The sequence below is a fragment of the Pongo abelii genome, chromosome 11 (genome assembly GCF_028885655.2).
Source record: "Pongo abelii isolate AG06213 chromosome 11, NHGRI_mPonAbe1-v2.0_pri, whole genome shotgun sequence".
NCBI classification, from domain to species: Eukaryota; Metazoa; Chordata; class Mammalia; order Primates; family Hominidae; genus Pongo; species Pongo abelii.
In genome coordinates, this window is record NC_071996.2 from 127,447,987 (window position 1) to 127,592,165 (window position 144,179).

Consider the following 144,179-nt stretch of genomic DNA (forward strand, 5'->3'; position numbering starts at 1 on the left):
TCCCAACACTTTGTGGGGCTGAGGCAGGAGGATCACTTGAGGTCAGGAGTTCAAGACCAGCCTGGGCAAGATGGCGAGGCATGTCTCTGTAAAAAGAAAAAGGAAAAAAAAGAATTATGATGTTTGAGTTCAACTTGGAAAGTTAGCTCGAAAAAAACAAAACAAAACAAAAAACCCTGTCATTTCAAAAACACTCCTGCCTATCATCACCAAAAACGAAACACTTCCTGTTCCCCCAGGATTTCCAAAATACATGGTACCCAGCAACTTCATTCTGCACTTGCTACAAAATCCGTTTCTTTGCTGAGAATTCTTAGCCATTGCTGCAGTGAATGTAGCTAAGAGTAGAACTAGGATTACTATAATAGTTACTCTGTTGAAGTGATCTATAAAATGAGACGTGTTGAAGCGGGGAAGCGTTTAATTGTCAGGTCTAGAGGAAAAGGATAGGAAAAGTCTCTGAGCTTTGAATTTCCTGATGTTTACATAGTACAAAGTTTATTAGAAGAGGCTGACGAATGTTTAAAAGGCTCAGTTTCTTCTATTGTATTTTCAAATAGCAGAGAAATAGCTTTATTTTTACTACTCATAACAGTTTATTTTTACTTTGTACAAAATACAAAAATGCAAATCCAAGGAGTACAGACCAGTAGTGACAGGCACACTGCACAACAGCAACCTTGTCTAGCAAGACAGGAGTTTTTTAAATTTTATTTTAGTGAATACATGCATTATATAAAACAACAACAACAACAACAAAAACACGAAGAGGCTAGAGATTTCACCGTTTCTACCCCCAAAATAACACTTGCTATCAAGACTTTGGAGGGGGATGGGGGAAAAGAATTTAAAAGGCAAATAATTTTTTTTTCATAAAAAGTAAAAGCTACCATAAAACATTTTTTTTGTCACACTGATTAAATTTCTTCTGAAAAGCCGCACATATAGACAAAACAAAACAAAAATTCCTGAACTGGACAAACAGCAAATACTCAAGAGGGTTGTTAACCTAGGTCATAGTTCAGTAGTTTAAAGAATCTTTTAGACATTTGGAAGCCTTTCTATTCATTCCTCAGTACAGTGTTCCAGCCATCCTGCTTGTTTTTTTCCCTCCAATACCTCCCAGAACAGAAATGCTTGCATCGAGTCTGTTCCTAAGAACTAGTTTTGAAAAAGAAGCGATGTACAAAAATATTTAACAGAACTATGAAAGATGCAGGAAAGGAGTCTTTCTTCATAGCAAAGTAGTCGTTGCTTTGCATGGTTTCTTTTGTATACTCTTCAGGGTTTGTTTATCTGCCCCATGAATAACACAGCACCTACAGAATTAAAAGAAAACAATGCATGACTGTAAATTAATAATCCTTAAAATAAGATGGAAGGTATTCTATTTAAGGGAAGGGAAACAATCATGTTTGACCTCTTGCTCAGTAGTGTTGTCCAGTAGAACTTTCTGCAGTGGTAGAGATGGTCTATATCTTTGTTGTCCAGCATGGTAGCCACTAGTCACATGTGGCCAGAGAGTGCTTAAAATGTGGCTAGTGTGACTAAGAAATTGAATTTTAATTTTATTTTTTATTTCTTGAGACAGAGTCTTGCTCTGTCGCCCAGGCTGGAGTACAATGGCGCGATCTCAGATCACTGCAATTTCTGCCTACCAGGTTCCAGCAATTCTCCTGCCTCAGCCTTCCAAGTAACTGGGATTACAGGTGCCCACCACCATGGCCAGCCAATTTTTTGTATTTCTAACAAAGATGGGGTTTTGCCATGTTGGCCAGGCTGGTCTTGAACTCCTGACCTCAGGTGATCCACACACCTTGGCCTCCCAAAGTGCTGGGATTACAGGCATCAGCCCCTGTACCCGGCCAGAAACTGAATTTTTGAAGTTAATGTTAAATAGCCACATGTGGCCAGAAGCTCCCTTATTGGCTGGCTCAGTTCTGGAGCACGCCAATTAGAGCATCACAGATGCAATGAGATAAGAGGATAAGGAACTATCTTATATTACTGATTAAATAAAATAGTAAAAGCCAAAATATATTAGTGCCTACTCTTGTACCAACAAGAAGCCAACCTCTCTACAAAGATGAACTTATACTTCATAATTGTAATAAGCAGTCAGCACTACTGTTGTCCTCGTTTTAAAGATGAGGCTTAAGACCAGAGCCAAGTTTGAACCATGACTCACAGAGCAAAAATCTACTGCATTAACAATTCCCGAGGTATAACAATAGAGTGGGCTTACAAAGTGGTATGGTTTGGCTCTGTGTCTCCACTCAAATCTTGCCTTGAATTGTTAATAATCCCCATATATCAAGGGCAGGACCAGGTGGAGAAAACTGAATCATAGGAGCAGTTTCCCCCATACTGTTCTTGTGATAGTGAGTGAGTTCTCACGAGATCTGATGGTTTTATAAGGGGTTTCCCACTTCCCTCAGCTCTCATTCTCTCCCCTGCTGCCCTGTGAAGCTATGCCTTCCACCATAATTGTAAGTTTCCTGAGGCTTCCCTAGCCATGTGGAACTGCGAGTCAATTAAACCTCTTTTTCCTTGTAAATTACCCACTCTAGGGTATTTCTTTATAGCAGCGTGAGAACAGACTAATACACAAAAGTTGAAGTTATATAGCTTCTAGCAAAATTGAACTACCACATTTATATAAATATGGAAAAGTCAATAGATGTCAAAAGTGTTCCAAAGGGATGCTGAGCCTGTCTGTTAAAAACAACAATCTGCAAAACCTAAAATCCTGTCAGTGTGTAAAAGATTCCATCACATCTGTAAACACAGCCTTTATTTTCTTATCTCTTTAACATGGGTGGTTATATTATTCAAAGTGTCTGCAACTATTGACATTAGGGAAATGGATTATGGGCACCACTGTTGGATGTAATCAAGAGTGCAATATACCTTTTGAAATTCTAACAAAGAGGGAATGATGGAAGAGGAGAGTCACTTACCTGTAGGATTATGTCGGATGAAAAACAGAAAAGGTCTGTCTACTATAAACCAGGGAGGCGATGATCTTGCAATGAGAATTGCAGCTATGGGAAGAAAAGGAAAACGTGTTGTGCACATTACATAAGGCCACGTAAGCATAAGGCCAGCAAGTTAGCTAGCTTCATGGACCCTCAGAGGCTGGTGTCTGAAGACACACTTCATGCTTGTTCCATAGGCTGGCCATGTTACAACAGGCTCAATGGTCACCATTTACTAAGCCTACCTTGGGCCAGGCCCTTTACATTACTCTCTCATCTCCTCTACACAAGCACCATCTCTGATAAACGTACTTCCTCCTCATAGAGTTTTGATGAGAATTAAATAGGACATATTACAGCTCTTAGAACAGTGTTGGCCACTAAACACATCTAATGTATATTTATTGTTATTAGCTATTTTTTATTCACACCATCTGCTTTGCTGATAAAGCCCCTGGTCCTTTTTTTTTTGGGATGGAGTCTCACTCTGTCACCCAGGCTGGAGTGCAGTGGCGTGATCTCGGCTCACTGCAACCTCTGCCTCCCAGGTTCAAGCGATTCTCCTGCTTCAGCCTCCTGAGTAGCTGGGATTACAGGCATGCGCCACCACGCCCGGCTAATTTTTGTATTTTTAGTAGAGACAGGGTTTCGCTATGTTGGTCATGCTGGTTTCGAACTCCTGACCTCAAGTGATCCACACGCCTCAGCCTCCCAAAGTGCTGGGATTACAGGCGTGAGCCACCACGCCCGACCCCTGGTCATGTTTAGCTTCTCTAAATCTTTTCCGTATATAAAGACCCAGCCCAATTTAGCTTTTGTATCTGTGCCTTCTCCTTTGGCACACTATTTAGGTTTCCTTTGCACTGGAATGTAGACCACTCATCCGGGACCTACTACCTTATACTGCTGTTCAACTCACCAGGTGTAGGCATCTGACTTGGAAAGCAAACTTCTTTAGGCTCATAGGTCTTGGCCATTCCTCGTCTGCCAGGCTTGCTTCCATTTAATAAGCCTGAACCAGGGCCTCAAGGGAGGGTAGGTGTGTGGCATTACTACCACATGCCTGTTGCAATAGCTCAGTCCTCTTGCTCAAACCCCATGAAGTACTGAACACTTGGGCTTGATGTTATAAAGGAAACACCTGCAGTTATGCTGGGGCAAGCCCTTTTACCCTGGGTTGTTAAAAACAAATATTAAATAGCAGGTGTTATGGACTGAACTATGTCTCCTCCCAAATTCATATGCTGAAGCCCCAAACCCCTAATGTGACTGTATTTGGAGATAATGCCTTTGAGGAGGTAATGAAGGTTAAGTAGGGTTCTATTCTAATAGGACCGTTGCCCTTATTTGAAGTGGGAGAGACACCAGGGATGTGTCACATGGAGAAAAGACCATGTGAGGACACAGGGAGGGGGCGACCTCCAGAGATCCAGAGATCTCAGGAGAAACAAACCTGCCAACACCAACACCTTGATCTTGAACTCCCAGTCTCCAGAAGTGTGAGTTCTGTTGTTTAAACCACCCAGTCAATGGTATTTTGTCATGGCAGCCCAGGCAGACTAAGACAGGAGGACCTGGGCAGTTACATGGGGCCTTGCACTGGGTTTAATACTCTGCTGTTGCTATCTTGAAATTCTTAATACATTTTGAAAAAGGGGCTCCATATTTTCATTTTGCACAGGACCCCACAAACTGTGTAGCTGGTCCTGATAGTTACACTCGGCAAAATTGGTCAATAACTTTTAGATGTTACCTAAAATTACCTAGAAAAGACAAAAAGCATCTTAAAATTTCCAACCCTCTTATTTCAGGGTCTTTGTTTTAAATGCTACTTTAAAGGAATTTTAAAAATGTTTATTCGAGAAAGGCAATAACACATCTATTGTGAGTATAACTGGTATGTTTCAATGACCAGAGATATTTGACCCAGCTGCAAGTGTAGCTAAGATTTTCACTTTATGGGCTCACAGAGTTGGCCAAATCTATTCATCTATTTTCCTATGGATGATGAGGGGTGAAAAAACTGACTTAGTATTGTTCTGTTTTCTCCTTCATTATATAAACCACTGAGGAGGAAGCAGATGTGGATGTTCTAATGATCAAGGAAGGCTGTACAGCAATCCTGCCGCAATTCAACAGATGCTGGCGGATTCTTCGGTTTATCCTGGATAGACCTGATTGCCTATTTTCCTTTAAGTACTTGTTGTTTATTTTATGTTTAAATCTGAAGATTGGTCTTTTTTGCCAGTAAGAAGCCAGAACATGTTTTATCCTCCTGAGAGCAGGGGTCAGCAAACTCTTTTCCTCAAGGCAAGTCTACCAGGAAAAATCCTGTTTTTATAAATAAAGTTTTATTGGAACACAGCCACATCTGTTTACTTGTATTGTCGATGGCTGTTTTCATGCTACAATGGCAGAGCTAAGAAGCTGTGATGGAGATGGTATGACACACAAATCTGAAATACATACTACCTGGCTCTTTATAGAAGTTTGCTGACTCCTGTCCTAGAGGAATTTCTCTCACTGAAATGCTTTTCTTTAATGAAACATTCTGAGCTTTGTGGTTACAGGTCTTCAATCTGTCTGTACTCACTGCTGTCTCCTGAGGGTTAACCCACACACAGTACCTGGCTGGAAAGAGGGTGCATTACATATTTGCTTAACCAATGAGTATACAGGAATGTGTTTGCTCCTCTGCTAGAGGAAGCCCTGCCGCATGACCCAGTGCTTACTTGTTGCTGCTGAAGCTTTGGTTCCATCTTCACTGACTTCAATTTTTGCTTTTTGCAAGATATGAGAAACATGGAGGTTTTCTGACCCTGTTTCCAGAAAATAAAACAGTATCAGCATTTGTTTGATAGGCAGGCCATTGGTTGGTTGGAGAAGTAACCTCAAAGCTCAAAGCCATGGCAAATTCCAATTTTTAAAGTGTCAGAAGACATGACCTCTGACAGTCCTAGTGTTGAAGGCTGCAGACAGCTGTTACTTGTAAATTTCAGTCCCTGCTAAGTGAACTGTGATACTTCTGGAGAGGGGCCCAGGCCCTCAAATGATTTAGTGCCTCTGTCAATTCAATTCTGATCACTAGAATTGTATTTTAAAAATGAAAAGAGCAGAGCTTTAAAAAGGAAGCCTGGTTTTCTGAAAGCAGCAAGGCAACAAGATTATTTTTCAGTTACAGAACGCAGATGCAGAAGGGATTTCAGACAGCATTTACAGATGGGGAAACTGAGGCCTAGAATGTTAAGTAATCTTCCGTGCAATCATATGGCTCGTTAGTGGCAGAGTAAGTCCTGGCTCTTCACAACAGCCACTCATCTCATGGGCATGCTAGTGAGAGAAGAGTGTCGAACAAGAGAAGAGTTTAGATTTTCCTGGAAGGGCCGATGCGTAAATGCAGTTGTGCCTCAGGGACATTCTGGTGAACTCACTTCTCAGCAAATTCTGACCATTCCAGCAACACCCACCAGGTGTAGCTTTCACAGAGAATGAAAAACTGAAGTTGACATTAGTCTGGATGGGACATAGGTCTGGATGCAAAGGGAAAATGTGCTTTTTGTGTCATCTGCTTTTGAACTATCTGCACCAATGCCCAGCTCTCATATGACCAAATTGTGACTGAGATGCACATTTATAGGGCCCAAGTCCCATGCAATGTTAAAGAGGACTTTCCAGGAGAATTTGGGGCACCTGGTTCTTCCTGTGAACACCCATTTAGTATTTCAGCTACCATGAATAATCTTGAAGGGGAAAGTGCAGATGGAAATGGTGCTTCTCAGTCTTTGCTGGGCTGAGGGACTGTGTTAAAATGGATTCTGGTTCAGCGGGTCTGGGTTACACCCAAGATTGTGCATTTCAAACAAGCTCCCAGGTGATGCTAATGCTGCTGGGCTGGAGGCCTGAGTTTGAGTCATGAAGGATTAACGGCTATCAGAATATCCACGGAGCTGCAGGTTCACCAGGGGAGTCATGTTTGTCTCCAGAACAGGTACTAGATGTTTACTAGCATGCAACTGAAGCTGGTAATGAGCTAATTTCTTACCACTCAAGGTTATTTGCAAACTGGAGTGCAAATAATGTTCAAGCCATGGCTTTTCCTTGGAAAGACTGCTATGTTCTAAATTTAGGACTGACCATTCAAACATAACTCTATAAAAAGGTACATATACTGCTGGCAAATGAAAAGCATGCCTTAATTGCTTTGGCAAAGGAAAGTTTTAATCAGATTCATTTGAATTTATATTGTTTCAGATTAATGAGCATGAAATGCCAAAATACATATCTGGGTATAGTGAATGCCTGCAGTCTTGATTTTTTCTCAAGCAAAAGGAAAAAGTTGGCATTTGAAAACAGAGGGACAATACCTAAGTCAGAGCCAATGTTCATAAAAGCAATACATGAAATACTCCTTAGGTAGGCACTGGGGCTCCGCATGAAATGTACGTGCAAAATGTGGGGACACTGATTTAAATGAAGGTCAAGAGCAATGACTAGATAAAGAAAATGAGGTATATACACACCATGGAATACTACTCAGTCATAAAAAGAATGAAATAATATTTTTTGCAGCAATTTGAATGGAGCTGGAGGCCATTATTCTAAATGAAGTAACTCAAGAATGGAAAACCAAATACTGTATGTTCTCACTTATAAGCGGGAGATAAGCTACGGGTATGCAAAGGCATACAGAGTGGTATAATGGACTATGGAGACTTAGAAGGAGGAGGGCGAGTTGGTGAGGAGCTAAAAATCTATTAATACATATTGGGCACAATGTATACTACTCAGGGGAAGGGTGTACTAAAATCTCAGACTTCATCGCTATGTAAACTGATCCATGTAATCAAAAACCCTTTGTATCCCAAAAACTATTGAAATAAAAAGATAAAAGAAAAATAAATAAATAAATGAAGGTCAATAGCATCATTTGGCAATATATCAAATGAAACCTTACACAGTTTTAGGGCAACACATTCCTAATTCTGATCCTTTTTCTCTGAACAAATCAGTTTCAGTTTATAACACTTTCTTCAAGTATACAAATACATTTTAAATTGAACATACTTGTTATTTTTGCAAAATTTGCCTTTGATGAATCAAACATGTCGGTAATGCCAAGAACTTTCAGCGGCTCCTTCAAATCTGTTTGTGCTACAGCTGTGAACCTAGCATGAAAGCAGAAATGGAGAAAAAAAATCACGAGACTATAAATGCTACATGATAGAGTCGGTGCATGTTTACAAACTGATTCTTTTAAAGTTAATATTTGAATACCGATCTGAATTGCATCTTAAATTTGAATTCCAAATTTAAATACCAGATAAGTAAAGGACAAGTCATCTCTCAAACACTTAGCTGGCAAAATGAGTCATACATACTAACGGCAAGAATAGGCGCTCCCACCCTCAGGTGTAATGGGCCCTCTGTTCCAATACTTAGGAAGATCTACAAACATACTTTCTTTTATACTGACGTGGAGGTTGAGTGTTAACAAGTTCCTAGTACTCTGGAATATCTATAATTCTTCCCCATATCCAACTAAAGTTCTCCATATCCATCTTGGCTGCTCTAAGACCTGCCATCCTTACTGAGATTGGAGATGGTCAAAAGAGAGGAGAAACATTCCTGATAGTTCATTTTGGGATTCTTTTTTTTGAGACAGAGTCTTGCTCTGTGGCCCAGGCCAGAGGACAATGGTGCGATCTTGGCTCACTGCAACCTCTGCCTCCTGGGTTCAAGCAATTCTCCCGCCTCAGCCTCCCAAGTAGCTGGGATTACAGGCACCCACCACCATGACTGGCTAATTTTTTGTATTTTTAGTAGAGACGGGGTTTTTCCACGTTGGCCAGGCTAGTCTTGAACTCCTGACCTCGTGATCCTCCTGCCTCGGCCTCCCAAAGTGTTGGGATTACAGGTGTCAGCCACCATGCCCAGCCCCCTTTGAGATTCTGAAAGTACTTTACTATTAAAACAGGAGCAAAGATTAGGCATAGGTGACATGGTATTATATTTGGGTATAATATAGGTTTCCTGAATATTTGTGACCTACCTGGCCTTGGGGATATATGGGGATATATATATATATGTGTGTATATATATATATGTGTGTATATATATGTGTGTGTGTATATGTGTGTGTGTGTGTGTGTGTGTGTGTGTGTGTGTGTGTAAACGTCAGTTACTATCATCAGAGGATGCTTTATCAGATTTGATCTCATCCTGTGGAAGAGCACCAAGGAGAGGTGGGCAGATTCTCACCACAGATGGGCTATAATGGTAAAGAACCTGTTCTTCACCCATTGAGGCCTACGATGCCACCATCTTATTTATTTATTTATATCAAGCATTGCCTACTTGAAGGCTTATTTTACCAAAAAAAAAAAAAATCTCGAGAGGATTAGTAATACATATTGTGAATGTCTTACACTGATTATTTAACTCAGTGACCAAAGAATCAAAAGCTATTAGAACTCTCCACTACCACCAAGACCTGGGTTGTTAAAAGCTCTGGATGGTGGGAAGGCAGTAATGTTGAAAAGTTCATAGAAAGGGAACAACATTCATTGCTTCTTCACAGTTCTAGACAAAGCATTCTCTGACCTGTTAGAACATGAAGATTCATAAAGGATTTGGGGTTACTTTTCCCATGGCTTCAAGTCATAACAGCTCAAATTCCATCTTTGTCTTACTCTTAGGGTATAATAGAAAAACTGGCTGCCCTGGTCTTCATGAACTTCTAGTTAAATAAGTAAATAAATAACTAAAATGAAGCTCCTTATGAAAGCACATGGAGTTCTATTAAACTTCACTGTACTTTCACCCATACTATGATAACACACGTGTGTTTTCAGTCTTTTAAATACAATGAGATATGTCAAAAAGCCCCTGCAGTACCATGAACAGCTTATGCTCATGTGGAGGTTTAGAGACCAAGGTTGCCCTCTCTCCTTTCTTATGATCCATATCTTACCATACAGGAAGCACAGGCATTGAATAAAAGCATTTAGAAAAGCACGGCCTCGTAATCCCACCATGAAATTTCTGCAGAACAGAACAGGCTTCATGATGTGCCATATTTTCGCCTCATGTTGTCTGGTGTCCAACATAACACCTGATGATTGAACAATGCCACTGTTTTCTTTGAGGGGAAGGGGCCACTTACTTGGGCAGGATCACCTGCACCCTCTTGGGCACCATGATGCTCATCCAGCTGTCTATGGTCTTGGTGCTGATGTGTGGGATGATGGCAGACAGTGGAGTGGAGCTCTCAGTCGGCAGTGCAATCAGCATGCTGATGCTTTCCCCGTGGTAGGGCAGTTCAATGAAGTTGTACCATAAATCATTGGGGGCACTTGTCGACCCTAAAGAAATCAGAAGTAGGTTCAGTGTATCCTTGTTGACTTCTAGAAGCGGGATGAGTGCTTGCTGGTCACCGGGATAGCTTCAGAGAGCAACTCAGTTGGAGAACTTCCCTTTTCCACAAATAGCTTCCTTAGAAGGACAAAGATAAGGACAATTATTTCTTCCTTCCCCATTGAAGAATTCTCCTTTCTTCAGTCTAGACAGAATGCCTTGGGAATCACTGAAATCACTTTAATTCTGTTAAGGAGAATTTAACTAAATCATAAAGTGCTTAAAATTCAGTGCTTTGCAAGAAGTTCACCCTCACATGAATAAAAGAATACATTCAAGCTGCCTTAGAATCATTCCTTTTTTTTTTAAAATAAACTGTATTGTGTATATTAAGGTACACAATATGACGCTATGGGATATATATAGATAGTAAAATAGTTACTATGAAAAAGCAAATTAACATATCCATTATCTCACATAATTACCCATTTTGCTGTTTTTGGGACAAGAACAGCTAAAATTTACTCATTGAGCAGGAATCCCAACATGGTGCAATTTTATTACCTATAGTCCTCATTTTGAATAAGCCTACATGTGCATGTGAAGAGAGAGAGGGATACAGAGCATCCACAGGGCTCACTCTGTGCCAGGCCCATATCAACCCTTCAACAGGCTGAGGATCTATAGCACCTCGCGGGGTAGACATAAGAAACGCTATTTTGCAATTGAGGAAGCCACCTTTAGAGAAATGAAGTAACCTCCAAAGGATGCACGGCTAAGAAGTGAGGAGCCAGGAGAGTCTAATGCCAAGGATTGTCTTCCTCCTACTTCGCCACCCTGCCCTATTCACTCTTCACCCATTCCAGTAATCACCATTGGAGTTTTAGATATTTTATGGTACTTCTACTTACTAATGAAAACCCAAGAATAATTTAAGCCAGCATTTCTCAAATGTTATTTGGAGAACAGTCTACCTGCAAGACGCCCTATAGACAAAACAGATTCCACATCTTAGGGAGTTCAGCAAACAAGAAGAGAGAAAGCAAGTTTCTTGCACGATTTTCACTGATCTTTTCTTTGGAGATGACATGTGCCAATCATTGCCTTTGAGACAGGGAACTTCAATATGCCAGTTCTCCATAGAACAGGGTTGGGAGGGATGGACAGAGGGAGAGATGAAGAGAAAGACACCAAGAGAGGGAAAGAGAGTGTACTTGATGAACACTGAAATACCATAAAAAAACTGAGGTTATTAGAATATATGGCACTACAGGATGACACTACAATTTTTCCCTAAGGAAGAAACAACACAGACAACTGGCAGAGGGACTGGGGCTCTCCTGGTCCTAGCACACTGCATTTCCTGCAGGGCTGTTCAGTAACCCAGGTGCAGCCTGCCTCAGCTCCCATGTGCGCTGAACTCTCACCTGAGCCTGGCTTCTGTCTTGCGGCAACCTAAGAATGAAAGAGAGGATTCTTCGTCTTTACTCTTAGCCTGCATAACAAAATGGTCTCAGCAGAAACGGAAAAATCAATGGGAAAGTGAGAAAAAAATCACTTCCTAATGAGCTCTTTAATCCTTGAAGAAAACATGAAGTCTCTATTCTGGTGGAGCTAATTTTCAGAAACTGTGAAATTTGGGAAGTGGTTAATAAGTGATTGCTCCAGGGCATGAAATAAGGACCTGGAGGTGTTAACTGCTTCTAGAAATGTTTACTATTCTGTTAAGAAGGATTGAAGTAATGAATAATGAAAAGTTATGAGCTGGAATGTGTTCGAGGGAGGAGAGAGATCATCTAGCTTCACCAGTTAATCCATCCTTGGCTGGACCCATCATTAACTGATCAGTAATATTAATAACCATGAACCATTCTGCATCCAGTCACCTCTGCTTGATGACTCATTTCCCCCCACTCCTTCTGCTTCTGACCACAGAAGCTGATGACCAATGGTAGCCAGGGTGCATCAGACATACGCATGCTTACCCTTATTTGGTGCCTTGAGGAGCTGGGAGATAAAATAACACCTTTTCTGTCTTTCCACCTGGTCACTCAAGTACTGCATCCTTTTACAGAGGACACGTGCCAAGGCCACGAGATCTGGGGTTATAAGACCTGTATTCAAATCCTGCACCTGTAGCACACTAGCTCTGAGACTTTGGCAACTTCCTTGACTCCAAGTCTTAGTTTCTTTATCTGTAAAAACCTATAATAATAGCACCTACTTTACAGAGCTACGAAAATTCAATGAGACAACACATACAAAGTGCTCAGCATAAGCTGGCCCATAGCAAAAACTGCCGACTTTTGATGTAAGAAGCTTTGTAAAATACCTCACTTCTTGCAATGTGAGGTCCCTGCTCACAGTCTAAACACAAAATTGGCCCACCCAGGTAAACTACATGGAATATTACATAGCTGATAAAAGCACAACTCCCAAGCAGAATGAATCAAGTAAGGAAGGGAACTTGGGAGCCTTGTGTCAGAGCATGGAGCCTCTCATCGTCCCAGAGCTTTTCCCTTTAGAATCCCCTACCCGATGCTCTCTATTCTTTAACCTCTGGAAGGCAGACTGAGTATGCTTTAACAAGAGTCATTTCTGCAGTGTACAAAAACATAAGTATAATAGGTTGATTCATTCTGAAAAGGAGCGGAGATGAAAAAGAGAAAATAAGGATTTTCTCTTAGATGAATGGTGGTCAACAAAACTTCTAATGGGAGATAATAAGTGAAGAATCAAGCATTAAAAATGTGGAGGAGATTTAGAACTTTCTCTAAGTGGTGTTTTGGGTGACCCAGTTTTTCCAGAAAGCCCCTGAAGTAATCTGATTTCCACTTTTAAGTGCTACTAGGAAAGACGTAACTAGGCTCACTAAAATGTTAAGAACTCAGCCTGTAAAAGCAAAGAGGGTATCTTAAATATTTAATATCAGGAAACTTTTATAGATGAAAGTCCCTCTAATTACCTTCTACTACAAGTAAATATGGATTTCCTGAGAACTTAAGAAACTTTTTAGACTGTACTTTAGTAGAAATTGAAATGGATATTTTGGAAAAACAACAGCAAAATGCTCCGTCATGTGCAGTACTCTACCTTCTAGGCTGGAGTCCAAAGGGAGTTCAGGGACAGTAGCTGGGGAAGGAGGGGTGGCGTAAGTAACTGGGTGAGTATTGGTGCCATTTGCTGCTAAGGAACTATGGGTTGAGAACTAAATGGGCAAGGGCAATACATATATTTATTTATTGAGACAGGGTCTTGCTCTGTTCCCCAGGCTGGAAAGCAGTGATGTGATCAGGGCTCACTGCATCTCAACATCCTGGGCTCAAGTGATCCCCCCACCTCAGACTCCCGAACAGCTGGAACCACGGGTGAGCACCACCATGCCCAGCTAGTTTTTAAACATTTTTTTGTAGAGACAGGGTCTCGCTATGTTGCCGAGGCTCATCTTGAACTCCCAGGCTCAAGCAATCCTCCTGCCTCAGCTTCCCAAAGTGCTGGAATTAGAGGTGTGTGCCATGGTGTCTTGGCATAAATGAGTTTCATCTATGCAACTAGAATTTAGTAGGCAACCAAGTTAAGACGTAATGTGAACAGACAGGTGTGAGTTAGAAACTCAGGAGAAAAGAAGATGGAAATATAAATTTGTTATTCTTTGTGTTTTTTTTCCAAAACAAAGTCTCAAATGTCTAAATTCATAACCATAAAACATTTGTAACAACTAAGACTTGGACATTCCTATTCCATTTCTATTCCTATTCCAGGAAATTACCTTTAGAAATTTACTGATGCAAGTATTGAAAAATTTATGTACAAGAATACTCACTGCAGTGTTTTTATAGGAAAAAAGCAGATGGCCTTCCATAGGATATCATGACACACTTGTATTATGGAATATTACATGGCTGATAAAAGAATCAAGTAAATCCTTATGAATTGGCACAAAAAGTTGTCCACTGTCTAATGAAATCAGATTATAGAATAGAAATTACAGTACAATCCTATGTATGTAAAAAGTTTCATAAACATATTTTACATATCCCTAGAAAGGTTCTCAAATGATATACTTGATACTTAATAGGGATTTTTATCCTAGGAAATAGGATTTTAGGGGAACTTTTACTTTCTGCCATATACATTGTACATGGAGCTATATTGAGGATTTTGCAATGAGCATGAAATATAAATCTACTAAAAATGATTTTAAGGCTTCTTTTTTTTCTTAATAGAAAAGTTTCTATGCTTGAAGTACTTCTACTTTATGGGGCATACATCAGAAAGGTTTTCTTCTTCTCTTCTAGTTTTCACTCTCCTTTTGTTATCAAGCAAATATTCTCAGAGCTCTTAATGATATCTTGGAGAAAACAGTCAAGAAGGCAGATAAACTGAATGACAATGTTTTGGCAAAGTGACCCAGAATAGTGAGGCGTGGCTGAGGCCCAGGAAGCATCCGACAGGTGGCACCCTGGGCCCTGTGAGTTTGGACACAGCAGCTTGAGCCGGGCCACTCCTGCAGGTCAGAGCGAGGAAACAGGCAGAAAATGACGGACGGTCTGTGGAAATGGAAACAAACAGCCACTTGGGGCCACCACAAATGGCGGTACTTTCTTCACAGCCCTATCAAGACAATCCTTCCCTGTCTTATCATGATAAGCTGGGTTTTGGCCAAGGCAAGAAAACAGGGAACTTATGACACTCTCATGCCCTGCTGCATGGCCCAGAACAGAGTCGTGTCCAGTTCCAGGTTCCTCAGTGAAACCTGATGACAGGCATGGAAAGGAGTGTGAGAAGGGTGAGCTAAGCTGTTCGCCGTGTTTGACAGTGAGAGAATGAGAACAGGAGTGAGCAGCAGACTTTCTTTTTCTGGTCCGAATTAGGTACAGATCAGTCAGGGTGGAGAGTAAACAGGTAAGACATCAAATTGGGCCATTTAAGCAGAATTTGATGAAGGACCACTTGTAAAGCATAGACAGGATACAGAGAAACATGATGGACAGTACCCTGGACAAGAAACGGTGGGCACCATGGCTAGCCTTGGGCTGGGAGGGAGGAAGAGAGGGGTGGTGACCCAGAGAGAAAGAGCTCTTGGGCACATCCCCTGGCAGAAGCTGAAACCTTTCGTAGAGGAATGCAGCTGGTCCATGACTCTGTAAGGGGAGGCTTGGGAAGTTAGTACCCTGACCTCTTTCTCCTCTGTCCTTCCTATCGCCTGCCGACTCCCACCAGCCAACCCAGCAAGAAGAGAGGGCAACGGGGCCCAGAGCGGGGTGGAAGCGGGTAAACAAGAGAGGCATGAATCAGGGGAAGTGGAGGGAAGATACCAACACACTGTGGGGGTTCTGTAGGGTTTAAATCTTTGACAATAAGAATGTATTTGTGCATTATTTTCTATAAAACACACACGTATATTCCTAGGCAAATCAGTTTCCAAATGAAAAGCTACCCTGACATGTAACTCTCTGGGAATAGCCTGTCTACTCAAGAAATGCATGTCATATTTCTGTAAAAACAAACATTTTTAAATCTTCCATAGGAATGTTAATGGAATCCTTGCATTTTAATCTTGAACTATTAACTTGTTTTTTTCTCAGCAAGAGAAGCATACAGTAAATGAGGGCCCCCTCACTTTTCATTTTATTTTTTTATGGACTGTAAAGTGTGTACAAAAGATTGACCTAAAATAAAATCACTTCATTGAAACTAGCACGGCCACCTGCTCATATCCCAGGCAAAGCGATTTTAGAAGTTCATTTGAGCCTGGCACGGTGGCTCATGCCTGTAATCCCAGCAGTTTGAGAGGCCAAGGCAGGTGGATCACTTAGGCCCAGGAGTTCAAGACTAGCCTGGGCAACACGGCAAAACCCCATTTGTACAAAAAGTTAAAAAATTAGCTGGCCATGGTGGTGCATGCCTGTGGTCCCAGCTACATGAGAGGCTGAGGTGGGAGGATAGCTTGAGTCCAAGAGGTCAAGGCTGCGGTCAGCCATGTTTGTGCCACTGTAGTATAGCCTGGGTAACACAGTGAGACTCTATCTCAAAAAACTTTTTTCAAATTCAGAAATAATTTTTCTGAAATCCTACCATTAATATTTGTTACTGAACATCCTCTGAGACCTATCTCTATAGACGTGTGAATATAAAGAAAAGAATTTTACATAAGCGAGATTGACATCTGCTGTTCTGTATCTTGTTTTCTGAAATCAACCATATACTGCATAATCTTTCCACTTATATAAATGTAAGTCTCATGATCACATACGTTCCACTGTATATTTGTATTTGGCTTCTATTTATTTGTCAGTGTGTGCTTATGTTCAGAGTATAAATTCCCTGGAGCGGGACTGCCGGAGCCAGGACCCCGAGGAAGTCCTCGGACCACAGATCCCTGCCACAAACAGTGGCCAAGGGTCCTGCTTCCTCCCCACCAAAGCCACCAAGGGATTTTATCAATCTTTCTAATTTTTGCCAATCTGCTAAGTAAAAAAGAAATCCAATTTTTAATTTGGTAATGTAAGACTGCTAATGAGTTGCTGATTCCTTCATATGTTTAATGCTCACTTATACTCATTTCATGAATTGTCCTTTCATCTTTAAGTTTTCAACCAAAAAGCCCACTACACACGCCATGCATTAATACTTTTTGTACATAACTTATGCATATATTATGCATATTATGCTATGCATAGTAACCTTTGTACATAACACGGATTTACATGAGCTTTATAAAAATCCTGCCTCTCAGCACACTGCTCTGTTCCCCAGTTTTTTAAAAGACGAAAAGTTAGATTTGCTCTGGCATTAAGTTAAAGCACTCAAGGGCCTTTCTGCCGCCAGCACATCCTAGAACAGGCCTCGCCGAGCATGAACTCACCACACCGGAACACTGAGAGCTGGGCCAGCATCGGCACTTGATAGGATTTCCCGTCAGCTGCCACAAAAGTGCGTTTCTTTGTGTTCTCAGGTTGGAACCTTGATTTCCACAGACCCTTGAAATACACTGCGTTGACGAGGACCAGTCTGGTGAGCACACCATCAATAAGATCTGGGGACAGCAGATTGTCAATCATATCTGTGAAGCCAAAGAACAAACATGGGAAAAATAACCTCAGGACTGGTGGCCGGCTTGAGGGCAAATGGCAGCTGTCATCAGGTAGAATGAAAAATCAAAGGATTTTTAAGGAATGTTAAAGAGAATCTTCTAAAACTACCCATTTGTACTTTCTAGGTTCCCCTCCCCCACTAAATATTAAAGTTAAAAAGAAGTTAAAAGAGAAACAGAAAAGACTTTAGAAACCCCTAGCTAGGGGTTACAAAACTTTTCATCAAGAAATTCTTTTATTATCAGTTCCCTGCAAGTCCAGGCTTTAAAGAAATGTTACTCATCCAAATAAGCTATATTTGATCATCAATTATTTCTTCTTCTTTTCTTTTTTTGCCAATAAATGACTGATAGTAAGGGTTTGTGGTCAGTACAAGATAAGCAATTTTGTTTTGTTTTGCTCCACTCGGTTTAATTGAATCCCAGTCAAAAATAAACACTTCAGTCTGTATGTTATTAAGGGTGAATACTTCATTTCTCTTAAGATTTTAGAAACATCAAACATTATTTTGGAATCTCTGGATATCACAAGGCCTCATAACTGCTTAAAGAAGAATGGAAACAAAAAATCAGTGTCTTTGTTTATGGGTCAGGCATCAAGCAAGGTGCTAATATTAGAGACAACAGAAGAGAGGATTTTCAATGTTCCCACCATAAAGGAATGAGAAACGTTTGAGGTAACTGAAATGTTAATTACTCTAATTTGATCATTACACATTGTATACATGTATCAAAGCATTACCACTGTACCCCATATACGTACAATTATTATGAGTCAATGAAAAATAAAATAAAGCCCAGGCACGGTGGCTTATGCCTGTAATCCCAGCACTTTGGGAGGCCGAGGAGGGAGGATCACTTGAGGCTAGGAGTTTGAGACCAGCCTGGGACACATAGCTAGACCCCATCTCTACAAAAAATAAAAATTAAAAACATATTAGCCAGCTGGGTATGGTGGCATGCACCTGTAATCCCAGCTACTTGGGAGGCTGAGGTGGGAGGGTCACCTGAGCCCAGGAGTTCGAGGCTGTGTTGAGCTATGATTGCACCACTGCACTCCAGCCTGGGTGACAGAATGAGACCCTGTCTCTAAAAAAAAAAAGAGATAAAATAAAATAAAATAAATCTTTAAAAAGACAGAAAAAATTAAGGTCTGTCCTAGAACTCCTAATTTTGAAGGAAAATGCTCTTTACAAGACGTTGGGAATGGCCCGTCTTACTTGTATCAGGAGTGAAGGAGTGAACACAACTCTTCTCATTTCAGGATGCTTCCAAAATGCTACCCGTGGCTGAAAGAGCCTTCCAAAATGCTACCTGTGGCTGAAGGTTTGGTCTTCCAGTTAGCTTCCTTTTATTATACAGTTATTATACAGTTAGCTTCACAATTATTGAGGTCTTTGAAGGTTCAGTTGTGTGTGTGTCTGTATGTATGTGTGTTTTTAAATAGGGATCACTAATGCCCAAAGCTATTAAAACTTAGTTCACTGCATTATTAGCTCAAATATATGTGTGTGTGTGTATGTGTATAAATACATAATATAAATACAAGTTATACTACTTTAAATGGTAAGAGTAAAACCAACAGCTTTTGAAGAAGCGAGAATATCTAATTCGGGGTGAGAGCATTAAATCCTTTTAAATGAAACTCAAGAGGATTCTGATGTACAATAAACAAGTGTTTACATAAATCATGATAAATAAACACTGAAGTTTCCCAGTGTGCTAAGACAGTTCCATCACCACTCACTACTTCCACAAGGGGGCACCAACGCCACCTTAAGTCAGGACAAGGAAGGAAAATATCTAAGCCGTAAACAGCCATCACTCAACTCAACACAAAGCTGGCCACAAACAGACTGTCCTGTGGGAGTGAAGTTAGAACTTTATGCCATCCCACTAGCAAGCTCATAATTGACTTCCTAATAGTGAATGTTGTTTCTTGCCTCTACTGGGAACATTACCCAGTTCAATTCCTACATGCCTTTAAGACATAGCTCAATGGTCCCCTGGACTTCTAAATCTTCTCTGATCATCCTCGCCACCTCCTAAGAGATGCCTCTGCTCTCGATTTCTGTAAAGCCCAATGCCTGGCCCCACCATGACACCTGCAGTATTTTATTCTAGCCAATTTTAATGTGTCTGTCTCCCTCAGCTACACTGAGACCTGCATGAGACTCTGCCATTCACTTTTTGCTTACTCCTAGCACTACATTGAGCATACAGGCAGTGCTCAATAAGTGTCTGAAGAAATGTCCTTAGCCCCTTTTTACAGAGACAAATAATGCCTCCAATTGTCCCTGGGAGGACTAAGATATAATAAGGGGACATGAAGAAATAAAAAGAAAATGCATAGTTTAGAGGCAAAGAGGCACATGGAAACCTGCCATCAGTAACTGCCACAGATATGCATCTATCATCCATCCATCCATCCATCCTTGGATACCTACCTACCTACCACGTGCCTAGTACTCTCTTAAATAAGAAACCAAGAAGGAAATCTGGCCTCAAAAACTACGAATTAGAGAGAAGTGGAGGCTGACATAAAATAACTTGGAAAAGTATACAGCTGCAATTTAAATAAATATCTGGAAGTGGAATTACTCAAGGCTATGGAGGGCTAAGAAGAAGGTGACCTGACCTAGCTGGTGAGGTCTGAGATGGATGGTACCTCAGATAATGGCTATAAAAATAGCTCACACTGGTTGAACATTTACTAAGTGCAGGGTCCTTTGCTAAATGCTTTATATGTATTATTCATATCCTCACACCAGCCTTAATGTTGTTAGAATTATTTGAATAGGTATCACTACTACATCTCTCCATTTTACAGATGAGAATGCTGATGCAAAGGAAGGTTAAATAATTTGCCCAAGGTTACACAGGTAGTATGTGGCAGAACCGAGATTCAAACTCAGAATGTGTGCTTTTAATGTTCATGCCTGTCACTCATGGTATGGTACAGAAATGAGTTGGCCTTAACCAGGGAAGAGGGAGAGAAGGCAGCAGGAGTGTATGTGTGCGGTTCTCCAACAGGAGACAGGATGGTGAGTAAGGGGACTAGGAAGAGGCCTGTGTGGCTGGAACATAGAGTACAAGGACGAGTGAGGCTGCAAAGGCCAACAGGCCAGACCCATCCCTGATGTCCTGCAAAAGGCCTGCGTGTTGGGCTCTCCCACTCTCTGTAGGGAAGGAACTATCATTTCCGTGAGACAGACCCAGCAATCTTCCAGACACAGACAGTTGAGCTCCAAGTCGCTTCTGAGCACTACCATGTGGTCATGTACCTTTCAGTGGGGACAGTTTACCCCCACGTAAAGGCAGTTTGGAATTCGGCAGGGATGTTTTTAATTGAGCGGGCAGTGGCCAGAAATGCTATCTGTCCTGCAATCTTCAAAACAGTCCCACCCAATGAAGAATTGTGCTGCTTCTCCCATGGCTTTTAAATACCCCACCGGATCTCTGCATTGATAGGACACCTACTTATAATTATGTGAGCCCAGAACCTCGTTCTTTTTCGTGTGTAAACACAGGATGTTTTGGGTTTTTTTTTTTTCATCCTTTTCATGTATGCTGAATTTGCCAGGAATGTGACTCCCATGCAAATCAAGCAGACCCTGTGCTTTGTTTTGTTCAGAAATTTATCAAGAGTCTTGCACCGTTTCAGAAAAAATTGCATCAGCAATAGTTAACACAGCTCATGTTTATGAGTCACCAGTACAACATGCCTGTCTCTGTCTGCTTTTGTAGCTGTCAATTCACAATTATTCTGAGACTCTAACTACTTTATTACATATTTGAGTGTAGTTGTACCCAAGGGTTTACCTATTGAACTATATATATACATTTCTTTTGTTTTCCTTTGTATTACAGTTTGGCACTGTCTCAAATTTTTAAAAATTTGTGTGTGTGCATAGAGTAATATGATGTATGAATTTCATTTCAGAATAGTAAAGAGAGTATTAAAAATATTTGTTACAAACGGAGGAGCTGGGGCTGACAGGGCTGCAAAGCGCTGCAGGAGTCTCCATGCTTCTTCCCAGCACACGTGGGGGTTTTCTCCAGGTGCTCTGAAGACTGTCACCTGGTCTAACTAATGTGGTTTAATATTGCCATTCTACAGATCAAGGCAGCGGCTAAGAGGACAAAATGACAGGTCACAGTCACACAGCCTCCAGCCACAGAGTCGGGACCAAGAACCAGTCCTAAGGGCGTCTGCTTCCAACCATTCTTCGCAAGCCTACAGATGCCAGACACCTGGAAACGCCACTGAACACCCTCATGTGTGCTGGCCTCCCGATGGTTTATGGTTTTAGGAAGGGTGCCCAGACTGCATGGTCCAGGCCCCACTGAGAAGGGACGCCACAAATTTACCCAAGTCACCTGGGGTCTCCTCCACCCTCCCTGAGCCTTCTTTGTCCACCTCTTCACTAGTTCTGCTAATGGGTCTCCAACATTTGGGTGTGTAAGAATGGTGATAGGGAGGGAGAGGCAGACTGGGAGTTGCCAGCCACTCCCTCGGCGATTCCAATGCAGTGGGCTGGGCTCCAGGGATCTGCCTTCTCAACACATAGCCCAGATAATTCTGATGCAGGGACACCAGTAACCACACTTTTAAGAAACATACCCTGAAAGGCCACAGTTTCCCTAGGTTTTGTCTTTGGGCTTCTTCTTCCTATTGACTCTCTCCCTTCTATGAAAAAAGGCTCTATGGCCAGGCACAGGGGCTCATGCCTGTAATCCCAGCACTCTGGGAGGCTGAGGCGAGAGGACTGCTTGAACCCAAGAGTTCGAGACCAGCATGGGCAACACAGTGAGACCCCATCTCTTCAAAAAATAAAAACATTAGCCAGGCATGGTGGCGCACCCCTGTAGTTCCAGCTACTGGAAAGGCTGAGGTGGGAGGACTACTTGAGCCCAGGAGGTTGAGGCTGCAGTGAGCTATGATGGCACGATTGCGCTCTAGCCTAAGAGAGCAAGACCCTGCCTCCAAAAAATAAAACGAAAAAAAAAATGAAAAAAGGGTCCCAAATCTGTACTCCCAGCCTTCACATTCTCCTGTTGTTCCAGACCTACAGCTCCTCCATGTTTCCACCTGGACCTCCAGGTTACAAATTAAGGTTTTTTGTTTTTTTGTTTGCTTGTTTTTGTTGTTGTTTTACACAGAGTCTCATTCTGTCGCCCAGGCTGGAGTGCAAGGGCGCGATCTCGGCTCATTGCAATCTCCGCCTCCCAGGTTCAAGCGATTCTCCTGCCTCAGCCTCCCAAGTAGCTGGGATTACAGGTGCCCACCACCATGTCTGGCTAATTTTTGTATTTTTAGTAGCGATGGGATAAACCATGTTGGCCAGGCTGGTCTCGAACTCCTGACCTCAGGTGATCCACCCACCTCGGCCTCCCAAAGTGCTGGGATTACAGGTGTGAGCCACTGCGCCTGGCCTACAAATTAAGTTTTAAAACACCAACATTAGACTCACCTTTATTTAATGGGAGAAGAGACACCTACAAATGAGTAATCATTTTGAGATGAGGAAAGGGCTGTAATGGAGGGGTGTGTAAAAGTTGTAATCACGTGCCAATCATAACAGACAACAGGGTACCTATGTCTTTGGCAATGGCAGAAGCAAGAGGCATGGAAGGCAAAGAGATCAATCAATCTGGAAGGAAGAAGAGGACATTCCAGGTAAAGGGAGAGGCAGATGCAAAAGCAGGAAGGAATGAGCAAGAAAACCTTCAAAATCAACAAGAGCCTGTGGGCAAGGATGCTGGAGACCAGATATGGCAAGGAGAGGAGACGGTGGAGGCGCTGATTCTGTTCTGTTGCCCAAACTACAGGAGAAACACCTCCCAGGAGCACAGTGAGCGATGGCAGATTGAAGGGGAAGGAGGGAGACTGAATAGAGCTTCCTTGGTCCAGGAGTTTCTCAACCGACAGGCCATTGAATTGGACTTGCAGACACCACTTTGAACCCTGGAGTCTAACTTATGCTTTCATTCACAAACTATGCAATCATATGACATACTGTGGCCACTCACCCCTGGTTTCGTTTTTAACCCATGCATTGATGGAATCACAGGCAGAGGCTGGATCCTCAAAGTTCACATTCCGGACCTCACACTGGAATACATCTTTGTTCCTTGTAACAAAAGGCACTTCGATTTCAGAGGCATTCTTAACAAACACGGCGTTAGCCACTGTCACAATGTCTTTATTCTTCTTGGAGACGATGGCCTTGTTGATCTTCTTTAATATTTTACCAACTCCTAAAAGAGAAATCAGAAAATACAGCAATATTTCCATAAGAATCTAGAAAAGCTTTTAAAATCTTTTATATTGCAGCAAGTAAGAACAGTATAGGCCAGGTGCAGTGGCTCACACCTCTAATCCCAGCAATTTGAGAGGCTGAGGTGGGTGGATTGCTTGAGCTCAGGAGTTTAAGACCAACCTGGGTAATATGACAAAACCCTGTCTCTACCAAAAATACAAAATTAACTGGGTGTGCTGGCATGCCTGTGATACCAACTACTTGAGGAGGCTGAGGTGGGAGGATCGCTGGAGCCTGGGAAGTCAAGGCTGCAGTAAGCCATGATCGCGTCCCTGCATACAGCCTGGGTGACTAAGCAAGACCCTGTCTCAAAAATAAAAATAAAAGAACAGTATAAACAGGATAGCTATGAGTAGCAAGAAACTAAGTCTTCTGTTCTCTCAGGGGCCTATTTCTTAAGAAAAGGAGGGAGTGGGGTTAAAGTCTAACCACTGAAGCTCTCAAAAATCAACTGTGCTTCTGCATCAAAACAGGGATATTCAAGGTGTTCTCGCCACCTTCCCAATGCAGACCTCATTCTCATGGTAGCCTTTCTGGGCACCAGGTCAATATGAATGCTGGCACAGTCCTCAGTTCTATAGCCAAGGGGGAATAAATCAAAGGGAACTTCCTAATGCTTTCTCTCTTTCTTGTCTAACATTATTAAGTGCTACTTCCTTTCTTGCCAAAGATTTAACAATGTAATTTCTTTTTTTCTATTTTGCAAAAAAATGAATAAAATAAGCATTAGAAAGACTATAAAAAATTACCATGGGCCACCATCCAGAACAGTGTGGTTTTTACTTGGTATCAAGCTCAAAGAGTAAGGAGATTAATTTTATGGCAACATAAGCTTTATTTTACATAAGCCATTCATACATGCTCTATTTAGTTTGAGAGGGTGAAAAAGAGGCAAATAAGTTATAAGGATGAAATGTGTTTCTACAGAGAGCTCAAATTACAGATCCTTCTTCATCGCTTGGGGTCTCTTCAAAATGACACTGTCCTAAAACATCCTGCCAGAGTCACCTTGATGGTCCCCTAAAGAGCTGATTTGTCACTCTGAACATGCGTCCTCTTCAGATCTTTTACACAGGGCGGGGCAGTCTCCTCAGGGCCCACAAAGAGGGGCGTGTGTAGGGCTTTACAATGTGCATGGTCCTCTCTTAGACACCCATGACCACACCTTACAATTGTTCTATGGTGCAGGCCCATTCTACAAGTAAGAAAACAGCCGGCTTTGGAGGCTGAAAGACACTTCCAAGGCCAACTGCCAGCTCCTGGCCCTTCTGGGGTAGGGGTAAGGCAGTGGTGGATGGCCAACGGGCCAATATTGTTAGAACTTCAGAAATAATGGCTTAAAATCAGTGTGGCTCAGCATTAAAACAAACAACAAAAGTCCAGTTGCTATTTTGGAATTGTCTCGGCCGACACGGCCTGGATCACACTAGGAAAGGTCATAAATTTTAGCAGTGATCCGCCATGAAGTTATAAATCAAGAGGAGTTTTCTGAACTTCCAAGCAAGGGGCAGAAGAGTGTGTTCCAAGTATTTAGTCCTTCCATGCTTCCAACAGGTGAACAAACTGCAAACTCATACAGAAGCGTAAAGCTGCATCAACAGAGCAGTGAGATTAGGCATTTGGTGCGGCAGCCCTGGAGGCCACGCTGAGCAAAGTAGGAGGCGGGTGCAGAACGAGGCACTGAAGGACACAAATCGCCACCTCACTGATCTTACTCTCCAGCTGACGATGCCAGTGCAGTCAAGATTCTCAGAACTTTCGGGCCAGCCTGGGTGGAAGAACACGGGCAGGAAGACTCCCTTGTTTCCAATGAAGTGAGCAGACCTAGATGTGAATGTGACTTTTGCAAGGTCACAGAGGGTGCTGGTGGCCAGGAAGAGCAGGGGAGCCAGTCCTGCTCCCCTAAGCACTGCACTTATGCAGACAGCAGGCAGGACACAGCTCTGGGCAAGACCCCTCAGCTGAAACAAAACAGTGCCAGAGGATGAAGCTCATGCAGTTGAATGGGTCATTTAAGAAAGGTTTTTCTTTAAATCAAACTAAACCTTTTTCATTGGGCCTTACTTTAAAACAATTTTTTATCTATCTATCTATCTATCTATCTATCTATCTATCTATCTATCTCTATCTATCTATCTATCTATCTATCTATCTATCTATATTTTTTCTTTAAGCTCTGGGATACATTGTGCAGAACGTGCAGGTTTGTTATATAGGTACACATGTGCCATGGTGGTTTGCTGCACCTATCAACCTGTCATCTAGGTTTTAAGCCCCGCACGTATTAGGTATTTGTCCTAATGCTTTCCCTCCCCTTGCCCCCTACCCCTCGACAGGCCCCAATGTGTGATGTTCCCCTCCCTGTGTCCATGTGTTCTCATTCTTCAACTCCCACTTACGAGTGAGAACATGCCGTGTTTGGTTTTCTGTTCCTGTGTTTGCTGAGAATGATGGTTTCCAGCTTCATCCATGTCCCTACAAGGACATGAACTCACTTTTTTATGGCTGCATAGTATTCCACGGTGTATATGTGCCACCTTTTCTTTATCCAGTCTATCATTGATGGGCATTTGGGTTGGTTCCAAGTCTTTGCTTAGCTTTATATTTTGAAATAATTATATATTTATAGGAAGTGGCAAAACAATATGCAAGGAAGTCCCACGTGCCTTTCACCCAGTCTTCCCAATGGTACCATCGTTGCATCAGGAAATTTCCATCAGGTCAGTCCACAGGGTGCATTCAGATTTCACTCATTTTCCATAGACTCCTGTTGTGGGCTTGGGGAGGGTGGTCTGTACAACTTTATCATTTGTGCAGATTTGTGTGGCCACCACCACAATCAAGACCCAGGATGGCTCCATCACTACAAGGCCCCTGGGCCCCCCACAGCCACCCCTTTCCAGCTCCTCTCACATGCTTTACAAGCACATCTACAATCACAGTGCAACTCAACCCTGGGTGCCATGGAGGTGGTAAGCCAGGAAGTGTCCCCCTCGCTGGAATGAGGGCTGGAGCCCTGGGAAAGGAGACCTAGTGGCAGAACCCAAGCTTCAAAAGTACAAAAAAGGGACCAGGGTCTAGTTCTCCTAACTGCCAGCACCACGGTGTTTGTTCTTTAGAAGAGACTGACCCCAAGCCCCAAGTGGCACCAGCAAAACCCCTTCTGGCTGCTCTGCTTCTTGAGGTTGTCAGCAAAAACCAAGCCATAAACCTTCCTGTCACAAGACTCTCAGGCAAAGGCCCCGCCAGTGAGCAATCTTGCACACGCACCATTTACGCCATATCTCATCACCATGGCGAGCTGCTTCTTGGTCCTGCCGTCCGCCCCCAGCTGAAGCATCCCCAGGACCGATGCAATCCCATGGGGAGAGATCACGACGTTGTCATGAGGCCTCGACTTCACAATCTGATTGAAAACCTGGATCCCCGTGTTGGAGCCTAGTTCCTCGAGAGACAGAGGATTGAAGTGGGAGCAGATGGAAGGCAGCGTCACAGAGGCCAAGAGGAAGAGGGGGAGATGCCAGTTCATGGTTCCTTCCGCCAAGGACGACCTGAAAAAGTAAGTTAAAAAATATTTAAATTATATTTAAATGGGTACTTTACTACTTTTCTGTTTTTTTTCCCCCCCCCAGATAGAGACTCATTCTTTCGCCCAGGCTGGAGTGCAGTGGTGCCATCTCAGCTCACTGCAACCTCCGCCTCCCGGGTTCAAGCAATTCTCCTGCCTCAGCCCACTGAGTAGCTGGAATTACAGGCATGCACCACCATACATGGCTAATTTTTGTATTTTTAGTAGAGATGAGATTTCACCATGTTGGCCAGGCTGGTCTCAAACTCCTGACCTCAAGTGATCTGCCTGCCTCAGCCTCCCAAAGTGCTGGGATTACAGGCGTGAGCCACTGTACCTGGCCTGGGAGGCCATTTTGTACTCACCTAGGTATGCTTGACTGTACTCAGCATAATTGAATGCCGTGTGAATACTGTTAAGACAGAACAGTGTAATTAAATCAGTTTTCAAAACACAACCTGGGGAGGTGGGGAGGGAAAGGAAGTAAAATTCCATCTCTTGGGTCCTTACAATGTGCCAGGTCCTATACTAATCATTATTTAATTCTCGGTTATTTTTTTTATTTTTTATTTTTTTTGAAACAGAGTCTCACTCTGCTGCCCAGGCTGGAGTGCAGTGGCGCAATCTCGGCTCACTGCAACCTCTGCCTCCCGGGTTCAAGTGATTCTCACGTCTCAGCTTCCTGAGTATCTGGGATTACAAGTGTGCGCCAACTTGTCTGGCAATTTTTTTTTTTTTTTTTTTTTTAGTACAGATGAGATTTCACCGTGTTTGCCAGGCTGGTCTCGAATGTCTGGCCTCAAGTGATCTGGCCTCCCAAAGTGCTGGGATTACAGGCGTGAGCCACCATGCTCGGCCTAATCATTATTTAGTTCTCATAATCGCCCTTCATCCAATTAAACCAATATTTACTAAGGGTCCACTGGGTGTCAGGCCCTTTCCTAAGTGCTAGGCATATGACGTAACTGAATGGACAAGACTTCCACCCTCACTGAGCTTACAATCTAGAAAGGAGACAGAAAATAAGCCAGCAAGCAATAAAGCATTTTCAGAAAAGGATAAAGAGCACTATGATAAAATACAGGAATGCGAGCAGATGAAGGGCTGGCGGGGTGGAGGGGTTGGTCATTAGATAGGGTGATCAGGGAGCCATCTCTATGGCAGGAACATGGGTGATGAGACCTGAATGGGGGGAAGGAGCCAGCCACACTCTGATGGGTAAACAGTACGCTGGGCAGAGGGAGAGCAGGGCCGAGGCCCTGACGTGGGAATAAACTTGGTGTATTAGAGGCCAGTGTGGATGTGAAGTCAAGGTCGTAAAGAAGGGAGATGGTTGGGTGAAGCCGAAGGAGAGTTCAGATCTGATAAGGTCCTGTAGAGCCTGGAAAGGCACTGGGATTTCATTCCAAGAGTCACAAGAAACCCTTGGAGGATTTCACACAAGGGAGTGAATCCCTCGGGGTTGCTTTGATTATCTTATAACCATATGTGCTTGATTCTTTTACCATAAGCACACTGCTTTTAAAATTAAAGAATTATTAATTAAAATAAACTTAAGTGACTGCTTTAAAGTTACAATAGGGTAGAACAATTGGTAAATTCATCAATTTTGAGAATGGTGTTGCTTACACGGATGTTCTCAACTACAGTGATTTGTTTTAAAGAAGCTTCCTTCCTTAACTACCACTCACAGAGCTTTATCTGGCTATGACAAGTAAGAGGGAGGAAATTTACACGTATTTATGGAAAAGCAAATACTTTCATTAAGTAAGAACTTAACAGTGGCAGCTGGTAAAACAAAAGCAGCATTCGTGATGTTGCTAATTCAGTTCTTCCCTGAGAGGCCCGAGCTCCTGCTAAGCACAGTCTCCCGTGGAGCCAATGTGTCCCTCTCTGTTGTTATGTGTGGGAGGCTGGGGGTGATTGCAGAGAATAAAACAGAAGGGAGCCTTTTAAGAGACAGGTGACCTGGAGGGAGGGGGAAATCGTGTCTCTGTGTGCTCTGGGGGAAAGCATGGGCACAATCACAGTGGTTAGGCAAAACTGGCCCTGTATTTGGTGTCTCCTTGCCTTCCTTTCTATGCACTTTCTGTGCTTCCCACCCTAGGGCGTAGGAGATGTTCAATAAACACTTGTGAGATTAATCCGATGGCTCATAAATACTTTCTATTTTTATTAATTAATTTTTCACTGCATCAAAACAGTGTTTATGGAGTGTGGCTAAGAAAACACTTGTGTTTAATCCTGATCCTCACAGTCAGCTCAAGACACTCTCTGATGGAAGAGCCACTACTACACTGAGCAAGGACTGTGGGCACACGCAGAACTCCCTGCCCGGCCCCCCGACACAGAGGGCCCCACCATGAACCACTGAGGCCATCCTTCCAGCTGATGTCGCAAGTTTCTTATATGTTGTGAAACAAGTGCTTTTGTAAAGATTTAGAATGTTTCGTGTTTCTCCAGAGCTTAATTGTAAAACAATTGTATCATCTCAGCCTGTCTAAATTCAAAACATGTAAGTGACCTACATACGCTGCTCCCGCTTGGGCTCAACTGGCCAGCGTGGCCTATTTTGACTTTGGCACCTAGGACTGGCTTTAATGCCACGACAATCCCTTGAGTTTCCTGGAGCCTACTGGACTTTGGAGAGCGTCCAAATCATGACCGTGGAAGCTTTATTCATTTCATCTAAAAACTAAAAACTGTGTTCTCCCCTTCCTTCCTTCCTCTTGCCTTTTCTTTCTTTTGGGCAATAAATATCCTCTTTAAAATTTAATATAGCACAAAGTCATCATAAGTATAAAACATTGTGTACAATCGTTCTTACAAACGGCCAAATGCAGTGACCAACTTCATCCATCTCAATTGTTGACTCTTGCATTATAGTCTATTCTGGTGTCTACATTCAGCCCGCTATAATCTGTACTCCTGAAGCCTCTCCAAAGAAATCCTCCTAGATTAGTGAATATTTGAATAAACATTAGAATTTGGATTCATAAGGCATGAACATCAAACTGGTTTTGCCTCTGATAGCTTAAAGTTGATAGACTCAAATACTACATATATATTATATATATGTAGTATTATATATTATATTATATAATATATAAATATATATATATTTTATATATATATATAGAACATTGTAAAAAGAGGGTGAAAGGATCAGTGACAGTGAGAAATCTAACAGCTCCAATGTCTTAAAGTCACAAGGACAGTCTCCCAAATAAACAGCCATCTTATTTAGCAGAATTCTGCTTCGTTATAAATTTTCGCTAAAAGAAGTTTTCCTATGACACGGAAGAAAGCTGTTATGGGTGTTTTTCTGGGTTTCTTGGACTTGGGAAGTTTTTGAGAGCTGTCTATGTACAGTTTCATAAAAGTGCACTGGGACAGTGTTAGAGCTGTGCAGAACTTGGAATCAGAGCTATTTTTGATTGATGTGCTGGGCAGAACTTCTCCTTGGCCTTGGTTTCCTAGGCCAAATGCTCACTCGTCTAAACTCACCTGGCTTATATACGTGTCTAAGAATAAGCTTTCATTTTTCTCCAAAGTTCAGTAGCCAGGAGAGTGGGTGTTGATCTGTAAATTACTTTAGGCCTGCGTAATTCCTAACAATGAAACACACTCATGTCCAAATAGACAGTCGTTTACATGAAGTAACTTGGAGTTCTCAAGCTTTGAAATGCTTGATCTCTGGAACAAGCAGATGCCATAATGGGAAGTACACAGAAACCTCCTGTTTATTTTCCTTTTTAAGAGAAATTACACTTTAAACTTTCAAATCAGAGAGAAATAAGAGTGCTGCCCAAATGTACTGCATAGCAACAAGATGGAAGATTATCGTTTGCTTGAGTATTGTTTTCACAACAGTAAAAATAGGTCTCTAGGCCATCATTGGAGGGAAGATCATAAGCCCATCAGTAGAGCCATCGCCACAGGCATATCCTTCCAAATGCCAGGTATCTCCTTCCCTATGTTCTTCTAGTTTCTCTTACTTCAAACCTTTCTCCTTTCCAGTATGGGGAATGTTTATGAAATAGTTGGGTACTGCTTTGAGTTTTAACCATGATTTAATGTAGTAAATAATGGGATGGTAGTTTTGCAAATGCCAGACTCAAAATATAACCCTAACATTTATAAATAGACTGCTTGCCAATAGCAGACATTAGAGGAAACCACTCTCTATAGACCCAATGGCATCAACCATCTCTTCTACACAGGTGATGCTCAAATATGCAGCTCAAATCCTCAAACTCTCTGCTGAATTTCAGTGCTATACTTTCAACAGTTTGCTACCTGTTTTCACCTGATTGTTCAGAAAAATTATCCACTGGTGGGGAGGGGCACTAGTCTCCAAAAATCTACCAACTCTTCTCTTTTTCAAGAGTCATAGTTTCTTTTGAAAGGGCTTGCTTACCCAAGCCTGAGCCTCTGCTTCTCTCCCTTAGCCTCCACCTAGCAACAGTGACACTTCTACCCAACTCCTTCCACAGTGTGTGTGATGTTTTTCCTGATTGTTAAAGATGGGGTTCTTTATTCCCTTCTTTGAATTCCTATAGCATTTCCTATTTGCATGTCTCATTTTAGTTGTTTTCCAAGTATGTTTTCTTTCCTCCCAAGTAGACTGGAAGCTCACGGAAAGCAGGGACTTTAGACTCCTGGTGCCCACAGGGTCAGTTTAGGGCCTTACCATTCATTGGTAGACACAAAATCTGAGGTTGACCTGTGGGACTAATCCAGCAAGTGTCTGATGTGCAATACAGAGTATTCTAAAAATATTTTTAGCAACTAAAAGTCAAAAAACGTCACAAGTCTAGATTAGGGTTATTCTCAGGAAAAATGAAAAAGAGTGGAAGTTCTGGTACTACCGGACCCTCACCCTCACGGCAAATGTTCTGCACGGGCGCCACCCCTTATGGGCTGGGCACCTACTTTCCAGCGTGCCTAGCTCTTGCTGCTCCCTGCTGCCTCACACCTTGCCGTGGCCACCACTGCCATCACCTCTCCAGGCTGCAGGAGCCCCTGTGACTAGACCCCTTACCCTGGAACCGGTGCTGAACAACTGAACAGTGGCAACTAGGATAGCCAGTCACAAAACAGGAAGCTCATTTTCTACCTAATAAATTCTTCTTTTTATGAAATAAAATAGTTTACATATAGTGCATGAACAAATGATAATATGACACTAGTCTGCTCTATGTAGCATAATAAATAAGTTACAGGCAGTTTGGTGGGAAAAACCACTGGAAAGACTCTTCTGGGTCCGTTCATAGCTGGTTGGTGCACACCTATTTTGGGAGGACACAGAAGCATCTAATGAAGGAAAAGTTCTCCATCCCCTCTCATTCTCTATAAAAGGTTTAAAGTGATCATGTTTTATAAAACATATATATTTTTTAAAAACATTATATCATGGGAAATACCAAATATATGCAAATATTTAATACTGCCCCCTCTATACTCAACATCCAGAAAAAACAATGATCAACTCATGGCTTGGTTTATTTCCACTCAAATCAAAGATGATTCTGGAGTTAACTGCAGACATCATAAAATATCATTCAAAATAATTTCAACATATAGACTAAGCCTAAGGATTTAAAATATATATTCATAACATCATTATCACACTGCAGAATAACTCCTTAACATGTCAAATATCTAGTCCATGTTCGCATTTTTCTAGTTGTCTTTTTTTTAATAGTATATTTGAATTACGATCTAAGTAAGCTCCATACATTGCAACTGGTTACATCTCTTGCCTTTGTTTTTTTGTTTGTTTTTCTCATCTTCCACTAGTTGCTTCATTTTTAACTTTTTCCTTGGAATTTTTTTTTGTTGAAAAAACCAGGTAATTTGCCCTGTAGAGTTTCCCCAGGGTAGATTTTGCTAACTGCATTAATGTGATGCTGTTCAACAATTTTCTCTGTCTTCTGCCCTTCCTGTAAACTGTTAGAGCTAGAGCAGGGGTCTGCAAGCTACGGCCCATGGGCCAGATCTGGCCACACTTTTGTTTTGTCTATGGCTGCATTTGTGCTATGATAAGGAGCTGAGCAGAGGTGCCTGGCTGCAACAGAGACGGTATAGCCTGCAAAGCTAAAAACAGTTATTATGTGGCCTTCTGTGTGAAAAGCCTGCCGACCCCAGCTGTAGGGACTGATCAGATTCAAGTCAATTTTCTCTTTTTGCAAGAATATTTTGTAGAGGTGCTGTAGAGGGTGGTGATATCAGTAGATAGTAGCTGACTGTCTCTTTTTGTCGTGTTAGCAGCTACTCATGATGACCGCCTAAGCGCACTGTTTTATTAAGAGTTACCAAATGTGGGTGCTGTTATAATTCTAACTTTCCTCCCTCAGTTATTAATTAGAATATTTATATAAAAAGAAGTTTTCCATAATCAACTACTTGGTTGCCCTGAGGTTTATTTTGTGTTACAAGGGCAGGACAAATTCTTCATTCATTTCCCATATCCAACAGTTTTCAAAATAATTCAAAATAGGTTGATTGATCAGAGGGTTTTGTTTTCTGTATCACTATAAACTCGTGTTTTTCAACATACTTTAAAGGTCCTGATCCACTGCAAATTTATTCTTATTGATGCTCAAAATGAGCCTCTTCACACTGGATCTTAAACCTTCTGATACAACCCTATAGTCTTGTTAGCTTCCTTGCTTTCCGGTTTGACTAGATGTTTAGGCTCATTTTATATATCTTTTGTTCCAGATGGAATCAGCCACTTCTCCAGGGAGCTCTGGTTCCTTTTGGTGAGAAACAGTAGCATTGAGCACCCTTATCTAATAAACTCTAAATTTTTTAAACTGTGGAAATGCTGAGCAACAGTGATAAGGAAAATCCAAAGTCCATTTACACCACTCTCTGGAATATATCCAAATACTGAAATTCAAATTATGAGAGCCAGACTGCTGACACTGTTTTACATCGATGGCTCAAACATCACTGGAAAATCAAATTATGAAAGATCAGCTGCTGACACTGAACAGGTTTGCCTCCCATGGCCATCTAGACTGAGGGAGGCTCGCTGGATGATGACGAGATAAAGGAGTCCGCTGGGCATTAAAAGCTGGGCTGGGAGAATCAAAGTGGATTGCCCTCGTGTGACAGCAGCGAGCCTCCTCAATCAAGCCCAGCCTAAAAATGGAATCCTACCAGTGCAGATGCCAGCGATAAACAACTGACACACAGCACCGCAAGGGGAGTCCCCGGATTTATCTCAGCCTCTCCCCTCCCCGCCCCTCAGTGAAAGCTGACACCTTCTCAGGCACTGGGAAAGTCTCGCTATCCTTCTAGTCTCTGTGTTGCTAGGATCCTGGTTCTTGGAACCTAAAGCCCCTTATTAATCTACAGGGGCTATAGCAGGTAGAGAAAAACAGCAGGTATGTTGTGTCCAAATCATGACATCTCTCAACAGCTTTTCCTGCCAGGGCTTCCCAAAGAAATAAATGTACAGGCCAGGTACGGTGGCTCAAGCCTGTAATCCCAGCACTTTGGAAGGCCGAGGTGGGCAGAGTGCTTGAGGCCAGGAGTTCGAAACCAGCCTGGCCAACATGGCATAACCCTGTCTCTATTAGAAATACAAAAATCAGCTGGGTGTGGTAGCACATGTCTGTAATCCCAACTATTCCGGAGGCTGAGGTGTGGGCATCTCTTGAACCCAGGAGGCGGAGGCTGCAGTGAGCCGAGATTGTGCTACTGCACTCCAGCCCAGGTGACAGAGTGAGACTCTGTCTCAAAAAAAAAAAACAACAACAAAACAAATGTACAGGCAAGGTTTGTGGCTGCCAAACTGAGACTTCTGAATGGCCTTAAGTAAAATCGTGCTGTCCAGCATTCAGACCAAACATTTCTCATCAGTACTTTGCCAACACTCTTAAGGGTGTTTGGCAAGAGGCATTCTAGACACTCTTCAGGAGGTGAGCCATGGAGATTAAGCCTGTCTCTGTAAGATGACAGTAATTGTTAATGTACAAGAAATCGGGGTTAAGCCTCACATATGGTCTCTGTCTCTCAAATCTGTATAAGCATTACTGAAATAATGTCCACCAAGATCTGTATTCATTTTCCAAACATCTACCACATTTTCTTATGATGCCAAATCAGGTGAACAAGCAAACTAAAGTACATCTTGGTTATCCTTGGGAAGTGTACTAAGTATTAGCAAAATGACTCAGCATCTTTAAAATTTAGAGAACAAACAGGAAATGCCAACTTATCAAGGGGACAGCAGCTTGGTAGTTTTAAAATGTGTTCTTTCAGGTTACTGGAGAAAGACTTAAGAGACATCTGAATTTTTTCTTAAATTTTTGTCTGCCTTCAAAGTGTATGCTCATTCTATGACACTAATTAATTTGGCCAAAAAGGAACTTAAAAATGTTTAGGAGATAACTTTTCAGCCGCTGAAAAGTATGGCAGCAACATCCAAATGGTTTCTTCAATGAAAAGACACATATTTTATTATTAAGTACACTCTGACATCAAGTGCCTTTTATCCATATATTATCCATTCTGAAATCTCTTTGGGTTGATGGGAAAAGGCAAGGGGGAAGGAGGGGATTAGAGCTTTGTTAGCAGTCTGTCTTTTAAAATTCAAGATTACAGAATATTTATTCTATTTTCCTCTAAGTTTCCAGGAAAATTCACCTAAGGTTCAAATTCCAATCCTATTACCCATTAACCAAGAGATCCAAGGCAAGTCACAATCTTCATCCATCTTAGTTTTGTCCTCTGCCATATTAGAAATCGTATCTCAAGGGTGGCCATGGAAATTCAATAGGTGCAAACAGAAAGACATAGTAACCAGCCTAATACCTGGCTCAGAGCAAGTGTTCAGTAAATGCTGGCTCTCTTCTTCTGGTCCTCTTCAATGCTTAAGACCTGAAATACTCTGATTTGTATTTCAGCAACAATTTAAAAAGTCTCAAGGATCAAGCTAAGAAAACAGTCAAACACTGCTACATTGATAAAGCCCTGTCTGTATCTTCATAACTTCCTTAGACTACTTAAGACTCAGAAATAGATTAAGACAATGCTGGTGCGTTTTGCCGTCTCTTAAGAGAAATGAGGGGTTCATTACTGTGGGAATGGAGGGGGGGCGAATATGTCCCAGAAAACCTTTAATAGTGCTGAGATATGTTTTTCAGTCTGCTGACTCAGATCATTAAATCTGGTTTACTTACGTATCAAGTCCTACAGACTTTTCTTTTTGATATGTCTTTAAGACGTAATGGTCCAAATGGCTGATTTCCTAATCCAGCAACCAAGAGGTGACCCAAGACATTAGAGTGACATTGACCAATGGCTCTCAATCTTTAAAAACGAGGAAGTACCTTTTTAATTTCTCTCTTCAGTAAGAGACACGGAAGTACCATTTTAGACATAAAAAATATTACACATAGTTCATGACTATGTTTTTAGTATTTGTAAAAATACATAAAAACAACCATGAATTCTTAAACATGTTAATAAAATGTAAATTCTTTTTATCAGTATCCAGATACATTTTAAAAAATCATATTTTGAGATATTATTTATCAATCTATAATCAAAACTGGGCCATGAACATGATTTCTCTGATCCTTTAGAATAACCCTGATATGCCTATGGGCCTCCAATTCAGAGACTAGAAACTAACACTCTCTGGATTCTTGCCAATAAGAAAATGAGTATCAAGTGTTAGAAGTGTAAATTGATTTTTAAAACATCTTTCTTAAAGGCAATCCCTAGTATGCATAAATAATCTTAATAATGTATCTACCTTTTGGAACAGTAATACCCCTTCTATCAATCAATCCTAATATAATAATAAAAAAGATTCAGGTCCAAAAATGTTTACTATTATTTTCAGTAGCAAAAGTATTGCAATATTCTGTGCAATAAATAATTGCAATAGCAATTATAATTGCAAATTAAATCTCCAATGGAGGGGACACTGTGGGTGGCCTTTTACCAGCTTTGTGCACTTATCCCCTAGTTTCTATGTGCTTTGTTGCTAATGATTTATACCTGTTACCTCGGTCAATTATTAGTGGGAGTTGAAGGCCACTTTCTTAGTTGGCCCTAAGTGGTTGACAGTTCACAAACACCATTCCCTCCCTGAGGACTAACAGCCATTGATTACTAGTCTGCTTGTTAACTGACTCTCCAGAGCTCCCCATGAGCTCTGAGTGTGGGACTTCACCTAGTATTTCTTGCTTGGTTTCTTCCCTTTCTAATTCCCACTTTTCCCCTTCCCTTACTATTTCAGCTGGGAGCACTTCCTTAATGAATCACTTGCACTTTATCCTTGGCTCAGGGATTGCTTCTGGGAGAACATAACATAAAATGTCCAACAGTAAGGAACAGTTAATGACATCCATCTAACACAATATCCTTTGGCTGTTAAGAACCTATCTCTGAAGAAAACTTAAAGACATGGTAATATATTCTGGATAATCTTAATTGGAAAAAAAGTATGGTATAATTAACTATGTAAAAATTATACACAGGCACAAATTAGCCAGGTGTGGTGGCGGGTGCTTGTAGTCCCAGCTACTCGGGAGGCTGAGGCAAGAGAATGGCATGAACCCGGGAGGCGGAGCTTGCAATGAGCTGAGATCGCACAACTGCACTCCAGCCTGGGCGACAGAGCGAGACTCTGTCTCAAAAAAAAAAAAAAAATTATACACAGGCACAAAAAAAAAACTAACAGGACAGATATTAAAATGTCTATATAGTTATTTCTGATGATGGGAATATGAATATTTATTATTCTGTATACTGTTATGTAGCCTTCAAAATTTCTGTAATGAAATTGCCACTTACAACAAGCATCCCTTTTCCTTTTTTCAGGAGCTTAGACTCTGGAATAGCTGAAATGTGTTCTAAAGGGGAGCAGAGAAGGTTATGGAGCACAACAGTGGCTAAACCAAAGGATCATAAAACTTTAATAAAAATGGTATTTACTGGAAAAGGAGAAAGAGTTGAGAAATAATAGAGTGAAATCTTTTCATATACACTAAGATGAATGTTACACCCCATTACAACCCACAGACCATTTCACGTTGAGTTTTTTCAGTAAATGGTGGTGCTATTTTGGTGAACATGATTTGACCTATTTATGTGGCCAAATCTACATATTAGATATTCAATGGCAGGGATTATGACTTAATTTTTTTATTCTCTGTGTTTAGCATAGTACCTGGTATACAGTAGTAACTCAATATATGTTGGGTTTCCTTGCCCTTCTCCCCAGCTCACTGAAATAGGAATGTGGGAGCTGCTGAGTTCCTGCCTGATAAAACCCCATATCCTCCATGAACACTGCCAAAGTGGTGCTCTCACAGCCTAGAAAAGGCATCTCTGTTTATCCATAAGGCATGGACTCTCCTTGTGAGAAAAAGAGGACCTCCCAGCAGACAGAACGGGCCCTCCTTCAGGTGGCCTTTCTGGGGTGATTTGCACAGGGCGGTTTGGAGACCTAATGCAGCATTCACTTGCACTTTCCCTCTAGCTGGGTCCTGCTCCCTTTTCACGAGGGAGAGGAGGGAAGTAGGGGTTTGGGCTCCGTTTTGCTTAGCTAAGCAGGTAACTGGATAAAATTGGTTTAGAAAGCTCCCAGGGAGTAAGAACAGTGGTTGTAGGAATAACTTAGATTATATGTGAATGTTTTAGGTTTTTCTCTCAGTGGCTGGCTGTTCTGTTTCCTGAACCTGAATGACAGAGCTGGCTTTGGCTTAGTAAGAAAAAGGCAGCCTGTAAGGAGTGACCAGGGGGTGGGTGGGGAGGACTGATAATGTCATCCACAGTTCCCTACTGCTGCTTTGTGGGTTTCAGGAGGTGCACCACGTCAGGAGGCTGGGGCTCCTCTATTCCTGCAGAGGAACAGCTGCCCAGTCACTCAGCCTGGGGTTCACACCTGCCCCAGTGCTTGTTGCAGGAGGTTCAGTGTGGTGTGTGCATGCCCACCTCCAGCTGCCAAACTTCTCAACAGGCTGTAGATGAACCTGGGCTGACAAATTGGATAAGGTGGGCTGGCAGGCCAAAGCTTCAATTACTGGTACCACATCCTTTCCCTTCTAGGATGCAAAAAAGTAACTGGCCTCATTCCTTCCTCTCCCAAACAGAGAAGCCTTGGCTTGAAAATTCCAGGGAGTGGCCACGCGAGGTGGCTCATGCCTGTAATCCTAGCACTGTGGGAAGCCAAGGTGGGTGGATCACTTGAGATCAGGAGTTCAAGACCAGCCTGGTCAATAGGTGAAACCCCATCTCTACTAAAAATACAAAAATTAGTCGGGCATGGTGGCACACACCTGTTATCCCAGCTACTCGAGAGGCTGAGGCAGGGGAATCACTAGAACCGAGGAGGCGGAGGTTGAAGTGAGCCAAGATCATGCCACTGCACTCCAGCCTGAGCAACAATCAAGACACTGTCTCAAAAAAAAAAAAAAAAAAAAAAAAAAGGAAAGAAAAAGAAAAAAAAGAAAATTCCAGGGAGAACCACTATGTAAATTGGTATCAATGCAGTCACCGCGTTGATGAGAAACAGTCTAGGACTTCAGACGGAGACTCTGATTCTAAACTAGGGAAAGTCAGAGGGATCATTGTGTGGCGCCTGGGGCGAGAGTGGGAATGTGTGTTCTCTTGTGCCCTAGAGCAGGCTTTCTTTATCTTGGCACTACTGAAATAATTCTTCAGTGTGGGGGCTGTCTTGGGTACTGGAGAAGGAAACCCATACCCACCTGCACACAGAAGACTCTAGATTTTCCTGGGGCTCAAGTGCCCAACAAAACCCACTTTGTTCCTTTGAAGTCAGGGTAGCATTTCCAAGGTTGCCGTGTAAACAAGTGTCCCCTATTAAGCTGGTTTATCCCTTCATTTATCCTACAAATATTGATGAAGCACCGCAGTGCCAGGCCCGGCGCTGGGATGCTAGAGAGAGAATAGGCATGAAAAGGGGCTTGGCACCTGCCCTCCCACCTCTCAGAGTCTCAAGGCATGGTTCTCCACCTGGGTGACTCTGTCGCTCAGGGAGCATTTGGCACTATCTGAAGACATTTTTTTGGTTTTCACCACTGGGTGGGGGCCAGGGAGGGTGGTGCCATGGCATCTGCTAGGTGGGGGCCAGGGAGGGTGGTGCCATGGCATCTGCTAGGTGGGGGGAGGCCAGGGGTGCTGCTGAGCAGCACCCACCCACAATGCACAGGGCAGCTGCCTGCAATTATCCAGCGAAATGTCAGTAGTGCCAAGGTTGGGGAAGCCTGGTCTAGAGGGGAAACAGACCTTAATCAAATCGTCTTATTACTTAATTGATATTTACTTTCATTTTCACATATTTACTTTACAAATGCTCTGACATCGAGGAGAGTGTGTAAGAATGGAAGCAGAGGCACACCTGGGCCGGGGTGAGAGGCAGTGGCCAGGGAAGCGCTCCTGGGAAGGGCCACGTGGGCAGACATTGGAGGATGGGCTGGATGTGACTGGACAAAGGGGCGGAGACATGGGGGCAGGGAAGAGTATTCCAGACAGAGGCTCTCAAGTGCAAACAAACCTTGTGTTGGGAGGTACCATGGATTTTTCTGGAAATATTTTTCTTTTGATACCATCATCACCTTACAGCCTTTGCAAGACAAGGGCGACCCTGTGTCCATGACCCCAACAAATAGGCAGCTCATCAAGACATACTGCAGAACCCAACTGGACAGAAGCTGGAAGAATCATTCACACTCCAGTGTCTATCTTGTTCCATGGCTCTCTTTCTCAACACCCGGCACTGCGCATGACAACAGGCAGGAATCAAAACCCTAAGTTGACATTAAAAGCCTGAGTTTCATAAAAGGAAAAACTGATAAACTAAAAAACTGATCAATTGGACCTCATCAAAATGAAAAGTTTTACTCTGCAAAAGATCCTGCAAAGATGATGAAGAGACTAGGAGAAAATATTCTCCAATCACGTATCTGTCAAGGGACTAGTATCTAGACTACACAGAAAACTCTTAAACCCCAACTGTACAAAAAATCGGATTAGGAAATAAAAGACATGGACAGATATTCCATTAAAGAGGATGTATAAATGGTAAATACATCCATGAAAAGATGTGCAACATCATTAGCCACTGGGGAAATGCAAATTTTTAAAACCACAATGAGATGTCACTACATGTCCAGATGAATGGCTAATACTAGTGACAACACCAATTGCTGGTGAGGATGCAGAGAAAGTGGATCACTCACACATTGCTGGTGGGAATATAAAATGGCACAGCCACTCTAGAAAACAGTTTGGTAGGTCAGGTGCAGTGGCTCACGCCTGTAATCCCAGCACTTTGGGAGGCCGAGACAGGCGGATCACCTGAGCCCGAGGTCAGGAATTCAAGACCAGCCTCACTAACATGGTGAAACCCTGTCTCTACTAAAAATATAAAAATTAGTCAGGCGTCGCGGCAGGTGCCTATAATCCCAGCTACTCGGGAGGCTGAAGCAGGAGAATCGCTTGAACCTGGGAGATGGAGGTTGCAGTGAGCCGAGGTTGTGCTATTGCACTCCAGCCTGAGCGACAAGAGCGAAATTCCGTCTCAAAAAAAAAAAAAAAAAAAAAATAGTTTGGTAGTTTCTGTTTATTATTTATTATTTTTTTTTAATGTAAGTTTGGCCGTTTCTTACAAAACTAAACATGCACTTAACTGTATAATCCAGCAACGCTGGACATTTATTAGAGAGAAATGAAAATCATTTCACATAAAAACCTGTATACCAATGTTCACAGCAACTTTATTTTCTAATAGTCCCAAAGTGGAAACATCCCAGATGTTCTTCAGTAGGTGAATGGCTAAACTGTGGTACATCCACACCACAGACTACTACTCAGTAATAAAGAAAAATAAACTACTGATACACAAAACAGCTTGGTTGGATTTCAAAGAACTATGCTGAATGGAAAAGCCTGTTTCAAAAGGATGCAGAGTATGTAATTCCATGTATATAACATTGTTGAAATGACAAAGGTGCAGAGATGCAGAACAGATCAGTAGTCACCAGAAGTTAGAGAACAAGAGAGGGAAAGGGATGTGTGTGACGATAAAATGGAGGCATGAGGGGTCCCTGTGGTGGAAATGTTCTGTATCTTGCCTGTGGTGGTGCCCACACAAGTCCATACATGTGATAAAACTGCATAGAGGTAAATGCACACACCCCAGTGAGTACCTGTAAACCTGGTGAAATCTGAATAGGGTGGGTGGATTGTGTGATGTCAGTTTCCTGGTTGTGGTACTGTACTACAGTTATGCAAGATAATGCCTTTGCAGGAAACCAGGTAAAGGGTACACAAGAGCTCTCTGAATTACTATTTTTTTTTTTTTTACAACTGCATGTGAATCTATATAACTATCTCAAAATAACAACAAAAAAACCCTACTGTAAAATTTTAGTCAGCAAACAAATGCCAATGTACCTTAAGACAGATCTTTTTATTTCTTACTTTTCCCTGTACTGCAAATGTACAATTATACAAAAATGTAATATTTTTGGTCCTTTTAAAAAGAATAGCTACAGTTTTAGGGTGCTTGCATAATTGTACATTTTCATAATTATTTGACTTATAACAGTATTAATTCTTATTCTATAAGAAATTAACAAAAGGATTTAGGACACTATACATGGCCCCTGCAGGCTCCTAAGACAAACCACCCAAGTTCAAATGTCACCTCCACTGCCAATTAACTGTACGACTTTTGACAAGTGCTAGCCTTCAATGTGCCTCAGCTCCTCCATCTGAAAATTGGTGTAATAATAGTTCTTACTTTAAGAGTTGTTATGAGGATTTTAAAAAGTACTATGTCTCAGGTTCTTAGGACAGTTCTTGAGGCCCCACTCAGAGCTGGCCTCTGCCGTTACCCCATTTACCACCATCATCACGAAGGCCTGGGGTCCTCTCTTCAGCCTTTGAAGGCCTACATTACAGTCCAGCTTAACATTTCCTCAAGGGCAAAATGTTAAAATATTATGATTTCTAAAAATCAAAACAAATGTTTAAAGCTGCCTTTAAGACTTGTGGTCTTTTTTCAATTTCCTTTATTTCTTTGCTATTAGAGGGAGTCAAGGGACTCTAGTATGTGACTTTATCAGACTTTCACATCTGGTCACAGGTCCTCAGGGAAGGTGACTTGAGAGGCCTTGCCTTCCCCAGGGGAAGCAGCTCAGCCCTTTGACTCCATCGACAGCCCTGGTGATGGGCTTAGGAAATGATTGATGGTCACTGGCGACTAAGGAAATGGGCGTCAGGCTCTGGCGATTTTCCTTGTGTTCTTTCCAAGGCTGCCAACCTCATGAATAAGGAAGTGTTTTCCTACCAGCCTGAAACTGAAATAGGGTGGGATTATACTAACATAATTTTTTAAGAAGTTTTAGTGTGTCAAAGCCAGACCAGCACTGCCTCAGTGGTCAACAGACTCCATTATAGAAGTCTAGAGTTTAGGCCAACTCTCATCACAGTTTTGTTTAGATGGATGAAATACCTCATATAGAAAATGCTTGATCATTGCTCAAAGAGATCATTTAGAAATAAATCTGAGCTCCACTGGAAAACCTGTAACAACGGTAACTGGAAGATGAGGTAATCCAGGAGAAAAACCTTCCATTTTTGCAAGAAGACTCTAAAACACAGTACTTCTCCAAAAAAATAATAATAATAATAAAATAATAAAAGGGGTAGAAAGATATATAGAAGTCCCTTTATCATAAAAAACTAGGATGAGAAGAAAAAGTACTCCTCACCCCAACCCTGCTGTTCTCCCAGGCTCCACATCTTTCTAAGTGACACCACCAACCGTCCATCCAAGAACCTAAGCCAAGGTCTGGAAACTGTCCTTCATCATTTCCTTTATCCCACAGAACCATCAACAAGGAAAAGCTCTCTATCGTTTGAATGATCCACCCCTCTCCAGCTCCTCTATCCCCAGCCCAAGCCACCAACATCTCCGGAGGAGGACACTGGTCTCCTAGACCCATCTCTCTGCCTGCACTGCCCCAGTGACTCTAAAACCTGAGTCAATCCCTATGATGACTTCTCTATGCTCTCGCAACAAAATTCAGCGCCCTCTCTCCATAGCCTCTGAGTCGGCCTGTCTGGTCTGGATTTGGCTTCCTTTTCCAAAGACAGTAGGCCCCCCTCAACTGCAAGAAATATGTTCTAAGACCCTCAGTGGATGCCTGAAACCATGGAAAATTTGGAACCCTATATACACTATGTCTGTTCATAAGTACCTATGATAAAGTTGAATTTATAAATTAGGCATAGTAAGAGATGAACAACAACAATAGTATAATAATAAAAATGTTTTATATATATTATACATATGGATAATATACCGTAATAAAAGTTATTGGAATGTGACCTCTCTCTCAAAACATCTTACTGTACTGCATGTACCAATTTTCAGACTGTAGGTAACTTAGGCCACCAATAAGGTGGGGACTACAGTGCCCCATCCTCCTAGCAGTTTACAGAACGTGGTTGGTTCTTCCCAGCCTCAGGCCTTCATGCCTATGTTCCCTCTAACTGGATCACTGTCATCTTCCCTTGTCTTTGTGCCTGTGAGCCCACTGGGGAACTTGTCCATCCTGTTCACCATGGCACCCCAGCCTCCAGCATGGCACATGGACACTGATGTGCTCAACATATAATGGAGGCATTGATGAAAAAGCAAAGCTTTCAATGATCTGTTGATTACCATCATGTATTAAGGTCAATTACAGTAGCCACCGTCTTATAAGCAGGTATGGTCTAAAGTATTTGAGGAAGTCTTTTTTTTAAAAAAAAAAAAGAAAGAAGAAAAAGAATGTACACTTATTTCTAGAGCAAAGTTTCACAACCTTGTCACTCTTGCCATGTGGGTCTGGATAATTATTCATTGTAGGGGGCTATCCTGTGTATTGCAGAATGTTTAGCAGTACTCCTGGCCTTTACTCAAGAGATGCTAATAGCACCCCACCCAGATGGGCCAACCAAATGTCTGGAGACACTGACAAATGTCCCTGAGGGAGAGAGGCAGGATCACCCCTGGTTGGGAACCACTATTACAGAGAAATGTTAGTGGTGGTTAGTATTTTAATTCTGCCTTCAAAATGCCTAGTTAACCCATACTTTGTCTGAATCGCACAAGTAATGATGCATTTTAATATGGTATCACCTAACCACCATTTATATCATTTTAGTGGGAACATGCATTCCAAATCCCTAGTAATATTTATGAACCAACATGGAAAGGTTGAATTGTCTATCCTGAGAGACTCAGCTTAGCCTCCTGCATCAGTATTCCAGGTGACGTCTGAAGTGAAATGGTACGAAGAATGGAGGGGAAGGTATAGGAGTCAGAAGAGAGTTGGGGGAGGGATGGGTCTTTTCGTATCTGGTCTGACCATTCATTTGTGTTTGGCATATAAAAACAGAATAGAAACAAGATAATACCTTAGCGTTTTGGGTCCTTCTGGAAAGCACCATCCCATATATTTCCATGGTGGGGCAAAACCCAGAATGAAATGTGAAAGACTAGGACTCAACACTGATCTCACTCCCTGTTTGCCCCTCTTCAACTAATATAATATGCTGCTGAGCTTGGAACACCTCTTCAGGAATGCGAAATGATCTCCTAGTTTTACCTGCCACATTGCAACAATATTTTCAATTATTGGCTAAACTGCAAATGCCCCACAAGTCATTTAAATAAATCTCACATGTATGAAATAGTCAATTGTGTTCTCTGAGCAATTCCCAGCTGTAAAAATACAGCCACACCGAACATATTTTTTTCTGCAGCTAATTGAAAATACTGCACATATAATGCATGATTTAAAGCACCCAGGAGGAATTTCAATTTGCATTCCCTATTTTAAATGTACAATCAAATGCTGTCTTAAAGTGCTCCACACATTTAATTCAATATTGCTTGCCTGAAGCCCCACTCCTAAATTTTAGCACTATGAATGGATGGTCGAAGGTTTTTAATGCTCCAAGTGACTTTTTAAAACAATGGCTTTAACAGGGTTGCTTTTCCTGAGAAAACAAACGCTCCTAGACATGACTGGTTCAAACCTCTATGGCTGAGAGAAAATTTCCAAAATAGCAGCAAGATGCCTGCCAGGAAAAAAGAGACCATGGATAAGGACATCCTTCGTTCAGGAGTCAAACCTGTGGTCTCATAAGTGCTCATAGTTGTTGCCCCAGCGTTAGAAATGCCCTTGACATTCTTGGCAGTTGATCAAGATGGTTCATCAAAGGGTTGGTGAAGGCAGCATCTGTGGAGGTGAAGAAAGAAAGGGTGCCCGGAAGCTTGGGATCTGGGAAAAAGGGGTGCCACAAGATGTATGATCATCTTCCATTTCTAATGGAGCTTGAGAGGTTGCACAAACAGTTCATATGCTCTCCTAGTCAACAAAACAGTGATGCAGGGCCTACGTCAAGAGGGAAGCACAAGAGTAGAAGCTTCAAAGATGAAGGGAAGACAGAGCCTGACCTTAAGAGCCTGCAGACTAACAGATGACAGAAGTCCTTAAGGACTAAGAGGCAGAAAGTGACACATTGAGTTTCAGTCAAATGAGGCAGGTGGCTATTTGCCTTTACTTAACATGAAATAACACTATCAGTTCATGTGTTTCCCACCACAGGGCAAATTAGTAAGAGGAGGTGAAAATCAGAAGAGCAGCCACACCTCTCCCTACTGGGAAGGATAAGACAGTGACCCACAGTGGTAGCAACTAACAAACCATAACCAAAGAATTAAAAGTATCCGAATTTAAAGTTAAGGCGGGTGCAGTGGCTCACATCTATAATCCCAACTTTAAGAGGCCAAGGCGGGTAGATCACATGAGGTCAGGAGTTTGAGACCAGCCTGGCCAACATGGCATAACCCAGTCTCTATTAAAAATACAAAAATTAGGCTGGGCGCGATGGCTCACACCTGTAATCCCAGCACTTTGGGAGGCCGAGGCGGGCGGATCACAAGGTCAGGAGATCGAGACCATGCTGGCTAACATGGTGAAACCCCGTCTCTACTAAAAATACAAAAAATTAGCCAGGCGTGGTGGTGGGCGCCTGTAGTCCCAGCTACTTGGGAGGCTGAGGCAGGAGAATGGTGTGAACCCGGGAGGCAGACCTTGCAGTGAGCCCAGATCGCGCCACTACACTCCAGCCTGGGAGACAGAGCGAGACTCCTTCTCAAAAAAAAAAATAAAAATAAAAATAAAAATTAGCCAGTTGTGGCGGCTCACATCTGTAGTACCAGCTACTCAGGAGGCTGAGGTGGGAGAATCACTTGAACCCGGGAGGCAGAGGTTGCAGTGAGCCAAGAGCGCATCACTGCACTCTAGCCTGGGTGATAGAGTGAGACCGTGTCTCAAGAAAAAAAAAAATTTAAAGTTAAATGACATAATGAACACCACATACGTATTTATTGAACAAATGAAAGTACTAGTCATAACTTGGTGTTCTTCCTTAGATAACCCTTAACTTTTATTTCACGAATTAAGAAACAGATAGGAAATAATGAAAGGACTCAGAAATTAACTATTTCAATCACCCGTCACCAGGGGCTATTCTCTTACATTATCTGACATTACAAAATTAGTCCTTTAGACACTCCCAATCTCTGGAAATGAAGGCACCTAGTATGTGGAACTTTGCTGAACCACTAAACCTCTTGTGCTAACTGACTAGGAAATTCCCTACAGGCAACACAGAACTAAAACAAATGGTTTTAGTTCGATCACATGGGCCATTAACTTGCTTTCACATGGTACTTATCAATTGATATGACTTGGCTGTGTCCCCACCCAAAATCTCTTCTTGAATTATAATCTCCATAATCCCCACGTGCCAAGGGCAGGACCTGGTGGGAGGTGATTGGATCATGGGGGTGGTTTCCCCCATGCTATTCTCATGATAATGAGTGAATCTCATGAGATTTGATGGTTTGATAAGTGTCTGGCATTTCCCTTGCTTGCACTCACTCCATCCTGTGACCCTGTGAAGAAGGTGCCTGCTTCTGCTTTGCCTTCCACCATGATTGTAAGTTTCCCAAGGCCTCCCTAGCCCTGCGGAACTGTGAGTCAATTAAACCTCTTTCCTTAGTAAATTACCCAGTCTCGGGTATTTCCTCATAGCAAAGTGAGAACAGACTAATACACCAATCAAGCTTCCTATAACAAGTGGGCTTCCCATGAAGATTTTGTTAAGGTGGGGAAAGTCCTTATTGGTCAGAGGACCCTCTTGTTATTTATCCGTCTCTTGTGAGTCTGGTAATTGTTAGTCAGTCTCTCTGACCTGCAATGACCCTGGGTATCCTGACAAACTCCAAGTTTGTCTTCTCTGCTTCATGCTGGGGATCTCCCTCAGTGATGCCATCTAAGCAGCCAGTGTCTCTGACATCATACAAATAAAATGCAGCACCATTTGGTGATCCAGCCTATGTTTATTCTTCTTCCTTTGGCAGACACTATTTACTTACTATCTTTCCCAGGGCAATAGAGGGAAGGCAGGAAAGTGCTGAGCTTGTATTCTACAACCTGAGAAGGAAGTAAGGGAAAGGAAGAGCTCAGTGCAGCTAAATCAGCTTCCTAACACACTTAGTCTACAGGTAGGTTCATTTAAGCAGTTCAGAAACTTTTAAAAAGGTTCAGAAGAAATAAAACAGAGAACATCTTCCCTACTCTCCCTCCAAATATATCAAAGGTGTCATATTAAAATACATGGATTCCGTAGTACATGTGGAATAAACATTTCCAATCTTTTATTAGGTGACTAAAGGGCTACTTTGAGATATGTTTTGGCACCCACAAAAGTAATCTTGTGACGCTGGGTAGACATTCTTTGCTTTTTCAGTTCTCCATTCTGGCTCTTGTAATCAAGGTGGGTTTCTTGCACCAGGCCTCTCTATCCAGGCCTGTTGTAAGAAACCCATGCAGCTTTGGTCTATCCATATCCTTCAGTGTAACTTTTTGGCATGAATTACATGTAAAACAGTGACCCAGAAAGAGTTTGAACTGGGTACAAGAGGTGGGTTGTCCCTGGTTCCCACATTTTGACTTCTGGGGAAAAATGATATAAGCCATTTTTCAAAATATAGTAAGTAAATAAAAATACATGTATCTGCAGGCACAGGGTATAGAAATACTTCTAAAGTAGGAAAAGGGAATGAGGCATGGGGAAGATATAAAGAAGACAATTTCCACTTTAAGAAAGGTTCCTGTGCTTTTATCTCCAACTCTTTGCTGCTTCTGCTTTCTTCCTTCAGTACAAAGAGTTTGCAAAGAAAATCTCAAAAAATTTTTTAAAAAGGTGATCACTGCCCGCCTCTTCCTGCCAAGCAAGCACCTATCAAACGAAAAAAGTTCTTCAAAGCTCAGAAACCATGTTAAGTGATGGGAAACATGGTTCTGAACCTGGATTTAGTCACCCAGCTACTCAGCTTTGTCCTGTAACCTGACTCCATTTCCTTTGCTACAGTTGATGCTAACTCCTTGTGAAGGGATTTAAGGGCCAGGGGACGTTTGCTATTTCCCAGAAGAAACCTATGCCCATTTAACACTACTGTGGAACAGGCCTGTTGTCTAGTCCTGGGCCTGTCTGCAACGGGTAAGTCACATACCTGATCTGTGACTCAGTTTCCTCATCTATAAGATCAGTGATAAGCCTCCTTCCCCACCATGAACTTCAGAGAGCTGCTATGAGGATCACATGAGATGCGATGCTCAAGAACAAGTCAATAACTCTTAGGTTCCACAGAACTTTTCTTCACAAGACCCGCCTGCTGCCCTGCTGCCAACATCCAAAGCTAAGATAGGAGAACAGGGACTTCTAGAATTAAAAGTCAATGACAATGGAAGTTCTCCTTCTCAGCTTTATCTAACCTCTCGTATAAGAAACTGCACCAACGAATCTTTAGGGATGAAGGGGGCTGAGCTTCTTTTTGTCATGAAGTTGCATTTTATAGGGGAGAACACCTCCCCAGTTACTCACAGCCAATTATGGAGACAATGATCCTCAACAATGGGGCTGGTGAGTAGCTACAGAAGATGGGGGAAGAAACTTTCATAAAGCCCCTACTATGTGCACAGCTCTGTGAACACATCACCTCACAGACTCTTAAACACAGAGATGCAGAGAGGTTGGGGAACCTGCCCACATCACACAGAAAAAAAAGAGAGCACACGGGGGTACCCACCACAAGACTGGCACTGCCAAGGGCTTCTCCCAGGGACAGGTCACCTGCCTGCCCCTTGCCCAATCCCCTGGGTCTCTTTTCATTCCCTCAGTCAGAGTGCAGGATTGGCACTAACCCCATTCCCCAGCTTTCACCTCTCTTTTTCCTCCCAGATGTAAAAGTGTGTTTCCAGCACATCTGACCAACTTCTCCCACATTGCAAGAGTGAGGCTCCCCTCCTCCAGCGTTAATTCTTTATTTCTTTGATTAACTTCTAATTCCCATGCGTGCTTGGATATAGGGCATCCCCCAGATAAGACAGCCCTCCTCTTTTCCCAATGAGAAAATCCCTACCCCCTACAAATTTTGGTCAATCTGCCCAAATAAACTTTATGACTCACATGAAATCACATACACTATGAGTTAGAAATAGCACTTTTCATTCCATGTCCACCTTCCATGAAGCAATTTAGCTCACAGTCTTCCCAGGTAGTGTCCACATGGCTGTCCTCAATTTGTGAGTTGTCTAACCATTCTTCTAAGCACAGCACCTCCTTACCTTCCAAGTTGCGTATGACACAGCACTTTTCAAAACGACGTGCAACACTGCCACGGAAACACCTACCCTAGGCCATCAGAAGCCCTTCAGAGTGACCAAGAAAGTTGCCCTCAGAGGTAAAAATATATTCATGATCCACACAGCATATTAGTGATCGTGTTACTTTTAAAGTGACCTTCAATGGTCTTAATAAAATTTCAAATGACAGAGGGCAGCTAGCTCCTCAGGAAACCCATTTCCTCTTCTTGCCAACCGCAGAGCTGGGCTACATTTCCTAGCCTTCAAGGTAGGTGGGCGTGACCATAAGGCTGAACTGTACTTAATGAAATAGGAGAAGTGACACATTCCACTCCCAGGCCTAGCCTATCAAAATCTCCCATATGAAGTCCTCCATGATCTTTCTGCTTCCACCAGTTCAATGCTGACAAGTACGTGACCTTAGCAGCTGCCTGTTAAATAAGGTGGAACCACAGACAGGAAGAGGCTGGGTCGCCAAATCACCAGGTTTCACATAAACACGCCCACTTTGGGCTTTATAGAAGTGGAAAATAATCTTCCATCATGTTTGAGTCACGGTACATATTTGGGTTTGTTTGTTACAACAACTAGCACTACCTTAACTAATTCAACGTTCAATATCTGGCAACTCTGAAGTTATAACTTCAGGAACAAGTACTCAATCTGTATTCAATTTCTTTGCCTCTCTTTTTAAAATTTAACCCCTTTTCATGAAGCAACCTCGATAAGCATTCATAATATGCATTGGCTGAGAGAATTTCAGGCGAATGTGCCTTCCCCATCTGTTCTCAGTCAGTCACTCATGGATCTCATCTATCTAGCTTTTTTTTTGTGAACTCTAATGATTTTGCAGGGACCCTACTAGATAGCAACTCCCTTTTTGCAGAACAACTTTGAGGAAATTTTTTGCTTCACGTTCAGGCACACAGTTTCCAAGCCGGGACACTCTTTTTCATAGAGAAAATTCTGTATTTCAGTGCCTTTTCATGACGTACTCAGAAATTGCTCAGGTACCATTTTCAGCTGATGTGCCTGGCCCAGAAGGGATCAGGCCTTAACGCAGGCTTGTGTATTCCCGTGTCTTGCTGTCATAGATATTTAACGTTTCACACCTTTCCAAAGTTGTCCATTAAAACTTTTGTCTTCCTTTTAAGGGAATTAATCTGTCCTCTGTGAAGGAGTTACCTGTTTTTCTTCAGCCATAAAGAGTACATCATAGACTAAATAGCCAACTCTTAGCTGATACAAATCAATAAATACCAATTCTACAAAGTTTCGGGCAAAAAGAATTTTGTGGAGAGTCAAGTAAAAGAAAAAATGAGGACGGTTGTGCCCAGGAGGGCTATCTAGACACTGGTGTTTATCAGCTATGTGCCAACATTTCCCTCTGCAGAGAGATTTACCTCTGGCACAAAGTAGTGACTGACACTTAAGTCACTTCTCTGCATGAAGGGCTTGGCATTAGCACTACTGAGCCCCCCTGCTGGCTGTCTGAAAGCTGGGCGTCACTCCCCTAATCTCGCATAGGAGGACACCTGTCACTAGCCCAGATTCCTCAGCTACAGAACCATCTTGGGCTACCAGCCTCTCACGTGGTGAGGCAATGCACAGAAAGCACTTTCCTGGCCCATGGCTCGCACAGGCATCAAGGACTACTCCAGTCTTCAGGGTCACAGACTGCTCTCCTGGTGTCCTGTCCTGAGAGGGAGGGGAGGGGACTTCCATGCAGCCTTCCCCAACAGTTCAGTTCACACTGACCACTGCCAGCTTGGCCTCCCAAACATGTCACTGGTATCAACTCATTTTGGCAGCTGATTATTGATCCAGTACAGGACTTAGGGACAAGATGGGAGTGGTGGAAGTGGTTGGCTCTGGTGGAGGAATATTTTATCACCATGATAATAAAAAAAACTGAGGTAATTTCATTATTGCTTTCAGATCCTCTACAGACAATGCTCCCTGATTGCCTCCCCCTCCCCCACACCTTATGCCACTGTTCTAGACTATCTCAAATTGTTATTAAGTATCATGGATGTGCCCTTTCTACCTAAATAGATAAACCCCTCAAAGATTGGCCTGTTTTGCAGATACTTCTGTGCCCCTCTAAGCACCTATTACAGAGTAAGTGCTCAAAAACTAGCTTTTCAGCTGCATGTCACCCAAATACAATAGCATGCCACCTTCAACTTCCTTCTTGTCCTGTGTGGGGTGTATACATTAAGAACAAGTCTTGTGGACTCTCTTTTACCCTCTGGAATGAATCTTCCTCGAGAACACAGGAGTGAATACAGAGAAGACACAATAGAGAAAAAGAGCATGAATCAGCCATGGGACTCTAGGATCGGGTTGTAAGAGCCACCACGTTATGGGGGCCGCTAAGGGCTAATCAAGGGTGAGTGGCAGGTGATGGCAGTTCTGTCATCAAACTGTACCCAGACTTGGCATCTGGAGAGGTAACAGGTGACAGGAGTCAAAGACGTGAATTCTCAACCTGCCACAGCCCTGCCTTTGCCAAGTGACTTGAGTCACTGTATTTCCTATTTCCCATTTCCCTGCTTGTTAATTGGGGACACTATGATCTTTCTCTGCAAGGAGGGTAATATCCTCATCATTCTCTATTGTCTAGCTATGGAAATAAAGCACAGAGAGGGAAGTGTTTTGCCTAAAGCCACACACTACTAAGTGTGGACCTGGGGTTTGAAACCAAGTTTGTTTGACCTCTAAACTCATCCTCTGCCCAGCAATGCTCTGGCCTTCAATCTGTGAGGCCGTGCATCACTGCTCAGCCACATGGCTTAGCCTCAGTCATTACTGAAGATAGTGTTTCAGGATCCAAAGTGTCCGCCACAGAGAGACACAGACCCGGAGTCTATATCCCATCAGTGGGAATCGGAGCAGGGTGTTCTACACACCTGAATCTCATTTTTCTCACCTATAAACCAGGAATGATTTCTACCTTACAAGCGTTGTTAGGATTCAACAGGATCGTGTATAAAATATGCCTAACAGTACTTGACACACTGATGATGCATAATTTTCCACTTCCCTCTCCCCTTGGAAGTACTTTTTGGTTTCCTCTCTGCCAGGTATGGTGGAAGGAGGCCAAAAGAATAAGATACTCCACTTGGAGGTTCCTAACAGGGCAGAGAAAACACATGCAGAACCAGAACACAAGGTAGAGAGCAGTACACAAGCATAATTTTGCCACTGCACATGTAAAAAATGTACTTGTCCCACTCATAGAAATTTTAGACTAAGAAGTGACATATGCATTGGAAAAACTATGTCTTCATACTTTCCACTATGCTAAATTAATTCAAATTAGTATGATCAGAACTTTGATATTCATGATTTACCACCTTGCTGCACAAGAACAGGCTCATTATGAATACTGTGGCATCCTTAGCCAATCCTCCAAATTGTTATTTTAACTAACATGTCATTAAGAAATTAGTACAGGTTTGGCATAAGATAATAGGAGTCTTTTAGTATATAAATTTCAAAGAGAAAAATCCACACCTTTAGAAAGAAAGCTCTCCCTTACAATTAAGTCATCACACAGATTCTCCCTGGCATCCCCTAATCTCACTGTTAGAGCAAAAACTCAGGTGTGGGCATATACTCAGACTGCTGTATGAAGTCCAAAGTGGATAACTGCCAGTAAAATCCTTAAAAAATCCTATCAATGGTAGCAGAAAACACATTTCCTATCTGGGAATGCTTGCTAAGGTTAACCCAACATTCTTAAAACTCTTTTGCGTATTGACGGAATCAAATCCTAATTAAATGACCATCACCATGTGCTTTAAAAATATTCACCATATGTTTAAAATAGTTATTTCTTGGTATCTGGACATCACTGGACACAGTAGAATGATTTTTTTCACAGTCAGAAAAACAAGAATGAAAAGAGAAGCCTCTGGATGCTACCCTTGCAGAGACCTAAATATTAAACTAAATAGATTATTTTTCCTACCGCATAGACATTTTTTGTTTTGTTTTACTTTGAGACAGAGCCTCCCTCTGTTACCCAGGCTGGAGTGCAGTGGCACAATTCCGCTTACTGCAACTTCTGCCTCCGGGGTTCAAGTGATTCTCATGCCTCAGCCTCCCAAGCAGCTGGGATTACAGGCGTGCGTCACCATGCCCAGCTAATTTTTTGTATTTTTAGTAGAGACAGGGTTTCACTATGTTCAGGCTGTTTTTGAATTCCCGGCCTCAAGTGATCTGCCCACCTCAGCCTCCCAAAGTGCTGGGATTACAGGCGTGAGCCAGCATGCCTGACGTTGCATAGACATTTATTCGTTATTCACAACTAACCTAATGGAAAAAAGCAGCCAGCATGACAGGGCTACCTGCAACGTGCTCCCTGGAAGATCTCTTGGTAACACTGCTGTTTACATCTCACAAATGCAAGGGTGGAGTCAGAAGGAGGTTATTTCATGCAACAGCCTTCCTTTGCTTCATGGCCAACGCACAAGAGCCTGAAGCCTGCGGGCAGGAAAGATGACCAGGTGATCATCGGGGAGTACTGCCCACTGAGAGTGCAGCAGGAAAGGTGTCTGGAAACAAAGCATGCAAAGACACAGAGCAAGTCACTCATTCATCAGGTCAAAGACACAAGGAAGACATGAGTCTTGGAGAAGTGCTCACCTGTACTCGTGTGACAAATATTACCCAGTGCCACAACCACAGCCACCTCGTGTCCCGAAAGTCAGCTCCATTCCCGCCACTGTGCTTAGCGCCTAAGATATACTCTCCGCTTCATCCTCACAACACTTAAGGGGTGGCCCTTAAGCCTAAACACCTTTAGGCTCAACTCACGGATGGACTTGGAGATGTTTAGAAATTTGGCTTTGGCTCATGGCCTCCAACATGTAGCCTCTAGATTCAAACCAAAGCCCGTTGGCCTCCAAATCCTCCACACTCTTAATTACTATACAGTGGAGGAAAAGGAGGAAACACATATTTTAAAATGACAAATTTTGAAATAAAGGTAACTATAAACCTTAGAAAAAGAAGTTAAATCGCAAACAGAGTTCAATTAGTCATCTTTGAAAAGTCATGGCACACTTGTTCTGTGGTTCTGCTGAGTTTTATCCAGCTCACCTTAAGTTATTCGCTTGGACTCTGTAAATCTCTCCACCTTCTCAATCCAAAGGTCAGTACTAATTTTAGATTTCAGTCCCAGAAAAAAACAAGTGTCTAAGGAAGGAACTAGGGGGCCAAAGGCATAAAACCATGATTCAAACGTACCACAGAGATACTGGCCTCTTTCTGTATCATGAGTTTTGGTTGTGCTACTAGGGCTATCACGCAGCACGGCGAGGAGGTAGTCTTGAAAGGAGTGTGCTTTGACACGAATTTCTTTTCAAGACGGTATAAACATTGATGGGATGTAAATCTTTGAAAATCCATGATATCAGCTCACAGTTCACACATCTACAGATCCGGATCCAGGCTCTGGCACTGACACATAAAGGCTGTGCGACCCTACATATATACAGGGTGCGCGACTTTGGCATACAGGCTGTGTGACCCCCACGCACTGTGTGACCGTGGACCCTTTATCTACGCCACACCCTTCCTTCCCAACTACATGAGTGGGAATGATATCAGCATCTAGCCGAGAGGCAGGCACGAGGCTCTAGGAGACCACATAGAGCCTCCGTTGGGGGGAAAACAGAAGGAAAGGCAGCTGGGGTACGCCAGGCAGCAGGGTCCTCTCCACACTCCCTTCCCTTCTAACCAAGGATTGACCACGTGACTCGGGATTCAGCCAATCATAGAACCTCCCTCCTCTGCCCACAGCCATTGGTACAGGGAAGGGCATGTGACCATGTGACTTAGCATCAGCCAATCATAGGACCTCACTCCTCTGCCCACAGCCATTGGTATAGGGAAGAGCATGTGACCATGTGACTTAGCATCAGCCAATCATAGGACCTCACTCCTCTGCCCACAGCCATTGATACAGGGAAGAGCATGTGACTGAAACTGAGCCAATCAGAATTCCTCCCTAGGATTTTCCCCCCCACCCGGCCCCGCCGAGCTGGAACTGGCTGAAAAGCCCCTCTTTCCTCCTCACTTAGGAGGCTGTAGGGAGGTAAGCCTGGAGCTACCTACAGTCATGGTCCCGGAGAGGACAACCACAATCAGCAGACAGAAGCAGAGATGAGAGGCAAGGAGAGTGAGAAGAAAGCCTCCAAGTCCTCAGTCTTTGGTTCCAGTCATCTTCAGGGCCAGAGTCACCTCTCCCATGCTTGAGTGGGCAGTGTCAGCCAACAGCTCTCCGCCTTGTTTCTGAGTTATTTTGATTTGGGTTTGTGCTCTTGTAAGCAAAAGATAATGCAGTAGTTAATAGTTCCTATAATCTTAACAGTGACCAAATCCTCAGTAAGAATAACTTCTTGAGTGGATTTCTTATTTAAAAACTGAAGAAATAAATTTTAGTAGAGGAAGCAAACACTGCCTTTATTTACATAGCACTTTCCCGAAAGGAAGAAAGAAACATCCATTTTCATTTGTCGTCACCTTATTCATTTCCGAGTGGGCTTTGTATTTGGCATTAAACTCTTTCACATACCCACAGCCACCTTCAAGATTTGGCCCATAAAAACTTAGGATAAAAACAAGTGGTTATTTTTTCTATAGCTACATTTGCTGGCACTACATGGAGGGTGAAAGTTGGGGTAGGGGTAAGAGAAGGCACTGATGCTATTTTTGGTATGCTCTCAAGAGAAATTCCCCAGGTTACCAGAGTTCTCACTAGGGGTTGGGGGTGGGGCATGGTTTACAAAAACAAAGTGCGTTTACCAAGATTTGCAGCCGTAACAGGAAACCCTTTCTGACGCTTGATGGGATTTTTTTCTTTTACATTAAAGTCTCCTCATATTATTCTTCAAAGAATTAAGTAAGAAAAATGGAAAGGCACAATGGATGTAAATTCCAATTCTCAAATGATCTTCTGAAGCAAAGGATAATGTCTTAGGTCAAACTGTGGCAAAAGCCTGGGTGTTCCTAATCTAATCTTAAACTAGGGTGTCCACCCCAACCTTTGGAGGAATCCTAGGACATGTTTGTCAAAACATACAAGTGGAATTACAAATAGAGGATTGCTTGGGCTCAGTGGCCATCCTCATGCAAAGAAAGAATCCCAGAAGGGATGCCGACTTCCCTGGACTGGGCTTACATCCAGACCTAGAAATCTAACAGCAGAATAAAGGCAAGACTCACTGACTGTAGAAATAGACTTGGCCTGTTGGATGGGAGGTGGTATTTCTCAAAAGAGAAATGAAATTGTACTAATCTTTCAGTATTCTTAAATTGGGAACTTGGAGACAAGAGATAACCTAAAGATGTAGTTTATTGCATTTGACTCCATTCTGTACCTAAGGGTATTTTTTAAAAACCCAACACTGGTTTTCAGATTAGGCATGCAATCTACTCATGAGGAAAGATGGTTTGAAAAGAGAAGATGGGCACATTTATGTGTGGAGAACAGGTTGACAAGATTCAAGTATATGGGACCTAATTTATTTAAAATTTTTATAAATGCTCTAAGTGGGAATACAAACTAAATCTTCATGTTGGCCCATGATGCTGTTTCTGAATATAATGCTGAATGATTTTATAGGCTTAAAAAAGTGAGAGACAAGAACTTTAAGGTATATGAGCACAGGATAATGCATTTATGAAAAAATTTTATCTAGACTTGACATTTATGAGAAAGCCGCATCAAAAGGAAAGTGAGTCAAGAATTTATAGGTTTTAAAAATAAGACACCTTTTAGATCATTTATTTCAATATACCCATTATATAGACAAGGAAACTGAGTTCTAGATGGTAACCTACACACTCTATTGGTGGTGCAGCCCATACCCTCTCCCAGCCTGCTCTTTCTACCAAATTTGATTGACGATATCAGCCAAAAAAGTTCCATGGCAAAAAAAAAAAGTCACCAAGAGGTCATATATCACCATCACCAAGGTTAATAGAAATAAACCAAAATGCATTCTCCTACCCTGTAACCACGAAATGCAGAATGCAGCCCAGCCAACAGACCTCAAGGAGGGCAGAACCATGCCAAAGGGAGGTTCAGATGAGGATAACTGAAGTCAACACATGCACAGAAGTGCTTCTGTATTAGACTTCCACTTTTCTCTAAGTAATGTTTTATCTCAAAAGACAAGGTTAATCAAAAATTTAAAATGTCTGAGGATATATATTAAATTTGCTAGTACCAAAATGAGGGCTGGAGGTCTGGCAGAGAGAGGTCCCCTTTGAGTCTGGAATACAAACACTCTTCCATAAAGCATGCAGTAAATTTACAAAAAATATGAATATGGTTTAGTTCAGACATCTGTTAATTGCCTTTAGGCCACACACCACTGCTGGTGCAAATAAAACTAAAACACAGGCACGTCTTTCTGGAGCTTAGAGTCTACTGGATAGGGCATGTTGCTACAATACAAAAAACTGCCATCATTGAGGTAGGCACGGGAAGGGGTGATGTGTGTGTACACTGCACATGTGCCACAGAGGGCTGGGGTGGTGACTGCCAGCAAGGCCTTTTTGAACCTGAGTCTTGAAAAAGGAGAAATCAGCCAGACAATGAACACAGGAGGAGAAGGGGAATTCCAGGCAGAGGTACAGAAGGAGCAAAGGCAGAAAAGCACTGGGCAGTACCAGTGGAGTTTACAGGAGGTTCAGTTTTGCAAGAAAAGAATGTTTCAGGCAGGGGACAAGGCAGGGAGATGGGAAGGGAGTGAAGAAAGCTTTGACTCTGTTGGGTCATTACAAATGGCCAGCAGCCTGGTGAGCCCATGGAGCACTGTGGAAAGTTCCCTGGCTGCATGCTGACAGGAACTGAGTTCTGGGTCAAGACTCTGCCCTAAGGCATCTAAATGACCTTGGGAACACACTGTATGACTCTGGGTACCACATGTAAAACAAGGTTCTCTATGTTCCAAGGGTGGGGGACTCCCTGGTGGCCTATGCCTCCGTATTTACAGACTCCCCACTGCTGTTTGGGATATAGAATCGACCCTGCCCTATCTCCACCCAGGGGGGCTGCGAGGAAGTGGGGCAGTAGTCAGGTTTGTAGAAATGGTTTGTAAACAGAGGACTGCCATCAACACTAGAACTCTGTATTAACTACCCTACAAAAGCTCAAAAGCATCTTCAGAAACTCAGGTACAACACTGTATAAAGATAGCAGAAAGCTCATCTTTCAATCTGAGATACCCAACTTGTGATATGACATGGCCACTCCTTTAGAGTCAGGGGTTTAAGCCCAGATCAAGAGGGAGGCCATTGAATTTTATTAGGAGGGACCCAAGAAGACTTGGATTTGGGGCAGCAGGAGGAAAGTCACACCAGCAATAACATGGAAGAGAGTTAGAAGGGATGCAACATGAGGTACACGACACTGTGCGGTAAGCACTAGGCATTCCCAGGCTGTCGATGATCGTCTCAGCCTAGGGTCTCTAGCTCTGAAGCCCATGGGAGCCAGAACGTTACTATAAGCAAGGGTCACAGGTCCGGGGGAACCAGAAAGCAACCGACGTCCAGTGTATTCAGGCACTGGAAACCCAGCAGCAGCTGAGTGTTGCCACATGGGAATGTAAGCCTCCTATTCCAGGTTTTTTCTGTTTTGTTTTTGTTTTTGTTTTTGAGACAGTCTCACTCTGCCGCCAGGCTGGAGTACAGTGGCGCCATCTCAGCTCACTGCAACCTCTGCCTCCCGGGTTCAAGCGATTCTCCTGCCTCAGCCTCCCGAGTAGCTGGAATTACAGGCGCAGCTAATTTTTGTATTTTTAGTAGAGACGCGGTTTCACCATGTTGATCAGGCTGGTCTTGAACTCCTGACCTCAAGTGATCCGCCTGCTTCAGCCTCCCACAGTGCTGGGATTACAGGTGTGAGCCACCGCGCACTGCCTCATCCAGGTCTTCTAGCTTTTAGGAGAAGCTATACATTCAAGTGACATCTCCAGATTTCTAAATATTAACTCAAGTTGTATATACTTTGTTCAAGCCAACAACACTGCTGCCTACTGCTAGAAGTGGCACACCGGCCACCATTTTGCCACTTTTGGGCTCTAAAGCAAGGCAAGGCCAGCGTGACTAGAGCAGACCTTTGTGGAATTTCACAGCATGGAGAAGCAACAGGATCTGGTGACTGCCTGGATGTGGGCAGTGCGGGAGCCCGGCATCACTGTGAGGCCCCTGCTCCAACACCTCCATGAACGGTGGAACCACTGCCAAAAAAAACAGGGACAAATCTTGGCTAACAATGAAGCAGATATGGGGTGGGTGGTGAAAACTAAAATCAATTTTGGATTTATTTTGGGGTTTTTTTTGGCCTAAAGGGCATGGGTAAGCGCACCAGACTGCAGGTAACTGATTGGAACACAGGAGCATGCTCAAGCTAGCTTACATGCCAATCTGGGACTCACTTCATATTGGTGAGAGTTGAAGCTGTGGGAACATGGTTCACCCAAATACACAGAGCACAAAAGGGATGACAGCGAACCCTGGGTAACCCCAAGAGGTAGCAGAGATGCCAGGGAGGAATAAGGAAAACCAGAAGGTGGCAACCAGCGGTGAAAAAAAAAAAAAAAACATCAGAAAGGAATAGAAGAACCTCATCAAACGCCACGGAGAAGCCTAGTGGGTATCCATAAGATTGCTTGTTCAGATGAGAACACATGGACACAGGGAGGGAAACATCACACACTGGGGCCTGCGGTGGGGGGCGGGGAGTGAGGTAGGGGAGGGATAACATTAGGAGAAATATCTAATGTGATGGGTTGATGGGTGCAGCAAACCACCACGGCACGTGTATACCTATGTAACAAACCTGCACGTTCTGCACATGTACCCCAGAGCTTAAAGCATAATAATAAAAATTAAAAAAAAAAAAAAGGTTGCTTGTTCAGGAAGTCACGGACCTTGAACTTTGAGGAGACTCTGGCCAGCTTGCAAAGAGCTGAACAGGAAGGGGAGACCAGTTTAAGAAGCCTGGAGAGACGTGGTGGTCATTACAGGTGAGCTGAGGATGCAGGGACAAGGGAGGTTAAGGCATTCTTAAAATACTACTAAAAAAGAAAAAAGCTCACAGGGAGAGACTGAAGATAAAAGTAAGAAAAGGGAGTAACATTCACAAGGAGAGAGAGGCACTGGGAGTTGGGATTCAGGACACAGCTGGAGACATTAGTCACTGCCCCAAGGAGGCCATCTCTCTAAATTTCTCTAAGTTCTCAGTCTAACTTGATTTTTCTTTATAATTCTACCCTATTCATTTATCATACATTTTACAATATATTATGTTTGCTTTTAGTTGGTTTTCTCCCACAAGAATGACAGTTTCAAGCGAGCAAGGATCTGCTCTATTTACCACCTATGAGTATCCAGCAAAGTACCCAGATACAGTAGATGCTTAAGAAGATTTATTGGATGACTGAGTAAACACAGAAAAGTCTGTACAGGGGAGATGGGGGAGGACGTGAGGAGATCCTTATGACCTCTATTTTCCTGGTAGAATGGGCTACAAAGTCACCTGCCAAACCCGCAGGAGGAAAAGGATTGGAGATCGCTTGCATTGAAGATTGCAGTGGGAGTCCGGTTTGCAACCCGGAAGGAAGGAGCTTGCGGGATGGAGGCACTAAGAGTTTTCAGAAGTTGAGCATCTCAAGAGAGGGCAAGACTTGGAGGTACTTAGAGGACTTAGTAGCTGGAGTACATGGAAGACACTGGATTTGAGACGGTCAAGGAAGTGCGCATCTAGAGCGTCCCCCCACATGGACTTTAGGTCTAGAGGAGGAGAAATAGCCCAAAAGCCAAAGTCCCCATGGGATGGGAAAAGAACTGGCTGGAAGAGGACAGCAAGGCGGAGATGCACCCAGGGACGTGGCCAGGTCACCACCTCACTTCCAACTCTACCACCTCAAACAATCTCTGACTGATATTTAATCACCCTTGTGTGGAAGTGAAAATTCGTTTCTTTTGGAGACAGTAATTTTAAAATTAAACTAATATGAAGTTCATGGAACACGGAAATTTTCTGCATAGATTCATTTTTGTTTTTAGAATGAAACACGATGACATTTTCATGACCTTCAGTAACTGCCCTGCATGGTAGGATATTTTCAAACATTAACAAAGAATCAAAATTTGGGGGTTAAAAGAAACCTTAGATTACTCAGGTTAGTACCTTCATTTGCATAGCCAAAAATTTTTCTATTGAAATACTGCAAATAGCAAATAATTACTGATTTAGACCTTCAGACAGTGTTGAAACTGCCTTCAATTTTTGAAGTGTGGTTTAGGATATACAAATTAGCAATGTTGACATTTCTTCCAGTTATCTGTGCTCAAGTCTTGATATAAAATCTTCAAAGTACACAATTATCACATATATTGTTCCACAACAGTTCAGACAAGTAAACGGCTTCTTGCCTTGAAAGAGAAAGTCACACCTTCGAACACCTTTTTATGCTGATGCTAAATATAAGAACGTCCCCTGCAAAGTAGTCAAAGCAAGGCAGCAGCATTCGAGATTTCTCCAGAGACACACATACAAAGAATGTGTTTCGTTCATTAAAACACTAAAACCTTCAATAGCATCTTCCATAATACCTGAAGGTGGAGTGCTGTCTTATGTAATAGAAGCCTTCCTTCCCCGCTCAGTTTGTGGACACATTAAATGCCTAATTCCTTCCAGAATTTCTGAGTACCGTACTTTCACTTTACCTGCAGTCACTCATCCGCCTCGCAACTCCCGTTTCTACAGATGATGAAAATAGCAAAGACCTGCTCGCTCGGGTTAAATCGGCTGCCAGAGGCCAAGTTAAAGGCTTTCCCCACACCGCGCGTCACCTCCCCCTGCACAGGCAGAGGTAACAAGTAAGAGTGCGCCAGTCTCTCCCCAACCGGCGGCGCGCAGCCTAAGTCCGGGGTAGGGGACACCGGAGAGCAGCTGGAAACCTCAGGTTCAGGGTCAGGGCCGGCTCGGATGGCCGGGCAGGAGCCACGCCGGCCCCGGGGCTCCCAGCTGCGGGTACCACTGGACGCCACCCAGGGGCGGCCCCGCCTTGCCCTGCCCGGGTCCCGCTCGGGGCTCCCCGCGGGCGGGACCGGGATGCCGGGCGCGCTCCCAGCCCCGGCCAAGGCGGCCCGCGGGAGGCTGAGAAAGTTCTCTGCTCCCCGACGTCTGCGCCCCAGGGTCCCACTGGCCCCGCAGCTTCCCGGCCGGGCGCAAGGTCGGGGCGCGGGGCCGGCGCCGCGCGGAGCCCCGGGGAGCGTCCCCCGCCGAGGGCAGCGCCGGCCGCGCCCGGGACTCACCGCGCAGCCTGTACTCACCGCGCTCGCTGGATCCCCAGGGGGCGGCCGCGGAGGGTGGTGCGGCCGCAACCGGAGCGGGAGCCTGGTCTCGGCGGCGCGAGGAGTCGGAGGACGGAGCGAAGCGGCGGCGGCGAGGAGGGTCACAGCCGGAAAGAGGCAGCGGTGGCGCCTGCAGACGCCGCGCAGCCCGGGCAGCCCCACAGCGCAAGCTGGCTGCCGCGGCGGCGGGGGCTTTATCGGCGGCGCCGCGCGGGCCCCCGCCCCTTCCTGCCGCCCCCGCCCCCGGCCCGCCTCGCCCCGCCTTCCCGCCGCCTCCTTTGTGTGGCCGCGGGCCGCAGCGTCCCCGCGCCCGGCCTCCAGGACACCCCCTCTCCGCCTGCGACCTCTCGGATGCCGCCCCCCCCAGGGGTTCCTGTCGTGGGGCTGCGACCGGAACGCGCCGGGGAGACGCGCAGACCCCGAGGTGCGGCGCCAGCCCGGGCCCAGCTGCACGTGGGTCTCCCGGATGGGGGTGTGTGAGGTGGCGTGGGGGATACCGGGGCTCGTACCGCGTCCCTGAGACGCAGGGCATGTCGTCTTGGCTACCCCCTGGAAGAGACAGAGGGCGCCCTGAGACAGCGCTCACTCCTCCGGGTGATGGGGAAAACGGTGCCAGGACGCGGCCGGGAAGGGGCAGATTAACCCCTCAAGGCGTTTTGCAGGGTGTCCTAGAGCTGACTTCTCCCAGCCTAGGGGACGGAGGAGCGGCGGCAGGTCGCCTTAGGCAAATACAGACGAGGGGATCCAGAAAACTGGATTCCTGGCTATGGTGACAGCATGAGCGTCCTGGGAACCCAGCCCTTCTCAGCCGGTAACCACAGCTGCTGGGACCCGGTGCGCGATAGACAGGCGCATACCCCAGGGGCCTGCAACAAATGACCGTCCCGCTCCGGGCTCTGTTACCTGGATCTCTCTTAGTTGGTTCCTCCTTTGCGTCTAGTTAGGTTTCTGGGGACCCAAGGACCCAACTTTAATGACAGTAATTTATGTTGCCGTTAGTGTAGAATCCTCGCTAGCAGGCAGACGGCCCCAACAGCGAGGAAGAAATGTAAATCTTCCTATACACAGCCCTGAATTAAGGGTACAGCTACTGATGAGAGCCACTTGGAAGATCAGCCTGCAGTCACCCCTTGGCATGTAGGTGGCCGTGCTAGAGTGTGCACGTGTGTGTTGGGGAAGGGGTTGCTCTGAAAAGTGGAAAATCTGGACCAGCCTAACGGTGTTCTCAGTCTCTCATAGAGGGAAACAGGCTATGGGAGGCTGGGTCCTAAAATAAGGAGCAAACAGTCTACAAAATGAGCATCTGTTTAATTATTTTACAGTCATACCAAATATTTATATTCAGTTACAGGGCAACTTTCTTATTATCTGTGCCTGAAATGCTTTTTGTCCCAGGATCTTCTATGTCTGTCTGCATCCTTACACTTGAGGTCACAACTCAAACGTCCTCCCCCCTAGGAAGCCTTCCCTGACCACTTGAGATAAAGTCGCTTTATCCCCTCTAACCTATGACTTCCTTCATAACCCTCATCATGAATTGATTTTTTTTTTTTTTACCTTGTTTCTTGCTAGTTTTCTTCTACTCTCTCTCATTGGAATATACTCCCAGAGACCAGGGAAGAGAAACTAATTTCAATATTTTTTCCAACTCACTCTATGCCTAGTGCCTAGAACCATACCACACATATAGCAGTTACTCAATAAATTTTGTTGACGAGTGGATGAACTACTAGCCAAGTGACTTTTAGACATGCTAAGAACTGTTCCAGTGACAGTATTGTGCTTGGTCCAGTCAGGGCGGCGGGGTGGGCTGGAGCTGGGAACAATTCGAAGGAGGGGGGAAAGCCCACAGGTGTGAATGAGCTCGCTCAGTGTGTTTGAAAAGCTGGGAGTATCTTCTTCCAGATGGAAGGGAGTCATTCAAGAAACTACTGGAGAAATAACTGGGAAATGTGGATGAAGCCAGATTATTATGAAAATGTACCAGAATCCCTGCATCCATTTCTGTCTCAATCACGTTTCTAAATTAAAATTTGTAATAGAGGTAATTGTAGGCTGGCATGCAGTTGTTAAGAAATGATTCAGAGAGGTCTCTTTTACACTTTGCCAAGTCTTCCTCAATGGTAACACTTTGCAAAACCATTGTATAATATCACAATCAGGATATTAACATTGATACATTGATTCCTATCTCACAGGCTTTGGTTAATTATGTGTAACTTTAAATTTTTACTAAAGTTACTCAAAAGTTAAACCAGTGAGAGAAATGCACAAAATAACTATTTTGAAGAGTTTCAGTCTCTTGTCTTGAAGGAGCCAATGTTTTTCAAGGAAAAAAAAAAAAAACCCCTTTTTTGCTTTCCCAATTAGAGTGTAAATAGGGTCCAAATTCTTCATCTATGAAAGACGTTAGAAGTCCTTAGGACTTACCTCTTTGGGTTACACTTTAATGACTGACGTTCACTTCCCCATTCTTTCCTGTACTGTCGAAGGAACATTTTGAGCAATACTGTACATGACTTGTCAATTCTGAAATCAGACCGGATGCAGTGCTAACTAATATGCTAAAGTAAGCCTAGCCACTAATGTTCCTTTCTCTCTCGCTAGACATGCGATGAAGCCGACGATGAGGTCTCCCAAAGGAAAGTGATTCAAGACAAAGACCCATTCTGCCAGTGGGATATGCTGGGAATACCAACTATACTTGTTACTGAGTGTGCATGGCTGGTGTTGGCTGGCCTTCCTGATGCCAGCAAGAGGAGACAGAAGTAATGACCCAAGCTACACTTTCCATGACACTCAAATGGCCAGGCTCTTTGACACCCACCATGAGGGGCTGTTCCAAAGATGTTGTGTTCCTACCTCAGTTGGTCCCCACAAGCAGCAGGTTCCTCCTCCAGTATTCTCCAATATTTGACCCTTTTTGAGATGCATTTCTCATAGATGTGTACTTCCAATCCACATTTCCTTCCTACCTCTACCTCAGTTTTGTTTGAGAAATCCAAATCATTTAACACTTCTACCTGGCTGTTTCTTTGCGACTTCACATTCACAGCGAAATTTCATTTTGTCCTGCAATTGTGTGGCTTGCCTTAATCCGCAAATAGAGCTTCAAATTGTTTATTCCTTTGACCTGGAGTTTAGCCAGCTCCAGCTAGGCTCTGAGTTTGGCTTTGTGTCCATAAGCCACAGTTGGGAGAAACGCAAGAAATGCCCAAACAGAATAAAACAAATGATCTATTTAGTCTTGTTTCCTCTCTTGGAAGAAGTCCAGTGTTGAGTGCCTTGGAATAAATGAAAATCCCCCACCCCACCTCCACTGCTCTCCCATGCACCCAAACAGTATGACCTTGTGTTTAAGTAAAAACGGTCCTTAGCTCCCAGTGGGATGATGGTGTTTTGTCTGGAAGACTGACAGATGTTATGATAATAAGATAATGGATACTCACTTCTCTCCTATCTAACCCCTATTTAAAAGACATTACACCGTAACAGTGCTTGTTACACAATATTATAGTTGCAAATGTTGTTATGGAAGATTGTTTCAACCAGGGGAAAAGAGACTGGTAATAACAGTACACTTATACAATTAGTTTCTGAAACTGTTGCATTGCTTTGGGTTTTTTTTTTTTTTTTTTTAGCTTAGAAAAGGCATTTATCTTTTTATTTCCCTTTAAAGTTGGCTTTAAAATAAATTCAATTTCCTCTTCCTGTAACTTCTGAAACAGATTAAACCAGAGCATCAATTTGCACTTTGCTATTGTCGTCACTAGTTTTCACCAAGACCTTCAGAGAAAAGACATTACTAAGTGCTGGGCTAGGTATTATTTTCTACTTATATGTGACCAAATAGGATGTAACAGCCAGGTTCTGAGAGTCGTTGTGATACTGACCCCTTCAATCAACAGCCTAGCTCTTCTCCTTCCTTGTACCACCAAACAATAGATGCTGCCTCCCTTTTTCCATGAGTCTCTTCGGTCTATCTTCTCACCCCATCATCGGGCTCCCCTCCTTTTCTTCCTCACTTCCTTGGGCGCTCCTTCTCTCCCTAATGTTACCAATAGCTTCCAATGGCAACCCCAGTAGTTTTTCAACATTCTTTATCACCTTTGAGTCCTTGGCATGATTTCACCCTCATATGTGTGCCCATTTTTTGGAAACTCCTTTGCCTATTTTCTCTCTTCCGATGCCTTAACTTGCCTTTATCCTTTTTTCATCAAATCTTCCAACAGGTGGGCACCATGCAGTTGACTGTCCTCAGCTCCCTCCTCTTTTCTCCACTCTCCCAATGGAATGAACATTGATTTATCTGTGGCCACTAACACCTGTTCCCCTCCTCGCCTTTTGATAGTGGAAACACCTCTTCTGTTTTATGCAGCATTTTGTTGGGAAGGAAATCAAGGTATCCTTACTTTCACTAGCCAAGGGATGGGCGTATGACCAAGCTCACTGGATTCCCTCCCAGTTCTGTGAATCTTGAAAAGAATGAAAAAGTAGTTGCAGCTGACTTATCTCAGCTTGATGAATGATGAATTTGTAAGTTCTTCTTATCTGGACCTCAGAGCTGCCCTAGACCCTGTTCCATCTGAGCAGAGGTCCACAGTGAACTCTGTTTCTGTGAGACTTTTCTACTTGTTAGCCAGATTCAGTTTCTGTTGCTAGCAACCTAGGATGCCTAACTGACATACCTTAAATGTATGTAACTTTGCTTAGTTCTGGATGAATTCTAAGCCCATATCTACAGATGGCCTTGGCCACCATCCCAAGGTACCACTCATCTATCTCCAAGTGCCTGGCAGACACCTCCACTTAATATCCCACCATCACCTCCCACCTAACAAGTCAAACCCACTTATTATCTTCATCCCCAAACCAGTTCTTCCTCCTGTGTTCCGTGTGTTTTACAGACATGACTTCCATCTCAGTCACCAAAGCACAAAGATGGGAATGAATTCTTTCTTTCTTTTCTTTTCTTTTCTTTCTTTCTTTCTTTCTTTCTTTCTTTCTTTCTTTCTTTCTTTCTTTCTTTCTTTTTTTCTTTCTTTCTATCTTTCTTTCTTTCTTTCTTTCTCTTTCCTTCTTTTTCCTTCCTTCCTTCCTTCCTTCCTTCCTTCCTTCCTTCCTTCCTTCCTTCCTTCCTACCTTCCTTCCTTCCTTCCCTCCTTCCTTTCTTTTTGAGACAGAGTGTCACTCTTGTCACCCAGGCTGGAGTACAGTGGCATGATCTCAGCTCACTGCAACCTCTGTCTCCCGGGTTCAAGTGATTATCCTTCCTCAGCCTCCCAAGTAGGTAGGATTACAGGCATGCACCACCATGCGTGGCTAATTTTTTGTATTTTTAGTAGAGAGGGGATTTCACCATGTTGGCCAGACTGGTCTCGAACTCCTGACCTCAGGCAATCCACCCGCCTCAGCCTCCCAAAGTGCTGGGATTACAGGTGTGAGCCACTGCACCCAGCCCCTTTTCTTTTTTTTATTCATCCCATTTCCAGCCATTCCTTAGGTGCTGTTAGTAGTTTTTAATTTTTTTCCCCAAAGTCCCTCTGAGTCACCCCTCTTCCATTTTTTCAAGTCAGTTCAAACTCTTACCACTCCAATAGCACCCTAACTATTCTCTCAGCTTCCAGATTCTATCTGTAACTGCCAGCTTAGTCTTTCTAAAGTGCTTTTTTGGTCATGCCACTCCCTAGCTTAAAATAATTCCACTGTTCATCACGAAGGTTCCGATTCCTTGGTTTAGTCAGTCTTCTGTAGAGGTTATGAACACAGGCTCTGAAGTTAGATTGCCTGTGTTCAAATCCCAGTCTCACCACTATGTAATTTTTTTCAAGTAATTTAACCTGTGAGCCTCAGTGTCCATTTTGTAAAATGGGGGATAATAATAGAATAACCCACTCATAGGGCTATGTGAAGATTGTGTAGTTAATTCATGAAAAGAACTGAGTATTTGACACATAGTAAATGCTTAATAAAAATTTACTACAATGAAAGCTCTCTGCAATTTAACCCCAACCCACCTTTCTTGCATTATCTTTTCATTTTCTCTATGTTCTTAAAGGTTTTCCCAATCAGAATTACTCACCTATATCAAAATTGTATTTTTCTGTCATCATGCCATTGTTTAAACCATTCTCTCTCACCTGAATACCCTTTTCTTACTCCACCTGTATCAGTTATCTAGTGTTGCATTACAAACTGTCTTTTTTTTTTTTTTTTTTTTTGAGACAGAGTTTTTCTCTTGTTATGCAGGCTGCAGTGCAATGGTGTGATCTCAGCTCACTGCAACCTCCACATCCCAGATTCAAGCGATTCTCCTGCCTCAGCCTCCTGAGTAGCTGGGATTACAGGCGCATGCCACCATGCCCAGCTAATTTTCATATTTTTAGTAGAGACATGGTTTTGCCATGTCGGCCAGGCTGGTCTCAAACTCCTGACTTCAGGTGATCTGCCTGCCTCGGCCTCCCAAAGTGCTGGGATTATAGGCATGAGCCACCGCTCCGGGCCCTAACTATCCCAAATTTTAATGGCTTAAAATAACAACCATTTTATTTGTTTGTGATTGTATGGGTTGGATAGGCATGGTTTGGCTGGGATGGTTCATCTCTGCTCCACCTCCTGTTGTCTGACTTCACTCGTGCAGCCATAGGACTCAAGGTGGCCTCACTCATGCATGTGGACTCTCAGAGAGAAGGACTGGAACCCTCAGTCTTCTCTCTCTAGTTTTTCATCTTCACGGGCCCTTTCCACCTTGTTGTATTTCAAGCTCTAAGGCTTTCCTACATGGTTTTTCCAGCAGTAGTCAGGCTTTATAGGATGGCTGAGGACTTCAAGGTGGGAAAAACAGAAGCCTCAAGTTCTATTAAGGATTAGCCTTGGATCTGGCACAATACCACTTCTGCTGTCACAATTCAGAGCAGGTCTCAGGGCTATCTCAGATTCAAGAAGTGGACTCTACCTGTTGATGAGAGGTGTATTAGACAGCATGGGCTGTCATAAGTAGATACTACAGACTGGGTAACTTAAACAATAGATGTTTATTTTCCACAGTTTTGTAGGCTGGAGATCAAGGTGCCAGCAGGGTTGGTTTCCGGTGAGGCCTCTCTTCCTAGCTTGCAGATGGCTACCTTCTCACTGTGGCCTCACTTTTTTTTTTTTTTTTAATATATATATATATAGAGAGAGAGAGAGAGAGAGATCTCTGCTGCTGTCTCTTTCTTTCTTTTCTTTTCTTTCTTTCTTTTTTTTTTTTTTTGAGATGGAGTCTCCCTCTGTCACCCAGGCTGGAGTGCAGTGGCGCAATCTCGGCTCACTGCAACTTCCACCTCCCAGGATCAAGCGATTCTCCTGCCTCAGCCTCCTGAGTAGCTGGGACTACAGGCTTGTGCCACCAGGCCTGGCTAATTTTTGTATTTTTAGTAGAGATGGGATTTCACCATGTTGGCCAGGCTGGTCTCAAACTCCTGACCTCAGGTGATCCACCCACCTCGGCCTCCCAAAGTGCTGGGATTACAGGTGTGAACCATGGAGCTCAGCCTCTGCTGTCTCTTTCCCTTCTTACAAGGACACCAGTCATATTGGATTAGGGTCCCGCCCTTATGTTCTCATTTAACCTTAATTACTTCCTTAAAGACCCTATCTTCAAATACAGTCACATTAGGGTGTTGGGGTGTCAACATATGAATTTGGCGGGGACACAATTTAGTCCATAATAAGAGGAGTGGTGAAATCCATTTCAAAAAGGCATGTGGGAGGAGAGGGATTACTTTGGCCATTTTTGGACATAATCTATCACCACTCTTTGCCACTGAAATCATTTTCATCCTTCACAGTTTTCCCCTCTCAGCCTAGCCAGAGTCGATTTCCCCTTACTCCCTGCTCTTGTGGCTCTGAGTATGGGCTACATATTCCACACAACCACATCCGGCCTTGGATGTAAGCATTTGGTTTAGGTTCCAACCTCAGGGCAATGGGCCATGTCTTGTGTATTTTTATGTTTTCACACAGTGCCTTGCACAGAGAAGTCCATAATAAATATTTGTGGAATGAACAAAATGTGCATTAATTTTACTATTCTAATTGGTGCCTGGGCAGTTTACAAGCTTCTGTTCCTCCTTACATGTCCCACGTTGCCTACCTCTTCCAACTCTTAGAGCATTGCATGATGGGAAGAACTCAGAAAACGGAACACTGGGAGCCAGAAAACCTGGGTTTTTGTCCAGTTTCTACCACCTCTTAATTGTGATCTTGGGCAAGTCATTTGAATTTTCTGGGGCTCAGTTTCCTCAAGTCTAAAAAAAATAATAAATAAAGAGTAATTGAATATCTACTATAGGGCTATTGAGAGAATATGAGATAGGTGAAGTACTTTGTAAAGTCTAAAAACCTTCACAGATTATTACTATTATTAATTCTGAAGCACACATTTGATCTTAGTTCCTTGCTGACTCTGCCTTAGGCAAACTGCTGTCATCTAAATGTTTGTGTCCCCTCAACATTCCTGTGTTGAAACTTAGTCACCAATGGGTGGCACTGGGGGTGATTAAGTCATGAGGACAGGGTCTTCATGATTGGGATTAGGGCCCTTATAAAAGAGACCCAAGAGAGATCCTTACCCCTCCTGCCATGTGAGGACACAGCAAGAAGACTGCTTTGTTGGAAGCAGGAAACAGGCCCTCACCAGACACTGGATCTGCTGGTGCCTGGATCTTGAACTTCCCAGCTTCCAGAACTGTGAGAAATAAATTTGTGTTATTTATAAGCCACTCAGTCTAAGGTATTTTGTTATAGCAGCCCAAGCAAACTGAGACACTTCCTATAGTGTCTGGCTCATTGTATGTTGCCCAGGTTGGTCTTGAACTCCTGGGATCAAGCGATCTTCCTGCCTCAGCCTCTCAAAGTATTGGGATTACAGGTGTGAGCCACCATGCCCAGCCTGACATCTTTTAATAAGATCCCCAGTGAAGTCATATGAACCTGAAAGTTTAAAAAACTGATTTAACTTGCTTATCTAATGTACAAGGCAGCTGGGGTCCAAGAACCTGAATGACTTGCCCAAGGTTGCATAGGTAAATGAGGAGCCCGTGAAACACTGGGTAAGAGCCTGTGCTTTGAATTATATAGGCCACTGCAGGAATCCAGGCTCTCCTCTTCGCCAGCCTAAAATCTTGGTAATTCCCTGAATACCTCTAAAGCTCAAATTACTTTCTGTTAAAGGAGTATCAATGCTACTTCAGAGGCTCATTGAGAAGTTAAAATGAAAAGTAGGTAGAAAGCACCCAGAAAGCTCTCAATAATCAGTCGTTAGAATCATTATTCTAACTTAGATGTCCACATTCTGTGTTGCCTCATAAGCATCCCATGTTGCATAGAAGAAATGGGAAATAGTGTGTTTAGATACATTTGGTCTTTCTGAGACTAGTATTATATCTAATTTAGATTTTATGGTTTGTAAGAATGAGGAAAAGGAAGAGGGGCTTCCAGAGGAAAGTGAACAGAAAGCTGTACAGCAGTGAGATTGCAGATATTTGCTTGCCTGACTCTTTCTGGTTTGGCTTGTCCATGATGACCTGCAGAACCAACCAACCACTGGAGGAATGTCCAGGTGGGTTAGGCTTTTGCCCACACTTCCCCCCACAGCTTTCTGGGGCTTCTCCCCACCCTCTTTCCTCTCACCTCTGAGTGCTTCCCTTCCTTTGCCCCCTCACAGTGTTCTCATGCAGGCTTCTCACAGCCTCCCAAAGTGGGGCTCTACCTCTTCCTGTCTCCTGGGAAACCCCACAAATTCTGGGCCTTTCTTCCACATATCAAGAGTCACCTGTGCCAGGCATGGTGCCTCACACTCATAATCTCAGCACTTTGGGAGGCCAAGACAGGAGGATAGTTTGAGCCCAGGAGTTTGAGACCATCCTTGGCAATACAGTGAGACTCCTATCTTTTCAAAAAATCAAAAAATTAGCCGGGTGTGCTGGCACGAGCCTGTGGTCCCAGCAACACAGGTGGAGGCTGAAGCAGGAGGATCACTTGCACCAAGGAGGTGAAGGCTACAGTGAGCTGTGTTTGTGCCACTGAGCCCGTGCAACAGAGTGAGACCCTGTCTCAAAAAAAAAAAGTCACCTGCCCCTTGCCTCGTTTTACAGGACTGGCCAGCTAATCAATTTTAACACTGGCTTTACTTCCTTTCGAATAATATTTGCATTTTTCTGTGATGGAGTATTTTTTTCCTTTTATTCTTAGGTGACTTGTAATAATTGTACTTATTTATGGGTGCAGTGTGATATTTTGATACATGTATTAATGTGTAATAATCAAATCAGGGTAATTAGCACATCCATCATCTCAAAGATTGATTATTTCTGTGTGTTTGGAACATTCAAAATCCTCTGTTGCAGCTTACTGAAAATATGCAATAAATTGCCATTAACTGTGTTCATCCTCCAGCACTATAGAGAACCAGAACTCATTTCTCCTGTCTGGCTCTAATTTTGTATTCATTAACCAACCTCTCCCTAGCCACCCTCTCCTCCCCCTCCCTGCCTCTAGTAACCACTATTCTACTCTCTCCTTCTGTGAGCTCAACATGTTTCAGCTCCCATATACAAATGAGAACATGTGTGTATACATCTTTCTGTGCCTTATTTCACATAACATAATTGTCCTCCAGGCTCATCCTTGTTGCCACTAATGGCAGGCTTTCATTCTTTTTTATGGCTGAGTTGTATTCCATTGTGTATATGTACCACATTTTCTTTATCCATTCATCTGTTGATGGACATTTAGGATGATTCTATCTCAGCTATTGCGAATAGTACCGCAAAAAATTTAAACATGCAGATATCTCTTCCATATACCGATTTTCTTCTCTTTAAATAAATACCCAGTAGTGGGATTGCTGGATTATATGGTAGTTCTATTTTTAGTTTTTTGAGAAATCTCCATACTATTTTCCATAATGGTTGTATTAATTTGCATTCCCACCAACAGTGTATAAGGGTTCTCTTTTCTCCACCTTGTCACCAGCGGTTTTTTTTTGTGTCATTTTGACCATAGCCATTCTAACTGGGGTGAGATGATATCTCACTGTGATCTTGATTCGCATTTCCCTGACGGTTAGTGATGTTGGGCATTTTTAATGTATTTGATGGACATTTGTCTTTTTTTTTTAGAAATATCCATCAGATCCTTTGCCCATTTTCTAATCGGATTAGGTATTTTGCTGTTGAGTTATTTGAGTTCTTTGTATATTCTGGATATTAGCTCCTTGTCAAATGTATAGTTTGCAAATGTTTTCTACCATTCTACAAGTTGTCCCTTCACTTCGTTGATTGTTTCCTTTGCTATGTAGAACCTTTTTAGTTTGATTTAGTCCTATTTGTCTATTTTTATTTTTGTTGCCTGTGGCTTTGAAGTCTTAGCCATAAAATCTTTGTCTAGACCAATGCCCTGAAACAATTTGTCTATATTTTCTTTTAGTAGTTTAAAAGTTTTGGGTCTTACATTTCAGTCCTTAATCCATTTTGAGTTGATCTTTATACATATATGGTGAGTGATAGGGGACTAATTTCATTCTTTTGCATATGGATATCCAGTTTTCCCAGCATCATTTATTGAAGAGACTATCCTTCCCCAATGTATGTTCTTGGAGACTTTGTAAAAAAAATCAGTTAGTTGTAAATACACGGATTTATTTCTGGGTTCTCTATTCTGTTCTATTGGTCTATGTGTCTGTTTTTAATACCAATATGATGCTGTTTTGGTTAATAGTATAACTAACTTTCTAGTGTAATTTGAAGTCAGGTAGTGTGATGTCTTCAGTTTTGTTCTTTTGCTCAGGATTGCTTTGACTTATTTGAGTTTTTTTTGTGGTTCCATGCAAGTTTTAGGATTATTTTCTCTATCTCTGTAAAGAATGTCATTAGTATTAAGATAGGAGTTGCATTGGATCTGTAGATCGCTGTGGGCAGTATGGTCATTTCAACAATATTAATTCTTCTAATCCATGATCATGAGATGTCTTTCCATTTTTTTCTGCTTTATTCAATTTCCTTCATCAGTGTTTTTTCATTTGTTTGTTTTCATTGTAGAGATCTTTCACCTCCTTGGTTAAAATATTTACATTTCAATGACAGCTTTTCTTATCTCAGACCCCCAAAGAGTGAGTAATGTATCATTCAATGGTACAGATATGTTTGAGTGGAGTGACAATGGGAACCTTTTAGCACTCCTCAAATCCTGTGACTGTGAACAGCAGCCAGCACCGTCTTCCATCAAAATGGTTTCTAGAAACCCACACTCTATCTATTCCTCTCCCTACCTTCTTTTCCTTTTTCTCTCCCTCTCTGTCATGTTGCAAACCATTTGACATTTATAAGGTTAAGAACACAGACTTTGGAGTCAGACTTTCTGGGTTCAAATCCACACTCTGTCATTTACTCTCTCTGTAATGTAGACAAGTTGCTTAACCTCCCAGGGCCTTAGTTTCCTTAACTGTAAAATGGGGTTGAGAACAGTAGCTACTTTATCAGGATGTTATGAAGTGGAAAGGCATGCATATGCTAAGTGTTTGAAGAGTGCCTGGTGCAGAATAAGTGATGTGTGAGTGGTTGCTACTGTGAGCTTAAAGCTAAGCTGTGTACTATGGGCCCAGAGATGAATGACCCAATTCCTATATATGGATTTATCTTTTATTCCTCCTTTGACTACAGGGATACATATGGAAATCTGAGCAAAGGGAAGATAAAGGGAAGATAGTAACATGAAGCTAGGAATGAGGATGGTACACAGGTATGTATCTGAAGCCCTAAAACTCCTGGAGGTGGGTTGCAGATTTGTCTCTAATGATGGCATTATACTAAAGCACAATCAGAAAATGCTGTAATGGAGAGAGTGGAGGCAGAGTAGCAGTATCATTTATTTCATGCGCCTAGGCAACCAACCCCACTGATATGGTTGCCTTATCCAAGGATAGATTTTTTAGAGTAGTGGTTCTCAACCTATTTTTTTTTTAAAACTAAACTTTTAAGAAAATAAACCTTTTTACTTTGAGGTAATTTTACATGAACAGAAATGTTGTAAAGATAATATGGAGAATCTCTCTTATACTTGTCACAGCTTGGAAATTAACACTGGCACCTTATCACTAGCTAAACTCCAGCTTTTATTTGGATTTCAACAGTTTTTTCCCTCTGATGTCCTCTTCTGTTCCAGAGTTCCATGAAGAATACCCATTGCATTTAGTCGTTATGTCTCCTTAGTCTCCTCTGGTCTGTGACAGTTTCTCATTCTAGTTTTTCATGACCTTGATTGACAGTTCTGAGGTGTACTGCTCAAGTGTTTTGCACAATATCCCTTAATGTATGTTTGTTTGATGTTTTCTCATGATTCGATTGGGGTTATGGGTCCTGGGGAAGGCTACCAGACAGGTGAAGTGTCCTCATCACGTCATATCAAGGGCACATGATATCAATACGACCCATCAGCGGTGGAGTTAACCTTGATCAATTTGGTTGAGGTAGTGTTTGCCATGTTTCTCTACTGTAAAGTTACTATTTTGCCCTTTTCCATATTCTATTCTTTGGTTGCACCTCACTAAGTCCAGCTCACACACAGGGAGGTTTAATTCTGCCTTCTGGAGGTGGGAATATCTACTGTCTACTTATATTAAATGGAATTCTTCTATAGGAAAGATTTGTATCCTCTCCCCTATTCATTTATTTAATTCAACTATATATTTATATAAATGCGGGCTCATTTATGTTTATTTTATATTATGGGTTATAATAGAATACCACACTATTCATTTTGTTGCTCAAATTTTTCCAGCATTGGCCACTGGGAGCTCTTCTTGTGTCCCTTTGATATGCTCTCATTCTTTGTCTTTTTTTTTAAGTTAAATGTTGTGAATCCATTAACTTTTACAGAATATTCTTTTGTGTCTTGACCACTTTTTGCTTTCTGGAACTACAAGATGTTCCAGGCTTAGCTTGTATTTTCTCCACTTTAGCCCTAGAATTAGACATTTCTCCAAGGAGCCTGGGCTACTTTTACTGGAGAAAAGTAATTTAGAAACCAAGATTGGCCAGGCGCGGTGGCTGAAGCCTGTAATTCCAGCACTTTGGGAGGCCGAGGCGGGCAGATCACCAGGTCAGGAGATCGAGACCATCCTGGCTAACATGGTGAAACCCCGTCTCTACTAAAGATACAAAAAATTAGCCGGGCATGGTGGGGGGTGCCTGTAGTCCCAGCTACTTAGGAGGCTGAGGCAGGAGAATGGTGTGAACCCAGGAGGCGGAGCTTGCAGTGAGCCGTGATCACACCACTGTACTCCAGCCTGGGCAAAAGAGTGAGACTCTGTCTCAAAAAAAAGAAAAAAAAGAAAAAAAGAAAAAGAAACCAAGATCTGGGTCCTATGTGTGTTTGCTGCCACTGAGGCACGGCACACTTTTGAATGTTAAAGTTTTGGTGCACACATCATGAGCATAGGTACGAAATAATCCACTTGGTCCCTCTTTATCCCTATGTCTCCATAGTTCTGAATGCTTACTCTGATTTACTCATGCAAAAAGGTTTTTATGTGTGTCAGTACATAATATTTTATGCTTCCTGCCTCTTAGTCATGAAAAAGTGCCAGACCACATCAAGACAATTACCTCAACATAGCATTCTAGCTGATACCTTTTAACACATCAAGATGGGTATCCACATAATAAATTATATACTCAGATAAAAATCTGGCAATACAATCGTGGAAGGCTTATTTTATTCTATAATACTGATTATAGCAATGTGTAGGAGATAGGGTTGTTTATCTGTAAATACCATCACATTTTCTGCTTGCAGAATCTGGATTTTGTTAAGGCATTTATCCATCTATCCTTCTGCTAATTGCCTTAAAAGAAAATCCTGGTTAATCTTGACCAATCATGATAATTTCATTCTCTTTGCCAAATGTTTGGCTTAGGGGTGGAAATGTGACCTAATTTTAGCCAATTATGTATACGATGGTCAATTGGTGGGAGAGCTTCTGAGAAAGGTTGTGTTGAGGACTAAAAAAAAAATTCAGGCAAAAAGAAGATCCATTCTTCAACCTGATGCCCAGGACCACAACAGCCATCTTGTGACCATGAGAGGAACTCAGGCAACATACTAAGGGTGGAAGAGACAAAAGATAGAAAGACTCTGCGTCTTTGATGATGTCACTGAGCTGCTGAATTCACCAACCCAGGAGGCCTCCTACCCCAGTCCCTCTTGTTGGATAAGATAAATATTCCTTTTTGTCTTGGAAATTTTGAGTTATTATTTCCTTTACTCGCAGCCAAAAGCATCTTAATGAACACACACTACTTTAAACTATTTTAAGGCAGTCATTAAATATTTTTAGATCCTAGGCTCTTTCCAGAATTCATTCATTCATTGATTTTTAACAAATATTTACTCAAATATGGGAGTAAGACAGAGACATTGATCAAATAATCACACGTACATATAATGACAAAGTATGATCAGTAAGAAGAACAAAAAATATAAGAAACTTTATGAGAACAACTGAAGGATAGAATCTAGCCTGAGAAGCGGCCCTGTTAAGGTAAGACTTCACTTCATAAGCATGAATGACTGACATCAGAAAGTGAAGGGAGGAGGAGGAAAGTGTCCTTGCAATAGTGTGGGGCAGCAGCGTGTGCAAAGCTTCCATGTGGGAAGCAGCATGGTGCCCTGGAGGAACCTGAAGAAGATCTATGGGACAGGAGGAGAAAGACAGAGAGAGGAGTGGTACATCTAACACTGAAGAGGTTCAGATGACATAGGGTAGACCCTGGAGACCATAGTAAGGATTGTTCTCTCTGTCCTAGAAGAAAAAAGAAATACAGTGAAGTGCTCCAATCTGGGTAAGATAGGATTATACGATCTAATCAGTTCCCTCTGGGTACCTTAAGACTCAGTCTTGCCATAATATTGCATTCAAATGCAAAACACTATCATTTGATTGATAAATGCAATCAAAGATGGTTCTTATTTGTGCCTTTTAAAGGGTATCATAGGCAGAGAGTATTAGAACTTGCATTAGTCTGTTTTCACACTGCTAATAAAGACATACACGAGACTGGGTAATTTATACAGAAAAAGAGGTTTAATGGACGCACAATTCCATGTGGCTGAAGAGGCCTCACAATCATGGCAGCAGACAAGAGAGAATGAGAGCCAAGCGAAAGGGGAAACCCCTTATGAAATCATCAGATTTTCTGAGGCTTATTCACTACCATGAGAACAATATGGGGGAAGTCGTTCCCATGATTCAATTATGTTCCACCTAGTCCCTCCCACAACACCTGGGAATTATGGGAGCTACAATTCAAGATGAGATTTGGGTATGGACACAGCCAAACCATATCAGAGCTCACCCAATATCTATGTGTTCCTCTACATTGTCCAGCTTTCCTTGCAGTTTGGTTGAGATCATGCGACTGGGTTCTGATGGCAATGATGTAAGCCATTTCCAGGTCTCTTTCTTAAAAACATTCTGTATAATGCTGTGGCCCTTGCTTCATCAGCCACAGTGATGTTGGAGGCCACCTTTCCAAGTGGCATGGCTTCAAGGTGTAAGATGGCTGGTGATCTGCAGCAGACTTCAATGAATCAGAAATAAAACCCCCCTTTTAAGGCCTCAAGTTTTCACTGTGTTTGTCACTGCAGTGTAACATGACTATACTAGCTTCCCAAGGCTGCTGTAACAAATTACCACAAACTGGGTGGCAACAGAAATTTACAGTCATGTATCACTTAAGAATGAGAATACATTCTGAAAAATGCATTATTAGGTGATTTCATTGTGCAAACATCACAGAGTGTGCTTACACAAACTTGGATGGTATAGCTTATTAGGCACCTAGGCTATGTGGCATAGCCTGTTACTCCTAGGATATGAACCTGTACAGCATATCACTACACTGAATACTATAGACAATTGTAACACAATGGTAAGTATTTGTGTATCTAACTATATCTAAACAAAGAAAAAGTACACTAACATGTGGTATAAAAGATTTAAAAATGGCACACCTGTATAGGGCACTTACCACAAATGGAGCTTGCAGGACTGGAAGTTGCTCTGGGTGAGTCACTAAGTGGCAAATGAATATGATGGCCTTTAGGACACAACTGTACACGACTGTAGACTTCATTGGTACCATTTAGACACACTGCTTCACCTAACATGCACATCTTTGGGGTGTGAGAAGAAACTGGGGTACCCGGAGAAAACCCATGCAGACCTGGGGAGAATGTGAGAACTCCACACAGACAGCGGCCTGAGCTGGGAATAGACTTTATTTTTTTCTCATCAATGTTATAACAAAATGACTTTGAACAAAACGATGTTATTTGAGGACCTGCTATACACTTAGGCTACACAAAATTTATTTAAAAATAAAATGATTGGGCTATGATGTATGATGGCTATGACATCACTAGGTGATAGGAGTTTTTCGGTTCCATTTTAATCTTATAGAATTTCTGTCATATATATGGTCTGTTGTTGACCTAAAAGTCATTATACAGTCCATGACTATGTTCTCTCACAGTTCTGGAGGCTAGGAGTCTGAAATCAAGGCATCACTGGGGCCATGATCCCTCTGAAGGGTGGAAGGAAGAATCCTTCCCTCCCTCTTCCAAGCTTCTAGCAGTTATTGGCAATCCTTGATATTCCTTAACTTGTAGCTTCTTTACTTCAATCTTTGCCTCCATCTTTACAAGGCTTTCTCTGTGTATGTCTTTGTGCTCAGATGGCCTTATAAGGCTACTAGTATTGGTGTCTTAGTCCACTTTGTGTTGCTATAAAGGAATACCTGAGGCTGGGTACTTTATAAAGAAAAAAGGTTTATTTGGTTCATGACTCTGATGTCTGGAAAGTTCAAGATTGGGCATCTACATCTGGTGAGGGCCTCAGGCTGCTTCCATTCATGGCCAAAGGCAGAAAGGAACCCAACATGTGCAGAGATCACCTGGTGAAAGAGGAAGCAAGAGAGAGGAGTGAGGTACCAAGTTCTTTTTAAATAACCAGTCCTCTCAGGAACTTGTAGAGTGAGAACTCATTCATCCCCTAGGGAGGACACTAATCTATTCATGAGGAATCCACCCCCATGACCCAAACACCTCCCATTAGGCCCCATCTCCAACACTGGGGATCAAATTTCAACATGAGATTTGGAGGGGACAAATATCCAAACCATAGCAATTGGATTAAGGGCCCACCCTAATCCAGTATGACTTTATCTTCACCTAAGTGATTACATCCGCAAAGACTCTATTTCCAAATAAGACCACATTCTGAAGTTCTAGGTGGACATGCATTCCAGAGGGGACACTATGCTACCTGCTACAATGACGAATACAAGATATAACAGCAGTCCCCAACCTTTTTGGCATCAGGGACCTGTTTTGTGGAATAAGTTTTTCCATGGAGTGGAGAGGAGGGGAATGGTCTTGGGATGAAACTTCCACCTCAGGTCATCAGGCATGATGATCTTAGAGCTTAGATTCTCATAAAGAGCTCACAGCCTAGATCCCTTGCATGCTCATTTCACAATCGCATTCTTGCTTCTGTGAGAATTGAATGCCGCTGCTGATCTGACAGGAGGCAGAGCTCAGGTGGTCATGCTGGTTCACTCACCACTCACTTCCTGCTGTGCATTTCGGTTCCTAACAGGCCACGGACCAGTACCAGCCTGCAGCCCAAGGGTTGGGTACCCCAGCTTTATAACACTTAGCAGTGCTTCTTTAAAAACACCATTTTTCTCCTCTCAAATCCCATGGCAGCTGTACGACTCTCACTTCATTCCCCTGTCCCTCTTTTACCTTTAGTATTTCCCCAGCTTTCAGGCTGAATGGCCACTGTTCTACCATTGCCTCCCCTTTTCCTCACATCTCTTTGTACCACCTCTCTGTACATTCATCTTGATTTAGTATCACAACAATCATGGGAACTGGGCCGGAAAAGCAGAACTGCATTAGAGGGCAGAGCAAAAGGGAGGAAATTAGGCAGAAAAAGCAAAATATTTTAGTGGATGGATGGATGTGGAAGACAAGAACACACTCAAGTTAATAGGCCTTCCCAATCAAATTTGTGTTTTAATTTGCCTGCTGCCTGTAGCGTCTGAGTCTGATTGTAGGGGGCAGGCAAGAACATAGGCCAGAAAGCCACTGGGAAGCTGTGGTAGCAGTTCTCAAAGTTTGGATCAGAATGATAGTGGAGGAATGCCAGTGGCAAAATATCCCAGGAGACAATATTGCTAGGACTTAGGAGGAGCGGGTGAGAGAGAGAATATCCTGACAGCTATGCAGTCTCTTTACAGAAAAATGCATATCTAAAAATTATTTTAATAGTACAGGTGACTCTTGTTTATAGACTCCTGAAGCCCATTTTCAGCCCATTGATAGCCCTGGCTCTAGAGAAATCATCATAGACCTCTGGAATAACAGCTTCTCTCATTCAAGTTTCTGGGAGCTACTGGGCAGCAGCCAGTTTGAGATTGTGAGGGTTGCCTGGAGTGGTCCAGTGTTGCCCAGAATGAGTGAAGCCATCAGCTTTAACAGCCTGGTGCCTGAATGGAGCAGTGCCACCCACACAGAGATGGTCCATGGGGACAGCCACAAAAAAGGCTTTTATAACTGTATTTTCCAAAAACAAGAGCAGAGAAGAGATGCAGCTTCAAAATGGGAAAAGCTAGTGGATATTCAGGGGAAACCTGGTGTATTTTCATGCTGCTGAAAAAGACACATCCAAGACTGGACAATTTACGAAAGAAAGAGGTTTAATGGACTCACAGTTCCACGTGGCTGGGGAGGTCTCACAATCATGGTGGAAGGTGAAAGGTAAGTCTCACATGCCGGCACGCAAGAGAAGAGAACTTGTGCAGGGAAACTCCCCTTTATAAAACCATCAGATCTTGTGAAACTTACTCACTATCACAAGAATTGCATGGGAAAGACCCATCCCCATGATTTAATTACCTCCCAGTGGGTCCCTCCCACAACATATGGGAATAGTGGGAGCTACAATTCAAGGTGAGATTTGGGTGGGGACACAGCCAAACCATATCACCTGGGGCAGAGGCAAGGGGAGGCAGGTCCTCAATAAGCAAACATCCGGTATAGATGCTGAGAAGTGGGAGGGTATGCAACAGGGAGTGAGGCATGTTAGCTCCTGTGATCCTTAGCTCTGATAGTGGGAGTCAGATGGGCTTCTGTTGCAGCTCATGCTAGCCTGTCTGCTGATGACCAGTCATGCAGGTGACTACTGTGAACCTCTGTGGCTGCTCATGATAGCCTGCCCCATACTATGTAGAGCCAGTCAATAAAACTGCACACTGCTTTGTTTCCTGTGTTATGATGACATGTTTCAGCTTGGCCTTCAGGCATTTGGAAACTCCCAAACCCACAGACTAGTAGAGAGGGGAAGTAAACTGAGTCAGATTGGACTGGGGTCACTGAGACTGATAGAATTGGGAGTGACCTTTTCAGGGCCTGCCCAGGGGAGGTAGCCAGCTACCTTAATCACTGAGTGAGATGGGGTTTAATCTAGGCTGGTAACAGTAGCCAAGTGGTCCGGTTTGATGGCTAAGGGTTGTAAGATCTCTGAGTGGTCATGGCAGCCAGCATCAATGGAAAGTACTATTTTGAATCCAGGGAAGGTGCATTTGGAATGAACCAGTATTACTGACAAATGACTGCTGGGTTGAGGGCCAGGATTCAGCTCACTGGAGAGAGAAAGGGGTAGGAATACACTGGGGATGTTTTTAGGGTTTTGGTCCAGCAGGAAATGGAGGACCCTTCAGGAACCTGGCTGGACATAGTGATTGGGACGTAGTGTTGGTTGTGAGTGGTGCTGTAGCTCGTGTAGGAAGTACACAGCAGGCTCAGGGACTCTTTGGTAATTTTTTTTTTTTTAATCTAGGCGCCGGAGTTACTAAGCAGGGCCCTAGGGTTTGGGAGCTGCGGATGTGTTGCCAGGCTTTCCTCTCATTGGCTGACAAACTCTTTCTGAATGGCCCAGCAGGTAACCGGTCTCCTTTACAATGGGCATGCCTAAGGCAGTCAGGCTCTGACACTGCTTGGCATATAGTTTCCTGCTGAGATGTGAGGCCGGCCCAAGCCCTGGCAGGCTTAACTGGAACCCCCCATACCCTCCTGGGGTCCTGGCCTTCCACCTTCCTCCAGATCCCCTAGGCAGCTGCCTACCAGACTGGGCATTCCCTCTCCAGCTCCAGCATCGGGTATCATGGCCCTTGAGAATATGGTGCTTTCCAGCCTAAGCCTTGGAACCAGATGAGCTGGTGTAAAATCTGGCTCTGATATTTCCTACAAGTGTAATCCTGAATGCATTTCTTCACCTTATGAGCCCTAGTTTCTTCATCTGTAGGTAAGAAAAATAACTCTAAAGCAAAAGTGGGTAAGAGAATTAGATGAGATCATTCATATATAACACTTGGCATAAGGTCCAGCACATATAACTATTTCCGGATATTGTTATGCTTCATAATTGGTTAACTGGGGTAGGAGCTGTCCCTGGCCTTGCCCTGGTTCCTTTTTGTTATGACTTTAGCCTTTTCCCCACCAATCTGGTATGCTGAGAGTCTAACATATCTCCAGGTCTAATGTGCTCCAGGGAAATTCTGTGATTGCATTTGTGTGAAAGGACATTCACATGTACACATTTTTAATGGAGGGTTGGTGATCAACCCCCAAATCAATTTGCTGTGATTCTTCCTCTTTTTATTATTTCCACTCTGAATGGAGAACAAATAGACCCCTGTCACTTCTGGGAACACAGTGAAATTGACACCTCTTTTTTCAGAAAACCTTGTTAAAGGCTCAGTACATAGGACTGGTGGGAGAAGGTTGTTGAATCATGCTGCTTGGTTCATAGCAGGATTGAGAATAGGTTTAGGAACTGCAAGCATATGAGAAGATATTTATAGGAAGGGTTGTGACATGTTATTCTCCACCATTGCCAATAATAGCACAAGAATAAATTAAATAAGTTATAAGAGGAAAGAGTCAGGTTAGATACAAAGAAGAGAGTATAGAAATAGGCCAAATAGACCCAGCCCAGAAGATACAAAAATTGGCATTGTCCTAGGGATCCTTGAAGGTATATTTAAGGCATAGAATGCAGTGACATTAACACAGGCAAACACCCATTCTGAGTCCAGCTAGTCTGCGTAGTTTCATAGGGAAGTAATAATTATCATGGCTTTTCTTCTGATAATGACTTTATTTCTTTCTTCTTTGCCTTGCATTGTGTTCACTTTCACGTCACCATAACCTCTATTCTCTTTTTCACCCTGCTTCTGGATGATAATGAGAGTTAGTGTCCAATTAAGTTGAAAATTAATATGCTCTCTCCTTTTAAATTGCCATTAAAATATTTTATCCACCACCTCCACCCCAGGCACTGTCCATGGAGTGTTTTTTAAGGCTATTTACAAGTCTCCACATAGAGTGGAAGATGGTAGAGGAATGGGAGATGGGGTCTTGACTTCAGGTTTTATTCGGTTTGCCAGTCTTTTGAGCATTGGCTTCTGTGGGAGGTTTCTATTGCTTCATTTTCCTGTGCTCATTTTTCATTCTTCAAGTTACAGAACCTTGATGTTGCTTTAGGGAATTACCTCCTTCTCTCCCACACACTTGATTCCATTGGAAGCAGTCCTGGGGGGACTGCGAATCAAGGTGGCCCCTCCCTCCCTTGGGCAAGATTGAGTAGCTGACGCAAGTTAGGCCAAGTAGATACTCTCCTCTTGCAATTGGAATCTTAAGCAATATGGCACAAAAAGACGGAAAACAGCTGGAGATTGCTCATCATGACAATGGCAATATGAGGTGACTCATTAAATAGTTTCTGACACCTTCGTACCTGGAGCTACTCTGTTCCTTGCCCTTTCTGAAATCTGCGTGTGTGTGTGTGTGTTTCAAGCTTTTCCTTTTATGATTATGAGAGCCTGTATCCTTTCAATAAGTTTTTCTTTTTCTTAATTTAGTTACAGTTGATTTCTGTGTTGGAAGCAAAGCATCCCCAAAGATACTTAGATATGCTGTCCTTCATGAGACTTTTAAAGACTGCAAAACAATTCTCTTAGGTCCTTTAAAAAATGATCTTTTCTTGCTTTAAGGCATTAATAAAATGTTGATTATTGGCATCAAGATAGTTGTAACATTTTGCAGGAGTAACCAGATGGTGACCAGATCTGCAATTATTATGGTCAAGTAAGGGCTAGAAAAATGTCCACATTTGCAATAGGAAGTCTACGGATAGTTTTTACATTTACATTAGTTCTACCTGAGTTAGTTTGGTAGGTGAGACTAAAAGAAGAAAACATAACACTGAACCCTAGTGTTGCTGTTAGGAACTCTCACAGATAAATATCAGCTTCCACTCAACGCAAACACAGTTTATTCACAGGCAAGTATTCCCTATTTCCCCTCTGCTCCTAGCTCTGATTTGTCTCCTCTTTTACAAATTTATCAGTTATCTAGTGTGGTGTAACAAACCACTCCACAAAGGAATGGCTTAAACCAGCTTAAACATTAATTAGCTTAAACATTAATTAGCTCATGAAACTGTGGTTTGGCTTGGTGCTGCTTCTGCTCTTGGCTGGACCTGTTCATACATCTGTGATGAGTTAGTGGACCAGCTGACAGCTGGCGTACTCTCATGTGTTTGGGTTGGTTGGTTGTATGTTGGTCTGGGATGTTTTCAGCTGGGACAAGTAGGCTGTCCTCTACTCATCTTCAATAACTACGTCAGGGTTATTAGGGAGACGGAGAAAGAGAAGGGGAGAGAAAGAGGAAGAGTAGAAGAGAGAGAGAGAAAGGAAGAGGACGTATGCAAGGCCTCTTGAGGTCTGAGCTCAGGGCAAGCACGTAGTCATTTCCACCCCTTGTCAGGAGGCGCTACAAAGTCACATTGCAAACTGTGTGGATAGAGAGAGGCATGCAAAATCGATGCCATTATTAATTTCCCACAGGTGGGAATATCACAACTCTGCTAGTCTGGTTTTGGTTGTTGTTGTTTTGTGATGCCAAACTAGAAGAATGGGTGGAGAGGGATAATGAACTAGAGAGGAGAGAACTGGAAAACAGAATTGCTGTGGGTTGAATGTCAGAAAGAATTTTGGGGATGTGGCAAATGAGAGGCTTTGGTGTAACTTCAGTATAGAAAAGAAATGGGGATGAGAGGCCATGGTTTAGCAACTTGATCCCTTCTGATATTCTCTGAGACATGCAAGCAAAGAGTAGAATTTCCATTAAGCTACTTTTTGGCTACTGAATCACATATATACGTATATTTGAGACAGATTCTCCCTCTGTTGCCCAGGCTAGAGTGCAGTGGCTCAATCTCGGCTCACTGCAACCTCTGCCTACAGGTTCTCCTGCCTCAGCCTCCCGAGTAGCTGGGACTACAGGTGCACACCACCTCACCCAGCTAACTTTTTTGTATTTTTAGTAGAGATGGAGTTTCACCGCATTGGCCAGGTTAGTTTCGAACTCCTGACCTCAAGTGATCTGCCTGTCTTGGCCTCCCAAAGTGCTAGGATTACAGGCATGAGCCACCAAGCCTGGCCTGAACCACATATTTTTTAACACAACTGTAAGACAGTTATGTAGGTTTCTAGGACTTATTTGTATTAAGCATTTAGACATTTAAAGGAAGGCCTTGAAAAAAGAAAACTCTAGCAAACTGGAGGAAAAGTAAATCATTGATTTTTTTCCTTCCTCAGGAGAACAATCAATCATATTTAGATGTTTAATATTTCCTGAGCACTATCAAGTTCAGCATGTCAAAATTTTGAGCAAATCCGGGGTTCTCTGAAGGCTCTGTGAATTTAGTTTTTTCAAACATCCATGGAAATGTAAAGAAATAATGTTATTGACTACCTCTTAGGTGTACAATGCTGCCAGTGTGTTTCAGCATTTGGAAGATAGCTCCTCTGAGTCCACACTTTTGTTCACCCATTTCTACCCTGATGGTGTCGGTGCTTGAAATCTAGAATACCTGTGGTATGAATGGAAGTTATCTTGGAAGCCACAGCTTAAGGGCCCAAAAGTTAACCCACCATGTCTTTAAATCCTGACTTCACCGTTGACCAACTTTGTGAACTTGGACACATTTTCTGACCTGTCTGAGCTTGTTTTTAACCTTAGAGTGAGATAACAATCCTTTTGTTAACAATTCAAGATTATTACCAGAATTTAGGATAACATATAATCGGTGTCTACCACATAAATATTTAGACTCCTCGAAAGAGGCTACAGACCAGCTTTTATTGTGCTGGGGTCAAGTTGCTTCGAATTCTCCAAATGGTCACCTAAGCTTGTTTAAAGTCCCGTGTCAGGAAGCCATTGAACCCACAATGACGTTTCCTTTACTTATTGTTTGTAGGAGAGAACCAAAGGCATAGCTATCAACTTAGGTGTGGTGCTAACTGTGCCATTGAGGCCATTTGGAAATTAATCAATAATCAGATATAGTTTTCATTTTTCATATCTTTATTCCAGATCTTAAGACACTTACAATTTAGTTGGGGAGAAAAGGAACAGAAAACATTAAAATGCAGCAAGTATCTACTCAAATGATAAATGTGGAGTTTTAGGGCAAGGAGAGATAAGTAAAGGCTGAGGTATATCCTGAAGAATACTCTGAAGGCTGGACAGGTTTTCAGCATATAAAGGTGGCAAAAGAAACACTCTGAAAGTTACCTGGAGGTGGATATAGACTAGAAAAGAAGCTAAAAATTAGAGAAATGGGGGCAGGGGCTGATCAGGTAAGTAGAAGGTAGATGATGGAGGGTTTGAAAGCCAGGCAGAAGACTCCTGATTGGGCAGAAACCTAGAGTATCACAAACTAACAATTGCTGAACAAGTGAGAGAAATCACGATTAGTTTCTGAGCCTGGAATCATGTGTTGATTGGCAGGATGTCAAGCATATGGTGATGAAACCTGGCCTAATATGGCGGTGGTGGTGGTAGTTGGGTGGTGGTGGTAGCAGAAGAAAATCTCAAAGACTCTACTATTAGAGTATCAGAGAGCTGTAGGTTCTAAGCCCATTTTGTCCAGATTGACCCAACACAATTCTGGCTCATGCATCTGCTCTGGGCAAAGATTCAGAAGGCAAAAGGTGCTCTGTTGCATACTGGCTGGGTGAGCTGAGATTGCCTTTCCTTATTGTCAACTTCTCCGAAGCCAGAGTATCGCCTATTAGATGCTTACAAGCAATGCCTCATCCTTCAAATGTTTAAGAAACAGAAATGAGAATAGTGTGCCTCATCTGGCAGCTTGTTATAACAGCTAAAATTTCCTTTATAGCTGAATTCTACAATAAAACAGAGAACAGTTTCTCTTCATATCTCTGGGCAAGGGCCAAGTAGAAAAGTGGAACATGGGATGGAGTAGCATGGGTCATCCCCTCAATCACTAATGTTCATCATTGCCTTCTTCAGATTGTCAATTACAGATAAATTGGCTCATACAACATCGCAGGGAAAACTCAAGGTCAAACACGTCTTCTGATTCAAGTATCAGTGGACTTTTCTGCCAACTAAAGGATGAGAACTTAAATGTTTTCCTGTGACTTCTAAATAAGTAATATCTGTGTTTCCAAGCTGGCATTCAGCATAGAACAAAGGAGGGAAAAGATTGCACTGAAGAAGCCCAAGAGTCAAGGCCAATTCCGTTTTCACGTGAGGTGTTTTCTTATTGAGAAGGTCTGTCAGGATGGATGAGGGGAGAGTGAGAGGGAGTCATTCTCTTAAAGGGGGAATCATACTAACATTTTAAACTTGGAAATTTACCTCCCAAAAGTCTCTATAAGAATTAACATGTTTTTGGTTTATTTTTTAGTTTTTAACTTTTATTTTAGGTTTGGGGGTACATGTGTAGGTTTGTTATATAAGTAAATTGCGTGTTGCAGGGGTTTGTTGTACAGGTTATTTCATGACTCAGGTAATAAGCATAGTACCCAGTAGGTATTTTCTCTGATCCTCTCTCTCCTCCCTGCTCCACCCTCAAGTAGGACCCCGTGTGTGTTGTTCCCCTCTTAATGTCTATGTGTTCTTGTTGTTTAGCTCCCACTTATAAATGAGAACATGCAGTATTTGGTTTTCTGTTCCTGTGTTAGTTTGCTAAGGATAATGGCCTCCAGCTCCATCCATGTTGCTTCAAAGGACCTGATCTCATTCATTTTTATGGCTGCCTAGAATTCCATGGTGTAAATGTGCCACATTTTCTTTATACAGTCAACTGTCGATGGGCATTTAGGTTGATTCCATGTCTTTGCTATTGTGAGCAGTGCTTCAATGAACAATCGCATGCATGTGTCCTTGTGGTAGAATGATTTCTATTCCTTTGGGTGTACACCCAATAATAGGATTACTGGGTTGAATGGTAATTCCGTTTTAAGTTCTTTGAAGAATCACCACACTGTTTTCCACAATGACTAAACTAATATACACTCCCACCGGCAGTGCATAAATATTTCCTTTTCTCAAGAAATGAGATCATGTCCTTTGCAGGAACATAGATGAAGCTGGAAGCCATCATCCTCACCAAACTAACGCAGGAACAGAAAACCAAACACCACATGTTCTCGCTCATAAGTGGGAGCTGAACAATGAGAACACATGGACACAGGGAGGGGAATGACACACACTGGAGCCTGTTGGGTGCGGGGAGGGAGAGCAACAGGACAAATAGCTAATTCACGCAGGGCTTAATACCTAGGTGATGGGCTGATAGGTGCAGCAAACCACCATGGCACATGTTTACCTATGTAACAAACCTGCACATTCTGCACATGTGTCTTGCAACTTAAAGTAAAATAAAATAAAATAAAATAAGTTTTCTTTTCTCTGCAACCTCCCCACCATATGACTTTTTAATAACCAAGGAATTAACCTTTTAAAGAAAATTAAAAGCCATTCAAATTTAAAGCCATTCAATAGGTAGTCACTAAGGGCTCGCTGTGCCAGACTGTCCCAGGTGTTTACTGAATACATCAGTAAATGACACAAGTCCCTGCTCATATGGGGTTGACTTGAGAGTGAAGTAAAACAGACAAGAGCCTGTAGAAATATACTGTCCAGTTTTCATAGTGCTAAGAAGACTAAGTCTGGAAAAAGGGGTGAAGAGGGATAGAGCTGGTGATGGTGGTGTGCTCTTTTAGACATGCTGCAAAGGGTGGGCCTCTGCACTAAGGTGGTATCAGAAGGAAGTTAGGGACTGAGCCACATGGTCATCTAGCAAAAGACTGTTCCCTGCAGAGGAACCAGAATGCAGGGCTGCCAGATAAAATGCAAGATGCTGCTTTGAGTTGAAATCAAATAAAAAGCAAGTATTTTTTAGTGTAAGTATATCCTAAATATTGCATAAGATATATTAAGTCAGTTTATCTAAAATTCTACTTGAACCAGGAGTGCTGTATTTTGGTTTGCTGAATCTAGCAACCCTCACCAGGTCTTGAGGAAAGAGTGTGCTTGGTGTGTTCAAGGAACAGCAAGAAGGCCAGAGAGTGAGCAAGGGGAAGACTGATAGGAGGTGAGGTCCTGATGGGAGCAGGTGGCTGGGTCACAGCGGGCCCTGTGGGCAGCTGTAATGACCTTGACCTTGGCTTTTCCTGTGGGTGTGAAGGGAAACAGTCGGAGGCTTAGAGCAGAGAAGTATCAAGATTGATTCATTTTTTTCAACTGTTGAATGAATTTCATTCAATATTCATGCAAACAAATTATTGGATTTCTATTAGTATTCAAGTGAGCTAGGACAATGTTCTTGCTTTCCAGGTGCTCATCAACTGTCTTGTGGGGATAACAGTTAACAAAGCAGTTAAGCAACAATCTAAATGTTCAGCATTGGTAGTTCAGCTCAGAATACCATAGGTGGATGGATTAACTGGGTCAGAAAAGTCTGGGAAGCATTTTGGAAGAGGTTGTACTAGCTGGTCCAGGAAGGACGGGTGAGAAGGGTCATATTTTTCTCCTATGTCAAGTATGGAGATGCCATCCTCTAAAATGTGAGTGGGGCTCCGGGGGTATTGTGGCCTCTGCATCCAATGTCGCCTGAGGAGCGTGCTTTCCCAGTACATCTCAGATGGCCCATCCAGAACCAAATGGATTTCAGGAACAGCAGGAATTCCAAGTAAAGGGCCAGATAGCCGGAACTCTCTGAAGAGAGCCAAAGTAGATCTTCTCCACCCTGACACACCACAGGCACAGACTTTGCCAGGAGTAGAAATATGAGCCTCAGTACCTGTGTATTTAATAAACTCACCATTACTTTTCCTAGAGGATTCCTGCCTGTGAGATATTAGCGCCCAGCAAAATTCTTGGCATACTGCAGAAGCTGATAAGTGTTTGTGGAATAAGTATCTAATTTGTGCATCATTTTGCAGAAAAATTTTGAAGTGTTTTTGAATAATCAGCTTCATTGATTAGCTTTAATTTAACTCATTTTTTTTTTCAAGCTTTCTCAGTATAGAAGAGATCTTGTGTCCTCTGGCTTCTCTGAAATGTCCAATGAACTTCACAGAAGGGCTACACCTATAGTCCGGAGCCAGAGGCCCAGGGTCTAGAATCTCCTGGATCTACATTCCTAAAGCACTTCTGGGAAATACAGTTGGTGCAGGTCCCCCAAGCAAAAAACCTGGTTATGACTAGAGAGACAGTCTGTGTGCAAGCCACTCCCTGAAAGCTCAATTGCTACAAAGGCTGCTGGCACTCTCTGAAGAAGGGTCAGAAACAAGTTCCCGGAAACTCCCTGTATTAGTTTTCCAGGGCTGTCATAAAAATTACCACAAATTGGGTAGCTTAAAACAACAGAAATCCATTCTCTCCCAGTTCTGGAAGTGAGACATCTGACTTGGCAGGTCCTCTCTGAAGGCTCCAGCAGAACACTCCTCCCTGCAGCTTCCGGTGGCTCCAAGAGTTCCTTGGCTTTTGGCCACATAACTCCAAACTCTGCCTCTGTGGTCACACTGCGTCTCCTCTTCTGTCTCAAAACTCCCACTGCCTCTCTCTTGTAATAAGGACATTTGTCATTGGATTTAGGGTCCACCTGGATGATTTTATCTCAAGATCCTTAAGTTAATGACATCTGCAAAGGCCCTTTCTCCAAATAAGTTCACATTCACAGGTTCCAGGGGTTAGGACGTTAACATATCTTTTGCGGGAGACATCATCCAACTCACTACACCCCCAAAATATAAGACAGTGGAGGAACCAAGAGAAGAGGAAAGTTAATAGATACGGTGAAAGCTACGAGGTTGCTGGTACTATATAATATGTGTGGACACATGTCACAGCAAATGCTGTCATCACCCTATCTGTATTCCCTCAGCACTCACCACTCATACACACCAATGGCTTCTACCTGTATGCACCTCTCACTGTCTGCCTAAGGGCTTTCTCTGCTTGCTGTGTTGTGTTTGGCCCGGGGGCAGGTGAGGTCAACTAAAAATATCAAAGCGTTAATGCCCCAGGAAGAAGATGTTGAATAGAAGTTGGGGGCCAATACCTCAGATTCTTATGCTGGTGGTTCCACTTGAGAAAAGCAAGTTCTACTCAGTCTTTCAGAGGTCCCTAGTGGGACCAAGCTTTAATTGCCCACAGCAGTAACTTTCACGTTAATGTACTCAATATTAGCTTCCTTCCTTTCTGAATCTCACTTCCCTTCTCCACTATGGATGCCTCCTGAGATCACCTCTTCAATAAACTACCTGCACTCAAATACTTGGCACAGGGTCTGCTCCAGAGGGAACGCAACAGCAGATGCACTTAAATATATGTGCTTCCATTTCTGGAATATTGTGGCCAAGCATTGTGCTAAGAAATTCATTGTATCTAATTTGCTCATTAACAATAGCACTTTGAGTCCCACATTATTGTCATTTTATAGATGCAGAAACAGCAGCTTAGAAAATAAAAGCACCTTGCTTAAGCGTTCACAGATTCGTAGTTTATGGAAAAGTGTCATAAAAATTACCACAAACTTGGTAGCTTAAAACGACAGAAAGCTGGGATGTGAACTAGCTCTATGAGACTTCAAAATCCATGCCCCTGAACACTATATTATAGCATCTTCCAATATTAAAACTCCAGTCTTAGGCTCCCTAGGAAACAGACTCTAAGAGACTGGTGTGTAGAAAGTTCTTTGGGGAGTGTGGCCAATATCAGTACCCACAGGGGAGTGGCAAAAGCAGGGTTGATCAGAGGGAGGAGTTGGACTGTGATACAGTCACAAAGGCTTTGTCCCATTCCATGGGGAGCTCAGAAACTGGGATGGCCTTTCAGAGTTGTCATGTCTTGAGGAAAAGGGGCTGTTTGTTTTGTTTTTTTGTTTTTGATACTGCCCAGGCTGGAGTGCAGTGGGGCAATCTTGGGTTACTGCAACCTCCGCCTCCTGGGTTCAAGTGATTCTCATGCCTCAGCCTCCAGAGTGGCTGGGATTACAGGCATGCGCCCTCACGCCCAGCTAATTTTTGCATTTTTAGTAGTTACGGGGTTTCACCATGTTGGCCAGACTGGTCTCAAACTCCTGGCCTTAGTGATCTGCCTGCCTTGGTCTCCTACAGTGCTGGGATTATAGGCATGAGCCACCTTGCCCAGCTTAGAGGAACTGGTTCTTTATACCTTCCTAGGATGAAGCAGTCATGGACATGCACTGCAAGTGAAAAGACAGCATTCTCTGGTGTGGGGTTGCTCTACTTAACATAGGACAATTTCTGGAGGGCAACTGAACTGAAAGTCTTCAGCTACCACCACTCCAAGCAATTAGGTGAATGGGTGACCACCCTGAGAGGGAGGATCTGGGTGCTGCATTAAAACATGCTTTCCAGTCCACCCCGTCTGCTGCTGGGATCCTATTTTTTTCATATAACAAGTTGTGTAAACAACTCCCTCAGGATTCTGGTTGATCTCTTTCCCTGAGAAAACTTACAAGAAAAAGGTGAATGGGATGAATGACAGGCTTCATCACTATAGGTGGTCTTGAAGCCACACCTGATCTGCCCGTGCTAGGTGTATCTTACCCTCAGCTGTCTCTTCTGCTGGTTTAGGTGGTTCACTCAGTAAATGACCCAGACTCTCAACCCTGAGGGGTCTGAACACTGCTCAATATGCCCTTCTCAGGCTGTGGCTGCTACATGTATCCATTCGCTGTCAAAATTGAGCAAGGAAGATACGCTAGTGGGTCACCTGGGTGCCAAACATATTCTTCCTTCTTCCCACTGTGCAGCTTTACTGCCTCTTGAGGATCAGAATCAATCACTCCTCCCAGGATGGGGAAAACCTGCTTTGCCTTCTTGTCTCTTGGCATGAGAAACCTGAAGTGCCTTGGTACAGCCCAGTAGCTTAAAGTTTAATGGAACTCTTGCTTTGCCTTTTGGTGCAGGTATTTCCACCCTGGGAACTAGGACCTTTTAATCCACAGAAACTAGACTTATGTACATAGCTGGGCACGAGGGTGGCCAGAACCACTTCTCCTTCCACCCCTTCGTTCTGATTATGTGTATTCTGCGTGCTGGAGAGCCAACATTGTAGAATCATAACTGATTTAGAATATATGTTGAATCTTGGGGGAGGGGGCACATTTGCAGGGTATAATCTCCAAGTCGGCACCTTAATTGCACCTTCAAAAGTCCATGCTATTGCTCTATCAGGCCTCTAGCTTCTGAAAAGTGTGGTAAGTAATGGGACCCAGAGATACCGTAATAATGTTCTTTGGTCCAATGTGATGTTATATAGGACTCATGTCCTATAGCGACCAATATACTCACATTGTCACTATATGGACAGTCTCCTCAAGGGATGATGTCATATCAGGGCATAACAACAAAGTTTTCAGTTGATCCTACAAGGAGCTTGGGAACAAGAATGGCCCTTCAGAGTTGTCATGATTTAAGGCAAGAGGGCTGGACTTTTATACCCATGCTCCAACAACCAGTTATTGGATGCTGGCTGTCCCAAGAAAGGCAAAAAACTGGGCAAGACAGCAACAAGTTCCTTAGCTGACACAGATGCCAAAGAGCAACTCAGCTGATAGCTTTCAGCACCCAGATGTCCCAGCAGCTGGGAGGACTCTGGCTGCATAGCATCCACTAGGGCTCATTTATCTTCTGTGAAGGAACTATGTTTGTCTTTTCTTCTTTCCTCTCTGGAGAAATGGATTGGCCCTGAAAAGTCCTTATTTCAGGGCAGTTAGCCGATTGCTGATGGTTTTAGCAGGAATTGTTTCAATGATGTTGGAAAGAGGAAGAAATCCAGACAGTTAAGAAATAACTGAGAGATAAGGCGGCTTGGCGAGTCTAAACCTCTCATGCAAGAAACTTTGTTGGGAAGAAGAAGGATTACATACAGGGAGAATGATGTAGAATGCCGCTTGTTCCCCAGTGGGTGTGCTTCCAAAATAGATGGCTGGGGCTATAAGGAAAATTTAGAGCATTTTTTTTTCTGCTGAAGCTAATGAGTCCCCAGGGGAACTGAGTTTGTAGCTACAGCTTCATTAGTATCATCCCAGCTGAACTGACAGGCTGGAGAGTACCCAGGCTTCAGGCAAGCATCAGCAGTCAAATCCAAGATCAGAGGATGGGTAAAGTTATTTACTACATCAGGCAGACAGGGTGGGTGTCTTTCCATGTTATCTACAAAACACTACATCATAGTACGTGAGGTCTGGCACGAGGGGATCTGAGTGTGGTCAGCTGAAACTTTGAGAAACCTTTCCTATTTATGTCCCAAAGGAACAACAAAATATTTAAATAGAGATGAGCATCATGGGCCCTGGGACATTTTAATGGGACAGACCTGAAGAAGGGCAATGGATTTGGATGTGGTCAGGACTTTCCATGTCATCACATCAGCAGGCCCAATGCAACAGTACTTTCTGAACATCATTTTTCAGTTACACGTCAGTTTGTCTGTAAAATAAGGAGAACTGAGCTCATTGTGCTGTAAATATAATTGATGAGGGCAAGTAGAATTCTCTTCAACTCAGAAACTATTTGAATAATTTCCCAAATCCTGTGTTTTGTTGCATATATATATTTTTTCTTCCAGGAAGATGGGTCCTCAAATCAGGAAGGAGTCAAGACTCCTTGAGCAGGGCAAGTAGTGAAAACCTAAGCAACCTTCATCCAACCCAAAACTCAGGGCCTCCATCCCCTGGACAGCCCATGTCCCTCAGGACAGGCTGGGGGCTCAGATGTTTCTCATAGACAAGGAAGGAATCTTCGGATTGGCCACTCCTGGATTCCCCAGCTCAGAACACATGTTCAGGCGAATCAGCCATACAGCATCATTCTAGCCATGCTCAAGTCATTGCCATCAGGTGAGTTTACCCTACATTCCAACCCAGCATACCTTTGCATGCCTCTCACATTCTTATCATGCCATTTTTCTGCAATTTTCCTTGGGCCAGGTATGCTGAGGAGCATTGCAGCCAGGTGCCAGCAGCAGCAATACAAACTACAACTACAAAAAGAACAACAAACACAATGATGACGAAGCTCCTCCAAGCACTAGGGAGTTGATCTTGGATGCGCCATGGCCGGCCTGTGGAGGAGGAGGGGGCAGCTCTCTGCAGGCCCAAAATTCTGTTTTGTTCTCAAGAAAGGCCATCTTCTGTGGCCAGTTGGCAAAGAGGTTTGCTGCACACCATCAATGGGTGGAAGGTGAGATGTTTAGTGGGTACAAGAAACATGGCCATTTAGCAAGACACAGGAAGTTGTATGTATTAGTTTGTTCTCATGCTGATAATAAAGACATACCCAAGACTGAGTAATTTATAAAGAAAAAAGGTTTAACTGACTCACAGTTCCACATGGCTGGGGAGGCCTCACAATTATGGCAGAAGGCAAGGAGGAGTAAAGGCACATCTTACATGGCAGCAGGCAAGAGTGAGCTTGTGCAGGGGAACTCCCATTTATAAAACCATCAGGTCTTGTGAGACTTACTACCATGAGAACAGTATCAGGAAAACCACCCTCATGATTCAATTATCTCCACCTTGCCCCACCCTTGACGTGTGAGGATTATTACAATTCAAGGTGAGATTTGGGTGGGGACACAGCCAAACCATATCATTATGTCTTTCTGAGAGAACATCACCCCTGGTCTGATGCCTGGTTTATTGTCAAAATGGATTTTTCCCCTTCTGTGACACGTGGCGGAAGGCCAGAGCAAGATACCGGGACACTGCAATGTTCCACAATGAGAGGATGATCGGCCCCCTGCACAAGGGGACTCACCATCCCAGAGTGGGAGTAGGGTACAAAATAGGTGTGACCTATATCACCTGTTTTAGGTCCTTCCCCCATGGGGTGAGAAAACTGAACTGGTAGGGGCTGGTTTGCTATTTCTGGGGCTACTTAATGATGTGGTCCCTGGTGGCCAGGTTATGTGGTAAGGGCAACAGCAGGTTGCCTTGAGCCCCAGGCTGGGGCAAAGATGTGTCAGGAATTGGGCCCTGTCCTCCTGTATGAAGGGGGGAACCTGTAGAGTCCAGTGGTCTCTGTCAAAGACTGTCCTTCAGCTGTCACATAAAGTGACAGGGCCAAGCACCAAATGGAACTTGGCACTCAAGGGGCTACCAGTCAATGTGCTCCTCTGTTGCAGGCATGTGTGCCATCTGGCCACAGTCTGTGTCTGGGTATTCCCAGACCTCAGTCTCTGAAAAGCATCCTCCAGCCAACCTGCCATGGCGTCCTGAGTGTGCATCAGCATGAGGACACCCTCCACACCATCCTCCACCAGTTGCAAGACATGACATGCAGCAGAGTTGTTGCCCCATGACATCATAATCCACCTTCAGCCCTTGGGACCAGAATTCTAAAGGCACACGTTCTGTGTCCTTGTGTTTGCCACAGGCCCCACTCAGACCCCTCAGGATAACCGGCCACATCTAATTCAGGGATTGTCCCTGCACTAGAACCCACAAGGCTTGTATTTGTTTCACTGCAGCTTTAGCTCATTCAAAAGCTGCATCCTCTCTCGTGGGCCCCTCTTAGCAGGCGCCCTTCTTGACTAAGTGGTATGGGGGCCTAAGGAGTTGGGCCAGATGAGGAATAGAAGGAAGCCCTTACCCTAGAAGGCCTAGGAAGGTTTACTCTGCTTTGGTGCAGTGGGATGTGGATAAGCCTGCACCATATCCATAATCACACACAGAATGACTTTAGTCTCACCTGACCAGATGACATCCAAGTATTTGACTGACAAGCCTGGACCCTGGACTTTCTGCCCATTGCTCACCTTCTGTTGGCTGATTGAGGCAGCGGGGTCAGGGCATAGTTTGTAAACTGGAAAAAGACTCTGAAGTTAGCATGGTATCATCAACGTAATGGAAACCACATACCCGCTCTGGGACATTTTCCTAGGATAAGAGGGTAAAGGTCCATTCTCCTTCCCAGGTGAATCCATGCTGGCCTTGACTCTCTGAGGAAATGGGGTTGCTGGAGAAGGCATTGGCTAGATTGATAACAAAATGGTATGTGCCCAGGGCCTCTCCTGTCCTCATCAGGAGGAAGATGATATGGTTTGGACCTGTGTTCACATCAGAATTCATGTTGAAATGTAATCCCCATTGTTGGAGGTGGGGACTGGTGGGAGGTGATTGGATTATGGGGGCGGATTTCTCATGAAGGATTTAGTACCATCCCCTTGAAACTGTCCTCTGACAGTGAGTTCTCATGAGATCTGATTGTTTAAAAGTGTGTGGCACCTCCCTTCCTATTCCTCTCGCTCCTGCTCTGGCCATGTGATGTGCCTCCCGCTTCACCTTCTGCCATATTGTAAGCTTCCTCAGTCCTCCCCAGAAGCTGAGCAGATGCCAGCACATTTCCTGCAAAGCCTGTAGAACTATGAGTCCATTAAACCTCTTTTCTTTATAAATTACCCCTTTTCAGGTATTTCTTTATGGCAATGCAAGAATGGCCTAATACAGGAGGTGATATTGGGAACAGCTGCATACATTGACGGGACCATCTTATCTAATTCCTGGTCATCTACTTTCATTCTCCACGTCCCATCACGCTTCTGCACAGGCCATATAGGGCTGCCATATGGGCTGAGAGCTGGCCTTCTAATGCCTACCCAGGCTAGCTCCTTAACAGTACCTTGATCTCATCATGCCCTGTGGCAGATGGTACTGCTTAAGAGCTACTACTCACCCTGGGACTGGCAACTGTCCTGGTGCCCATTTCTCATTCCCCCAATCACATGCTTCACCACCCAGTCGGAATCCCCCAGGAGTTGTTTGGAGGGTCAGGCATGATAATATAGCCGTTCCCAAAATATATTCTGGGATGGGAGCTGTGTATACTAAATACAGTTTTGGTGGCAGTCTCTCAACTTGTCACACTAGTCAACTTGTCTGACTTTCATGGCCCCCACAAATCTATTGCTGTTACAGACCCTTGGAACTGATGAACGTTAACATATGTGAGAGTACATTCGGTTCCAGTATCCACCAGGACAAGCATAGTCTGTTTATTCTTAGGGGACCAATATGTAGTTAGTTCTACCTGTGGCCTCTGGTCCCCAGACACCTGGCCACCATTTCTCTTATCAGAATTCTGGAGCCTTGGCCTTCATCCTAGTCTAAAGGGGTTGGCACCTCCCATTCCCTCTGCACAAGGGGCAGTTGGCTGAACCTGAAACTCTTTAGTGAAGCACTGTTTCCCGGCTTGTGCTTTGGCCATCGTCCCACCAGAACAGCATTAGGCTGTTTAAGCCTTTTAATGAAAAGGTGTCCCTGCTACTACCAGGTTACATCACATTTGTCTGTGGGTCACCCTGACAGGCCCCTTGGCTGTCTCCTTCCCTTTGGATCCCTTGTCTTTCATCCCAGCACACACCCCTTGTCCACACAAGTTTCTTCATTTTTCCTAATTTGGTGGCCACCAAAGCCACCTGAGACAATGTTTTTCCTACCAGGAGGCTCAGGATAGACACTAGTGCACCAAACCATTGGTTGAGTACTGACATGAGCATTGCAAGGTAAGAGATAACCAGGTCTGTGCATATTTGTGTCTTTCCACAATGTCAGGCTTTATTGATGCTATTTCAATCACAAAAGTCACGTGCTGCATGGAGTTTCAAAGGAGGTAATTCTTAGTATTTCCCATTCACTCAGTGGTCAGAGCCATGGGCACTTCACCAGTCAGTCAATACTGCAAACCATACATAATAGTGTGTGTAAAATATAAATGTTATAGATTAAGTATTCCATAACAAAGTAACTTTTAACATCAAAAGGAAAAAGATATAGGAGAAAGAGTTAATGAACCAGTCCAGGGGATCAAAGAAGACAAAAAGAGTCCTGGTCTAGGCTGTTTTGCAAGAAAGAGTCTTTGATGTGGCAGAGCCCTAGGCAGCAGATGCTTAATTCTTATGAGTGGCTGCAAGACAATGTCAGTTAAGACAGCAGTTTTGAGCTGAAGGCGTGCTCTCTTATAGTCATGGAGTCCTCTGGTGAGAACTGGTGGAAGAGTGTGCTTGTTTGTGTTCTTATTGGTTGGATGCAGTCTTTATGTTTTTATTTGTTTATTAAGCAAAATATCTTATGCTTATTGGCAAAGTACTCTATGAAATACAAAATGAAGCCTTTTTCTAAAATGGAGTTAGTTATGTCAAGGGTGCTCTATCCAAGTACAGACTGCAAGATAGCATCTTTCATGCCAGCAGGGAGACATTCATCATGACGACCTCGGTAATGCTCAGCATAGACAGCATACTTCATCTTTTATTCCTGGAGGATTTCCCACCATTCCTCCATAGTCTGCTTTTGTGAAGGAGATGGGGGCATCTCCCTTATTTATCCAGGCTGCTTTGCCGTCGGCATCCCCCAGCTGAAGGGGATGGCTTGATCCCCATTATCAGCACCACAGCAGCACTGCCTGAAGGCGGGGTGGACTGTGCCATTTTATTCATCTCTAGTTCAGAGAGTATAAAACCCTCCGCCCCACGTCACATGGATGGAGAAGCCACCCCATGACTGACTCTCCCCTTCTGTGGAACCTCAGCTCCACCAGTTCCACAGTGGTGCAGTCCTGCACTGTGCTGTGCTGTTGTCTTCCAGGTAGGGACAAATCTCGCAGGTCTGCTCCCTGGGGGTGTGGGGAAGGTGGTGGCCCTTCAAACGGGCCAACCAACAAGCCAGGGTCTCGGCAGTATCTGGCACCTCGTGGTAATCACAGTTCACTCTGTAATAGATGAACCCTTCTTCGCCTGTGCCAGGAGCTCAGCCCCTGAGTGGTCAGAAGTGGCCAGCCAACTGTGGCTGCCACTGCTCAGGCATCTGACCCATGCTCAGTCAGATCTACCCCCTGCAAAAATTCTTCCAGATCCTTCAGCGCTTTCAGGGCATCCTGTACTCATGTGGTAGGCCCCATCCATCAAAGATAGCAGCTATTGGGCCCCACATTGATGTGGATGGTCAACTTGGGATTTCCCCCACCGATTTCCCCTTCCCTGATCCCATTGTCTTGGTGCTCACAGGATTTTCTCCAACCTCCTGCCTGCCTTGTTAATTACTTGTTGTGCCAAACCCCTGTTAACCTCAATAGGGAAGGCCCAGTTTCAAGAGGCAGAAGAGGAGACCCAGAGCCAGCAAACAAGAGGTTTTATTAGAGGCTTACATACAGGCAAGAGAATCCAGTGGCAGAAAGCTGAACAAGGTATCCCCCTTACCTACAGTTCAATGGCAGCGGGCTGAACCAGATTACTGCATAGCCCAGTGGTGTGATAATGGGCTGGGCAGAAGAACTGCAACCACTTGCAAACAGCATGCAGTTTATGTCGCAGTTCACTTAACACCCTCCCCTTACCACCTCCACCTGGCAACCTCTATCCAACCCAAACTCAGGGCCTCAATCCCCTGGATGGCCCATGTTCCCTGGGATGGGCCCAGGGCTCAGATATTCTTCATCGACAAGGAAGAAATCTCTGGATTGCCAACTCCAATTACCTAACTCAAAACATACATTCAGGTGTGATATGGTTTGGGTTTGCGTTCCTGCCCAAATCTCATGTTGAATTGTAATCCCCAATGTTTGAGGTGATTGGATCATAAGGATGGATTTCCCCCCTTGCTTTTCTCATGATAGTGAGTGAGCTCTCACAAGGTCTGGTTGTTTAAAAGTGTGTAGCACCTCCACCTTCACTGTCTTCTGCCTACTCTGACCAGGTAAGATGTGACTCCTTCCTCTTCACCTTCCGCCATGACTGTAAGCTTCCTGAGGCCTCCTCAGTCATGCTTCCTGTACAGCCTGCAGAACCATGAACCAATTAAACCTCTTTCCTTTATAAATCACCCAGTTTCAGGTATTTCTTTATAGCAGTGTGAGAACAGACTAATACAAGGTGCATCAGCCATACAGTGTCATTCGAAGGCTATGCTTAAGTTATTGCTGTCAGGTGCATTTACTTTACAGAGAGATGGCAGAGGTGGGCAGAAGATGGAAGAGTATGTGCATCTCCTAAATAACAAAAGGAGATCCCTTCTTATGGATATAAGAAGCATTGTCTTGGACTGAAGGAGGAATTGACCAGGTATTAAATATATCTGGAGGTCGGGCAGTTGGTCCATCCTTGGACACAATAGGCATGCCCTTTTCAGAAGACAGTTTAGACTGGCCTCATGTTCAACATCATTGAAGGCACCTCTGAATGCCTGGAATCTTCTTCTCATGCCATCCAAACTTTTCCCATGGCTATCTCTTTTTCATCCTTCAGATCTCTGAGCTTAAATGCCCCTTCTGTTGAAAGTGGGGAGCTACCGTTAGGTAGGTAAAGTGGATACTCACTATTATTCTCTCTCAGCCCCCTGAGTGTTTCCTTTATGGTACATATCCCAGCGTGTTATTACTTTATGTATTTGTCTGTCTCACCCATGTGGATGTGAGCTCCAGGAGGGCAGGGACCGGGTCTACACTATTTCACAATCAAATCCTAGTGCTTGGGACCTAGTAATCAGTCAGTCATTATGTTTCTGTTGATTGAGAAAATTAACAGATTTTACTTTAAAAGGATCATAAGCTGAAGGCAATGCTTCATTTTAAAGTCATGGTGCAGAGCTCAGTCTTACTCTGCCATTAACCAGCCCTGCGACTGGACAAGACTTTCAATCTCTCTCAGTCTTACCTGTAAAATGGGAATTGGGAAGAGTTCATTCTAATTCCATGGTTATGCAGCTAGAACTTTCTGTGTACATTCTGGAGTTGTGTGAATGCATTAGTCTATGTTGTAGACTCACACTGGGAGTTTCCCTTTCTAACTGGTTTGTGTACCTCTTTTTTCACAGAGCAGCTTGTTTTGACCCGAGGCATATCTATGGCCAAAACTGAACAAGCCCTTATTGGAAAAATATGTCTGGGTAATTAAATTCCAGTATTCACAATTTCCAAAACCACTTTACAGAGAGAATATGATCAGTCAGTGTAGCAATCCCCAGTACAAATTAAATTAAGCATTAGGGTCCATTTGAAATGGTTACAAGTGATACAAGAAACCCAAAGCTTTTGTGGTCCATTCAAAATATTTCAAATGCTTGAAGAAATGACAGTATTGACTGAGGTATCAACTTGTTCTTTCCTGCTAAGAAAATAAGTATTGAAAGTTGAGAAATCCTCTTGACAAGCTCACTGGCAGGGACAAGGGCACAAAATTACCATTGTATTCGTTCTTTAATCCAAGGCCTAGCAGAAAACCACAGAAAAATGGTCAACATGGCTCAAGGAAACTTATGACCCAGGCATGAGATACCAGTTGAATACTGGGCTCAGTCCCTTTGTACAGCTCGATGCCATTTTCATATGTACCACATGTCATGTCTGGTCTGATTTTCTGAGTGTTCGTGATGTCAAAAAGTTTTTTCTGGCATTAAGATGTTTGCTGGTACCCAAATATTCATTTCATCCTCCTTAAGTCTCTAGTGGTGACTTCCAGAAAGAAAAAATCAAAAGCAAGTTACGTTATTTAAAGCTCAGCACCTATAATTGTTAGTAGCATTATTTATACTTTCCTAAGTTGGAATCAAGTAGTTTGTTGACATAGTAGTGTAAATACTACTCACAGTACTGAACAGCTGAGGTGCAGGGATAGGTAACAGGTTGGAAGTGAGCTCATCTGCAAGGATTCAAAAGACCTGGTTAGCTGAGAATGGCCAGTCTGGAAGTATGAGTTGTTACACAAAATGGTCAGGCCACTATGCAAAGACTTTGTCCACATGACCAGGGTGACCTAGTGCCTTTATTAATAGGACACTATGATGGGGCCTTCACCACCAGTTTGGCTCCACATCTAGAGAGAGATTAAATGCACTTCTTTGTTTCAAGAGAGATTAGAAACCTGTAACCCAACAGGGTGTGTCCCAGAAGAAGCATCTTTCTTTAGAAACCTGAATTCCATGAATGTTGGTTAGACAGTTCTTTCAGCCAAAGTACAGTGGTTAAGGATGGATTTATTCCAACTTCAGCTTCAATCCCTGATAAAAACAACAACAAAATATGTTCCTACATGTAAGTAAACACACTCTAGATCCCGGTCCATCTACCCCAGGCAAACGTGTTTATTTCCAACCTCACTCTTAGAAGTTTAAGATTAAGAGAGCTTTTGTCCTTCTCCTTCTCCCCTTGCGTCTTTCCATTTCTCTGCTGGTGTCTTACCCCACAGCATTTTATGACAATTTTTCCAGAGTGCTAGGCTATTTGTCTTGCCCCTTCTTTATGTCTGGTCAAGAATAATCCATTTTCTCTCATTTTAGCCCTAGAACCTTCTAAATGTGTGAGTTTTAAACATTCACTCCTCTCATTTGCATTATATATTGTATATGTTAGAAAATATGTATATAATGGGAAATATAGGATTAAGTCCATCAAGTATAGAAACATAAATAATACTTTATTACTTTACACATTGAGGATATCATAGACCACCTTATGCATATCTGCCTTCTTTTTCAGACTCTGAGGACACCCTGTATATCTCCTATCCTCCCCAGCCCCATGGCAGAAATTGATTAGATGTTGAGGCTTTGGTCTGTATTAAAATTCAAAAAGCCCTGGCACAGGTTATCATATTAAGCTGTTTTTAGTCACATACGACACAGTGAAGGAGTTTTATCTGCTCTTTCCTGAGAGCAAGTTTTGCCAGTACAGAGAATGGGGAGCATACACTGAAATGGGTACAGAAGATGGGAAGAATCACAGATGGTGCCTGAAGCAGAGGCTCTGGTCCCCCACAACACCGACTCTATCTCATTACATTCCCAATTTCTGCCAGAAAGAAACTATCTGTGCCTAGTAGTTTAAGCCTCCCCTTGCTTTTTTTTTTTTTTTTTTTTCAGCCTGCCCAAGGACCAAGAAGTCCTAAGTTACCTCTTTCTTCTGGTATACTTTATTTTCAGCTTTTGCCCTCTATAGAGTGCCAGGCATTATGCTAGTTGCTGGTGGACATTGGCAAATTAAGCAGAACTCTGCCTTCATGGGGCTTATAATCGAGGACTAATAATAAATAGACAAATAAACAAACATGTAATCAACTGTGATTCTCTCCATGAGGGAAACAAATGGGGTTCTGTGATTGGTAAAACTGATGAGTGAGTCATTATTACAGACCCGGGAGAAGAGCTTCTCTGTGGAGATGAAGATGGAGGACAGAAGAGGCCACATGTAGGCAGGAAGACAGGTGTTCCAGACAGGGGCACCAGCAAGTGTGGAAAACCATGACTCAGAGGGCAAGCCAGAATTTAAAGAAAAATGAATAAAAAGTCCAGGTGCAGTGGGTCACATTTGCAATCCCACTACCTTGGGAGGCCGAGGCGGGTGGATCACTTGAGGTCAGGAGTTTGAGACCAGCCTGACCAACATGGCAAAACCCTGTCTTTACTAAAAATACAAAAATTAACTGAGCATGGTGGCCAGTTCCTGTAATCCCAGCTACTCGGGAGGCAGAGGTGACAGAACTGCTTGAATCCAGGAGGCAGAGGTTGCAGTGAGCTGAGATCAGTGCCACTGCACTCCAGCCTGGGCAACAGAGCAATACTCTGTCTCAAAAAAAAAAAAAAAAACGAAAAAGAAAAAGAAAAAAATCTTGAATCATAGATTCTACCTGAGTCTTTAGCAAATGTTTTCCAGAAGTTGGTGCTCACTCATCTAAGTTTTCCAGCAAGGTTTGGTGGAAATGAATATGTGAGGGTGTGTGTGTGTGTGTAGCAAATAAACAAACATGTAATCTCCAAGCTCAGTTATTCTTCTCTTTGTTTTATAGTTCTCCACCTATGAACTATGGACTATAAACTATGTTTTATAGTTCTCCAACCAGTTGACTAGTAGGCTAGGGAACATTTGAGTAGGATAGTAGAATGCTATGTTTAATTTTTTTCTTTATCCTTATTTTGTACTATGGCAAACCAGAGGCCAAGAAAAGAAAAAAGAAAGAAAATTCCTGAAATCTAAGCAAAACATAATTTCCCAATAAAGAAAGAAGATTTTTGCTTTTCTTTGAATTCTAGAAACTTTGTCTCACTACGCTTTCTGTTTCTATTACATTTTTGAGTGTCTGGGTTTCCATCTCCAATTAGCAAATACCTCAGAGAAGGGGAATAGTTGGTTGGGGGAAGAGGTTTGGAAATGTGCTGTGTGCCTCAGTAGGACCTTGTGTAGGAAAGAGAAGAATAACTGAGCTTGGAGGTTATATTCAGCATTCTGGTGCTGTGATTGCCAGGAAGTTTGTGTATTTTGGACTAGCTGTCTCTTGTGTGTGGCTCCCAGCCTCTCTTCCTTTGGAAAGCTGTCCTTCCCTCCATGTTGGTAGGATAAGGCCCTGTTTTCCCCTGACACTAGGGTGGACACATGACCCAAGACTGGCCAATCAGAGTAGCCCATTACTCTGACTGTGGTAATTGGCTCAGCCATGAGCACATGACTCAAACAGGCCCACCAAAACCCTGCCTTGCGATGTGATCTGTGAAAGCAGAAAGAGAGTCTCTCTCTTCTTTGAGGGCCAGGAGTTATAAGGGCAAGGTGGTCTTGGGGTTATGAGCAGACATCTTGCTGATGATAGACAGAGAGAGAGCCTAAGATTGAAACCCAGCAGAGGTATGTGGAGAGAGATGGAGAAGAGAGTACAGGAACCACAAACTGGGGCCCAGATCTTATCATACTGAAACCGGATACACATTTCAGATTTCCCAGCCAATACATCCCTTTTTTTTTTTTTTTTTTTTTTTTTGCTTAAGTGCTAGTTTCAGTTGTTTCCATCTTTTGTGTACACACACACACACACACACACACACACTCACATATTCATTTCCACCAAACCTTGTTGGAAAAATTAGATATAAATTCATGTATACTTTCCATCCACCACCAAACATTGGCCATTTCTCATGCAGGACAGTTAGGTAGCTTTTCTGGACTCAAATATATAACAGAAAACTTTCCATTCTTCAAGTACAGATTATTATCCAGAAGAAAAGTCAAAGCATATGTTTGTATCTGTGATAAGAACAAACAGTGCTGAGAGTGAGCTGCTTAATGGAAATTAATTTTGATTTTGAATGTACTTTATTACAACTTCATTACCTAATTAGAAGTGGTATTTTCAGCCAACTCTTTGTTCTTATTCATAACAAGAAAACCCATTTTTCCTTAGGTTGATAAACAAGTTAATTTTTTTTTCCTATATCTTAAGTTTAAAAAGAAAAGTCACAAACTGGGGAGCTTGGTGGCCTGTATTTGTGACTTGTACAAAATGCTCCCACTTCCTGAGCCATTGAAAGACAAATTGCTGTTGAAAACAGTGTTCTGGTTGTTGCCAGGCCACTTAAGCTAATACTGAAGATGGGTCATTAGATATAAACCCTAGGAAGTGAAGACTCAGAAGGAGAGGAGATGGACCTGTGACCTCCTTTTCCATCCTCATTCACTGCAGTAAAGAAGGAAAACCCAACCATATGGATAAATTGGAAGCCCTGGGAGTCCTAACTTTAGACCTACCTCTACCAAGGTTAAGAAACTGAATAATGAAATTCTTTAGCCTCTCTCAGTTTCTGTACTACAAGTGAGATTGTCTAAGGGTTCTGGTGATGATTCCATTGAAAAATCTTGGATTAATAAAGCAGCCAACAGCAGACTTTTTTAGTGATCTTAACACTTCACGACTTGAAACACCACTTAGAGAAAATGCCACGAGTCTCGGGAAATTATTACCATGTTGCCTTGGAATACTAACTGTAGTTCTGCAAAGTCAGGTTGCCCTGGAAAGTCCTAGAATTGTGTTTAATACAGTAGTATTCTTTTTCTTTGTCTCCATTAATCATTTAGTGAAAGTGACCAAATATAATATTATGAAGCTCTGAGGCAAGTCAGGAACTATTTGAGCTGGAAGAGAATATAACCTATTAACTTTCTAAATGAGTGAAGAGTAACCCATAGCAGTTGTGAGATTTGCTCAAAAGGTCTGATTATTGTTTAGAGGTAGCTCAGGCACCAGGATTAAGTGTTTATTAAGTGTTTGTCACGCATTCTGCTCAGCAGCTTCCATCAGCCTTTCTCAAAGCATGTGCCTTCGAATACTAGTGAGCAGATATTTTGTACAAAAGACTTTATATTTTGTGCAAGACTTTATGTTTTTTACAAAAAGACTTTACTAGACAAATGTATTTGGGAAGTAGCATGTACTGTAGCTCTTCTTGGAGCATACTAAAGACCAACAAAAAAGGTTATTTACCTATATTTATCAGAGAGTTTTCCCAGAATATTTGGCTAAGGAAAGCTTATTCTGTGGAACACTCACTCAACATGAGTAGGTCAAGTTTTCCATGCGAGAAAGACTTGTGAGTCTGTTTGGTATTTGTTCTGCCTCGTAAACTCAAGCTTCTGGGTACATTTTTAACTCTGTTCTGGGGTTTATTGGGCCAGCTTAAATTATAAAAATGCTAAATTAAAAAATTAAATATTCTACTAGGGGAAAATTTCAGGCATATTGTTTCCAGCATTTTAACAGCAAAAAACCAAAATGCCATAACTTAGGAAATACCAAAGTGCCATAACTCAGTGAAATTTAGCATGTGGTTTTTGGAATCAAACAATCTGACAATTAACTGTCTGAGTAAGCTTGAAATATGAGCCCATGAGTCAGGATGACCAAGCCAGCTCTACATGGGTGTGCCTAGTAGACAAAGAATTATTAGTAACACTAAGTGAGCCTATTAGCCAATACTATCACACGTCTTCTAGTGAAATTGCTATATTTCACTAGGAGATGTGCAATTCATATGGCTTCAGGGACCAGGCAATTGCATACATTGAGAAAAACACAATAAAGAGTAGAAAGGACCATTTTGATTTGGGGACCACATGCCCCCTAAAAACAAAAGAAAGAAATTACACTATGTCATCCAAGTAAGATTCATTTGTGGGCTGAATTATTACATGGGCTGACTATGTGCTCTGTGTTAGCCTTAAAAGTGTAGGCATGATTTCAGCAATAGCAGCTAGAGTGATCCTAGGAAATTGTGCCATTCTGCTACCTCGTAGGATCAGGGAACAGAGGAAACAGCATATCAGCATCAGGATTTAGGATTCAAGATTATAATCCATGAGCTTTATCTTACAAACAACATGTGGATTTGCCATTCCTATGAAATTAGCAGAGAAGGAAATATATTTATCATCCAAACCAGCCTGATCATTATTGATTTGTTTGTTAGTTCAGAGAAATCTAGAGGAGTCCTACTTCTGGGGCATTATTTTTCACTTGCGTCCATGTGAAGAGACCACCAAACAGGCTTTGTGTGAGCAATAAAGCTTTTTAATCACCTGGGTGCAGGCAGGCTGAGTCTGAAAAGAGAGTCAGTGAAGGGAGATGGGGTTGGGCCATTTTATAAGATTTGGGTGGGTAGTGGAAAATTATAGTCAAAGGGGGTTGTTCTCTGGCAGGCAGCGGTGGGGGGGGTCACAAGGTGCTCAGTGGGGGAGCTTTTGAGCCAGGATGAGCCAGGAGAAGGAATTTCACAAGGTAATGTCATCAGTTAAGGCAGGGACTGGCAATTTTTACTTCTTTTGTGATTCTTCAGTTACTTCAGGCCATCTGGATGTATACATGCAGGTCACAGGGGATATGATGTCTTAGCTTGGGCTCAGAGGCCTGACATTCTTGTCTTCTTATATTAATAAGAAAAATAAAATGAAATAGTGGTAAAGTGTTGGGGTGGTGAAAATTTTTGGGGGTGGTATGGAGAGATAATGGGCGATGTTTCTCAGGGCTGCTTCAAGCGGGATTGGGATTGGGGCAACGTGGGAACCTAGAGTGGGAAAGATTAAGCTGAAGGAAGATTGTGTGATAAGGGGCGATATTGTGGGGTTGTTAAAAGGAGCATTTGTCATATAGAATGATTGGTGATGGCCTGGATGCGGTTTTGTATGAATTGAGAAACTAAACAGAAGACACAAAGTCCGAATAAGAGAAGGAGAAAAACAAGTATTAAAGGACTAAGAATTGGGAGGGCCCAGAACATCCAATTAGAGAGTGCCTAAGGGGGTTCAGCCTAATTACTTGCGTGGTTGGCAAGTTTTTGGGCTGTATCCTTGACAGAGTCCTCCTTTTTAAGTTGGAGGCTGAGCTTAGTGAGGTGTGTTTCTAAAAGACCATTAGTCTGTTTTACCTTTCCTGAAGATTGAGGACCATAAGGGGTATGAAGTTTCCACTGAATACCAAGAGCCTAAGAAACTGCTTGGCTGATTTGACTAATAAAGTCCGGTCTGTTATTGGACTGTATAGAGGTGGGAAGGCCAAACCGAGGAATTATGTCTGACAGAAGGGAAGAAATGACCACGGTGGCCTTTTCAGACCCTGTGGGAAAGGCCTCTACCCATCCAGTGAAAGTGTCTACCCAGACCAAGAGGTATTTTAGTTTCCTAACTCGGGGCATATGAGTAAAGTCAATTTGCCAGTCCGTGGCAGCAGCAAATCCCTGAGCTTGATGTGTAGGGAAGGGAGGGGTCCTGAGAAATCCCTGAGGAGTAGTAGAATAGCAGATGGAATACTGAGAAGTGATTTCCTTAAGGATAGATTTCCATGATGGAAAGGAAATGAGAGGTTCTAAGAGACGGGCTAGCAGCTTGTAACCTACATGGAAGAGGTTATGAAATGATGACAGAATAGAATGGGCCTGTAAGGCTGGAAGGAGATATTTTCCTTGGTCCAAGAACCATTTGCCTTGAGTGGGAAGAGATTGATAGGTGGAAGTTTCAGTGGGGGAGTAGGTGGGAGTGGCCAGATGAGAAGGAGAAAAACTGCTGTGAGGGATAGAAGTTGGAACACCAGCTGCTTTTTTAGTTACCCTATCAGCATAAGCATTGTCCTGAGTGATGGGATCAGCCTTTTGATGGCTGCATTTTTAGCTACCTTATCAGCATAAGTGTTGTCCTAAGTGATGGGATCTGATGCCTTTTAATGGCCCTTGCTGTGAATGAATGACTCCAGCTTCCTTTGGAAGTAAAGCAGTTTTGAGAAGAGTTTTTATTACAGAGGCATTAATGATGGAGGACCCTTGTGTAGTGAGAATACCTCTTTCAGCCCGTATAACAGCATGGTGGTGCAGGATATGGAAGGCATATTTAGAGTCAGTATAAATATTGACACGTAGTCCCTTTGCAAGAGTGAGGGCCCGAGGTAAGGCAATGAGTTTGGCTTGCTGAGAGGTGGTGGAGTGGGGCAGAGTGGTAGCCAGATGTGGAAGATACTATAGTATGGCCTGCCTTTGCTGGTGAGTGGCAGCAATTAAGCCTGGTGGAACTGCCATCCATAAACCAAGTGTGATCAGGATGAGGAACAGGAAAGAAGGAAATATGGGGAAATGGAGTGAATGTCAGGTGGATCAGAGAGATACAGTCATGGGGGTCAGGTGTGGTATCCGGAATAATGTGGGAGGCCAGATTGAAGTCCAGGCCAGGGACAATGGTAATTGTGGGAGACTCAACAAAGAGTGAGTACAGCTGAAGGAGCCGGGGAGCAGGAAGTATATGTGTCAGGTGAGAGGAACAAAATAGATTTTGGAAGTTATGAGAACTGTAGAGAGGGAGTTGAGCATAGTTTGTGAATTTGAGGGCCTCTAAAAGTATTAAAGCAGTGGCAACTGCCACTGCACGCAGACATGAGGGCTAGGCTAAAACAGTAAGGTCAAGTTGTTTGGACAGAAAGGCTACAGGGCGCGGTCCCGGCTTTTGTGTAAGAACTCCAACTGCACAGCCCTGCACTTTGGCTGTGTGTGATGAAAAAGGGTTGGGATGAGTTATGGAAAGCCAGTGTGGGAGCGGCTTCTAGGGCTGTTTTTAAGGAACAGAAAGGAGTGGGGAAAGGATTTAGGATCTGTGGGGTCAGCTAGGTTTGCTTTTGTGAGTTTATATAATGGTTTTGTCAGGATGGTATAACTAAGTATCCAAAGGCAGAAGTACCTAACCATGCCTAGGAAGGAAAGGAGTTGTTGTTTTGTAGAAGGAATTGGGGTTTGGGAGATTAGCCAGACATGATCAGCAGGGAGAGCACGTGTGTTTTCATGAAGAATTATGCTGAGCTAGGTAATGGATGAGGAAGAAATTTGGGCTTGACTGAAGTAATGGGGGCTATCTGTGAAGCCTTGTGGCAGTACAGCCCAGGTAATTTGCTGAGCCTGATGAGTGTCAGGGTCAGTCCAAGTGAAAGTGAAGAGAGGCTGGGAGGAAGGGTTCAAAGGAATAGTAAAGAAAGCATGAGATCCAGAACAGAATAATGGGTTGTAGAGGCAGGTATTGAGGATAGGAAAGTATATGGCTTTGGCACCATGGGGTAGATAGGCAAGAAAATTTGGTTGATAATGTGTAGATCCTGAACTAACTCATAAGGCTTGTCTGGTTTTAGGACAGGTAAAATGGGGGAATTGTAAGGAGAGTTTATAGGCTTTAAAAGGCCATGCTGTAGCAGGTGAGTGATAACAGACTTTAATCCTTTTAAAGCATGCTGTGGGATGGGATATTGGCATTGAGTGGGGTAAGGGTGATTAGGTTTTAATGGGATGGTGAGGGCATGTGATTGGTTGCCAGGGAGGGAATGGAGGTGTCCTATACTTGTGGGTTAAGGTTGGGGGATACAAGGGAAGGATGTGAAGAAGGCTTTGAACTGGAGGAAAAGGTAGCAATGAGGTGTGGCTGTAGCCCAGGAATAATCAGGGAAGCAGATAATTTAGTTAAAATGTCTCAAACTAATAAGGGAGCTGGGCAGGTGGGGATAACTAAAAAGGAGTGCTTAAAAGAGTATTGTCTAAGTTGGCACCACAATTGGGGAATTTTAAGAGGTTTAGAAGCCTGGCTGTCAATACCTACAACAGTTATGGAGGCAAAGGAAACAGGCCCTTGAAAAGAAGGTAATGTGGAGTGGGTAGCCTCTGTATTGATTAAGAAGGGGACGGACTTCCCCTCCACTGTGAGAGTTACCCAAAGCTCGGCATCCGTTATGGTCTGGGGGCTTCCGAGGCGATCAGGCAGCATCAGTCTTCAGCTGCTAAGCTGAGAAGACCTGGGAAGGAGTCAGTCAGAGAGCCTTGGGCCAGAGTTCCAGGGGCTCTGGAAGTGGCTGCCAGGTGAGTTGAACAGTCTGATTTTCAGTGGGGTCCCACACAGATGGGACATGGCTTAGGAGGAATCCCAGGCTGCAGGCATTCCTTGGCCCAGTAGCCAGATTTCTGGCACTTGTAGCAAGCTCCTGGAGGAGGAGATTCTGGGGGAACCCCTGGCAGCTGCAGTTTAGGTGTTTGGAGTTCTTGTGTGCTGGAGATGTGGCTGGGGTTTCTCTCACAGTGGAGGCAAGGAATTGCAACTCAGAAGTATGTTGCTACTTGGCTGCCTCTACTCTATTATTGTACACCTTGAAAGTGAGGTTAATTAAGTCCTGTTGTGGGGTTTGAGGGCCAGAATTTAATCTTTGGAGTTTTATTTAATGTCGGGAGCAGATCGGGTAATAAAATGTATATTGAGAATAAGACGGCCTTTTGACCTTTTAGGGTCTAGGGCTGTAAAGCATTTCAGGGTTGCTGCCAAATGAGCCATGAACTGGGCTAGGGTTTTATATTTGATAAAAAAGAGCCTGAACACTAACTGATTTTGGAGAGGTTGGATAAAGAAAAAGGAGTATTAACCTTGACTATGCCTTTAGCTGCAGTGACCTCTTTAAGAGGAAATTGTTGGGCAGGTGGGGGAGGGCTAGAAACTGTAAGCTGGACCAGGTGTGAGGAGGGGAGGTGATAAAAGGATTATAGGGTGGAGGAGTGGAGGCTGAGGAAGAATTGGGACCTGGCTCGGCCTGGCAAGGAGCAGCCTGGGGAGGAGGGGAGAGGTCAGATCAGTCTGTAGAAAAGGAAGATTGGAAAGACTCAGTGACACTTGGGGTTGGGACTGAGGGGAGAGGCAGGAGGGAAAGAAGGAGGATTTGGGAGGAATCTCATTGGGAACAGAGACTAGGGAGGGAATGAAGTGTGAAAAATGCCTGGATGTAAGGCACCTCAGACCATTTGCCCATTTGTTGACAAAAATTATTTAGGTCTTGTAGGACAGAGAAATTGAAAGTGCTGTTTTCTGGCCATTTAGAGCCATTGTCAAGTTTGTATTGGGGCCAAGTGGTGTTGCAGAAGAAAATAAGGCATTTAGGTTTTAGGTCAGGTGCGAGTTGAAGAGGTTTTAAGTTTTTGAGAACACTGGCTCAGGGAGAAGAGGGAGGAATGGAGGGTGGAAGTTTGCCCATAGTGAAGGAGGCAAGCCCAGAGAAAAGAGAGAGTAGAGACACGGAGAGAAGGGGTGGTGGGGGGTGCTTGCCCCCCAGAAAAGCAGAAAAGGGGTAGAGACACAGACAGAAGGGGTTGGGGGTTCTTGCCCCCCAGGAAAGTGGAGAAGGGGTGGGAGATGCTTGCCCCCCAGGAAAGTGCAAAAGGGCTAGAGACATGGAGAGAAGGGGTGGGGGGAGCTTGTCCCCCAGAAAAGTGGTAAAGGGGTAGAGACACGGAGAGAAGGGGTGGGGGTGCTTGCCCCCCAGAAAAGCGGTGCTTGCTGCTAAGGGTGAAGGACCAAGGAAGGCATCCCCACATGATCAGACTTCTCTGAAATGTGGGTGAATAATCAAGCAGGTGTCCCCGCGTGATAAACATCAAGGGAAGACTGTCTTCCCAAGTCCGTGACTGGCGCTGAAGTTTTGAGTTCACGGATAAAACGCGCCTCCTCTCTCTCTACCAGAAAAGGAAAGGAATTGAAATTTAGAGAAGGGAGAGATTGAAGGATGGCACCTAGATTGGAGAAAGAGGTTGAGGGATAGTAAAAGAGGTTGGAGAAGAGAGTGAAGAGAGGCTGCTTACTGGATTTAAAATTGGTGAGATGTTCCTTGGGCTGGTTGGTCTGAGGACCCGAGGTTGTAGGTGGATCATTCTCACAGAGTAAAGAGCAGGAGGACAGGGGATTGATCTCCCAAGGGAGGTCCCCCGATCTGAGTCACGGTACCAAATTTCACTTGCGTCCGTGTGAGGAGACCAGCAAACAGGCTTTGTGTGAGCAATAAAGCTTTTTAATCACCTGAGTGCAGGCAGGCTGAGTCCGAAGAGAGTCACTGAAGGGAGATGGGGTGGAGCCATTTTATAAGATTTGGGTGGGCAGTGGAAAATTATAGTCAAAAGGGGTTGTTCTCTGGTGGGCAGGGGTGGGGGTCACAAGGTGCTCAGTGGGGGAGCTTTTGAGCCAGGATGAGCCAGGAGAAGGAATTTCACAAGGTAATGTCATCAGTTAAGGCAGGGACCAGCCATTTTCACTTCTTTTGTGATTCTTCAGTTACTTCAGGTCATCTGGATGTATACTTGCAGGTCACAGGGGATATGATGGCTTAGCTTGGGCTCAGAGGCCTGACATTATTTTGACCAACCGTCACATTGTACCAGAGAGACTCAAAGTGGGACGTTTCTTGTTGAACAGTACAAGTGCTAATAATGAGTTTGCCATGGTCAGGTTAGACCTGTGGAATTTGCTGGCCAAATAAAAATGCTACAACTTAAAACAAAAGTTGCTAAAAAGTACCAAATGGTTGAAAATCTGTAATCACAAAGAAAACCAGGAGATGAGCTTATTTACTTCACAAGAGTAGCCAGGAAGCTGTGACAGAAAACAGATTTTAAGGAGAGAAATGGTTGTTTTTGAAAGGTAATTTGTTTTTAGAGATGTTCAATTAGGATAAATGCCCATTATTGGTAATGGTAGAACATTAAGGCTTTTGTAGAGACAGAAAGAATCACGGTCCATGCATTCTGATTTGAGGACATTACTAAATCTTCCTCTAAGAATTTCAGAAAATGGAAAAAATCCATTTGTGAGTTCTCTAAGAGCAATGGTGTTTCTTTTTTGGCCTCAGAAAAACTCCCATAACGCTTGTTACTGTGCCATACCTAGAGTAAGCACTCAATAACACACAGATGAAATATGTTTTCCCTGGAAGAACAAAATACTAGCCAGCATTGATTGATCCCTTACTATCTATGTGCAAGGCACAGAGCTGAGTGCTTTACATGCAATTCCATTACTTCTTGTGGCAACTGCCATTTCATAGATAAGGAGACTGAGCCTGAGAGAGGGTGGGTACCCCATTCCCATGGTGATGGGGACAGTGCTGCAAGTGATAGAGCCAGGATCTAAAGCCCGTATGCTTTTCAACATACTCTGTAACTACATACAGATGTATGGAAATGGAGATATCTGAAGAACAAGTGGGTTTTTAGGAGGGGATGACTGATATTTATAGGAATTATTGGATTGTGTTTGGGAAGATATAAGTCAAGAGGAGCTTTGAAGAAAAATGAAATAGGACTTTAGAGAGGGGTAGGAGTGTTACAGATTAGAGAGGGCTCAATGCTATCCATTCTATCTGTGCTTTAGAATCAAGTAATGACTAATATTTGTGGCTGTGAGACTGGGAGCCTGTTGAGAGTTTGGGTTAAGAATGTATAATGGGTTGAAGTGTGTCCCCCAAAAAGATATGCCCAAGTCCTAACCCCTAGAACCTCAAGATGTAACCTTATTTGGAATTAGGGTCTTTGCAGATGTAATGAAGGTATGGGGCTTAGATGAGATCATCCTGGATTTGGATGGGCACTTAAATCCAAATGATGAATGTCCTTGTAAGAGATAGAAAAGGAGAAGACAAACAGATACAGAGAGGAAGGCTATGTGAAGACAGAGGCAGATATTGGAGTGATGTGTCCATAAGACAAGGAACACCAAGGATTGCCAGAGCTACTAGGAGCTGGGAGAAAGATATAGAATGAATTATCCCTCAGAGGTTCCAGGAGAAACCAACCTTGTTGATGCCTTGATTTTGGACTTCTGGCCTCCAGAACTGTGAAAGAATACATTTCTGTTGTTTTAAGCCACGAAGTCATGGCAATTTGTTATGGCAACCTGAAGCAACTAATGCAGAGTGTCTGTCAAGTTTGTTTCTGTGGATCCACTTTCTGTAGCTCTCAGGTTTCTCCTAGGGGATTCATGGTGCATTTGCAGATAAATGGTTTGATAAGAGGAAACTGAGCTGGACGTTCTGGTTTGGAAGCTAGAAATGGCCCCATAATATGGGCTCTTAGTTTGTAGTTTTTATGTTCTTGCTATGGAATTGTTGAAAATGACACTAAAAGTCAGATCATTAGCTTGCATTTCTCAACTCTTCATCTTGATTCTTCTTTTAATTCCTTTGTGACCTGACTTTAAACAATTTATTCAATATCAGTTTCCTGGTTGGTAAACCAGGACTGCAACATCAGCTTCTTTATTCAGCCGTTGGCCAGATAGAAAGAATCATCTTCATTAAAAAAAAAAAAAAAAGTGAGATATGCTCAACCTAAGGAACACATGACAGCTGCTTCCCAATTCTTTGAATTGCATTCCTAATTCAATGAGAGACTGCAACCTCTCTCAGAGGTTGTTACAGACTTATCCTTTGGTGTTGAAGAGTTGGTGATAGTCCCCATAAAGGGTTAATGCTCTGGCATCAAAATATTCTGACACAGATTTATGATGCAATGTCTCAGTGGGCACCATCAGCAAGCCTGCTATGGAAACAAACTCTCAGACCTCTTAAAAGATGCTCTGAGATATACCTTTAATGTTGCCACAGATTCAAAATACACATCATGGAGCTATAATGAGAATTGAAGCCCCTTTTCCCAGTGGATAGGTCTATCTAGGCTATGCTGCACTAACAAGTTCCTGTGGGTGAGAAAACAGGTATGAAAATCAAGCAGTCTCACTGTATTAGAGATTCTGGGCTGTATACTGTCCAGAATCATCTACCATCCTCACACCCTTTTATTTCCTGTTCCACTGTGCTCTTGTAGGATTTAAATAGGGGTTATCTCTGCAGCATTTCATCTGTGCTACCTTTTGAAAACACCTGCTGTCTTTGCTAGGAAAGAGGAGAAATATTCTGCTTTCAGCTGGTAAAGAAACAATGCTCCTCCTCCGTTTATTCATGCTAAAAAATCCCTATTTTCTCATTCATTCAAATCTTTCATCAAATATTTATAAACAGCCTCTTTGAGCAGCCTCTTTTAGGTATTAACGAGATGGCGGTGATTATAACAGACAACATCTCTCCTCATGGAGCATGTAGTCTGGGGGGTGGTGGAGAGACTAACAATGCATGAATAACAAATAAGTGTATGATCATCCAGATGGTGATAATGGCTGTGAAAAAAAAAACAGGCAGGCTAGGTTGGCAGAGGGTGTTGGTAGATATATTAGTCAGCTTGGGCTGCCATAGCAAATACCATAGGCTGGGTGGCTAAACAATAGAAATGTATTTTCTCACAATTCTTGGGGCTGGAAAGTCCAAGATACGGGTGCTGGCTAATTTGTTTCCTTCTGAGGGCTCTCTTTCTCTCTTCCTTGCCTTTTTCTGTGTCCTGGCATGGTGGGGAGGGCTGAGGATGGATGTGAAGAGCATCTAAACAATCTAAAGAAGATGTGAACTTAGGGGGATGCAATTCAGTCCATAGCAGTGGGATGATGGAGGTTACTGTTTTATGTAGGATGGTTAGGATGATCTTCCCTGACACTTGATCTGAGACCTAAAAGAAACTAGGAAATGAAACTTGTAGATAACCAGAGAATGTGTTTCTGACAGAAAAGAAAAAGAGCAAAGGCAAAGTCCCTGAGATAAGAATATGCCTGGAGAGTTGGAGAAACAGCCAAGAGACCAGTGAGTCTGGAATGCAGTGAGCCAGAGAGAGAGTGCAGGAGATTGGACTCAGGAGAAGCTCAAGGGTGGAGCAGGTTGTGTGACACTTTGGGGATCATTTTAAGACCCTGAGTGGGGGAGTGACCTGATCTGGTATGTTTTAGAAGGATCCCTCTGGCTTCATGTCAGAGAGCAATGGTAGAAGCAGGGGTTGGGGTGGCGGTGTACACTTCTCTTTCTCGCCCTGTGGCAGCGAGTCTACAGAGATGCTTTAGGACAATTTTTCACCAACTTGTACACGTACGTCTCTTCTCACACCACGAGGTGGAGCTTATTTCCTCCTCTGGAATCTGGGCTATTCTTAGGTTGGGCTCCAACCATGGGAATGCAGGGAAAATGACGTTCTTGAACTTCTGAGCCCCAATCTAAAGAAGATGGAACATTTTCACTTCCTGCCTCTTGAAACCCAGCTGTAATGCTGGGAGAGGCTCAAGGTGCATGGAGACACCACATGGAGAAGAACCATGGGGCTGTGGTTGACAGTCCCACCTGAGCTCCCAGACAGCAGTTGACACTGCTTATCAGCCATATGAGTGTGCCATCTTGGACAAAGTAAAGCTGCTAAGTGGCTTCACTAAGCACTTAGTGAATGGCTGTAGCCCCAGCTAATATCATATGGAGCTGAAGAGCCATCCAGCTAGGTCAGTCAACCCACAGAATCAGAAGAAAGTAAAATAGCTGTTGTTTTAGCCACACCCTCACCCCCTTCTACCCTTGCTCCTCCACACAAAGCCAGGGATATCCTTCTAAAACAGACCATATCCTGTCAGCCCCCCACTCAGGGTCTTACGATGATCTCCAAAGTGTCCTACAACCTGCTCCAACCCTTGAGCCTCTCCTGAGTCCAACCTCTTGCACTTTCTCCTTAGCTCAGGACACTGCAGACTCATTGGTCTCCCAGCTGTTTCTCAAACTCTACCAAGTTACCAAGTTGTAGAGTGATTTGTTATATAGATAACTGAAACACCCCTCTCTCATTCTGCTTTCCCTCTTTCTTTCCTTCTTTCTTTACTTCCTTTTTGTTTTCTTTCCCTTCCTTCTTTTTTCTTTCTCTTTTCCTCTGATCTTTGTTTCTTCTTCTCTCTTGTACACCATCATCTGTTCATTCCATCCACCTATATTAGGTGCACATAGAAGGAACACAGCCTGAATTCTTATGCCTAAGAAAATATTTAATAAGTGAGGAAAATATCTAATAACACAGAGAGAGAGAGAGAGAGAGAGAGAGAAAGGGAGAAAGGAGCCTTCCCGTGTATCAGAGAATGGAACGAGAAAGATTCTGGGGAAAATATAAACATTTAAATAATGTATTTCTAATAATTCTTGGTCTGAGGCCAAGCTGGCTATCTTAGATCCCACCCTGGGACTGTACACATGTATGACCTTCTGGAGGCTTGGGGATTGCACTGGCACATCTCATCCTTCCCTGGAGCAAAGAGTAGGACTCTGAGGCTGAGGACATCCATTGCTATTTCAAAACCTTGACTTTGGTTAACCAAAGAACCATTACCTGTGTATTAGTTTTCAATTGATATGTAATAAATTACCACAAACTTAGTGGTTTCAACCAATACCCATTTATCAGGTCACAGTTCTGCAGGTCAAAAGTCTAGGCATGATGTAACTAGGTTTTCTGCTCAGGATCACAAAGGCCAAATTCAAGGTGTCAGTCAAGTTGAGTTCTTGTCTGTGGGCTTCAGGAAAAGAATCAACTATCAAGTTCATCTGGGTTATTGGCAGGATTCAGTTCCTTAGAGTTGTAGGATTAAAGTCCCATTTCCTTGCGGGCTTTCAGCCAGGGGCTGCACTCAGCTCCTACAAGCTGCCTGCATTCTTTGCCAAATGGCCTTCTCCATCTTCAAGCTAGCAAGAGTGTATCCAGTCCTTCCCCAGCTCCGAATCTCTGACTTCCTTTTCTGCAATGAATTGGAGAAAACGCTTTGCTTTTAACCCTTTTCTTGTTTCCCCAAGGACACTTGCCAGCGGCACTTGAGGCTACAGCATTTATTTGGAGATAACTTTGTCACGAAATATATCGCTTTCATTATTATTTTCACATCACTCTAGTACCTCAATTTTGGGAACAAAAAGCAACATTCTATTTATAGCATTTTGTTTTTAGTAGTGGTATTTCCATTGACAAAATATAGTAATTCTCGGTCCCTGAAAATGTCAAATCCTAGAAAACATAGCATTTCTACGAGTGATGTTAACATCGTTCCTGAACAGTTGCTGGCCGAAGATTCACTGGATGAATCTGATTTTTCCGAAATAGATTATTCTGATGATTCAGATGATTCCCATGTTAGTTATGTTTAGAAATAATTCCAAGAACAGTTTTTATATTTTATTTTCACATTGAAAATCAGTTATATTTGCTTCAGCCTCAAATAGTGTGTTTATGTAAAATTAAATGAGCGCTAACAGTGAGCTGCACCTTTTATTTCTCTAAATGAGAAAACCGTTAAAGAACTCATGGTATTGCGACAGGCCCACCTAGATAATCTTCCTACCTTAAGGTCACCCATGCCATATAACATAATCTAGTCCTGGGAGTAAAATCCATCACATCCACAATCCTGGGAATTATGCAAGTGGTGTATACTGGAGCTGTGGGAGTGGATGTTGGGGATCATCTTAGAATTGTGGCAGACAGGACCATAACTTGATCATTATTCATGTTTCGAAACACTTGGCTTTTTTTGGCAGAGTCTCGCTTTGTCGCCCAGGCTGGAGTACAGTGGTGTGACCTTGGCTCACCGCAACCTCTGCCTCCCAGGTTCAAGCGATTCTCCTGCCTCAGCCTTCTGAGTAGCTGGAATTACAGGCATGTTTCACCACACCCGGCTAATCTTTGTATTTTTAGTAGAGACGGGGATTCACCATGTTGGTCAGGCTGGTCTCAAACACCTGACCTCGTGATTCACCCACCTGGTCCTCCCAAAGTGCTGGGATTACAGACATGAGCTACTGTGCCCAGCTTTTTTGTTTGTTTTGTTTTGTTTTTAGACAGAGTCTTGCTCTGTTGCCCAGGCTGGAGTGCAGTGGCACCACGATCTCCACTCATGCAACCTGCGCCTCCCTGGCTCAAGAGAGTCCCCTGCCTCAGCCTCCTGAGTAGCTGGGATTAGAGGCATGTGCCACCACACCTGGCTAATTTTGTATTTTTAGTAGAGATGGGGTTTCACCAGGTTGGCCAGACTGATCTCGAACTCCTGACAGGTGATCTGTCTGCCTCAGCCTCCCATAGTGCTGGGATTACAGGCATGAGCCACTGCACACAGCACACTTGGCTTTTTATACAGAGCACAAAGTTCAGAGACTGGAGTAGAAGTCGATTTGAGTGAACTGAGATTCATAGAGACTTGTTTTTTGACTGAAGGAGAAAAGACAAGGGCCTTGGCTTTGTTCTGTTTTTGTCAGTTCGTGTCTGGTAGTGTGGGAAGACTGCCGCAAAACAGCTCAGCCATGGCTTCAGTCTCCACCACGGTCAATGGACTCTGAGCCCTTATAGAGAAAAAGCTCACAGGTGTGAAGCAGAAAACAGTGGAGGATTTCAGGGAAGATTTGTAAGACACTGATTCTCTAAGTACCGCTCCAGGGTTTCAGTGACAGGCTGTGGAGAGCCTCCACTGCCATTCTAGGTCACTTCACACCCCTTACATGCCTATTTCAGCACTGGCCTCGAGTGTGGAAATGCATTCCCCAGAAGAGAACCAAGTGTGGCCAGTGCTCCAGGCTCTCCTAACAGCAGAGGAAGGGGAGAGTTCTATCATAATTCTGCACTGGAGAGATAAGTTGGAATGGCTTCTAAAAAAAATAAAGATGTTTTGAAAATGAAAGTTTTACTTTTTAAAGAAATATCAATGGCATTTTATAATCATAGCCAAGTATGAGAATAATGAAATTAATTTATATTTTACCACCCATCATTCCCAGAAACATTTTTATAGTTACCCTTCCTAGAAGTTCCAATGGCATGTTCACAAGCTTATTTTCCTGTACTGCTGCTAATATGCATACCAAGAAATGTCTTTCTTTGTTTGGTTCAACTGATTTTATAAAGCCTTCTTGATTATATTACTCAGAATTGTAGACTGCTGCTTCCTGGGTGCCAGGGACCTTTATGAAGAAGTTAATTAGTTATTTCCTTTTAAAGGATGTTCAGACATCTGCAGAGAATAATTAATCCAGTGTTGTGTTTCCAGTGTATACATATCACATAAAAGTAGACAAGAATGATTTTTACGTTAGTGATGTCTAAGGGTCCATGGTTGAATTACACGGTTATGTGAAACTTGCTTGTGGATGGTTCTTTCTAAGAATGGTGACCATCACCTGTCCCTCCCTCCAATGTGATGACAGGCTCTGCAATGTATTTTCATTAATAAATGAAAGGTGTCCTTTAGGTGGCAATTTGAGGATTGGTGTGAAATCATGCCCATCCCCAAGCAAAATGCATATTGCATGGAACATTGATTTTCTGTTTCTCAAAATTTTCATTCTTACTCCCACCTCAGAGTCTTTGCACATGCTGTTGTTCCCTTTACCTGAAATGCCCTTCCTCCAGATCTCCAAAGGGCTCAGCATCTTTTGTCATTCTGGTGAGTGCTCAGATGCTTCCTCCTCAAAGAGGCTGTCTTGGACCTTCCACTCCATGGTCAATCCCATTGCCCTATTTCATTTCCTTTCTTTTCTTCTTTTTTTTTCTTTTTGAGACAGAGTCTCGGTCTGTCACCCAGGCTGGAGTACAGTGGCATGATCTCAGCTCGCTGCAACTTCTGCTTCCCAGGTTCAAGCGATTCTCATGCCTCAAGCTCCTGAGTAATTGGGATTACAGGTGCATGCCACGACGGCCGGCTAATTTCTGTATTTTTAGTAGTGATGGGGTTTAGTCATGTTGGCCAGGCTGGTCTCAAACTCCTGGCCTCAAGTGATCCTCCCACCTCATCCTCCAAAGTGCTGGGATTATAGGCGTGAGCCATCGTGCCTGGCCCCTATTTCATTGTGTTTATGACATTTATAACTATCTGACATTATTGTATTATAAGTTTCCTTTTGTATCTTAAGACTTATAATATTATTTTTAGATAGTTGACTTAGGACCAAAACTGAGGGCAAATAAATTGTTATATAACCCTAAATTCTAAAATTAGCTCTAAAAAATCAAGGCCAGTCCCCTGCCTTGGGTCTAACTAAATGGCTGCAGATCTGGCCCTGTTATCCTCAGCAGACAGGGCATAGGGATGGGGTTTCTGGGAAGGAAAGGGGAAATGGAAAGAGAGATAGGGAATCAGGGACCACTGGCTCCATGTAATGGTGGGCGGTTACTTTCTCCATCTCCACCATCATCCTGCCTAGCCATGTGACCCTGGATCTTCAAAAGAATTATTCCTAGGTTTTGGGGATTTAGTTGAGAGGAGGCTGTCCATCATCTCCCTGGAGAGATAATTGACTAAGCTTCAGAATGAGCAGGTTTGCACTGTGTAGATAGCTGAGTGGAGTGGAGGGTGGCAAGGGATTAACCGTAAGCTTAAAATGTGTCTGGGGTCATTAGCAAGCAACAAGAGTGTTGTCTGCCTCTCCCCTGGAAATGTCTGAAGGTGGGAAGCTTAATGGAGTAGACGGGCCAAAAAGATGAGTAAGGACTATAATCTGGTTTACTGGGGAGCATAGGCACTCCCTGTGGTCTGTAGAGGGCCTCAGGGGTTCCTGCTGCACAGGTCCAGGAGCACAGAGGTTCAAGGAGAGCACAAGAGTTGCAGTCCTGACCAAGTGACAAGGGAGTTATCCCCACCTGGAAAGTGCTAGAAGGAGCTCAGTGTCGCAAAACATGCCCATGGTTTATACCAAGGCCCTGTCATTGGCAGACGGTCTAGCAGATGCTTTTCCAATGAAGAATTATTGAACCAGCTCAACTCAGAAGTATGATGTAATAGCAACAGGATGCCTCAGCACTTCACTATCAGCTAGAAGCTTTGTCTAAAGCAGGATGTCTAGTCAATTCCTGGCATGCCTTGATGACAATTTCATAGCAATCCTAGACATGGAAAGAATTCTAGATGTCTTAAGACATGTGTACAAGATTTTACTGAAACAGATGTTTTCTAAATGTGAAGAAAAGATTCTAAACAGGAGTATGACTCAAGAGGGAAGGGCATTTCTCAAAGTGCATGAGGCAGAAAAGGAAGTCTCTAAAACAACCCAAATGGTTCCCCAGGGAGCTCTCCTGTGAGTGTACACTTTAAAGGTCATGCACATAAAGTTAAATGAGCAATAGATAACTAAAAATGAAGGCAAAAGGTGTCTTATGAAAGCCAATGACTGGACTGAATTAATACCCATGCAAATGAGGAAACCAAAAGCATCATATTTTCTCTCAGAACCAGAACATGAGCAAATATGGCCCAGAACAATGTTTTGGCAAGATGGCGCAACACTGGCAGGTGAAAGAGATGTCAGAGTTTCTTTCCTTTTATTTCCTTTCCATCTCCTTCTTTCCACTTTGGGGCCAATGTACATCAAACTAGGTGAGTGTGTGAGAAGCATTATGGAACAAAAATTTGAATTTGAATAAATGGAGACAACTGTCATGTTCCTGAATCACAGATGATAAATCTTCAGTTTTTGCCAAAGTTATGTATAGAGTTAATACAAATTCCTATTAAAATTCCCATGAAATTAATTTATATTTTACCACCCATTATTCCCAGAAACATTTTTATAATCACCCTTCCTAGAAGTTCCAGTGGCATATTCACAATCCATATATCTATATCTAATATATTCCCCAAGGCTAATGTTCAAGAATGATCATGCAGCACAGTTCATTACAGCTGAAAACTGAAAATAATCCAGCAGGATATATAAATAAATTGTGGATTCATACAGTGGCATACTGTACAGCAACTGCACATTACAACATGGGTGAATTTCATAGACATAATGTGCTGTAAAATGAGCCAGACAGAAAAGAGTATGTACTGTATACCTCCATTTACATAAAGTTCAAAATCAGGCAAAACCAATCTAGGTTTTAGTTAGGCTGGTGGGTACCCTTGGGAGATAAACACTGGAAGGGGCAGAAGGGGTTCTTGATTAGGGAACTAGTTGGGGAGGTATTAATTTTGTGAAAATTCAAATGTACACTTATGATTTGTGTACTTCTCTGCATGTATGCTACACTTCAAGAAGATGTTTATATAACTTACAAGTAAAGAAACATTTCCATGGGATTTTGTTTTGGAAGTTGACCAAATTCTTCTGAAGTTTATTTTTAAAATTATAAAGGTAAAATGTGCATATTGTGGTTGCCCAAAGAAAGAGAGAGTATAAGTAATTGGCTATGTGATTATGGAGCCTGAGAAGTCCCAAGATCTGCAGATGGCAAATTGAGAGCCAATGTCGGAGTTCCAGTCCAAACATCGGCAGGCTTGAGACCCAGGAAGAATTGACGTTTTAGTTTGAGTTTGGAGGCAGAAAAAACTGGTGCCCCAGCTTAAAGGCAGTTAGGCAGCAGCTCCCCCTTGCCCTGCCTTGTGTGTTTTATCCAGGCCATCAGCTGAGGATGAGGCCCACCCATGTTGAGGAGGGCCATCTACTTTACGTAGTCTATTGATTTACATGTTAATCTCATCCAAAACCAACCTCACAGACACACCCAGAATAATGTTTAACCAAATATACACACACACTGTGACCCAGTCAAGTTGACACATAAAATAAACCATCATAAGTCAACCCCTTGCCAACTTGGCACTCATATGCATCTCTTTAAATCATACTTATTCTCCAAATAAAGAACATAAATAACAAGGTCATAATTCCATCTAACATGGTACAATGATCATGTGTACAAATAAAAATGCACTAATCACTTTTCCATCAGAGGATGCAAAGTCCTTGAGTGATGATTACTGTTCTCCTTGATATCTAATAACTTAAATATGTGATAAATACAATGTAGAATTAACAGTACTTAAGTACTATGATATGAAGTCAGTACATCTTCTGTTACATGATAAGGGAATAAGAGAGGGAAGAAAAAGTTGTCTGCTTAATACACACATGCATAAACACACAGATATACACACATATTCCTAACAAAATAAGAAAGAAATTTTCATAACAATTATAGTCTTCTTTTCTGTAACTGATCATGTGGTCATGGATGGTATTTATAACTGCCTTGTTCCACTACTCACTGTATTATTCCCTTTGCCTTCAGCAAGCACCTCAGGGTATCACAGGTCTTTATTGGTGCAGTGACCCAAACCTTTAGTCTTGAAGGGTCTGGATCATTGTAGTCCTGCCTGGATTGAGTTGTTGTAGCTTTCCATTGACCTTAATCACAGGGGTTGGTAAAACTAAGACACTCCATAAGAGATCCCCCATATTTCAAACGTTCTCTTCTTCCTTACCTTGAAAGCCAGGATCAAACATTCCAGCCAACACAGTAACTCCCTTCTTTGCCTGTTGACTCAGAGGCATGAGGAGCCCAAAGTAGGCAGCAGTCTTCACTTCCAGATCAATGGAATCATTGTTGTGTCTCCTGGTCAAAGCATTCCTCCCTCTGGAATCAAAACCTCTAGGCCAGCAAAACATAAAGTCATGGGAATAGGAAGCAAAGATTTTGCTAGTGGGTCACTTAGGGATAATAGTGAGTGGTGCCTCTCTCATTTCCACCCCTTGATTCCTGGACCTGTGAATCTTGGCTATGGAAGAAACAGCACCATATTTTGGACCTGGATTCAGAGCATTTACCACCTTCTAGAGAACTTTTCCCCAGCTCTACAAGTTATTGCCACCTATTTGGTGTGTAACTGAGTCTTCAATAGGCTATTCTACCATTTTGTCAAGCCAGCTGCTTTAGGATAATCGTGACCATTGTAAGACCAGTGAATCCCATGAGCATGAGCCATCACCAATTTCTTGTGAAGTGAGTTCCTTGATTAGAAGTAATGCTGTGCAGAATACCATGACAGTGGACAAGGCATTCTATAAGTCCACAGACAATGGTTTGGCAGAAGTACTGCATGCAGAAAAGGCAAATCCATGTCAGACTAAATGTCTGTTCCAGTAAGAATGAAACTATCCTTCCCATGATGGAAGTGGCCCAATATAATCAACTTGCCACCCTGGGGAATGGTGCCTTATTGAGGGCTCAGTGTTGGCCTCTGCAGCTAGCAGATTGGGCACTCAGAAGTGGCCATAGCCAGGTTGGCCTTGGAGAGTGAAAATCCACATACTGGAGCCATGCATATTCTCCATCCCTACCTCCACATTCACTTTGTTCATGAGCCCATTGAGCAATGGCAGGAGTGGCTGAAGACAGAGGAAGACAAGTATCCACAGAACAGGTCATCCTTTCTACTTGATTATTGAAACCTTCTTCTACTGAGGTCATCCTTTGGTAGGCACTCACAAGGAACACAAATATCTTCACTTTTTAAAAACAATTCAGAGAGATCTATTCACCTACCTCTTCCCCAAATTTCCTTGCCACCAATTTTCCAATCACATTCATTCTAAGTTGTTGGGCAATCTAGCCAAACCAAAGGCCACTGTTCATGAATTGGTATATAATCACATATCTGGCCATTTCTCCTTCCAAGCACAGTGAACAACCAGGCGCACTACTCCAAGTTCTTCCTGCTGGGAAGACTTCCCTTCCCCACTGTTCTACAGGGATGTCCCAGGGAGGGGCTGCAGTGCTTCAGCTATTTGCTTTCAGATGATGCCTGCAGAACCATCCATAAATCAGGCCCATTTTCCTTCCTCTTTCAAATGATGGTAAGGAACTCCCCATGAGGCCATAGGTGCAGGCTGGGATAGAGAAGGCAGTGTAGCGTGAGTGGAGTCCACATCTTCATATAACTTACTTGTGCCTTCAGGGCCTGTTCAGGCATGATCACATATATACCATTCCATTTGATGATGGGGTATTGTTGGGCAAGCCCAACTTTAGGGCTTGGTGGGTCAGATGATACCCAGTTCATGAAGGGCAGTCAGGCCAAATGATAACTTGGTGGCCCACAGTTAAGCATTCAATATCTACTAAGGCTCAGTAGCAGGCCAAGAGCTGTTTCTCGAAAGGGGAATAGTTATCCACAGAGGATGATTCTAAAATTCTAAGGGCCTGTGCTACACATAGGGACCTACAAAAGGCTCCAAACAGCATCCTTATCTGTCACTGACATTCAAGTACCACTGAATCTGCTGGATCATATGACCCAAATGGCAGAGCAACTTGTGCCGCAGTCTGGGCCTATTGCCCAGCTTTCCCTTGTTCTGAGTTCCAACTAGCAGATTTTTAGGGCGCTCAGTAAATAGACCAGAGTAACACACCCATATGAGGAATATGTTGCCTTCAAAATTCAAGGAGACCTACTAGGCATTGTGCTTCCTTTTTGGATGTAGGAAGGGCCAGATGCAACAACTTACCCTTCACCTTTGTTAAGATATCTTGACATGCACTATACCACTGGACCCTTAGACATTTTACCAAGGTAGAAGGACCTGAATTTTTGTCTGATTTATTTCCAACCCTCTGACACAAAAATGCCTTACCAATAAATCTAAAGTAGTTGTTTCTTCTTGGTCACTAGGTTCAATCAACTTGATGTCATCAATGTAATGAACCAATGTGATATCTTGTGGAAGGTAAAGGTGATTAAGATTCATATAAACTAAATTATGACATAGGGCTGGAGAGCCTATCTACCCCTGAGGTAGGAAGGTACCAGGGAATGTGTTAAATTGCTCAAGCAAGGAAGCCACATCTGGCACAGCAGCTGCAATTAGAGTTACAATCTGGTTGAACTTAGGATGATTCACTGTCATTCTCTAAGATCCAGCTGTCCTCTCCACAGGCTGAATAGGTGAGTTGAATGGGGACGTGGTGGGACTCACCACCCTTGCATCCTTCAAGTGTTTGATGGTGGCACTAATCTCTGCAGTGCTTTGAGGAATGTAGTATTGCTTTCAGTTTACCATTTTCCTAGATAAAGCCAGTTCTTGTTGCTTCCACTTGGCCTTCCCACCATGATAGCCCTCATTCCATGGGTCAGGCGACCAACAGGGAATTCTGCTAGCTGCTGAGTATATCTGTGCCAATTATGCATTCTGGAACTGGGAAAATAAGCACCAGATGAGCTTAGGGATCCACTGGATCCACTGTGAGATGAACTTGGCTAAAACTGCACTGGTTACCTAACCTCCACAAGCCCTTACTCTGGCTGGTGGACCACAGTGATATTTAAGGTATCCTGGAATCAGTGTCAGTTAAGAGCCAGTGTCCAGCACCCCTGAAAGGTCTGATTATTTCCTTTTCCCCAGTGGACAGTTACCCTGATGAAAAGGCTGTAGGTCCCTTTGGGGAAGGCTAGGAAAAAGTCAACAGGACAAATTTTTAGCAGTGTACTAGGGTGTTTCCACAAAAAAGACCTAGCCTCCCCTTCATTCAAGGGGTTCTGGGTCTGTAAACTGGTTCAAGTCTGGAAAATAATTGAAGGACCATGATTTCTGATCATCCAGAAACACCGTCATAGACACATTCATAAAAATGTGTGACCAAATATTTGTGCACGTCACTGTCCAGTCAAGTTGACACATAAAATTTATCATCACAGTTGGCAGGATTTGAAGATGGGCCCAAGATTCCTGCCCCTGCCCCCAGTATAAATACCTTCATCTCCCCTTCAGTGTGGGTAAAACCTGTGGATATGATGGTATCACTATTGTAGAAAAAAAGCGGGTTCTTGTCACATGACCAGGAAAAGTTAAGCATGCAGACACTTTGAAGGGTGAGGGTGAATGGAGTTTATTGGACAAAACAGAAAAAAAAAAAAAAAAAACTCTCAGCAAAGCAAGAGAGGTTCCTGTTAACAGGCCGCCATCTCACAGATTGAATGCCCAGGTCACCACTGAGGAGCAAGAGAGGACAGACTCCTTTCCTCTGCAAACACGTGAACTTCCTGAGGCTCCTGAGCACTCCATCCTCCCAGTGCTCAGGTGGGCATTATTCAGAAAGAATCAGTTGGGAAAAGGGCAGGCTTCATCCAGGACCAGCAGTTCAGTTCTTCAGCCTTCAGGCAGTGGGGGGTCGGTGGGGAGTCTTGGCTGCCTCCTGTCTTTGTCATCACTAACATGGTTATGTCACAAATCAGTTGACATTGAGTTACTCAAAAGGGAGATGATCCTGAGTGGACCTGACACACTCAGATAAGCCTTTAAAAGAACATAAGAGGCTGGGCATGGTGGCTCACGCCTGTAATCCCAGCACTTTGGGAGGCCGAGGCAGGCAGATGACAAGGTCAAGAGATCAAGACCATCCTGGCCAACATGGTGAAACCCAGATTCTACTAAAAATACAAAAATTAACTGGGTGTGGTGGTGCATGCCTGTAGTCCCAGCTACTCGGGAGGCTGAGGCAGGAGAATCGCTTGAACCAGGGAGTCGGAGGTTGCCGTGAGCTGAGATTGCGCCACTGCACTCCAGCCTGGTGACAGAGCAAGACTCCGTCTCAAAAAAAAAAAAAAAGAAAGAAAGAAAGAAAAGAAGATAAGAGTGAGAGCACTCTTGACTAGAGGCAGTCATGAGCTGTGTTCCATTGGCAGAGAATGACTAATGGCCTCTAGGAACTGAGCGTGGCCCTCATCTGACATCTACCAAATCATGACCCACAGAAACTATGAGATAATAAACATGTGTTGTTTTAAGCCACTAAGTTTGTGGGAATTTATTATGTAGCAATAGAACATTAATACATTAAGAACTGCTTAGAAATTTTTGAAAAATGTCAAGAAGGGACTTATTATACTAGATATTAAAACTCACTTTAAAACGTTGATCATCAAAATGGTGTCATTTTTTACACCCAAAGGTTGTATACAGAAATCACCAGAAAAGAACAAGTAGTCCTATAGCCAACTGTGTGTGCGCATATATAAATATTGTGTCTAACATAAAGGAATGGCTTTCAACAGCATTATTGGAAAAATTGGCTAAATATCTGGTGGTAAAATTAAAATTATAACCTCGCCTTACAGCTATGGGAAAAATACTAGAGTTAAATCTAAAAAATAAAATTATGAAAAAATACCAGAGATGGAGAAAGATTTATAAGGGCAAAATATGACAACATATACCATGAGCCTTAAAATTTATTTTCCTAGGTCTAGTAATTTTACATCTAGGAAAACATACCCTGAGAACTCAGAAATCAGACAGATTTGAATAAGGATTTTTAATTTCAGCATCATTTATAATTTCAAAAAAATCCAACAATAGAGAAATGCTCAGATAAATTATGATATAGTATATAATATAATAGTATACAGTCTTCAGAAGGAAGAGACTAAATACATTAGACAAAATATTTTTACCAAGTATTTACTGTAAAAGAAAACTTATACTAACTTATAACGTTAAATGAAAACACACACACACACACACACAAAAAAAATTGCAAAATAGCAGATCGGAGGCATTGTTAGCGGGCCTCTCCCACTTGGAAAGACAAAATAGTGTGCAGATATTCATACTGGGATCTTTTTTCCAAGAAGCAATGCAGGAACCTAACAGGAAAACTGAAAGAAACCACAGATCTTTTGGACAAAGTGGCGTGCTGCAGCCTAAACTCTGAGCCAGACAGAAAACTCCAGAGTGTGAGAGGGAGAGAAAGTCCCCAGAGTGTGAGAAGGGGAGAAGCTACCTTTGGGAGGTACACCCCCACTGGGGAACCTGGCAATCCAGGCCATGGGGGACAGCCTTGACCCTACCCAATGCTGGAGCTGATTGAATGAGCAGCAGGAGTATATGATAAGGAATAGCTTTGAAACATGCGGTGTGTGCACTCTCCGACTCCAGAGGGGATGGATGGAAGCTGTTCCTGATCCTACATCACAGGGGACAGTGTGGAAGTCGGCCAGCTAACTTAGGTGGCAGTCACAGGTTGAGAGAAGCTCCCAAATGAGATTTACGGTATAATCTTGAGTGGGGATGAACCCCCTTGGCCAGAACTGAGGGATGAATGAGAAGTGCATTGTAGCCACAGGTGCAGGAGCTGGGTGCCCTTTCTTCATGGGCAGAGTGGGATGGGCGGGGCCTGAAAGCCGTGCTGTCTTGGTGGGGAAGGCTTATGGCCTGGGACAGTTTTGAGTCTGAAGCACAGACAGTCTGGAACTGGAGGTGTGAAACCTGCCTTGCCAAGTGCATAGGAGCTGGTGGGGCGTATTGCCACCTGTTACTCCCTACTTCCTATGTGGAATTTTCTGTGCAGCAGAGGCAGCTGTGCTCCTCCTTGGAACATTACCCCAGAGGCCAGAGAATTGCCCTCAGATACCCACTGGGGCCGCTGCTTGCATCCACAGGTGGAGAGCCAGAGTGCAGACTTGCCTGACCCAGCCCCCACCTAGCTTTGCCCCTCCACCTGCCCTAATAGCTTAACACAAAGGACAGAAACTTTTGGAAGTTCCATGGCCCTGCCCATTGCCTGAGACAGGAGAGTACTTCCCCGGGTAACAAACATAAGGCAAGTGCAAATCCCACTGCTACCACTGCAGCTGGCAGTTTTACAAGCACCACCTCCTGGCAGAGGCCAGCTGACACAATCCATTACAGCATCTGCAGCAAAATAACATGGTACCCAGGAAGGAGGAAACTTGTGCATGACCTCAGCTATCACCATTGCCTGCTGGCTAATCGCCACCCTGGCTAATCAGGAAGTCTTGAGTGTGTTCTTGTGACCATTTCATTACTACTATAATTGGCAGAGAAAACCAACACACTAAGGCTGTTTATAGCCAAGGAATCTCCCAGAATCTGTCACTCCCCTGCTACCCCCATCAGAGCTGGTGCTGGGAGACTTGAGGACAGATCACATCCACTGGGTCCCTTGTAGACATTCCCCACCACCAGCCTGGAGTGTGGAAGTCCCACTGGGTGGCTAGACCCAGAGGGCCAGCAGTATTCACAGTAGTCTGGCCCTCAGGGACTCCTACTCCACAACAGAATCCAGATGGCCGGCCTTGAGTTCCAGAACTTTTCCCTTGTGGCAAGTTTCTTTCAGCAGAGGCATGGGTGCTGTGCTGGGCTCAATGGGGAAGGAAGGTCTGTGGCTGTACCCCAACAGTCAGGAAGCTCTGGTGCTTGTGAAGGATCTCAGAAAAGGGGACTTCTTCTCCCACTTGCCCACTACTGAAGACACAGCTGGGGCTTCTCCCACTGGAGCTTGGCATGGATGCATCTGTAAACAGCCTTTCTGGAACACTTCAGGGTGACTGCATCCGCACAGAAGAAGTGCCCTCCAGGTTAAGGCTTGCATGAGGGGTAGAGTCACAATCCCTCTCTACGTGGAGCATCAGCATTCCTGCAGATGAAAACAGCTGCCTGTCTGATCTGAATAGCCAGAACACTGAGTCAGGAGTGTGACTGGGAGGTGGATCACTTTTCTTCTGGCCTGGAAGGGGAGCTGAGGGGGTTCCTTCCCTTCCCCATGAAAACATCTCAGTGCATTTCATTGAGAGCTCCTCCAGTCACCTCTGTCAAGGCTGGGACTCCTGCCCACCATTGGGTATTGCATTCACCCATCTGCTTTGGCTTCAGCTGGTTTTAACCCATGGACACATACTGACCTGAAGCCTGAACTGTTCAAACCAGTAAGTAAAATAGGAGGGAATAAAATAAATAAATTTAAAAAGTACACACCACTGGGGAATGAGATAAGCTTGCTTTCAAGAGACTTTGCCATTCCAGCTCCACAGGAGACAGTGAACCTGCTCATACACAGAGCACATTGCTACCATAACCAGCATCTGAGAAAACCAGCATTATAAAGACTCTCTATAACCAAAGAATTCATACAGAGTCTTCAACCCTGAAAGCACGCAGAGCCAAATTAGGTCACAGTAAACTATAAACATTAAAGTTACATCCTCAAGGTGGGAAAACAAATTTTAAAAGACAGATGAATAAAAAATAAATTCAAAAATCATTAGAAGAAATAGTCTACCTAAATGGCAAGAAACCAGAAAAATAATTCTAGCAGTATGACAAAACAGGGTTCTATAACATCCCTAAAAGATCACACTAGTTCTCTAGCAGTGGATCCAAACACAGATGAAATCTGAAATACCAGATAAAGAATTCAAAAAGATGATTAATAATTTACTCAAGGAGATACAAGAGAAAGGTAAAAATCCAAATAAATAGACAAAATAATTCAGGATATGAATAAAAAATTACTAAAGAGATAGATATTTTAAAAAATCAGAACTTCTGGAAATGAAAGACATATTTAATGAATTACAAAATGCAGTGGAAAGTTTTAACAATAGGCTAGGCCAAGTAGAAGAAAGAATTTCAGAGCTTGAGGCTTTCCAAATTAACACAGTCAGACAAAAATAAAGAAAAAAGTATTAAAATTAATGAAAAAAGTCTCCAATAAATATGGGATTATATAAAATGACCAACCCTAAGAATCATTGGAGTTCCTTAGGGAGAAGAGAAATCAAAAAGTTTAGAAAACTTATTTGAGTGAATACTTGAGGAAAACTTTTCTGGCTTTGCTAGAGATTTAGGGATCCAAAAACAAGAAGCTCAAAGAACTCCTGGTCAATTCACTTCAAAAAGAACATCACCAAGGCATGTAATTGTTAGGCTATCTAAAGCCAATGTGAAGTAAAGAATTCTAAGAGCAATGAGACAAAAGCATCACATAACTTATAAAGGAAAATTTATTGGACTAACAGAAGACTTCTCAGCAGAAACCTTACAAGCCAGAAGGGATTGGCATCTAATATGGTTTGGCTCTGTGTCCCCACCTAAATCTCATGTTGAATTATAATTCCTAATGTTGGGGGAGAAAACTGGTGAGAGGTGATTGGATCATGAGGGCAGATTTCCCCCTTGCTATTCTCATGATGGTGAGTGAGTTCTCATGAGATATGGTTGTTTGAAAGTGTGTAGCACTTCCCCCTTTGCTCTCTCTCTCTCCTGCTCTGGCCATGCGAAGACTGCACCTGCTTCTCCTTCACCTCCTGCCATGGTTGTAAGTTTCCTAAGGCCTCCCCAGCCATGCTTCCTGTGCAGCCTGCAGAACTGCTAGTCAATTAAACCTCTTTTCTTCATAAATTACTCAGTCTCAGGTATGTCTTTACAGCAGTGTGAGAAAGGACTAAAACAGAAAATTGGTACCAGAGAAGTGGGGCATTGCTATAAAGATACCTGAAAATGTGGAAGCAACTTTGGAACTGGGCACAATTTGGATGTCAAAGAAGACAGGAAGATGAGGGAAAATTTGGAACTTCCTAGATACTTGTTGAATGGCTTTGACCATTCAACAAAATGCTGATAGTGATAGAGACAATGAAGTCCAGGCTGAGGTGGTCTCAGATGCAGATGAGGAACTTCTTGGGAACTGGAGCAAAGGTGACTCTTGCTATGCTTTAGCAAAGAGACAGGCAGCATTTTGCCCAAGCTCTAAAGATCTGTGGAACTTTGAACTTGAGAGAGATGATTTAGGGTATCTGGTGGAAGAAATTGCTAAGCAGCAAAGTGCTCAAGAGGAAGCAGAACATAAAAGTCTGCAAACTTTGCAGCCTGACAATGCAATAGAAAAGAAAATCACATTTTCTAGGGAGAAATTCAAGCTGGCTGCAGAAATTTGCATAAGTAACAAGGAATCAAATGTTAATCACCAAGACAATGGGGAAAATGTCTCCAGGGCATGTCAGAGACTTTCACAGCAGCCTCTCCCATGACAGGCCTGGAAGCCTAGGAGGGAAAAACAGTTTCTTGGGCCAGGACCAGGGCCCCCTGCTCTGTGCAGCCTCAGGACATGATGGCCTGCATCCCAGCTGCTTCAGCTCCCATCCTGGCTGAAAGGGGCTAAAGTACAATTGCTTCAGAGGATGCAAGCCCCAAGCCTTGGTGCCTTCCACGTGGTGTTGAGCCTGTGGGTGCACAAAAGTCAAGAATTGAGATTTGTGAACCTCTGCTTAGATTTCAGAGGATGTATGGTAACATCTGAATGTCTAGGCAGAAGTTTACTGCAGGGGCAGAGTTCTCATGGAGAACATCCGCTAGAGCACTGCAGAAAGGAAATGTGGGGTTGGAGGCCCCACACAGAGTCCCCACTGAAGCACTGCCTAGTGGAGCTGTGAGAAGAGGGCCACCATCCTCCAGACCCCAGAATGGTAGATCTACCAACAGCTTATACAGTAAGCCTGGAAAAACCACAGACACTCAATGCCAGATGTGAAAGCAGCTGGGAGGGGAGCTGTACCCTGCAAAACCGCAGGGGCAGAGCTGCCCAAGGCCATGAGAATCCATCTCTTGCATCATTGTGACCTGGATGTGAGACATGGAGTCAAAGGAGACCATTTTGGAACTTTAGGGTTTAATGACTGTCCTATTGGATTTTGGACTTGTGTGCACCCTATGGCCCCTTTGTTTTAACCAATTTCTCCCATTTGGAATGGGTGTATTTACCCAATGCCTGTACCTCCATTGTATCTAGGAAGTAACTAACTTGCTTTTAATTTTACTGGCTCATAGATGGAAGGGACTTGCCTTGTCTCAGATGAGACTTCGAACTTGGACTTTTGGGTTAATACTGGAATGAGTTAAGATGTTGGGGGACTGTTGAAAAGGCATGATTATGTTTTGAAATGTGAGGACATGAGACTTGGGAGGAGCCAGGTATGGAATGATATGGCCTGGCTGTGTCCCCACCCAAATCTCATCTTGAATTGTAATCCAAATTGTAATCCTTATGTGTTGGGGGAGGGACCTTGTGGGAGGTGATTGAATCATGGAGGCAATTCCCTGATACTGTTCTCGTGATATTGAGTGAGTTCTCATGAGATCTGATAGTTTTGTGAGAAGCCTTTCCCCATTCACTCTGCCCTTCTCTTATTCTCTCTCCTGCTGCCCTGTGAAGAGGTGTCTTCCTGAGACCTCCCCACCATGGGGAGCTGTGAATCAATTAAACTTCTTTCCTTTATAAATTACCCAGTCTCAGGTATTTCTTCATAGCAGAATGAGAACAGACTAATACACCACCCAAATCTCATGGCGAATTTTATTTCCCAAAGTTGGGAGAAGGAGCTGGTGGGAGGTGATTGGATCATGGGGGCAGTTTCCCCTCTTGCTGCTCACATAGTAGTGAGTGAGCTGTCATGAGATCTGGTTGTTTGAAAATGTGTAGCACTTCCCCCTTTGCTCTTTCTCTTTCCTGCTCTGGCCATATGAAGACTGTGCCTACTTCCCCTGCACCTTCTGCCATGATTGTATGTTTCCTAAGGCCACCCCAGCAGCACTTCCTGTGCAGCCTGCAGAACTGTGAGTAAATTATACCTCTTTTTTTCATAAATTATCCAGTCTCAGGTATGTTTTTATTGCAGTGTAAGAATAGACTAATACAGGGCCCTATTTTTAGCCTTTTTAAGCAGAATAACTGTCAGCCAAGAATTTTATGTCCAGTGAAACGCAGTTTCACAAATGAAGGAGAAATAGTCTTTTTTAGACAAGCATATGCTGAGGGAATTTGTCACTACCAAACCAGTCCTACACAAAATGCTAAAAGGAGTTCTAAATCTTGAAACAAATGGGTAATATGCACAAGAATAAAACCTCTTGAAAGCATAAAACTCACAGGGCCTATAAAACAATAACACGAAGAAGAAAACAAAGTATCTAGGTACCAATCAACATGATGACTGGAACAGTACCTTACATCTCAATATTAAAGTTGAAGTTAATGGTCTAAATACTTCACTTAAAAGATACAGATTGAGAGAATGGATAAAAATATCATAAGCCAAATATGTGCTGTCTTCAAGAGACACATCTAACACAGAAGGATTCTTATAGACTCAAGGTCAAGGGGGGGAAAAACGTGTTCCACACAAATGGAAACCAAAAGTGAGCAAGAGTAGGTATTCTTAGATAAAACAGACTTTAAAGCAACAACAGTAAAAAAGACAAAGAAGTTCCTTATATAATCATAAAAGGATCAATCAGATCAATTCAACATAAGTTATTACAATCCTAAATATATATGCACCTAACTGTGGAGCTCCCAGATTCATTTAACAATTCCTACCAGAACTAAGAAAAGAGATAGATAGCAACATACTAATAGTGAGGGACTTCAACACTTCACTGACAGCACTAAACAGACAATCAAGACAGAAAATCAATTAAAAAATACTGGACTTAAACTGCACTATAGAACAAATAGAACTAACAGATATTTTACAGAACATTTTACCCAAGAACTGCAGAATATATGTTATTCTAATCAGTACATGGAACATTCTCCAAGATAGACCATATGTTAGGTCATAAAATAAGTTGCAATAAATTTTTAAAAATCAAAACTATATCAAGTATCTTCTCACACCACCATGGAATAAAACTAGAAATCAACTTCAAAAGGAACACTCAAAACTATACAAATACATGGAAGTTAAATAATCTGTTCCTGAATAATTTTTGGGTTAACAATGGGTTAAAAATTATTCAAAATGTATGATAACAGTGACACAAGTTATCTAAACCTCTGAGATACAACAAAAGCAGTGATAAAAGAAAAGTTTATAGTATTAAATGTCTACATCAAAAATTCTGAAAGACCACAAATTGCCAACCTAATGTCACACCTCAAGGAACTAGAGAAACAAGGATAAACCAAACCCTAAGTTAGCAGGGGTAAAATGAATTACAAAGATCAGAGCAGAACTAAATACAATTAAAACAAAGAATACAAAAGATCAATGAAACAAAAATTGGTTCTTTAAAAAGATAAACAAAATTGATAGACCATTATCAGCTAGATTAACCATGAAAAGAAGAGACAAGATTCAAATAAGCTCAATTAGAAATGAAAATGGAGACATTACAACCCACACCATGGAAGTAGAAAAGATCATTCAAGACTAGTATGAACACCTCTTTGCACACAATCTAGAAAATCTAGATGAAATGGATAAATTCCTGGAAACATACAATCCTCTTAGCGTGAATCAGGAAGAAATAGAAATGTTGAGCAGACCAATAACAAGCAATGAAATTGAATCAGTAATTTAGAAATTGCCAACAACAACAACAACAAAAATCCCAGGTCAGATGAATTCACAACCAAATTCATTTAGACATTCAAAGAGGAATTTTTACCAATCCTACTGAAACTTTCCAAAAGATTGAGAACGAGGGAATTCTCCTTAACTCATTCTATGAAGACAGTATCACCCTGATATCAAATCCAGGAAAGGATATAACAAAAAAAAGAAAACTACAGACCAATATCTCTGATGAACATAAAGGCAGAAAATCCCCAACAAAATCTAGCAAACTGAATCCAACAGTATATCAAAAAGACAATGTATGATCAAATGGGTTTTATTCCGGGGATGCAGGGATGGTTCAACACACACAAGTCAACAAATGTGACTCATTACATAAATAGAATTAAAAACAAAAACCATATGATCACCTCAATAGAAACAGGAAAAAAACTCAATACAATCCATCATCCCTTTATGATTAAAAACTCTCAACAAACTAGGCATAGAAAGAACATACTTCAAAATAATAAAAGCCATATATAACCAGCCCACAGCCAACATTATGCTGAATGGGGAAAAGTTGAAAGCATTCCCCCTAAGAACTAGAACAAGACAAGGATGTCCACTTTCATCACTTCTGTTTATTATAGTACTTGAAGTCCTAGCCAGAGCAATTAGGAAAGAGAAAGAAATAAAGGGCGTCTAAATTGGAAAAGATGAAGTCAAACTATTTCTGTTTGCCCATGATATGATCGTATAACTAGAAAACTGATCGCATAACTAGAAAACCCTAAAGACTCCTCCAAAAGACTCCTAGATTTGATAAATAAATTTAGTAAGGAATCAGGTTACAAAAGCAACATATACAAATCAAGAACACTGCTATCTACCAACAACAACCAAGCTGAAAATAAAATCAAGAACTCAATCCCTTTCACAATAGCTACAAAAAAAAAAAAAAAAAAGAAAACCCTAGGAATCTACTCAACTGAGGAGGTGAAAAATCTCTACAAGGAGAACTACAAAACACTGCTGAAATAAATCATAGATGACACAAACAAATGAAAATACACTCCATACTCATGGATTGGAAGAATCAGCATTGTGAAAATGACCATACCACTCAAAGCAATGTACAGATTCAATGCAATTTCTATCAAAATACCAACATCATTTTTCACAGAATTAGAAATAACAATTCTAAAATGCATATGGAATCAAAAAAGCAATTCTAAGCAAAAAGAACAAATCTGGAGACATCACAATAACCCAACTTCAAACTATACTACAATATACTAACTGTAGTTACCAAAACAAC

At 43.0% G+C, this 144,179-nt stretch overlaps 1 protein-coding gene across 2 annotated transcripts; it reads right to left on the reverse strand.

Moving 5' to 3' along the window:
- Nucleotides 1-572: 572 nt before the first annotated feature.
- On the reverse strand, nucleotides 573-64,708 carry SERPINE2 (serpin family E member 2). 2 transcript variants are annotated; one of them, XM_063713068.1, is made up of 10 exons: nucleotides 64,449-64,699; nucleotides 27,684-27,730; nucleotides 27,021-27,301; nucleotides 23,461-23,688; nucleotides 17,200-17,397; nucleotides 10,141-10,339; nucleotides 8,043-8,143; nucleotides 5,711-5,797; nucleotides 2,961-3,044; nucleotides 573-1,319 (listed from the first exon to the last, which is right to left on the reverse strand). In XM_063713068.1, exons 3-10 carry the CDS (start codon nucleotides 27,277-27,279, stop codon nucleotides 1,282-1,284), a joined length of 1,194 nt encoding a protein of 397 aa, XP_063569138.1. In that variant the 5' UTR covers nucleotides 27,280-27,301; nucleotides 27,684-27,730; nucleotides 64,449-64,699; the 3' UTR covers nucleotides 573-1,281. The 2 variants fall into 2 exon arrangements, with proteins under 2 accessions (XP_063569138.1, XP_002812972.3); XM_002812926.6 differs by lacking the exon at nucleotides 27,684-27,730 and having other exon boundaries at nucleotides 64,449-64,708.
- Between the last annotated feature and the right edge of the window lie 79,471 nt (nucleotides 64,709-144,179).

Bases quoted from the DNA above. Each gene is read 5' to 3' on its own strand.
- SERPINE2 (XM_002812926.6), bottom strand. From the start codon at position 27,279: ATGAACTGGCATCTCCCCCTCTTCCTCTTGGCCTCTGTGACGCTGCCT. The intron at 3,045-5,710 runs GTAAGCACTGGG...TTCTTCCCATAG, and splicing joins CAAAGCTTCAGCAGCAACAA to CTGCAATTCTCATTGCAAGA. The intron at 1,320-2,960 runs GTAAGTGACTCT...TTAATTCTGTAG, and splicing joins CATCCGACATAATCCTACAG to GTGCTGTGTTATTCATGGGG.